The sequence below is a fragment of the Chaetodon trifascialis genome, chromosome 22 (genome assembly GCF_039877785.1).
Source record: "Chaetodon trifascialis isolate fChaTrf1 chromosome 22, fChaTrf1.hap1, whole genome shotgun sequence".
In the NCBI taxonomy this organism is placed as follows: Eukaryota; Metazoa; Chordata; class Actinopteri; order Chaetodontiformes; family Chaetodontidae; genus Chaetodon; species Chaetodon trifascialis.
This window is the reverse complement of record NC_092077.1, coordinates 7687435-7831613: the sequence shown is the minus strand read 5'-3', so window position 1 is coordinate 7831613 and position 144179 is coordinate 7687435. Positions and strand designations below refer to the sequence as shown.

The 144179-nt window shown below is 42.1% G+C and overlaps 4 protein-coding genes and 2 non-coding genes across 6 annotated transcripts in view; 4 read left to right on the top strand and 2 right to left on the bottom strand.

Annotated features, from left to right (window-relative positions):
• Positions 1 to 3894, bottom strand: part of rpap3 (RNA polymerase II associated protein 3) — a 5220-nt gene extending 1326 nt beyond the window's left edge. The window contains exons 1-14 of the mRNA XM_070992495.1: positions 3756 to 3894; positions 3378 to 3538; positions 3119 to 3283; positions 2921 to 3031; positions 2703 to 2830; positions 2466 to 2587; positions 2315 to 2385; positions 2093 to 2227; positions 1805 to 1932; positions 1595 to 1716; positions 1334 to 1404; positions 1089 to 1181; positions 422 to 615; positions 143 to 323 (exon numbers count right to left, since the gene is read on the bottom strand). Coding sequence (XP_070848596.1) covers positions 143 to 323; positions 422 to 615; positions 1089 to 1181; positions 1334 to 1404; positions 1595 to 1716; positions 1805 to 1932; positions 2093 to 2227; positions 2315 to 2385; positions 2466 to 2587; positions 2703 to 2830; positions 2921 to 3031; positions 3119 to 3283; positions 3378 to 3530 — 1674 coding nt within the window. The 5' untranslated portion in view covers positions 3531 to 3538; positions 3756 to 3894. The remainder of the gene's footprint in view (positions 1 to 142; positions 324 to 421; positions 616 to 1088; positions 1182 to 1333; positions 1405 to 1594; positions 1717 to 1804; positions 1933 to 2092; positions 2228 to 2314; positions 2386 to 2465; positions 2588 to 2702; positions 2831 to 2920; positions 3032 to 3118; positions 3284 to 3377; positions 3539 to 3755) is intronic.
• A 663-nt stretch (positions 3895 to 4557) lies between these two features.
• On the top strand, positions 4558 to 7187 carry atp23 (ATP23 metallopeptidase and ATP synthase assembly factor homolog). The gene is made up of 6 exons (XM_070992116.1): positions 4558 to 4791; positions 5035 to 5080; positions 5751 to 5832; positions 5932 to 6069; positions 6352 to 6435; positions 6522 to 7187. The coding sequence occupies exons 1-6, from the start codon at positions 4647 to 4649 to the stop codon at positions 6723 to 6725; spliced, it is 699 nt and encodes a 232-aa protein (XP_070848217.1). The 5' UTR covers positions 4558 to 4646; the 3' UTR covers positions 6726 to 7187.
• Positions 7188 to 30121: 22934 nt separating this feature from the next.
• lrig3 (leucine-rich repeats and immunoglobulin-like domains 3) lies at positions 30122 to 51441 on the bottom strand. Its single transcript, XM_070991974.1, has 19 exons — positions 51003 to 51441; positions 46545 to 46616; positions 46365 to 46439; positions 39370 to 39504; positions 38985 to 39128; positions 38377 to 38520; positions 38128 to 38271; positions 37011 to 37154; positions 34916 to 34996; positions 34758 to 34829; positions 34177 to 34248; positions 33574 to 33737; positions 32841 to 33176; positions 32451 to 32732; positions 31806 to 32282; positions 31511 to 31669; positions 31280 to 31417; positions 30852 to 31106; positions 30122 to 30764 (listed from the first exon to the last, which is right to left on the bottom strand). Exons 1-19 carry the CDS (start codon positions 51191 to 51193, stop codon positions 30520 to 30522), a joined length of 3330 nt encoding a protein of 1109 aa, XP_070848075.1. The 5' UTR covers positions 51194 to 51441; the 3' UTR covers positions 30122 to 30519.
• A 12309-nt stretch (positions 51442 to 63750) lies between these two features.
• Positions 63751 to 63823, top strand: trnak-cuu (transfer RNA lysine (anticodon CUU)). The gene has a single exon. It is a non-coding gene; the product is annotated as a tRNA-Lys (tRNA).
• Positions 63824 to 64208: 385 nt separating this feature from the next.
• On the top strand, positions 64209 to 64280 carry trnak-cuu (transfer RNA lysine (anticodon CUU)). Its single transcript has one exon. It is a non-coding gene; the product is annotated as a tRNA-Lys (tRNA).
• Positions 64281 to 67343: 3063 nt separating this feature from the next.
• Positions 67344 to 91068, top strand: LOC139350358 (monocarboxylate transporter 2-like). Its single transcript, XM_070991658.1, has 5 exons — positions 67344 to 67458; positions 76731 to 76976; positions 83538 to 83681; positions 84454 to 85257; positions 85543 to 91068. The coding sequence occupies exons 2-5, from the start codon at positions 76760 to 76762 to the stop codon at positions 85821 to 85823; spliced, it is 1446 nt and encodes a 481-aa protein (XP_070847759.1). The 5' UTR covers positions 67344 to 67458; positions 76731 to 76759; the 3' UTR covers positions 85824 to 91068.
• The last annotated feature ends 53111 nt before the right edge of the window (positions 91069 to 144179 follow it).

Here is a 144179-nt window from a genome sequence, read left to right as displayed (position 1 = left end):
CAGTGAGAAAACACACTGTGAAAAATCAGAAAAGCATCAACAATAAATGTCCCATGTCAATACCATGGCTGTGCTGACAGCATATAATTACACTGTCTGAACACACAATTACGATCTTGTCACCAGTAATCAGTCAGCTCACCCTCAGATATCTGTAAATGACTTCGGGCTGGTTTCCGATCTTGCGGAGGTCGGCCTCCAGCTGGAAGCTGTTGGTGGGTGGAGGAGGCAGGTCTGTTACGGTCGGTGAGGGGTCAGCTGACGGTTCGGGAGGATGAGTGATTTCCTGCACTGCTTGTTTGCTCTGTCTGCTAGAAGGAACTCTGGGAAACAGGAGCAGAACATGCGTTTAGAATCACAGCACATTCTACACATTAATGCAGCATTTAGTGAATGAAATAGAAGATTTAACAAAACTAACTGGTCAGAGGAGTGTGAAGGGACCTCTGCTATCTCTTCGATCTTGATCATTTTGGCGCTGGGTGATGTGGACAGCGGAGAGGACTCGTTCCCAGCCTCCCTCACCACTTCCCGGACGAAGGACCCACCTGACTCCACCTCAGACACCGACACCTTCCCACTCACCTCTTCTACATCAATCCTCCTCAGCGGTTTCTGAAGAGCGATAGATGTTCAGCATCAGTCAGTGCGACGGCCAAGTTTGTCCATCTTTTTACAAAAAGCATCAGATGGTTGATTGAATTGAATTCTAATAAAGATAAATCATCAGTCATGTCTATCCTGCCACCTGCTGGACAAATGATGTTAACGCATGAAGAAGAAGAAGAAGAAGAAGAAGCAGGATTTGTGTTACTTTAAGTAATTTATCTTATCTATAAAGATAAAGTCACTCTGACATTACTTTTATTGTTACATATGTTTATGTAAATTATTGAATGTTTTAGCCTATAAAACACTAGTGCAAAGTCTTCAAATTGCAGATTACATATTAGCATTATTGCTTATGTTTACTGCAGTTTCACGTCATTAAAACTTCATCAAAAACAATGACTAGACTGTCTTCGGTGTCGCAAAGTTCAGAGACAGTGTTTTCATCAAAAAGGCAAAAACAAACATTAAAAACTTACAGTTGAGCGCAGATGTGCTGGTTTGTCTATTGGCTGAACTGTTCTCCTCTGCGTGCTGTCTGGTGCTTGAAGAAGGCCGCTGGAGCCCACGGCCTAACACAACACATTGACATTAACAAGAGACGAGTGAGGTCTGTGGAAGGTCCAAGCTAATGAAGTCTGATGTGTCCATTAGTCATCTGTACATTAGGATGGATTATACTGGCTCAGTTCACTTGAAGTAACAACTGAATTTTAGAACATACAATCTGGAGCTTCTGGAGCTCATTCAGTGCCTGCTTGTTCCCCGGCTCCAGTTTCAGCACCACCTGGAAATCTGTAACATACACAAACACAATATCAGTACAATTTCATTTTCAGCAATGTCATCACTTAAGACCCACGAGCAGTGTGTGCTGGTGTATTTATCTGCAGAGACCCTGCTCTCCGCCTGTATTTTCTTCTTCTTTTGCAGATTTCAATGATGTCACTGCTGCTGTTTGTTCCAGTGTTGCTCTGTACATCACCTTCTTTGGCCTTCTGCAGTTCCCCTAAAGCCACTCTGGCTGTGGCACGACGGGCGAAAGCCTTGGAGTAAGTATTATCCAGAGAAATGGCTTTGGTGCAGTCCTCCTCTGCCTCCTTATACCTGCAGCACATGTTTTATCTTCTTTTAACAGACGCCTTTTCGCTCTCAAAAAAAGAAGAAGTGCTGGATATATAAATGTTATGATTACCTCTCCAGCTTGAGGAAAGCCATGGCTCTGTTGGCAGGCAGTAGGACATTCATGCTGTCCGCCTCCATGCCTCTGCTGTAGCACTCAACAGCCGCTTCATACTTCCCCTCTTTGAAATAAGCATTCCCCTGAAAGGCACATTCAGAAAATGTCGCCACTTAGGGAAACCGCTTCCAAATAAATACGGCTTGAACTTTTCAAGGAACATCAGGGTCTGAAAATGTCCCTGTGTGCCAAACGGTGCTGCAACTTGTCTTTAGGAGATATATCTGGCTGCTTCTCACTTACTCTGTCTTTCTGTAACGCCGCCTCCTGTCGTCTCTGCTGCTCCTCCATCAGTCTCTGCTGCTCTGGGTCCACTGGGGGAGCCTCCTGTGGCTGTGTGGCTTCAGTCGAGGGGGCCGGGGCCTGATGTTCGAGGCTCTGAAACCAACCAGGAAAAGAGAGTAAATAAAAGGGAAGAAGACTTGAGTAATGAGGCTCACCCCAGAATGATCGTTTCCCTCTTACCTCTTTGATTTTTTTGACTTCGTTCTGTGCTTCCACGTTCCCTGGGTCGAGCTTGAGAACCATCTGATAATCTGTTCAGAAATAGATTAATATTGTCATCTCAGTGCTCTGAAGTTAAACAGATAATCTCATCCTTTTAAGAGTTTATCACCTTCTAATGCAGACTGATATTTCTTCAGTGCAAACCGTGCCGCTCCTCTTCGCGCATACGCTTTGAAGTAGTTGCTGTCCAGAGCAATCGCCAAGTTGCAGTCAGACTCTGCCACAGAATACCTGCAGAGATCAAAGTGGCAGTGATTTACAGGGGAACAAATCCAACACAGTAAGATATCATTCACATCCGCTGAAAAATCCTTTAAACAGCAGTGATATAATACATGCTCTTTACTTTTTGAGTCTGAAGAAGGAGGTGGCTCGGTTTGTGGGGAGCACAGGGTTGTAAGGATCTGCGCCCATCCCTCTTGTGTAACACTCAACGGCCTCGTTGTACTTCCCGTCTTTGAAAAATTCGTTACCCTAAAATCAAAAGTATAATCTGCTTTAGCAAAAGATAAATTCTTCTTCACTTCTGTGCATTTCTTGCATCACTTGCCACACAGTATTTACCTTTTCCTTCTCAGTCAACGCTTTCTCCTTATCGACTGCAGCTTCCTCAGAGTCTGACTCATTTGACTCTGCAAGACTTTCCTCCTTATCCATCTCTAACAGAGCCTTGTCCTGTGAACAAGGAAGATTTTCTCTTCAATCAACTACTCTATGAAGCCACCAATCCTGTTAAGTAGAATTTAAGAAAACAATAGCTACCGCGTCAAATTTGTCCCATGCTCGGTAGTCATATGCTTTGATCCTTGAGGCTTGCGTGGACTCAGCTCTCTTTGCATCTCCATTGCCTGTTGGCTCCTTCTTCTTCTTCTTCTTTTCCCTCATCTTTGTTTTGTAGTCTTTGTTGCGCACAGGTGGGAGTGTCGTCTGCAACACAGAGACAACAAGCTGTTTACGCCCGAAGATCCCACAGTACATTACCTGTTCCTGAGATGGATGCTTGTCTACAGCAGGGACAAACCTGGACCTCCTGAAGTCCTCCCGTCCTCAGCTCCTCGTCCTTCTTCTTTATGTCTCTCTCCCAGTTCTCCAGCTCCTTCATGAAGCCATGCATATCCTCGGCATTTTGCCGCATTTGAAGCTGTAACTCAATGGCTTTGTTTCCCCCGGACATGCTATTCCCTGTGAAACAGACATTTGTTTTGGACAATTTCTTAACAGTTGTTGCGGTAGTTGTTGTCTTGAAGTAGGGGCTGCAGCCAAGAGGAAAGCACGAGAATCACGCTGTCATGCTTTTCCGGCTAGCAGCTAACTAGGTAGTTAGCAGAAATACCAAACATTAAAAGAAAATAAAGTTAGCGTAAGTGACTATTGTAGCTATTTAAGTTTTGTAAAGTACCTGGCACTTCTTTTTCCGACTGATAATTACAGTTAAAGTGTCGCTCTAGTTAATATGGCTAAATACTTCAAATGTTTCGTTATTCATAGCTTTCTGTTTATGTTCGGAGCCATGACAGCCGAGTACCAGCAGCCTTTGCGCTGCTGATTATGCGTTGGGCGTAATCAAAGATCGTCTATGCTGATACAGATATCTTCCTCCAAAAAACCCCTCAAACCTTTACTAACTTGCAATTTTGTGAAAGCCCGCGAATAACGGACCTAAAAACAGAAACTAGACATCCCACAAGGCTTGACAAATTTGTTCATTTACAACCCACAGTGTTCTCTAATGTCATTACCAATTACAGCCTGTGCGTTTGTAAAGAAGTGGGGCGTCTATCTCCCACAAAACAAGCAAGAAAATAGAACAAACTATATGCAAAATATAAACTAAAATGTCATCATAAAAGGTGTCTACTGGGCCCGTTTGCCTTGTTGTATTAAAAAATGCTACGCACACAGCCAGCTGTTAGTGCAATTGCACTGGTAACGGTCTCTCCCGGTTTGGTTTTGCTCCACACATCGCGCCCCGAGTTGACGACTTACCTTTAAGTTATGAATAGACGATCTCTGCAGTACACTGATCTCTTACAAAACGCATTTCATAGATTTTTTAAATATATATATATATGAACGTTATATTAAAGAGAACTGTATTTGTGACTATTTTTTTAGAAGAGCGATGTCAATCCAATTACAAAACAATTGCAAATAAATATCCCCGTTCATTACCTTTGACCTATGGCTACCACGTGATCCACAAAACAGTATGACCTCTCTTGCTAGCTAGCAGTATTTTACCAGGAGAACTTATGCTAACATTTCCAAATTGTAGACAACATTTGTTTCAATGGGCCAGACTAAACAAGAGGAGGAATATGGATACAACTTATTCCCGGAGAGGAAAACGGGAACGCTCAGGAGTTCAATCGAGAAGAGCTTGTTCACTTTCAACCACAAGTGTCAGGTCATGTTGCAGTTTGCAATGGAAACTAGTGAGTATGCTAGCTAGCTAACGTTAGTTGCCTTATTAAAGGGAATGTCATCTCCACAGTGAAGACTGGATACTTTGTTTGATTATGATTTCTCTCAGATGTGTTTGCTCTTTAGCCATCCGTGAAATGTTAACGCTTTAACCTCGCTGTCCCAGTAGCGGCTTGCAGCGTCAGCTAGCAGTGGTTTCTGTCAGTGCTAACGACTGTGTATTCAGCTCCACTTGGTTTCTGTGCTTCTCCCAGGTCCGTACGCCAAACTCCTCCTCAGTGCCATGAAAAGTTCAGGATGGTACGTATCATTTTAAGACAAAACACCGATGTATTTACCATCTTTGACCTGCCACTCTCACATTGCTGCAAACATCCTGGGACTATTTATTTGTTTACATTGAACAGATGACAGTTCTTCAAATGCTACCACTGCTAGTTCTACTTCATAATAAGTATCCATATACCTACATTAACAGCTTTTAAAAGTAACAGAAGTATTGACATGAATTAATCAAAAGAGTTTTTCGAAGCACAGCCTTGATACTGCTTTTTGGATTGTGCAAATGTGCTTCATCTCAAATTTAATGTGCCCTTTTATTGTTTGCTAGCATGCAGTATGTAGTATGCATGCTGCAAAATTCAAATTTCTAGTTAACATTCCAGTTGCTCAAATATTTGTGTGCCATGTCTCTAATGTTGTGACCATTTTAAGCTGTTCCTCCTTCCAACGCTTCATTGGCACTTAGTAATGTTAGTATCTGTGGGTTATGGACAAAACAAGACATTTAAGGATGTCATCTTGGGCTTTGGGAGACACTGATCGACATTTTTCATCACTTTCTGACATTTTTTAGGCCAAACAACTAACTGCTTAACTGAGAAAGTAATGGACAGTTTCATAGACGATGAAAATAATCAGTAGTTGCAGCCCTCCTTTAGCATCACTTTACTTTCTCCTCTCAACCCAGCAAAGTGTTCAAAGACCGACATTTCTCCTGTGAAGACTGTGATGGGACGGTCAGCGGTGGCTTTGACGCGACTTCTTCTCAAGTAAGAAAGCGATCTCGGCAGTAACAAAGACAAAGCAGGTTCGGGTAGCTTAAAAGAATTTGACTGTTCAGCATTAATGAGATTCGCGTGTGTTTGCAGATCGTTTTGTGTCAGAACAACATCCACCAGCAGTCCCACATGAACCGGGTGGTCACACATGAGCTCATTCATGCCTTCGACCACTGTCGGGCCCATGTGGACTGGTTTAATAACTACAGACATCTGGCTTGTTCTGAGGTGAGTCCAAGTGTATTACCGTGTGACTGAGTTAAGTCTTGTCTCTGAAGCTGTTGCGTTGTGACCTCCTGTCGTGAACAATCAATCTGTGAACAAATAGTAGCAGCTGAGTCCCACAATCGGGCAGCGTTGACTTAAAGGATAAGTCTGGTGCTTCCAGCCCCAAGCCCACTGGTTCTTACTTAAACTGTCTTAAACTGCCTTTAATGTTCTTAAAAAATGTTACTTAAATTGAGTTGTTTGCTGAATATTCCACCTTTTTTTTGTCCTTTTTTTTTTAAGATTCGGGCAGCCAACCTCAGTGGAGACTGCTCCTTTACCAATGAAGCCACCAGATTTAACTTCGGCCTGAAGCAGCATCATCAGGTACCTGCGTGGGGATAAGTCTAATTTTCACTGACAGGCTTCAGGTTTGTGTTGCTCACGCTTAGATCCTTTTTTTCCCCGGACAGGAGTGTGTCAGAGGCCGCGCCCTTCGCTCCATCCTGGCTGTGAGAAACATTAGCAGGAAGGAGGCGGAGAAAATAGTGGATGAAGTCTTCGACACGTGTTTCAACGACCACGCACCGTTTGGACGCATTCCGCACAGCAAGAAGGATGCAAAGTTTGCCTACAGAGATTATGAGAGCAGAGATCGATATTATGCAAACCTTTAGTGTCATCGCATTCTCGTTTAACTCATGGGTGCTGGGAGTGGCGCTGACGCTGACGAGAGCTTGGCAGCGTCAGCGCAAACGCCTTGAATGACAGTGTGCCGACGACGATCGGGCCCCTTCATGAGGGATTTTAAGAGAATGATTCATCCTTGGAACAGCAAAGCAAAGGAAGGAGCTGCAGGATGTTTTATTTTCTTCCTTTTGGACAGTGATTCTGTATAAAGGGATTGTCAGGAGTGATTTTGCTGTGGGAGAAAGCATTAGATGAGGCCTCAGTGATTTGTTTGTCATTTGTTTTTAGGTGATCTATGGGTGCTTTTAAGGAAATACAGGATTTCCTTTTGACTTTCTGCTTGTCATCTTGTTGCCACATTGACCTCCACTAATGTCTTGTAAATAGAGCTGATTGTGCTTAAATTAAACAGAATCAACTTGTGTTTGAATTAAAGTTGGATTCCTCGGAAAAAGTAAGAGCTGTTAGTGGTTTGTGAGGACAAGAGCGGGTGACGCGTCCGACCTTGGCGCGAAATGTTTGAATGAGCGGCTTTCCAAAGAAGCACAAATAAGCGCATTGCTGCTTAAAACACGTTCATGATTAAAAATCCCAAGAGCGGATTCTTCAAATTAACATGTGAGACAAGGAATGTGAGTAAAGTGAGAAAAGTTCTCCCACAACAACACAGCAAACTTTGTTCACATCTGTGCCGCCACTGTAAAATGTCACTGCTGACATCTTTATTGGACATTAGCATTTAAAGAATCTCGTATCCCTCCGCAGAGATTAATGAGGAGAAAGTTATAAGGGAATTAGCCTCATAATCCCCCCCCCCTCCCCCTCCTCCTCCACTGCTGCCTATCTCAAAGACAACACCCTCTGCATCATAATCACAAAGTCACTTGTCTGCTGTTTGAGTGTAATATGCCACTTATCTCAACACTCTGCTCCTAGAAAAAAAGACGAGATGAGCGAGTGGGCGTGAACAACAGGGCGAGTGGGTGGGATGGGACGAGCAAAGAAGATTAGGTTAATTTTAGAAGCTTAACAGAGAAAATGATGAAAACCACTTCAAGGCAGTGGGATTAATGTGAGACAAAACACAAGAAACAAAAGAAGGGAATGATATTTGGATTTGTGCAATGTCATACACGCAAGGAGGCTAAATAAAGAAATCATGCGAGACAATAGAATTACTGCTGGAATTGTGCACATATCAAATGGCAGCTAATAAACACATTGGATACAATTAGACATGCAGAACAAGGTTATGAATTTATAAATGGACTTATTCATGCTCTAGTACTGAGTTCAGGACTGTAGCCAGGATTTAAGAAATGCTGAGGTCATGAGTCAAAGTCCTCAAAACCGATGCAGACCCACATGTAAGGCTGATATCCAGCCTGAAAAATAGCTTCGCTTTGGTCTTGAGAAAAGTATTTGGCTGTTGTGTTGCATATTGTTAACCAGCTTTGCTACCTTTATCTTGCCATTTTGTGCTGATCAGGTAGCAGTTTATTTTCACTGAAAACAGCCGCTTGCTGTCTTGAGAAACACATTTAATGAGAGCGTTGAAAATGAACCTAAAGCGTCAACCAACAAGCTGAAAGGTGATAAAGGGCTTCAAAGAGCGGAGGGGAACTGCAGCCGGGTGATAATTTCTGTGGGTTTCGCATTATGTGCAATCAGTTGATTAATTTTTAACACAAATTTATTGATTTGTGCAGATTTAAAGTCAAATAAAAATGCATTTATTCTTTACGCAGGTATTGTTGAAAAAGAAAGAGCATGTGCTTGTAGGAGGAAACACATTAAAAGCTTTTCTGTGTATGTTCAAGCAAAGAAATGTAGTTACAGTGTAGCTGTAGCAATATTTCTCTCCAGCATCCATTTCACAATATGACCAATGCCCAAGGTGCTCCTTTGTGGTCATTTTGTGTTGAGTTGCAGCAATAATCTCAAACCCTCAATCATGCCTGCAGTACTATCTCAGACCTCTAGATGGCAGTTTTGCCCACTAATCCTCATCATCAGAGCAAGTCCAATCCACATTTGATGAGTGCTGCTGTATTGATACACTGAATCTATTTTTCACTGAGCGCTGTTCCAGGTGAATGTTGATCCTTTTCCTGAGCAGAGATACGGCGCGGTAATCAAGTTGCCACTGCGAAGAGTGACGACTTTTATTATTCCATCTGTTTAAGCAGGCAGCACCCACTGTGATCCAATTAGGATGCTCCAGCATCACTGGAGCAATCCCTCCAACTAATCTGCTGTAGGACAACACATTAACCCTGAGAGCACTAATGAACTTGCCTCATTAATTAGAATAATGCCAGATTTGGTTGTACCACGGAGAAGCGATGGAGTGTGAGGACACCCACATGCCTTTGTGAAGTTTTGAGGTGTCTGCTCTTCAGGGGGTGGAGTTGATAATGAGAGACTGCTGAATTATTTAGCTGAGAATTAAAAAAAAAAAAAAAAAAAAGTACTGCGTTATTAGTATTTCTGGCCTTATTTGAGAGACAGCACGGGTTTCTGTGTGATGAGCTTTAGGGAAATAATGTTTGACACGCACACATCTGCATCTCTTGACTTTGAAATGAACCCGACAGGAAATAAGGAAGCAGAGGACAGACCGGGGGAAATGTTGGTCGATGTGGCATCCTTTGGCCGAGATGGTCATATTTCTGTCCCGTCTCCAGCACTCTGGGGAAACACTTGAACAAAGAAAATATATTGAGTCCAGTCACCTGCTCTTTAGCCTGAGGAGAACAATCATATTCAGCTGATTGAGGACAAAAGTGCATATCTAAAGATGGCCGCCATGAACCTGGTATTATGAGCTGACATCATCATATCTTTCCCTGTTTTCAGTCCTAATGCTAAGCTAAGATAACTGGCTGCTGGTGGTAACTTCAAATTTTACTGTGAAGACATGAGAATAGTGTAAAGTTTCTCATGTAACAAGGCCAGAAAGCGAATAAGCATACAGTATATTCCAAAATGTCAAAACAAGGCCACCCTTCATTTATTTATTATCATTACTAATTTACATGGTAGAAGCTGTAGTGTTAGCAGTAATGGCAGAGGTAATATCTGTATTGTTAATTTGTAGTGTTGCTAGCTCTTAGTGTAGAAATATGAAATATGAAACTTTCTCCCCATTTACATGATGAAAGCGTTTTCCTCGTTTTCCTCTTAACAAAGATGACTGTGGCCATCCATTACTGGCAACAGCCTTGATACAGTATATGTGGTACCTTGGGATGTAATATAATTCATTAGGGCAGTTAACAGGCAACACAGACAGTGAAGGAAAAAGAGGAAATCATTATAATTCACAGCACAAATTCTCTGGAGGTGAACCGTCTAACCTGACAATTAACTTCCCCAGCGGGGAAGCACTGTTTGAGCCTGCAGTGGTGGTGGTGGTGGTGGTGGTGGTGGTGGTGGGGGGGGGGGGGGGGGGGGGCAGGCATGTATATCAATTAATTATGTGTGCAAGTTGAGGATTAATTAAGGAGATGTTTAAAGTTGGCAGAGATCATCTTTGTATGACTACAGTTTAATGTAATTGGAACACAACTTTCTGCCACTACTCTCTCAAAGCAAGGCCATCGCCTGAATTAACGGTTGGTTGACCCCATTCTGATTCATCCATAAATCTCAATACTTTTCCCTGGAACTACTTTTTTCCAAAGAAATACTAAAACCTAAAAGGAGAATGTTTTTTTGTACAACATTTTTTTTCAAGTTACAAAATAAGCCTCACCTCTTGAAAATGAAGTCCAGAGTTGTGTCCTGAGTCCCAAGACCTACACTTTGATCAAGTCCCAAAAAAGTGAACGTGCACCCTTCCCCAGTCTGAAATCAGGCAAAGGTTCTCTGAACAGGCAAAAGTTAGTCACAACAATATATTAATAAAATAATTTATATCTGCTCTGACTGGATTCATTGTGTGTATTTCCTTCATTTAATTTATTTAATGGTGTAATAGTGAGGAAATTACCTTGCCTTGCAAAAAAATATAGGTCACATATGTACATACTTATGTTTGATCAGATCAAATTTATGAATGCAAAATAAACAACTCAGAAGTAGAGTTGTTTATTTTTAGTGGAAAAAAAAACATCTTAGCATGAATTGTTTATCAATTATTTACAGTGATAAAAGAAAATGACATAAAATGCTGGACAAACACGTCCTTCCGCGTGGTCCCTTAATGCAACATGCGCGTGACGGATAGGCTAATGTCACATGACATGTATCATGGAGACTGTCAAGAAAAATAAGCGCAGAGTCTCGCACTTTACTGTCGAGAAAACGCTTTTTTTGTTGTTGTTGTTGACGTAAAAGGCAACTAATGTGGCAAACTTTGTGGGGACGCGCTGGCAGTGATGAAAAGGCCAATATGGAGCATTGTTACGACTCTAAACATGCTAAAGTGGATGAGCTACAAGGACGGATGTGCTTGGATAAAGTTAGCACTCTTTGGCGGAGTTGCGGTGCCCAATAAGCAGCTTTCACAACACCATATTCTGACAGAGACCGTTTCATGCAGGCAGGTTTTGTGCGAAGTAAGCTAATAGCCAAGAAGCTGAAACCTCTTTCAGACAAATTTGTGAAGGAGTGCCTTATTGCTGCCGTGGAGCTGCTAGCTACTAGCATCTAGCTACTAGCATCTAGCTACCAGCTGCTACCAGTAAAGTTGCACAAAACTCCTCTAGGCTTTAGCAGGACATGAAAAGTAAACAAATGGAACTGAACATACTTTCTGTGCTGTTTACTGTGGAACCAGCTGATGTGCCTGACAACCAACAACATGAAATCCTTGAACTGCTAAACAAGAGCAAGCTCAAAGCTAAGTACAGCAGCCTCCCTCTGCTCGAGCTTTATAACCTGAATGTACCTCCTGAGTATTCTCCTATTCTCAGGAGACATGCACTGAAGTTGCATCTCAGTTTGGGATAACCACTGACCAATCCAAACCTGGAAAACCAGCTGGGAGAGTATCATCATCATCATCATCATCATCATCATCATCATCATTATCATCATCATCACTACCCTCTGACATCAGACGCCTCGACAAAGAGAAGCAGCTCCAGCCATTGCATTAGAGGTTAGTGTGATATATGTGTTTGGTAATTCAGTGTGGCCCTCAAAGGATATTCTAAAAACTGACATGGCCCTTCAAAAAAGAGAAAGGTCTCTCTGCAATATGACTGCATGCAGTACAGAGTTACTGATAAAACCGGTACATCTGTGATCAGGTAAGTATTTACAAAATCATTGCTCCATAGAAAATATAAAAGTCATGAGATTTCAAGGTTCCTGTTGCCAGCCTGAGAGTCTTGTGTGGCCGTCATATTTTCTGTCTTTTAAAGTCAAACACAAAAGGAAGGAGGTGGTGAGTTAGTTAAGCGGCCTTTTCCCATGTTATCTCAAAAACAACAATAAGTCGAGGGATTTGAGGCACGTTGAATGAGGTTTATTAGGAATGAAAGGACTGGAGATTATATCAGGAAATCCCCCTGAACCACACACACACACACACACACACACACACACACACACACACACACACACACACACACACACACACACACACACAGTAGATCATCTTGACACTCCTAAACATCCTGAATAAGAGCAAAGTACAGGTTTTGGTGGACAGCCAAGCAGCAAAAGCACAGAAATGTACATGAAATCTCTGAAACACATGTACTACAAAGCTGCTCTATTTGTTGTAATATATATCTTTTCTCCTCTCCATTATTTATGATAGCTTATACATCGTGTTATTTTCTTATTTTCTAGCATAGATGAGAGGGGTTCAAATAAATTAGCACTGTCAGGCGGTTAACATTCACTGCAGAAATATAGATGACTTCTACATCGGTAATTAACGCATGCTGGCATTTGGATCTTCATTTTGCTAATGATATGCATGGTATTAATTAGGCCTAAGTGATTAACATAACAACCGCTGGACAATGTCCTGGGGTAAGAGCAAGGCTGTTTTTCCTTTTATTAATTCTCCCCAAAGCCACAGGCTCGTTAATGAATCCTAACAGCCAGCTCTGCTAACCTTGACAAGTATTGAGAGTCATGTTGAAAGTAATTTAGTAAACTCTGTCGACTGAATTGAAAGTTGAGGAATGACCAAGAAAGTGAGGACACAACAGAAGAAAAGAGCATTTTAACAACAAAACTGAAACAAATGATGCTAAAACACTGTCGAGCTGAGGGGAAAACGCAGCGTTTGGGGAGAGTTTTCTGTGGGTTTCATAGATCAGCACAGATCTGCTCTAAAACCGCAACCTTTCTTCTAAGAATCAGCTCGGTCACGCGCTGAGTTTGCCGATGCCGTAGCGCGAGTCCAAGCAACACCAGAAGCTAATTACATTCGAGATGAAAGAGTCTTGAAGTTCAGTGAAGATGTTGTTTTGTCTGCAAGTCATTTCTGTACTAAACCCAGCAACAAACATCAAATTTTGACTGTGATTGTGGTTGGGGAAGAACGAACCACACATCGCATGAATGAACTTGTTCTTGATGGTCCGAGAAGAGTTCTGTAGCCCTGTGAAGTGAGCTAATACTGAAATCTCTTCCGCCCTTGAATTCTTTGTCATTCGAAACACCAAGGACATTGACAGATCACCTCGTTTTCCTATTCGCCCCATTTGTGAGATGTGGACGGCCCTCTCAGAGCCAAGCTGGTGGCCGCAGGGACTTCCAATTCATTGAAGGGAGGAGCAGGAGATTGCCTGAAGGGTCGACTCCCCTCTCTGGTGAGCCAATTTAGTTTGACCTCTCGTATCGTCTCCTGTGTCGCGAGTCCAGATAACTGTCCCCCAATCTGGGGGCTTTGTCATGGTTGAGCTCTGGCAGCGGTGGAGCAGCTGAACCTGAACATCCACAACCTGAGGGATTACCGTGTCTCCAGTGAGGACCTGTGTGAGGATTGACGCCTTTTTTTGTTAACATTCGCCTGTCTCTGAAATAGCAGGGAAGAATTGGAGCAGCGCAGTGTGCTTGAGAGTGGAGATACTCTCAATGGACGCCTGCTTTCCTGTAACTGGGAGGTCGTGGGTTTGATCCCTTGAACTCCCACCTACATTTGATTTTCTTTTTTCAAAACCAATCTGGGAACATTTAATTTGCTGCATTTTTGGTTCTGCCCACTCACAAACAGACCAGGGGTTACATACAAAGGTCACATGACTCAAGGCACTTGATTAATTAGACCGCTTAGAGATTTTGATCAAGCCATACTTGATTCCTAGAACAAGTGTTTGGGTCTTGAGGAAAGTGAGAACATTAACAAACAAGTGCCACAGCGTTTCCATTGATCATCACAGCAACTTAAAATCTAAATGAGAGCACGTCTTGGACTCTTGTAACATTCTGTCTAATTATCATTTGCCTGAGTTAACCTGCGCCGGCTGCACCTCAGCATGGGGTTCATTATTCAGAAGGGTAAAGATGGCTCTGACCCCCGTATCTCCACCGCACATCACTGTCATTAGGCACCATCGGGTGAGGCATGATCAGCCTGCTATCCAGCTTTTAACATTGCTCGGGGACTTTTCACTGCCAGAGCCAGCACGCAATTAAAGAGTAAACACACACAGAATATAACCTGAACACACTTTGGTTATCTCACGTAGTCGAGAAGGAGAAACACATTGATCTATCAATGACTTGACTAAAGGGAAGAATCAAAGACAAGTGAGCTATTTGCAAAGATGACAAAAGCATTCAGCTCAGCCAGACTTCTCTCAAATCATCAGGTTCACCACTACAAATACGCACAAGCATGTATGGTAATCTGTTTGCTGCAGACCAATAAAACACCTCTCTGTTGTGCATTTTTGTCAGTGCAGGTCATTGCAGCTATACCTCAAAGCTTAATATTCTGTGACTAGAATTTTAGTCACTTTTATTAGATATGTTATAGTAGTAATCACTCGTGTCTTTTTATGCTCATACAAAGATTTTTCCCTGTGCAATAACAAAAGAATCTGTAAAATCCTGCAATAAAACTGGATTTTTAGACATACATTTCCTTAATTCCTTTAATAAAGGATTTTATTTGGGAAGTCAACTGAATTATTGCACCCTTGAAAATGGTCAGTAGATATTTGTTACCAGTCTTGTTGTTTAACTATAAACTCAAAATAACCCTCTACATTCTTAAATGCTAGCTGTGATCGTGCCCATGAGAGCGACTTTGGTTGCTCAAGGGCAGCTCAACAACATCTAAAGAGAAAGGTGAAAACATTTTCATTTTCCCTTTGATGACACAATCACACAAAAACTGTCAGGCTTTCATCAGTGACAGTGATGCATCAACATTTTTTCATTAGATCTGTTTAGTTAGTCTGAGTTTAATTAGATTTAATTTGACGAGCTTAGAAATGATATTGCATTTTTTCAGTGAACAACATGCTTCGTGGCATGCCAAGAAAACTGAACTTTGGCATGTTAACGCAGTGTCTGTCACAGCAGATTTTTCATGTGTGGATTGGCTTGCTTTGGTGCTTTACATTGGAAAAACTTCCTGCCTCTAAATCCAAGTTGGATGTGTACATGGAACCACTAGATGTCGCTCTGATGCTGCTTCCTGTTCCACACAAGGAGCCCTCTGGATGAAACTTAAATGTTAACTGGCCTTAATTCAGTTTATTAACCTGCGAATTAACCCCGAGAACAGTATCACAATACAAATACACATTCAGTCCTGTATTTACATACGTGTGCGTACACACACGCAGTATGGTGGAGGTGCGGCGGCACATCAGAATGAATTATATACAATGTTTTTTCTTTTCAAATCCCTGCATTAAGTGAACAAGTTTTAAGCTGAACCTGAAGTCAGAACAAGACACATTTCTCACCAAAAAGTCATTCCTTTAATGCGAATTTAAGTGACTCATCTCACAGTTCATTAGTTAAGAAAACACTCTGATTGGGTTTTGCCTCACAGGCCATGGTGACCTTCTTCAAGCTGTCTCCACCAGCAGTAAATCTTAGTCTACGTGATTCAAGACTTTGTTGCTAATAAACTTGTGCATGCACCGTACCGCCGAGTACGAGGCACATCTCGCTTTTATCTGTTGCCCTGCCCCCTAATCCCCCTGATTCTGACTCTCCCCTCTCCCCCCTCTGGAAGACAGGAAAAAAAAACACATCTCCAGAAACCACTTCTGATGGAAAACGCAGCTGTTTGCAAGTTTGCTCGCTGAGAGAGCATGGAAACGGCTTGTAAGGCACGCTCCGACAGTACTGTAGGCCTCCTGGCAGACTAACACAAGGGGCACAGAGCTGTGGTTTCACATGGTTCAACATGCTGCATGAGTCACTGACCAGAAACATGTCTCTCCCATACAGCATGGTGAGGGTGGGTGACTTACACTATGGTGGGTGAAGGCCAAAGACAATAAGCCAGGGGCTGAACAATAACATATGTGAATTATGCCCAGCAAAAAAATGCATGTCAAATCCATGTGAATACCAGGAAAATCCCTCCACAAACTTTAGAAGGGATGAAACAGTGAATGTTAAAGTGACAGTCTTCTGCTGCAAATATTTGCTGTGTGGTAGCGCTTTCCTGTTGCACAGGAAGTGATTAGTTTCACATTTTCTGTTCTTTTTGCAAAAAACAAAGGAAAAAGCTGATCCGGGTCACCAGCAAATCCAAAAACAGTATTGGATTTTGGTGTTTCTAAGCATGATATTAACTTTAGGTGATATTAATGTTGAAGAAGAGCTCTATCAGCATTTTTTTTTTTTAAATGTTTGCAGGGAACCAGAAGGAGGCCAGTTAGCGAAGCAAGAAAATGACTCTAATGTTTGATTGACAGGAGACATGTCACACAGAAACACCACCAGACTGTTTACAGATTAACAGAGGTTGAAAACCATTTATGTGTGAGAATGCAGAGGGTGTTTTCTCATTTCATAGAACAATAAGAGCTGGCGACTGTCATTTGGGCCTTTTCTTTGAAGAATGTAGTTTTTAATATCCCACTTTTCCTCTTTCAGTCATTTAGCTCTAAGCTGTTTTGTGGGTGTCAAAGCCATCACTGGAGCCATGGCGAGGTGATTAAAATCAGGTGTTACTGTATGATTGATGCAGTATGCGCCACATATGTGCTGCTTACACACTGGTAATTACAACACTTTCAAAAGATGTGGAATTCGCCTTTTGATGTATGTTCGCCTGCAAGGACTTTAAAGAACTCAGTGAAGGACCATCTGGGACTGAGAAGAAGGTCGCTGGTGGGAAAAAAGGAGGAACTAATGTCTGAGAAAGGAATGCAGCATGCAGCAAGGTCCTTGAAGAGGAAGTGTTTCTGAATGAAGATGTTGGATGAGGCTGTGCTGTGTGTCCACTGTATAGTCTTGTGGGCTAACTGCTAGGAAATACTGACACCGAACATTGGCAGCATAACCATTCCACCAGTTAACTTTTTGGTTTCCTGCAAGCAAAAACGTGAACAAAGCTGCCCTAGTCAATGTTCTTTACATTAACAATGGCTCAAATGACTATGTGTTCTCTCCTCTCAAACCGACTCAGCAGTTCTTCACAGCTTTATGGAGCATTTTAGCATCTTTCGACTAATTTTTCTGGATTCTCGCTAATCGCTATCATCTGCTTTGTTTTCGGCCACAGCAGGCAGCTCTCTCCAGAGAATTAAGAGCTCAGAAACCCACTGTACACTTTTAAAGTTAAAAGCGTTTAGTTTAATTTAATATTTTACTTCCCATGAATGCTAATGTTGCTCCGTAGTGGCTGGATGTGTAAATAGGTAACTGTTAGCTAAATCATTTATCATATCAACTTTATTAGACAATAATATGATAGTGTTTACAGCTTGCTCTGCTGCTCCCAAGTGGCAGAATATATCACTTGATTAAACTTTAATATATTTACCCACCCACCAATTTTTTGGTCTGATATGAGTTAAGCATTAAAGTGAGAGTGCATTGCAGTTATTTATTTTTTGTTAAAGGACCAGTGTGTATTTAGTGGCATCTAGCTGGGAGGTTGCACATTGCAAACAACTGAATAACCCTCGACCAATAGACGACAGTGGACAGTCTGTCCTCACTCCCAATGCATCAAATTCATTTGTATAAAGAGAGAAAAGTCCACTTTTTGAGTAAAGTACTTTGCTCAGGACATCAGGGTTTCCCTCCCACGCCCAACCAAAATGAAAGGTTGATTTCTTTTGTAGCTAATTATGTAGCTTAATATATGTAACAAACACTTATTTTAGGTCAAACCATGATCTTAAATCAAACCATGTAGTTTTATTTCCTAAACCCAAACAAGAGGTTTTGTTGCCTAAACCTAACCAAAGTGTGACCATTTCACGACATTGGGCATGCGTTCATTATTGTTCTCAGCAAGCTTTATTTTGAAAGTGTATCTGGCCTTTGCTAACTGGACGTTGTGTATATATTATTGCTGACTTCACTACAGATCCCTACATGTTGATTCCCTGAAAGAGGACCTGACTCCTCTGTAGGTATAAAGAGCTCATTGTGAGGTAACAAAAACACAAAATTCTTAAATTCAGGTAACTCTACATTAATAAGGATATAATTATTAAGAATATATATAATATTATAGTCCATTTCTGCCAATAGATCCCCTTAAATCCAACACACTCGTCCTTTTACACTATATAATATCATACATATCACACAAGTAACAGTAGTCCTTTTTCATGCAGATCAGTGAAAAGTTAGTGTGTTTTTTCAACACTTTTTTTCTTATTAACATAATAACTGGCCAAACAAAGTAATACCCAAATATTTCCAGCAGCCTGAGGTTGATTGTAGAAAAGGATTCTGTAACCCTGAACATTGACATTAATGTCGCTGCCTTGGAATCAAAAACTGAAGGCTTCTCTCTAAGCCCACCAAATTGCAGATTTTATGCGATCATGCAGTGACAAATGTATTGCAGAAGAAGCACAGAGGCCAATTTGTACAACTGCAGACACACAAGGACACACATGGACTAAAACGCAGTGAAAGTGGAATTCTGAGTGAGGAGGCGTGACAGTAAGCATTTTCTTTTTTACTTAAAATCTTCCTCTGCTGATATGTGTAGTGCAGCTGTTATCATTTTCTCCTCCTACTCCTAAAACTGCTGAAAACTTCAAGTCCAGACATGTTCTCTGGGGGGGTAGTTTCAAGGCATTCTGGGAGATGTAGGAACACTTAAACCAAAGTACATTGGCATGTTGAGGACAATAAAGACAGCACTTTATTAGAAAAAGTGGAATCCTTCACTGTTCCCAGCAAGACAATGAACCGTTTTTCCCCATTATTTCATGAATTAGATTAGTTGACTGAGATATAATTTGCTTGTAGCTTAAATAGAGAGATATCATCCTACTTCTTACCTAACAATGAAAACCCTCTCACAGCACCGAACTAAGTTGCGAGTTGTTGTCATGAAGCCGGCGAGGAATCCCAGACTTAAAGCAACATCTGGCCGGTTTTAAGAGTCATGGACAGTTTGCCGCAGGTGGTGGTGGGCGGGGGTTCATATGGGTTATATGGACCGTGGAAGTTTAAAAGGGTCAATACATGTGGATACAACACAACTCTGGCTCATGTGGAGAGCTGGCGGGGAGGGGAAAAGCCAGATTTTCAGGGAAAGCATGCATTCCTTCTATATTCCTTGAAATTAAAGATCTTAAACAATTCTGTTGTAGATTTCGAAAAAATACAGTGCAGGTATATTATCAGACTTTTACTGTAGAAGACAAAGTTGAGGTTTCACAGGACAGCGGCATTTAACAGACCTTTTTTGTGCTTAAAAATGTGGCTTTGTTGATCATAGTTTGGTGAGCACAATGGCCACAAATGCCAACAGTTGGACTGCAAGAGAGAAACATCCTGTTTGAAACCTGGATGGTGGAAATGATTATGTTCCCCTCACTATTGTGGAAAGTAGTGCTCGGCAGCAATTTGTCCACCTGCACCTCTGAACAGCAGGCTTGGTAACAATTACTGGTCCAGGAAAGAAAACATTACAGAGTCATTACAATAATGATAGTAATTCAGGCCAGGAGAGATGTAGCCTCTCCAGGCCTTCTCTCCTCCTTCTCTTTCTGCCCCTCTTTCCTTTTCCCACCTATACTTTCCATCTTTTTACATTAATTTCTCCTTTTGCCCCCCTGTAAGGTTAACATTTAAAATCATTTTTCATTTCCCTTTAAGTGTCTCTTTTTTGCTCTGCAATCATGCATGTATTGGATGACCCTTTTCGTTAATGCATTGCTGTGATTGGAGTTTATAGTTCCCTGGAGACACACTGTCAGTCTGCACAGAAATATCAGAAAAATATTTTCTGCCTATGAGGCTCAGCTTTAAAACTTTAAATGAAGCCACACCTTCGAAATATCTTGTGAGTATGTGAATGCGATCTGACCGAGGGAGGGGGCACCATAGACGACAGAGGAGGAGGCCTGCTGGAGCCCCTGCCTGCAGCCAGAGCTTATAACAACCTTATTTATGTTTCAGACTGAACCGATGGTGCCAAGACGTTATCCAAGACGCTGATGGAGTCGCCACACAGCGGCTGCTGCCATCCAGTCTGGAAAACATTTGAAAATCTTTGTTTTGAATAGAGCGCAAAGATGCCCGTCCTCACGCTGGCGGGGAGATGGCTCCGTTTTCCATCTGGGGCTCGCTGAGTCAGTGTGGGAGGAGGACGTGTGCACGTTTTCAGCACAACCGAGCAGATGATAAAATAGCTCGCGAAAAAAGACAAATGGCTGCAGTCGCCCTTCTGGGTGGGCCCGCGAGCACATGACATATTAGGCCTGTGAGGGATTATTTTTGTATTTCTCAGCAGTTTTTTGTAGTCGAGTTAGACTGATATATAGGGCCATTAAATATCAGCCACGATGTTCTGCTTTGATATGAGGTTTCTCTATGCCTGAAGTCTTTATTAGTTTGTGCATTTATTTTAACTGTTTTCAATCACGTGTGCCTAAGAAATGTAATTCGTCCCAACTGTTCGACAACTGAGCGTATACACACGTTATTTGTGTGTTTCGCTTTTGGAACACAGTAGAATAGTATTCTTCATGCCGTTTTGTTGATATGTAAATGTGATTTAAAATGAGAGGAAACTGAATTGCATTCAAACAGGTGGCGCTTGAAACTTGGTGACTACACACAGGGGTAGCTGGCGAACTGGTTGATGAGCTAACTGCTAACAGCCTAGCCTACTGGGAAGATGCAAGGGCTTGTCAGTCACAGTTGTTCTCTGAGCTAGCTGGCTAAGCTTGCTTGCCAGCAGTAACAATACATGCACACAGTTTATTCAAAAAAGTATCTGTATTATCGACTCCCATCTAATTGTCTGCGAACTGGTGTAACACAGCTGATAACCTACAATAACTCCCTCTGTTGGACTCTCCAGGCTACAAGTTGATCCCATTAATGAGCAAGTATTATTTCATCAGCCTGATCCTTGTTGAGACATTAGTGTCCAGTCATCATCTAAATGGTGTTTCATAGGCTTTACCAGTCTGACAAGAATAAAACTCTGGCAACAAAACTGTTGTAATGCTGAAAATATCAGCTATCAGCAAGTCCAAAATGTCAGGATAGCTTTCAAAAGCCTGTTACAGTCAAACCATTTTCTTTATGGTTGAGTTTCAAAGAGAATAAGCCAAAGACAAAATATCCTTCAACACTCTTTCTGGAGAGATCTGTGCAGTGATCAGACTCAGACGGCGCTGGTCTGAGAAAGTGGGAAATCCCCCTCTCGCTGAGCTGTTACTATACCACCAACTGATGTCGTAATTTCTCAGTGAAACCTTAACCAAACAATAAATATTCAGCAGCTCAGTTGTTCTAAAAAGCAGTGCTGTTGGCACAACACTGCTTGCCGGAACATGCTCGCAGGGCTCACAGTGTGCGATGATGTTGGGTTTTGCTAGTCAGACACCAGGTCAGAAATGCAGAAGCCTATAGACTGCTTTTCACTTCCAGCGATGCAGAACGTGGCGTTGTCATCGCCAATAAACACACAAAATGCCTTTACGTTTACACATGACCATTTTCATGTCTGTCTCAAACTTGGTTGGAGTGGAAATCGCCAGAATCCTGGATCCACATGAGGAAAAAGCACAAGCCATCAAGCCAAGATTGAATTCACTGCATGTGGAAGGGACAGGCCATATTGTCCTCATTAATGACTGGCACACATGAAGAAAGTATGGAAGTATGAGTTAATTGCTCTGACATTCTAGCCAACATATAAACTGCGGCGGTCCAAATGTTCCTTCCCAAAAAAAAAAAAAGTTATTGAAAATCCACTTGGGATGAAACTGTTGCTGGGACGTGTTGGTGTCCTCAGTGAGACTAAATGTAGCGCAGCAGGTTTCACAAACACCATTTGGCGGCTCTGGGTCTCAGTAAACAGTGGAGAGGTTAACTTATGAAAACACTCACACCCTGTTATCAGATTAGGTCTCTACAAAGAGCTCTCAGCATCAACAAAGGGGGAAGATATTTCTTCTTTTTAAAGAAAGAGGCTCGATTAGCGCTGTGTCACGTTAGTCTCCCCCCCCCCACCGCCCTCCTGTTGTCATTCCTTTATTTGCTTTCATTTGTTCGAGCTGTCGACAGCAGGCTTGGCCTGAAATTAAAAACCTTTCGTGTTTGTTTGCTCGTTGTCAGCGCGAGGCTTTTCCCATCATTCTCTGGGACGGCATCACTCAAGCCGTTTTGAAACTGCATTTGGTGGGGTGGGGGGGGGGGGGGGTGGCCGGCTGGCGGGGAGCTCCAGAAATTCAAAAAATGCATCAAAATCCTTTTTAACCCTCGAACAGATGCTACATTTTCACTTTGAGTTGTAAAATAATGCGTCAGGCTTTTTGATAATCTGGTTTCATCTGAGTGTCCTATTGTGTCCTAAAAGCCTTGAAAGGTTATTTTCTGTCTATTTTTGACATGAAAAGGATGAAATTTAAAAGAGAAAACAGTTTTTGGTTGCACCCTGGTGCAAATAAAGACAGCTTTGTGTGTATTTGTGGGTGTGTGTCTTTTGGCCCATAGTCAGGGGTCAAGCACACACTCAAGGCCGCTGTGCTTGACCCAGGAGTGTCTGAAGTGTTGATTCTCCAAGAGGTCAGAGGTCAGATGGAGACTAATGACTGAGTCTAATAGCTTTATTTAGACTGGTTTTTAAAATCTGGCTGCTGTGAAATCTGCATTTTTAAACTTTTTCATACTTTACATGTCGCCTTCTCATCAGTGCTGTTTTGTGCAAACTTCTGAATCCAGCTTTCACCAGCTGCTGCCAGAAATGTTATATTTGTTGATATTGGCTGTGAGTCATTTGGTAAAAGCTACTTCTTTGGATTAAAGGAAGAAAAAACAACATTTAAAGTGACTGTGTAAATTTTGAATGAATAAAGAACACATTTTAGGGAATTTTAGGTGGATATTTCTGTAAAGCTCACTTGAAAATGCCACTTTGGTGACTTTATCAGTCCTTACTTGTACTTTTATTACACACTGTTTACCATTATCGCACAACTGTCAGGTGGTAACACACTATACTCAGCACATCAGTGTCTCTTGTTGATAGCACTAAACTATTGCACACCTTTAACAAATTCATCTGTCCAAAGTTGCTGCTGTATAACACAATAATCCACATTTTTGAAGGTGCATCAGTGATCTGGTCTCAACAACTCAATGGTGAAGCTGCTCTGATATTACACAAGTTTTCAGGGTGAGGAAATCATCAGGGGTTGACCCAGTTTTTTTTTTTTTTTTTTGGCTTTTTAGAGCAGAGAGCAGCTATCAGGTGAACCCACCAATCAAATTCAAGCTTCCTGTAGCCAGTAAGAGAAAAGAGAGACCATGACAGCCAATCAGTCAACAGCACAGGGAGTGCAGAGAGCGCAAGATGTAGATTTGAGTCACAGTGCAGGTTTTGGACATGTTTAGACAGAGCACTTTGCATTAGTGAAAATAAAATGAAGTTCATAGTCATTCACACTTCTGTCTACCTGTCTGTTTGCATGTAATATGTTTTCACTCGTGTTTTCAGAATTCACTGATCTGTGCATGTCTTTATTCATCTCCACTGACAGGGCTTTCCAGACACTGCCAACAGGCTCAAACAAACTGAAAAGATAATTGCAGGCTGCCAGCAGCAACAGCCACCAGCCACCGTGTCACAGCTCCCTTTGGATACAGTGAAGGAATGCAACGAGGCTGCAGCATCAGGTAGTGTTGACAGGATGAGCGGAAACCACCTGGAGTTTAAACCAAACTCGCAAGGTCACCTTTCCTCATTTTTCTCCTCCCGTGGCTCGTAAAAAATCCTCAGGGGTCAACCCTCCACCAGCCTGGACTCATCCAGGCTGAGTGTTTCACTGGTGCTCAACACAGACAACAAGTACCGCCTCATTGGCAATTTGTTTGGGATTATTTTTTAAGTATTTGGTTCTCTAGATTAGCTTTAATGTCACTGCTGTACTCTCAAAAACAGGCATTGGCTACATCAGATTTTTCATTTTCAGCTAGTTCTGGACCACCTTGCCAGTTTGTTCTTTCACTTAGAATATACTCAGATCTGTAATCAAAATACATTCTTTTAGTGAGTTTGCATTCAGGAAAAACACATTAAGAACAATATCCTTGATGGTTTACTATGTAGCATACATTGTGCTGCTCCCAGCTCTCATTAGTATGCATTCCTTAAAAAAAGTATAAGAATAGTAAGTAGAGCTGTAACCATAAAACAAAGAATGGCTAAGTACCCCAGGTGCAGGGAAGCAGCTTAGCCTCTGGCAGTTTGTTGTCTGTGCTCATAAATCTCTACTGTCATCACTACAGGCCCTCACACCTAACATACCCTTCAACACACACACACACACACACACACACACACACACACACACACACACAGAAAATGTGTATGTATCAGTATGAACTCAATATGTATGTACACTCTGCAAACTCCACTTGATTAGACGGCTTTGTTAAAGCTGCGCAGATCATTTTTATGATAACCAATCGGTTCAGATGATAGATGTGAAAATGGGGTTTAGTGGAGACAAATGCGGAGCTGCTGAAAAGGACAGGGATACACTGAACTTACATTTGTCCGCTAGCCAGAAACACGTCTCTATATAAATGCTAATGTTGCTACTGAATTTGTAAATAGGCAGCTATTCATGTTAGCCAAATCAGTTTTAAAGGTGGTATTAGTGTTGATAGATTGTATTAGTGTTGATAGATTGTTGCGGGTCACTCCAGTTTGACACTAGAGGTAGAAAATGATTATCTTATCTTAGCTTAAAGAGTGAACATAGGTAAACCGCTAGCCTGACTTTGTCAGTGCTAATTTTTACACACATCTTGTTTGTTTGATTTGCCCACAAACTGTAAAGTTATACATGTACATTTATATATCTCCTACATATTGAATACAAGGTTTTTGCTGCTCATTAACCCATTCATGCACAGGCTCGCAAACCAATGGCAGCAATCTACCATGCAGGATGCTGGCCTGACCATCGGGAGCATCTTGGGGTTCAGGACATTTTGACATGGCGACAGAAGGAGGAGGTGGGGCTCAAACCACCAACTCTGTGATCATTGGGTGGTCCACTCTACCTCCTCAGCCACAGCCTTTTAAAATGACAACTTGTGTTAATTACTGAGCTTAAGAGGTGCCATTTTCTTTTTAAAGTTTCTTTTTAAACTTTGGATGAGCCAGGCAAGCTACCGTCCAGCTCTAATTGGCTTTACCTCTTCACACTATCAGTGTAAAACCTAAAAATAGCAGGACGGGGTGAATATTCGAGCTCTGAAACCGCCAACAGAAAGCATCTCTCCCCAACGCCTCAGAGACTGTGATTCACAGCTAACTCTCCCTCTCAGTCATTATGGTTGTGTCTTTTACAGGCGAGGGGGTGTCGGTTACTGCCGTCCACAGCCACATAGACAGCCTGACTGATTTAGCTCTTTAGATTTGTGTGGAATTAGTCACAGTGGAGGGCTGGCTGGGACAGCGGGGAGTTTAAGACATTGTTGGGAAAGAGAAAGCCTTGAGTAGGCGGCCTTTTTTTCTTTCTGGTTTTACGACCCCTCAGGTTTCCACCTGTGCTGACATGGCTGAGACTTTACAATAGTCCTGAAAGAGTTACAAGCAGCCGGGTAGAAATTCCAGGCTTTTTTTTTCTTTCTCATTTACCCCTTTTTGTTTTTTTCTCTTTTACTGGAAGGGTGGGGTGGGGGCCGCAGTTATTGTGGAACATTTGTCAAGCAGCCAGTTGCAGAGGCAGGGCCAACCGGTGATTTATGGTAACATCTGCAAGATGCAAAGCCCTTGTATATGCTTTTAATCATACAAAGAGCCCTGGCTGGACTGGAGATTGAAAAGAGACGGTCTGATGGGGTCTGATGGGGTTTTATGGCGTCCGTGCTGGGATTCACACTGATGGCAACTTGTACGAACATATTATATGACCGTGGGATTTCTGCAGCTCAGTGTTTCCAAGCTGAAGTTGGCTTGAGCTGGTGTTTGCACCAAGTGAATGCTGTTTCTGTGATTCGATATGGTCAAAAGATTCTCACCAAGCTTGAAGATAATCTGCGAATGATCGAAATGTTTCGTCACATAAGAGGGAAACCCAAACCATCAGCCAGGGAGAGCGAAAACCATCCGTGAAAGCAACGCAACACAAATCTTGCTGGATTTGTCTGTCAGCACTTGGAAAGTCGGATCCAAAGTGAGTGTGACCTCACATACCAAAAGCTGGGGTCTCCTCATTTTTTAGATCTGTGTTCGTACTGACAAAGCATATCTAATGTTAAAACTAGCTCAGTGGTCGCAAAAGTCAGACAGAAATCCTTCAGCAGATTTCCTGAGCTTCATAACAGAGGAATAATAATTTCTGCAAGCCGCCTATAGCTATTTAATATAATAAACATCTGTCTGCATGTCACCACATCTGGGAATAATGAAAGCAAATTAGCTACAAAATTCTGAGTGTCTGGCAATGAGATAAGGCTGTGGCATGCTAAATTCATTTTCTTGGCTCAGTCTCTGGGGTGTGGAGAGCAGAGATAGCCTGAGGAGCTGACCCTGGATCAGTGTTGTCAGTGTGTAACATGTAACACGGGGTCAGAAAATGGAGATCAGATCAGATCTGAGACCAGGGGGTAGAGGGCTCCATCAGTCGTCTGCCAGTCATTGGTGGTCTGGAGGAATAGTCAACTTCCTGTCTCATTTCTCTGGACGCAGAATCAAAGAGGGGAAATTATTCTGCAATCTGGCCGGTGTTTTCTTTTTCCCCCCGGCTGGAAATGTGAAGGTTGTCGCTGGCTGCAGACTCTGCAGGAGATCCACAGCGCCTTTTAAAAGTGGAAACCTTCAAGGCCTCACTCACTTGTTATGCCGCAAATTGTTTTTTGGTTGCAGCAATTTCAGAGACTTTCCTTTAGGAGTAAATAAACCATTCTGAGGGGAATTACATCCACCCGCTTTAATTGTAACATGCATAGTTTAGTGAAGTGTAAAACCTTGCGTATAAGGAGGGGGTCACGTTTTGTCGAGAAGAGGGTTTGAACCAGACCAGCTGCTAAACTCTGAGAGGAGAGGAAACTCTCTTCCCACAGTTGCTATTATGTGACCTTGAGCAAGGCAGTTCAAGGCAAAATCCGACTTAGATCTTCTTATATGGTTAACAATCACCTATCTGAGTTTTTAAACACAATGTAGGAGGAATTTTGTAATTAAATATAGCACTTTATCTGTTTTCACTGCCTAGCCCTCTTCTTAAGCTAGAGATTTCCTTCATGTCTGTTGACAACTCCTGTAAAATAGCTGTATTCAGCATGTATAAGGCTGTAGAAAGAGTAATACTGTGTAACAATGAATGTTCAGTTGCTAAAGAGCTGCAGCCTACACTCAGAAAGGGCATAATAATCTATGAAAAATAAAAAAGCCTTTGATCTTTGATTCTGCCATACTAATATTCCAACCTAATTTAGTTTTTGAATGCTTAATGCACCAGTGTGTAGGACTTAGGAGGATCTAGTGGCAGAGTATGGCAGAAATCAAATATGATATTCCGAAATTTGTTTTCATTAGTCTAAGTCACCTAAAAATATGAATCATGTTTTCATTTTCTTAGAATGAGCTCTTTATATCTACAGAGGTAGAAGGCCATGCTGCACTGCCATGTTGGCCCAGAAGTGAATATTATGCCTACATGCATCAGATGCCCATCTGTGACTCAAACTGGACTTCCTGAATCCTATTTCATGAATCAGTAATCCCCCACCAAAACAGCCCCTTGCGTTGTATTAATATAATGTCATATTGTCCATGTTTAGCCAGTCATCAGCAGGAACAAGTAATTCCTCAAAACTAAATGCAAAATACATGGCCAAAGACTGTTTCAACCACTGCTCCAGTAGAGGCCAAACGCTGTGACCACAACTACTAAAAGTTGCCCTTTTTGTTCTGATCTGACATCTGTTTATACACGTCTTTAAAACATCACCAGCTCATCATACATCATGCTGCCCACACAAAGGTTTGAAGATTTACTTCCAAACAATACAACGTGTCAGTCCTATAAACATAATCACATTGTGTTCAGCAAGAAGTACAATCGGAGTCCACTGAGTTTATCATTAATCACTCCAAGGCCTCACTTATCCACCCTGATGGATCAGGTTTAGTGTAGACACAGTTTCTGCTCTAGCCTGACACGACTTCGCACTGAGATAAGGTTATTAGCCCGAAGTGGACTGGTCTTTGAATGTTACCTCAGCAGCAGCAGCAGCAGCTGTTTCCCAGGTGTTTGGATGTGTGTGGCTCCACCATCTTGTCTTAATCGCAGCCTCCTCAAAGAACTGGCAAGACTTCCAACAAACCCCCTCATTCCTTTACAGTGGGGTAAAGCATAGAAACCAGCGCAGCATAGCCAACAGCCAGGTGTACTTAAACATTAGTCAGCCAAAAGGATGGGAGCGAAATAACACATCCTATGAAAGCAAATCTCATCATCAGCATTTCCATACACGGACCGAGTGAGAGTGAGAATCCAAACACAGGCGTTTCGGGTGCATTTGGTTTCAACAAAAAGAAGTCCATTTTACTACTTTTCACTCTAGTTCTTTTCACACTGCCAGATGAAACGGAAGATTGAAACAACTGCCCTTGAATAGGGGATCTGACTAAATCCCCCTCCAAACTGCTGGCACCACCATTGTGAATCTGCCATTTCGTAAACACAACTTCACTGTGGCAGGCCGGGAGCCGCAAGACACTTTCCAAGTGCAAGTTTCAACAGCTAGCCTGGTGCACAAGCACACCTTTTTCCCTCATGTTGAAGAGGAGAGGCCTGAAACAACAAACCGCCAAGCGAGAAGGGATGGGGGATGAGGGTGGGAAGGAGGCAGATGGGATGAGTCACCCAGCAAACAGAGTCTAGTTTAGGTTAAGCTATACTGTGCCATACTGTCCTAACAGCGATTTGTAGATTTAACATAAATGACAGATAATTATTTTAAACAGTAATTAATTGTGAGCAGAAATATGAATACAGTCATTATTAATGAAAGTGGTTGCAGCAAAAAATACATTATGAAGTTGCACATCTCTTTCATACATTGTGCTAGGAAGCCATTACTGCGAGTCCAGTGTGAACAGGAGGAATGTGACTAGTAATTCTTTTGATGTTCAAATGGGCATGAGACTTGCTCTAAAACTCTATAAATCGTAGTAATAGTAAAATGAATAGTACCAGTATTAGTAATGGCAGAAGTAGCAATAGTAGCAGTACACTGGATCAGTTAGCTTATATGCTTACAGTTCATTCCTGGGCCTCTAGCTGAGGCTCACCACGACATTCTATCAAAGACCAAAATAGATTGAACTATAGTGGAGCCAGGCCATGTGGTTGATACCATTGTCAGAGTATTATTATTATTGTGTTATTATATATGTATTTATGTTGTTAGACTTTCAGGTACTTATTTAAATCACAAATTGGAGTCTTCCTCTTGCTGAAATCCATCATTTAGACAACAGTAAATTTGTAGAACAATAATCATGTCATTACAGCATTTCCACTGAAAGTCGATAATCTATTATTTGTACTGATTTCCCAGCCTTACGTGGAGCCAGGTTGTGATACCAAATAGTTAAACAACCTCTCTGTCTCTGTCTCTCACTTGGTGGTGGGGCTAACTGATGACAGACCTGAGGCGTCCTTGGCGGTTTGTGGTTCTGCTCTAAAAGGCCAGCCACGTCCTCTAAATCTCTAATACATGTTTGGCACAATAAAGGCAGTAACAACTCTGGAGACTTGTAGCACTTCAGTGAATGTAGCAGCACACATCAAGGTGTTTTTTATTGTATACATATGTGCAAAACACTGCTTCATTCAAAGCTGGAATAACTGAATAGGCAGGGCTGCAAAATTCTCATACACAAAAGGTAAGCAAAAATAATGGAATCTGTTTATATACAATTTACAAAATATAATAAACTTTATATAAAAATGTATATAATCATCTATATTATTTAACTGAAGCTGTGTCCTTAAAGAACAGCTGCTAATATGCTCCTTTTTCTTTTCTCTAGGAACATTAAATTGTCCTTTACATTCACTTGTTGCACATTTGAGGAGTCCTTTATTGCAAAAGTGTCCATTCAGTGAGGTAGAAATGTTCATTTTTGGGTCTTCCTCTTCATGAAAAACAAGAGTCACTCAGCTAAGTGCTCGTTCTGCGCTGTGTGATGGGATCAGTCCTGCTGCTGTCAAATGGCTGTTCATAAACGCTGTTGCTCTGCTCTGACTCAGAGTCCTTGGCGAAACCATTCTCTTCCTGGTCTGACTCGGTGTCAGGAGCGGCGTATGGATTCTCGTGCAGAGTTATTCCATTATGTGTCACTGATGGTAGGCCGAAGTCTGTGTACAGGTCCTTATGTGGCCTCCAGGGAGCTTTCCCAAATGTTCCTGAGTGAGAAAGGTATGAGAAGAAGTCAGACCAATTTACAGACAAAATCTGTAAAAGTTTGGAAAATTGGTTAACTTAAAACCTACCCATGAAGGTGTTGCAGGGGGAAAGACACTCATGAGCTCTCCCATAGTCATTGGCTTCTCCCTCCTCCATGGTTGGTCGGTGGTCACTCTGCTGTTGGGAGGGGCCATGATGGAGACTCGCATTGGGAAGCTGCATCAAGACAGTGGAGGAGCAGAGGTCATAATGCTCTGACAGGAAGTAGTCCCTCCTTTTAGAGTTCGTGAGGCTGCCGCTGTAGGAGTCAATGCATATGGGCCTTTGGTCGATGGAACAACCTGGAGGTGAAAAAATGGAAATTATTGATTCCATGTGAGTCAGAAAGAAAAATTCCAGAGATACTGAATGTACTTCAGGAATACTTGGACATAATGTTCCTGACCAACAACAGTCTTGTTGTAGGATAATGATCTAAAGAACCGTTTCCATTTGACAGACAAGTTGTACGTACCTGTGAAGACTTCGGATGGGTCAGTGGAGTACATATCTCGGCGAAGCAGTGAGCTGATTGGACCTTGATAATGGCAGAGTAGAGGATCGATGGCTGCCTCCATGTCTGCTTCACTTCCTGTATCCAGCTGACAAAGACCTGCGTGGGTGAAGCAACAGTATTGTTTAAGAAAAATGTGATGCTGCAGAAGGATTAAATTTTAGGACAAAGAAGAAAAGGCAGGTGTGCTACCATTCATGTCTTTCGGCTGCAGGTAGAAGCCACTAATTGATGAAGCCATGTACTGATGGCTGCTGCCGCTCTCTGAGGGAATGTAGCCGTCCTGTCGGTCCGCAAGTGTGCCCTGGGAGGACAGGTAGCTGGGAATGTCGGCAGGCAAGTTGGTCTCATCTGAAGCACAAGGACATCATGTACACTTCCAGTTTTATAGCTAACAGACTGCCGTTAAATGTGGAAAGAAGAAGCAATCCAAGTACTGTGGGGATCAAAGTAAAATTCCAACTGCAAAGAGGTGCTGTTAACCAACCTGTGTTGGTGACGCTGCAGTCCTCGTTGCGTCGCCGAGTGTGGTAAATGATGACCACCCAAACCAGCGATGTGCCCACCACGCAGCACACCACAGCTATGATGACAATTCCCACTGTGGTCCACCCATCATCGTCCGATCCTGCCCCGCTCACCATGCCGACTCCCACGCCACCTTGCACTCCAGAGTCACAGTTGGGATTTGGTATGACTGCCAGCCTAACGTTACCCCTTTCGGTGCCTAGGGCGTTTGACATCTCGCAAGTGTACTTCCCAGCGTCAGCCTCTGCAGCATCAACGATGATGAGAAGCTGGTTGGCAGCTGCGAAGAAGTGGCGCTCGGTCACTAGCAGTGGGCTGTCGTCTTTGGTCCAGTTTAGCCTTGGAGGAGGGCTGCCACCAGCTATGCACTGGAGGACAGCGGTTTCACCCTTTGCCACAGTGCGATCCATAAGGGGCCGCAAGAACGAGGGTGTTTCTGTAGAAGGTTTACAGCAGTAGAATGGGTTAGTGTGATGAGGAAGCAACAATGTTGAAATGATTCATCACTGCGAAGTTTGTCTATCCTTCATACAAGCCTCTGAACTGAAAATTTGGGCTCTAAATATGGAGTGTGACTTTCTGCTCCAACAGTGTTGTTTCTCACCTAGAACAGTCAGTGTAGCATTGGCTGAAATGGCTCCAGCTGTGTTCTGAGCAGTGCAGCTATAAACGCCTATGTCCTCAGTCTTGACGTCCACTATGAAAAACACATCATCCTCCGGCATGACGTGCATACGGCGTTCACGGGCAGCAGGGAAGTCAGTGCCTCCATCTTTCTGCCAGGCTATCTGAGGGGAAGGGTGACCAACGGCAGCACATTCCAGCCTGGCTGTTGCTCCAGCACGAATACTCAGGTCCATTGGCATCTTGGTGAAGGAAGGCAGCACTGGAAATGACAAAAAAGACCTCAAATTTGGATCATTTAAGACTTTAACGGGCACCTTGTGGATTGAGACACATCCCAAACAATTGGTTAATCCCATCTCAAACTTACTGTTGACAGTGAGCCTGGCCTTGGTGGAATAGGACGATCCAAAGTGGTTGGAGATGACGCACTGGTACTTTCCCTCACTGGAAAACTCCACATTACGCAGCTGCAGGGTGGTCGTATACTCTGTCACCTCTGTCTCGCCTCCTGCGCCTCCCTGCACACGCAGGTGGGCCTGGTTGTGGATCTCCGCGTCATTGAGGACCTCATTGTCTTTCTTCCAGGCGAAGGTCATAGGCGAGTCACTGGAGCTGGCCGCCGAGCAGACAAACGTCACGTTGGTGCCCTTGAGGGCTGACTGGGTCTCCGGCTGCACTGTGATTTGAGGCTTTGGGAAGTCATCTGGGAAGAAAACAAAAAGGAGAATTTGAAATTGCTGAGATGAGACTCTGACAGGGGAAGAACTGAACTCAAATATCTCCTCAGTCGTTGGTATCTCAGTGCCTGATGGTAACCAGGAAAGCTGACACCTTAGTAAATTTCCATACCAGTCCCTGCATGACACTCATTAGCTTGTCCACGAGTTGAGGAGGAAAATATTGAACAATCTGGGTCAGTTTGTAAATGGAAAACCTGCATGGATAAATGGCTGTTTTTAAGGCATTACAGTGTGTGTGTGTGTGTGTGTGTGTGTGTGTGTGTGTGTGTGTGTGTGTGTGTGTGTGTGTGTGTGTGTGTGTGTGTGTGTGTGTGTGTGTGTGTGTGTAAAGGTGTAACACTGAGTGAATGTATCACTCACCGCATACAAACTCCTCCTGGCTGACAGCGAACACGCTCCTGCCCTTCAGCATTTGTGGGTGGGCGCAGCTGGCGTTGACGCAGGGCAGGAAGGTTTGTTCTGCCACCCAGACGGGAAGCCACTTCAGCTGGCAGTCGCACAGCAGGCTGGAGGTGTTCAGACGTCTGCCAGGAGAGAAGATGCCCAAAAAATTCACATTGCAATAACATTTTAAATCTTTTCTGTGATTTTTCTCTTGCATAGTTTGTGAAAAATGCTTTTAACAATACACAAAGTCTATACAACACACATAACAATGTAATACAACATTTTAATGTTGCTTTGCTTACTGGTGGGAATACTAAATAGACTGCTTTTTAAAACTGTGAGAAATTTGCTCAACATCCATTAAATCACAATAACAAAAATGAAAAAATCCCTTGTACAGCTTTTTACTGGAAGTTATGGGGGAAGGAGACAAAGGAAAATGTGGGCCTGGTATTAACATTGAAGTAAGCACTGTTTGCTGCTGACTTTCCCAGCACACCATAATGAGTTTCACCTGGTGTTCTGTCCCACATCAACACTGAAACACTAACAAAAGCCGTCCGTGATCATACTCACAGCTCCTGCAGGTTCTTCATCTGAGAAAAGGCGTTCGCTTGGACAGACATGATAGCATTATTACTCAAATCTCTGTGGAGAAAAGAGAAAAGAAATTAAGACTGGTGAGATCCTCACAGAAAGATGGCAGCATTTTCGGCCAACATCAGCCGCACAGAGTGAAAGCTACAAAAACTTCAATCGAGGGGAGAAAAAAGTCTGGGCTCCAGAACAATAAAACTCTGGGCAGCAGTTTGCTGTGTTAATCAAGAGAGGCCCAACTCTGGGCTGCTTTGAGCTCTGGCAACGGCTGGGAAAAAACTCTAATTAGAATCAAATGCAGCTGTTATACACTCATACACACACATCCACACACACAGAGAGCTCCCTCCACTTGCCTCAGTGATCGATATAGTCTGGCACACATGTAAGATACTAATGGCAGAGTTTTTTCTCGATTCCACATCAAAGTAGAGGAATGGGAGAAGACAGTATGGGTGTACACCTCTAACAAACAGCCCCTGTGTCTCAGTGTGATTCACCCTGCTTAGTTTACAGCTCGGACTTTTGGAAACAATCAGTGAAACACGAGGCCGACTCACAGGTGCTGCAGCGCGTCCAGGCCCGAGAAAGACTTCTTGGTGACTGAGCGGATCTGGTTCCCCTGCAGAAATCTGGGAAAATGACGAACTGATCAGTTTCACACCTCACTGTTCCTCACTGGCCTTAATGTGTTCCATGATTTCCACCATGAACTCACAGTCTCTTCAGCTTGTCCAACGCAGAAAAGGGACCGTTCATGTCTTCAATGGTCCAGGAGATTTCATTCTTTTGGAGATCCCTTTCCGAGGAAACAAAGACAGACCGCATTGTAAAAAATCCACACCCAGAAAACAACTGCAGTGGCGATGTTAATAAAACTTTATGCGGCTTTACGTTTCGTGTGAGGGGGAAAATGTTTGAGACTTTAAATTATATTCAAAGTGGCTCCATGCCTTACAGGAAGCTCCTTCCCGGCCTTTGCGGCACTTTTAAAAGTCTGAAATGGCTTTTCTGTGTCGTATAGAAAAAGAAGTTTTACAAGGAAACAGTGCTGTTTAAAGTGTGCTACATTTTAAACATTCAAGGGCATAAATATACTCTGCATGCATTGCAAATATCTATGCGACTCAGCCTCAAAGGAAATGTTGCCACATCTCCAGCCACCATTAAATACATTGTGGGTTTATGATATTTAACACATTCTGTGGGTTCATCTGTGACCAAGACTTTTATTTTTGTTTTGTAAAACCCTGTTAGAAGCCGAAGTGCCTGTTAGCTGTGTTGCATTCAAGAGCTGCTGCATCAGCTGGTCATAAGCCCAAACTTAGCCTCGTTATAACTTAACTGTTAATACTGTAACTGTATGTATTTTTCCCACTCCTCCAAATAACTCTGAAACACAATATTTCTCCACACATGCATATTTGATTTTGCGACCCTAACCAACATTAATTCATTTTATCTTTTTTGGGGGAATTTCCATTATTATTTAACTGCATTTCAAGTGTCAAACCAGATGTGTCAGCCAAATGCCATCAACTCTTTTTCTCTTCAATCTATGCCAAACTACTAACAAACTAACGTTTGTTAGTTGGTTCAGTTAGCTACATAATGGTTACATCTGGAAGACAAACTGTGGTGCAAACTGTTTTAATTCAGAGTTGTGTAAATCTCCACTTTGTAAATACTTACATTATAACGAGGCAAAGTTTAAAGTTAAGAATAGCTGCTGTAACCGGCTTCTGGTCTAGTTCCCACTGCTGTGGGTACAGAAATTGGTCTTTTTGCCTTCACTTCAATGGATTTCTCCTTGTATGATCTCTGAACTTCAGGGCAAAATACAAAGCTCAGCAAAAAAAGCCCATGCTCTTTGATTCTGAGGGAATGACACCAAAATCTGACAATTAACGTTAATGTTCCCTGAAACATTTTCTGCTATCAAACTGGAACTGTGACAGCTGAAAAAATATCCGCAGAGAGAAAAATACACCAAACAACTACATACGCAGCATTAGAATACGAATATCACTAAAAGCTAAGATTTTCCCTGAGAAATTGCCTCCTTTGATGCCTCAGCTCCTCTAATGCTTTCAAACAGTTATTTTCCTCCTCAACGTGTCTGGTTATGGCTGATTGAGATTAAGGAAGTCTGTGTGTGTGTGTGTGTGTGTGTGTGTGTGTGTGTGTGTGTGTGTGTGTGTGTGTGTGTGTGTGTGTGAATGGAAGGGGGTGGCAGATTTGAAGCCCTGAAGCAATCCATGTCCACCTAGCTGCACACCTGCCCTACAGTGACCTCAGCAGCACAACTCACATTTGGTTCCAGTTAAAAAAACCCAACCAGGGGAAATGTTACGGAGCCACTCTGTGGGAAAGGGGGGAAGGGTGGATGTTGATGTGGGGAGGGGTCGGGTGGAGGAAGGGAGGAGGTGGGGGGTTGTTGAGGTCGGGTTTAGCCTCTTGGAGGGTTTTATGTGTGTGGAGAGACCTCAACACAGTAATCTATTTCACATCCCCAAAACAGATCAGGCAGGATATTTCCACTCAGGCAGAGAACTGATGGTGGAGGTGGGTTTTAACGAGGGTGGAGGGGCAGCATGTGAAGTGTTTTTAGGGACCTGTGCGTATATTTAATGTTCGTGTTAGCTGAAACACTGACTCACACAATGTACTATCGACTTAAAGGAAAGGTTTGACACTTTGGAAATAGCACTTCTCCCTTTTCGAATCAGTCATATTCTGATCACTTAGCCTGCACGAGATCACATTTTGAGGAAACTTTTGTGTTTTGTTTAAGATTTTTGAGTTTAACTCACAGCATCTGCAGGTTGGAGAGGCCACGAAAAGCTCCGTCTGCTATAAAGCTCACACGGTTGTTTCCGATGTGCAGCTCGTCCAGCAGGCTGAGGCCTACGAAGCTGGACTCCTCCAGTCTGGACAGATGATTGGAGGAGAGGTTGCTGTGGGACAGACAACAAAAACAACATGAGAACAAGAAACCTGGCTTGTAGAACAAAAAACAATAATCATTTGATATAGTATCCCTTTAATTTACGACATTTTGCATATGCATCACTTCGTTTGTCTTGAACCTGTTCCAGAATCATCCTACATGATTTGGCAGGTGTGGCTATAACTAATATATTTGTTATATTTCCTTGAGTTACCTCTAGTCAAAAATATTTTAATTTAATTTCACGATCATTTTCATTTTGTATGAGCAAGAGGAGACCAAATCAGAAAACTTGAAACAAATAATTCTGAGAAGCCAGTTTTTAAGTAAACTCAGATGAGGACAGATCAGATAGCTGGGCACGTTCCCAGCCAGCAGGCGGCTTGTTTACTCCCAGGTTCAAGCGATAAGAGCGAGAGAAGCAGGGGGGTGAAGAACAACAACCTATCTGTGAAAAAGGCTCCAGACATGGCAAACACTGAACTGACCGCTGCTGTAAACAAACAGCCACAAAAAAGGAAATTCAGTCTGCTTCCAGGAATGTGTGTTGATGAGTGGGAAATCACTCAAGGTTGTGGGTAATGTAGTACTTCCCAAGCAAAGAAACTGCAACTAATAATGGATTTCGATAGGAGGAATAAGTGGGACTTCCGGAGGGTGATGTTTTTGGCTGAAGCGACGGCAGAACAGAGAAGAGGCAGAGGGGTGTGTAATATGTTGGCAGTGCTTTAATGTTGGCACTGGCTGGCGGAGCATAAGAGACGCTGCTTTGTCTATGTGTGTGTTGGTGTGTGTGTGTGTGTGTACGTGGGGCTTGGCGACGGGAGGAATTGGAGTGTGAGGAAGGGCAGACAGGAGGGCCAGAGAGGAGGAGAGGGCAACACAGAGAAGTGTTGGGAGTTCAGAGTGTGAGTGGAAAGTGAGGAAGGAATAACGAGGGGGAGGGGGGGAGAAGAGAAAAAATAAAAAGGTGGACTCACAGCTCGCTGAGTTTCTGGCAGAACTCCCAGGCGTCAGGTCGGATCCTGCTGATGGCGTTGTGGCCAAGGTGGAGCTGCTGCAGAGTCAGCAGGCCGTACAGCCAGCCCTTGCTCACCTCCGTCAGGTTGTTGTAGTCCAGCTGCCTGCAGGCCCACACACACACACACACACAATATGAGACTTTATACTGCATTTAACTCATGATGGAGAAGCAGACCTAAATGCAGATCTCTTGGAAATTTGCTTACAGGACTTCCATGTTGCTGAGGCCCCAGAAGGCTCCGTCCATCAGGCGGCTGAGGCCATTTCTCTGCATCTTCAAGGAGCGAAGAGCATGCAGACCGTGGAACGTCAGGCCCTCCACCCTGCGAACCCGGTTCCTGCTCAGCTCCCTGAAACACACCCAGAGGTATTTTGTTGTGTTAAGTGTTACAGTTTCCTAAAGTGGTTCATTTTTTCAGTTATTCAGTGTTTCCCACTGAACTGTGTTGAGTTCAGATTGGAAAGGTCTCAAAATCATCTCAAAATCCCATTGGTCACCACAATGATGGCAGATAACATTAACTGGCCAATAGCCCTTTTTCCAAAAATGCCAATAGCTTGCCAGTATATCAGCAAATTATAAATGATATACTGGCATCCAAATATAGTGGTAAGACATTACAGGTCAGTATAAATGACTTTATGAGCCTTCATTTTTCATGTATCCTGCAGTTTTTCTACCCTGCGTATCTTCAACTTTGCAAGTGACAAGCCTCCAAACTAGTGTATAGTAAGGGAAAAGTCTGGAAAGAGAGTCAGTGAATCCCAGATTGTGATATTTCTGAGATAAAGCAAGAAAAAACAAAAGGCTTACAGGTGCTGGAGGTGGGGCAGCTGGAAGATCTTAGCTGGGATGGTGGAGAGACGGTTGCGGTTCAGCCGCAGAACCTGCAGACTGTTTGACAGGTTGGTGAAGCAGCCCGTCTCCAGCGACGAGATCCGGTTGTTGTTCAGGAACCTGAAAGAGACAGATTTCAAAACAAGGTTTGGTTAAAATGCAAAAATATGGATGAAAAACAGTTTTACAACAGAACCACAGGCTTGGTTTTTCACATACTCTGCAGAAATGATACATTTTGGGCTTTTTCCAGAATTTTGTGACGCATTAGGACCCACTAATATATTCTGATTTAAATGAAACATTTCCCTCAGCGGCATGAAATACACAATCAGGCACTAACAGGACTGGTGACACTCACAGGTTCTTGAGAGGCAGAGCGGGGAAGGAGCTGGCCTTTATATCCACAATGTTGTTGTTGCTGAGATCGAGCGTTTCCAGAGCGAGGAAGGGCCTGAGCTGCTCCATAGAGATCCTGGTGATCCTGTTGTTTGCTCTGAAAATACAGACACCATCGCTCCAATAAATGACAAAAATACTGTGTATTTGACTAGTGGTGCACACCAGTTTCATGTTTCCTGACACACAAACAGTCAAGTCCCTCAATTAGCTTGTGGTATTAAAAAATGACAAACTCTCACGCTTGAAAAGCAAAAACTTACCACCCAACGTGAGACGCTGTCATAGTTTGTTGCATGCCTCCAGTATTTGAAGCATGCCAACAAATTGCTCAGTATGATCAATGGCTGCTGCTCTTCATGCCAGCTCCAAGCAACCTTTGGGTTTATTGATGTGTTATTTTGTTTATAAGGTAATTACCAACAAGGTATTTAAAAAGGTAACCTGCCAATTACTTGGCTGATGAATACCATTCCCTCAGTGAAAGCATGCCTCGGCAGAGGCCAGCAATTTCCTGAGCTGCACGCCTCCTAAATTGCAGTGCAGGGACTGCTTAGTTATAAACAGAGCCTGTACAGTGCCCTCTTTGTGTATGAGACGCGGCACTAGGGAGAGAGTGAGGGGGGGAAGCAGGAATTCCCTCCAATGCACCAGACTACAGGCCTCGTTTTCAGTATTCATTGCGATGGTTACAGTCCCCCCTCCAGCTACACCTTACTGACCAGAGAGCTGTTGGTTTTTCTGCTTTTTTCCAGCAGCCCTCGAAAAAAATAAAATTTATGATGTCGGTTTAATTTGGGATGTTGGGTCATTAATATTTAATTGTTGAATCTGTCATTCAGTTGACCCACAGCACAGACTGCTCGGTGAGAGTGGCTGCTGTAATGACTAGAGCTGAAATCTTGACTGATTAATTGATTAGTTGATTGATTGATTGATTGATTATTTGTGGTCAGCTATTTCATTAATTTGTCATGCCAAAAAGTTCCAACTTCTCAGCTGCGCTCGCCTTACGGCTAGAAGACATGGGGCACAGTCACGACGCGTTAGGTAGGCGAGAGTAGCAGGTTTTTTTACTTGCTACACAGACTCTGTCTTTGTAGCATGTGGTTGCGTGCCAGCTGTGTTTTCCAAGCAGATTTAAAGTGACTCTGCCCTCACCTGATAATCGTGGCCAAGAGGGCTTCACTGTGTGCGCACGGAGCTTTGCAAAGTGATAATGCAGCTGGTTACGCGGGGTTTGGAAGCACAAACTATATTAGGCAATATCAACTGCTGCTGAAGTAATTAACTGTATCATTTCAACTATAGCATCATGGATACGCTTTGATTTGATGGATTTTAATGTGCAATGTAAACACCCACAAGGATGCTCTGCTGCGTCACATTGCCTCTGCTACAATTAGGTATTTCTTTTCAATCATTTTTAAAAGAGAAAAAATAACGTAAGTAGACCGGCTGCGTAAAAATAGAGGTGAGCGGTGCGATGCCTGTGCAGGTGCACACGGCTTCTGTCATCAGTGTAGCAGCTCCAGTCAGGCAAATTGAGAAAATCATGGCCAGATTAATTAAGAAGGAAAAATAATCATCAGATGCAGCTCTGGTCGTGAAAGTGCCTCCAGCGTCACAAGCGCAAGAAAAAAGATGCATGTAAAACTTGGGCTGCAAATCAGGTATTATGGCCTGTCTATTCTCACCCTGCTCGCCCGGACCCTGCTGGTTAGTCTAATCTTGATCTCAGATTTTATTCTCATTTCGTCCACCTCAGGCAGAGAGACAGCGTGGCACCACGCTGCTGTGAAACTGAGATATCGCACTGATTCAAAACACCGTGTGGTAACACTGAGAGAACTCTGGCCCATTTTCCACATGTTGATGTTGATATTTCCGTGGAAACAGGGTTCTCCATCTGGAAAGTGCAGCACCTTTCGGATATCTTACGATTCAAATACACAGAAGGGAAACGGTCAACAAAGATTCAAGATGGATGGCAGCCCGGACTGTGAGACATTGCTGGAATAAAAGCTGCCAGAGCTGACTGCTTGAGTCAACCCTGGTCCTGTGGCAGGGACAGAGTGAAGGGTGGGGGCGGGGGGGGCAGAAACTGCTATAAGCAGCAACACACAAAAACGAGTTTATGATGCTCTGAAACTGCTGAAAGAAGTTAAATCAAATCATTGCTGGATTTAAATTGTTATAGTTTGGTGCATGAATGCGTGCCAGCAAGCATGCCTGTGCACAATGGAAAGTGGAAGGCCAACGTAAAACTTTCTTCACATCATTCTGAAAATAAATCACTGGCCTTCACTTGGAGGTTCTTTTGGTTTCACTCAGGTTTGTTCGCGAACGGCTGCAGGCCCCCTCCCTATGGAATAACCTCCCCGCTGACATCATCGGATTTTAAAACCCCTTTCAGACAAACTTGTGATATAAAATTGACCTGACTTGTTTGTAACAGCCTAAACGGTCACAAACACTTGCAGCAACTACACGGCTGTAGTGAAATACAGATCACTGTCTGCCATAAAAACGGCACAGGCAGCTCTTTTGTTTGGAGATTTGCAGTGGGCTTTCCACGCACCACGGCCCCCCGGTCCCAAACAAAAGTGCCGCACACCACCTGTGTCTCAGTTTTCATGTTCCCCTGACTGGTCGCTGAGAGAAGGAGGGCCGCCTAGTGAGAAAGAACCAGTCTTTCCAGTTTCTCTCAGGGGGGAAAGCAGAGCTATGGAGAGGGGCTGGAGCACGCTTCAAGAGGACAAGAAGATGGACCCTCAAGGAGTAGAAATCTGGCTTATTATTCCATATTTATAACCCTATTCAGACTCTGTGATTGCACGGCTGGACGGTCGTGCCTGCACACAGCAAACAATGCTGTTTTCCTTTTCAGTTTCAACATCAGCACTGCCACTCAATGAGCACTCCTCCGTCTTCTCCGCACACAAACAAGCCGAGCATTGTACGCTTTAATTACACAGCCATCAAATTTGTTCATCCACTTTGCTATCAGATAACATGATTATAGAGCCATTACAACTGCGGTTGCAGGGCTTTGCTGCTGTTAGTGGAAGCCGATAGAAGGCCGGCCGCGTGTCAATAAGAGCTCGCGGAATCTTGAGTATTGATCAAATATGCAGCCGTTATTAAACCGAGGCGAGCGCCAGATAAGAGCAGCGCTACATCGACGCTGCAGTGCCGCTGCGATTACAACCGCGCAAAGTGTTTACTATGCATATAAAGTCAGCACAGCACTTTTCTGGATAACTTCAAAAAGTTTGGTCCCAAAATCTTCATCTGCACATGCTTCAAGACTTTCCAAACCGTCTGAGACAGGCGAGGGTTAGAAGTGTGGCTAAAGCCTGTTTTATTACAGGCTTGTCACACCAACACGATGTGGGTTTCACACAAGCATATACCTGCCAGCACGCTTGATGAAAGCCCATAGTATTTTTGGCCTCCGCCACCATCAAACTGACCACATTTACACACTGAAAAGTTCTGTTATGTAAAATTCAAGGGTCCTTGATGAAGGCTTTTGTGTTGTTGTTGTTGATTTGTGCTTCAACAAAGCTTTGTCCACCGAGCAGCATCTAATTCTTTTAATGGGGGAAGGTCTTTGAATGGAAAGTCACTTTTTTCTAAAACCATCTCACTTGTAGTGTGTGTATGTGTGTGCATATGTGTGGGGGTGAATTCGCTCGTGTGTGTGTGTGTGTGTGTGTGTGTGTGTGTGTGTGGTATTTCCTATTGGAAAAAGAACAGAGTTTTGAGAAGCCATCTGATGACTCCCTCTCTCTGCAGTGGCGCCTGTAATGAAAACCAGGGCTGCGTTTGCTGTTGAGACGGCATATTAAACTCCGCACATATCTCACTCAGATGGCTGATCATCTTAACACGTCGGCTCCCAGTCGGAGTGGAGGGAAGCAGGGATCGTATTAACATGTGAACCGAAGGACTTTTACATAAGATGACAGGGGAGCTGTAAAATTCTTGATGTAGGAATGCATTTCTGCATTGCCTGCAGGACTAAGAAACCCCAACTTAAACATGTAACATAGGTTTGTGAATGCATAATTAATTAACTTTTCATTAGTTGCAGACCATGTAGAATCCCTGTTGCTTGTATATATTATGAAAATGCCATGGATTATGACTATAATCGCTACTGTTTTGGTTTGTAACTCTCATCCTCAACAAGGTTCCTCATTTCCATGGACATACCAGGAGGTTCACCTAATCAGACCTGGAATCTCCAGGTCATTTGTTGAAACCCCCCTGAACAGGCTGAGGGATTTAGTGGCAGTGGGGTTTACCCCCTCCATAAATTCCTGGGAAATTGTTCAATTAATTAAGATGATCACGACTCAATTACTACCAGCTGCAGGGTTATTGCCGTTTGTTTTTACTCAGAGCTGCGAGGTCAAAGAAGTCGGCAAGAGCTGCCGCTATGTCTGACTGGCTGTTTGAATAAGTGGTATCCGATACCCCGGGGTCTTTACTACCCTCCCAGCTCAGAGAAACTGAAGGAGGAAGAAAAATTCTGGAAAATCACCTAATCTGACGGAGGAGGGCGACAGCCAACACAGGCAGCGCGAGTGTGAGAGCAAGTATGAATCTCACTTTTTTCTTCTTCTTCTTCTTCTTCTTCTGTGCGTGCTCTCTTTCTCCCTATTGTTTTTGACAAATTTGAAATGACTTATGGTCCTGAAGGCAACAGTTTTATGGATTCACAATGTGGTGTCTTTTTTGGGGATTGACAAATGAGGGAGTTTTTGAGGCAAAACATATTAAAACCAAAGCAGATAATAACCATCGTTCTTTATATTTGCATTTGATCTTTTTAATGCAAAACAGGCCGTGTTGACTATGGCATTAGCGGTTTTGTTGGGTTAGCATGATATACTGTAGCTTAGTAGCTTGTAGCCATTAGCTCAAATTAGCATTAGCTACGAAGCAAACCACTAGGATTCCTACTATATCTACCTCTTGTACTTCCTGTTTTTTTTGTTGTTACCTGCTCAAACCTATGTGTTTTTTTCCCTAAAACTATAAAATGCATCAGAAAAAAGGTAAAATTTTAATTCTTGAGGTATTTTGTTTATTCACACAAGACTGCATCCTTCCTTAGTTCAGTACACTCAGGTTTTGCTGCTACTACTGGACTTTGTCTGGTATGACCAGTGGCTAATGTTAGCTAATTTTAGCAACGTTGAGGTAGATACTTCTGTATAACTTACATTTCTGGGCCACTCTGGTCACATTATCAGTCCTCTCTACTTGTCTGACATATATTATGATTATACTGCTTAGGATTGCGAGCTAATTAAAACTCAGGGTCATCAGGTAGGTAATGCAAATTAGCCTTGGCTATGACCTACTTCCTCTTACAGCCCACTTCAAGTCTTTTCCACTGAGCATTAGTGTCACTTGGTCACATATGTGAATGTAAATGTAGTTCATGAGCTACATAAAGCATCACATTTCTCTGATTAATGCCTGTAAAACTTATACCTCTCAGTTATGTTAAAATAAGTCTTATTTCAAGATAAATCTCTGTGTCTCGTATTATTCTTTAACTCTGTTTTCTATTTAAAAAAAATAGAATATTTAAAAAATGTGAAGCTGTTGAATTTATCTGGAATCAATAAAGGCATGGATGACATGACATTGGGTAAACCAAACTGAACAACATCCTCAAATCAAATAAAGAAATTATGGTTTGGACAAAGTCTGGAATTTTTAAAGTGACTGTGCAGGAACTCTGCACTTTAATCCAGAGTTGCTCAGGGGTACTTGGACAGCACACACAGCAGATGAACCTGCGACCTCTTTCTAACCATTAAGGAAACAATGCAGCCAGTCACACCTGGTGGCGTTTGTACGGGAAACAAATATTCGGGACAGCAAATCCATTTATAATCAAATCCAAATCCGATTTAGGAGGAAATCTCGCAAAAATCCCCCTCAAATAATGCAGTGAAATATGACATCTCAGGTGTAAAGAGCTCGCCTTAAACAAAAAAAGCACCGTTCCTCTTCCTCTGCTGAAACTTATAGCTGGAGTGGACGCTCCTGCGCTAAACGTGCAAACAAATTGTCGATGGCTGACAGCTGAACACCCTGCGGCTGCCGCACAGCATCGTGTTGGGGCTTGATGAGGAATACGCCTCATCAAGCCTGGAGACAGATACATTCTTCCACAATAACTTAACGTCGGTTGGTTTTGGAGAGACATGCCACAGAAAGCAAATAAAATTGTTGAGGTTTCACACACTAATATCTGGTGTTCTTTTGAAAGCACGTATTGCACAACAATATTCCAAAGGATCTTCTGGTTTAAGTCTGAACAGGATTAAATCTGACAAGTCAAATGCATTTCTATTGAATGCATCAGCGGGAGTGCGCTCACTCTCACAGTATCAGTCTCACACTTAAAGGCACTGCTGGTTTGTGCTGCATACACAAAACTGAGATTAATTGACTTATTTTCAGACACTCAGTGAACTGTCTTGTTTCCAAATAAACCACCATTCATTTCCCATAACAGGCCACACAGAAACATGTAATACACCCACTGAAGCTTAAACATAAAAATCCCCAAATTTGTCATTTTCACATGACAGATTTTCTTTCTTTCCAGCGTCACGTCACTGCCTCCAGGTTATAAATACACCAACAGCAGCAACAGCCACCAGACAAAACATTTCCATTTCTGTTGATGGCATTTGTCTTCCACCACGTGACCCGTCTAGGGCTGGGTGCCATGTCTCCGACTGCCCCGTCTGGGAACTGGCTCAGCCAAAAAGGTTGCTCTCTAGAGGGAAGGCAAGGGGGAGGAACCACTTCCCAGCTCAGTCTTTAACCAGAAATGGCAACTCTGGCAGAGAATTACCCTCCAGGCCAGGGTGAAGTAAGAGCACAGAGGTGTTTAATGCTTAAAGAAAAAGTTTTACTTACAGAGTGAGTGTTGTGATGTTCGAAGCATACGGGCCCAGATCAGGTATTGCCGCTAGTTCGTTGTGGTTCAGCTTTCTGTGCAGAAAAAGAATAGTTTTTCACATGCAGGCCAGTGATGGAGGCTGTTTGGAAAATCCTGTGCTTACGCGAGAAAGTGCTGAGAACACAACTCATACTTACATTTCACTTAGATGTTGTAGTTTGGAAAACAAAGTGCTGTCAAGCACCTGCAATTTGTTATGGCTCAGGTCCCTGTGAAGGAAAAAAGGCAAAAAATTAAGGGAAAAGTATACACCATGAGCAGTGTTTCTCAGCTCCTGCAGTCTGCACAGCAAACATAATTACACACAAATTCTCTGCGTTATTGTGCCTAAACACTGTGAACAGAGGAAATGGATCAAAGGAGAGTCACTGTAATTAAACTGTAAGAAGGTGCAAAAGTGACTGACTGAAAAATACGAAAGAACAAGATGTACTGCTTCTCAGACTCTCCAAAAAAAAGGCTTACAAGTCAGAGGCCTCGCATTGGCTATTCATTCCTTCTTTACAACAGAGGAGAACATCCATGCCAAAACAGCTCGCTTCATATCCAGGCCTCTGCTGAGAGGCAGAGCCAAACAGACAAGCTGATAAGTTATTGAGGAAAGGCATTCTGTTTGTGCTGAAAAGGAGGCTGAAACCTAGTGAGAGTCAATAAAATGCTGGAGTTGAGGTTTCAGTGCTGGCTGAGGCTTGGTCCAAACCTCTGTTCTGGTGTCTGGACTTGTGTTAACCGCATTCCTATTTTGACTTTAATGTTTAGAAACCTTCGAACCAAATCTAACACTATTCTCATTGATACTTGGTTTATTTTCTGCCTCGCATGTTTTAGAGCAAGTTCACCTGGAGAAGCCAGGACCCCAAACCTCGAGTGTGTGTGGACTGATTAGTCAGGGTTTATATCAGAACTTATATCAGAACGTTTTTGGAAAGTTCTTTATTGTTGTTTGTACATGAAGAAGGATGTGTACATCGGTTGCTTCTTGCCTTTTGTAGTCTTGGGTTGTGCTTGATTAGCTCTGGTCTATGTCTTGATTTTGTCTGAACCCCCTTTGGATCTGGGCCTGGCACAAACCCGACTGAGCCTGGTCTTGGACTCAGCTGAAGCAGTCTTGGCTGCAGCTCACTGGGGGTGAGACTCTTGTTTTTGCTGCCTGTTTTGAAAAGGAGCTTGAAAACCAGCTCAAGGAGTCTGGCAAGCGGAGCCTCGTGCGCCATAAAGTGGTGGAGTTATTGACGCTGCTGCGCACGATCAACGCCGTGGTGCCAGACACTTTTTTTACACCCCCTCACCCTCCACCCCTCCTTACCTCCCTCATCTGGAATCCATCAAGGAGCTCTGGGAGGAGGGGAAGAACCTATCAACTGGTAATGTATTCACAATGCCGGGAAAAGCGAGAGGGACGCCTTTCAAATGTCTGAAACACCCCTGTTGAATTTTCTGGGGCCTGTTTTTGTTCTTTGGTGGAAAGTTTCATGAACCACTCAACCAGAGTTTTACTTGCCTCGCTTAAGCTAGCCCCCCCAATCCTCCTCCTTTTTCTTTCCTAGCATGCAGTTGTGTGTTGTTGTTGTTGTTGTTGTAGTTGCAGGGCTGGGGGCCATATGGGAAAGGTGTCCTATCATACTCCCTAGATAAACCTTAAGTAGCACTGACACTTCCACTTCCCTCACAAAGCAGGCTTTGAGCGGAGCAAGATAACACTCTGTGCTGCGTACAGGCTTCGGCCTGTATCTGCTGGTCTGCTGAAAATGTACTGCACCACGTTCTTATCAAAGGCTGCGGTGATTAAACGAGCCTCTCTTTAGGTTCCAAGAGCTGTCAGTAATGTTTTAGATTACAAGAATGGGATATGGCGGCAGATTTCTAATTTAGTTCCATAAATGTTTCTAGGAGGCAGAAAAGCTCTCATTGGTTGGGTTACACCTTTGTGGATGGATCCAAAGTCGACTTCTTCCTCTTTCCGTTGCTCCCCATTAGGGGTTGCTGCCGTGGATCGTCTGTTCCCCTCTAGCTGGCCTTGGCCGATCTGGTATGGAAATCTGATTTTTATGATTTGCATGTTTGATTTGGCATTGGCTTTTATGTCAGATGGCTTTCCTGATGCAGCCCTCCCCATTTATCCAGACTTTGGCCTGGCACTTGGGAATGCACTTGCCTGTGCATCCCTGGTGACCGGGGAGCAATTTGGGGTTCAGTGTCTTGCCCGGGGACACTTCAACATGTGGACAGGAGGGGGAGGTGGGGCTCAAACCACCAACTCTGTGATCAGTAGACGATTCCTTTACCTCCTGAGCCACAGGTTAAGATGAAGACATAAGCTTTTAAAGACCACATGTTAGCCAAACAGCAAATCTGAATGCCAGACCGTGGTGAAAATAATTGTAAGTGGTAGTTACTGTTTTTTCATTAATTACCATGGCATTGTTGATTTTTTGGGTCAGTATGGTAGCTTACTAGCTTACAGCTATTAGCTAGGCTAGCTGGTTAAAGTGGTGAAGTAGGTAATTTGGCATTCACTGGTACTGGTGACATTATCCACTGCCTCTTGTGCTTCTTGTATGTCTCCCAGGCCATTAGTGTTACCAGGCCAAATAAATGACTCCAACCCCCCAGGGGTTATGCTTTAATTCTAAAATAGGACATTTTGTGTCATTCTGTAACTTGGGATTCTCTATTTATTAAAAAATTACATGGGGCAGAATTTTGCCCTTAATGCACATATTGTTTAATGACACGGGGCACTGGGATTCCTCATTTCTTGGATCAATAATTAGTTCAAAGTCAGGAATAATAGGTAAGTAGCTAATGTCCTGGTAAGTTAGCATTAGCTACGACACAGACCTCATCTACCTCCTTGTGTGTTTCTTGGCCGTATTGCTATCTGACCAAACAAATGAAGCTCATTTGCTCCAAAAACCGTCAGATTCCTCTGATAAATGTTTGTAAAGCTCTGATGGGAGTCTCCCATCCAGAGAGAAATTAGTGTTTCATGTTATTCTGTGAGTCAAGAGTTCTCCGTATATTCAAACTTAAAATGGCAGTTTGGCCTTAATGCACATGTTGCGTTCAAGTTGATAGAATGTTGTGCCCTTTATGAAAACTAAGGCTTTAAATCTGGAGCCTACCCCCCACCCCCACCCCACCCCCAACCTTGCAGATATTCGTGCCTTAATCCTACTTCTTCATGCTCGTCTCCTCTGCTCCCTCCTACTTTCTCCCTCCCCCCTTTTCTTTCTGCGAGTTTGTTTCAAACTAATCCTACACGCTCCTCCTTAATCAGTACCATCGCTGGCTCTGGAGCTGCTAATTCAGCAGAAATAATGGGGTGCTGGAAAACAAAGGGTCGGTCGGTTTAAGGGGTTTAAGATGTGCTGGAGAGCCACTCGTAAATTAGCATGCCAGCATTAGCATTCCCATGTGGAACTTTTTTTTTCTCATTTTCTTTGGAAGGCCGGCCTTGGTTATGAGGCTCAGGCTGGGTCTGTTTTCTCTGGCAACGTCAAGTTTCCAGAGCAGCACATTTTAGACAGAGAAAAACTAAATTCAACAGCAGGGCATCAGCCTCGCACAGGACGTTAAAAATCAAGCACTGCAGCTGAACGCAGGGCAGTAAAATCCCAGTAAGAATAATTATCTGTAAAGTGGCATTGAGGTTGTGTTTGGTACTCAGGCTCCAGCAGGCTTCAGGCCGAGCTCAGCCTCGTCTCAACTTCTGGAGCCAGCGGACAAACAGGAGAGTAATGGAGGTATTGCTTTAGGAAACAGTCCAGGGCTGCACACACACACTGCAGCTGATTTATGCTCTTATGGCTTTGAAGGCCCTCGAGGTCTGTGAAGCTGAAACCTGAAGACTGAACCAACACTGAAACACACACCAATCACTGCAAACAAAAAGGTGGATGCTGTCAGACCACGATAAACATTACGGACGGCTTTGAATTGTATGTGCTGGTAGAAGATTGGAGTCTAACAACTACTAATAGTGCAACTGCTTTCACCCTGTAATGATACACCAGAAAGGCTGATTTTAAAACACTACCTGCAGGCATTGAGAGGACTTGTTCTCAGTTATTTACACTTCAATTAAGAGGATTGTAGGACCCGACAATAGCACATTGATGTGTAAAAACACACTAAAGTCTGCATGTGCTTCCCTGCTGGCCTCCAGGAGCCCAATGTGCTGCTGCGAGGGCCAAAACATTAAAGAAAACCCATTAAGACACATAGACCGATGACTAGGCTGGACAACAGGCAAGATTTTCACGTCTGAGGTGAAACTTCTTGTCAGAAAAGTTTGCAGAAAGTTTACTGACTCAACCAGATGTGGACTAAAATAAGAGCCAGCTTCAGTCAAATTAAAGCAAAGTCACCCAAGTGATTTTCCTCTGCAACACCAGATTCTTTTTGTGGTTTACAACCCATTCTGTTTTCACTCCAGCAGGAATGTGGATCATCCCATCGCTGCTGGAGGAAAAAAAAACCCAAACCTATTTAGAGCGAATGTGTGAAAAGATGTTAAAGTAATTAGTGAGTGGAAATCAAATAAGTATCAGTTTCAGTAATAAGGCACACAAAGGCTCTTTAACTGGACTCACAGTTGAACTGTCCATTCCGGGATCGTGTCTGGAATTTGGCCCCTTTTCAGCCGACTGCAGTCCAAGAGCTCCCCAGAACACGCACAGGGAGGGGGACACGTCCGAGCGTCAGATCCACGCTGCAGCCTCAAAAACACGAGAAAAAACACGGCAAGCCCCGCAAAACTGCGAGGCTGCGAGGACGACCGCATTTTCTCTGGCCACACGAGAGAACAACCCTCTAACTGGAGCTTTCTTCAGAAGAAGCGCAACCAATCCAAAGAGCGACAAATCACCAGCAAGAATAAGAAAATCCCAAATCTGGTGCTGATCCTTAAATCCAATCCCGCGTGGACGTGAAATGTAAAAGAAAAGCGTTCTTCTGAAAGTTGGCCATTCCTGAGGAGAAACTTTTGTGCCGTGCGCCTCTCTGCCGCCGCCGCCGCTGCTGCTGCTGTGTAGAATCCCCACAGCGCCGCGTGAGCGCACACCAGAGGTATGCGGGGGGAGGGACCGCGGGGGCGCCTGGGAGATGTAGTCCGCCCTGCTGCCCCCACGGCGCATGTTTGCATCAGACAGGACAACTTTAATGAAAAAAGGGAGGTTTTTTTTTGTTTGTCTGTTTTCTAAAGTGTGTATCCTCCTCTATTTGGGTCAAATGTGTGTGTTTTGTTTGTTTTGTGTGTGTTGAAATCATAATTTTAATAATCACTTGCAGTAATTTAATGGTGCAATACCATGGTGTAAATGTATATTATTTATACTGCATTAGGGTACTAATGCAGTATAACCACTATAGTTGATTATTAGTATTATTATATAGTTATAAAGTTGTTATCATGATGTACCATTATTACTATGTATATTACAATATATTATATTGTTGTATTGGTGTTAATGGTAAAGTTATATTATTAGTATTAGCAGTAGTATTCTGTCATTCTTGTTACTTGATGTAGGATTTTATATAGCAGATATATTTCTATAGACTGTTATAGTAGTATAATACACATATAATATACATATTTTATGTTGTTTATGGTTGGTTTATATTGTTGTATTGTGTACATATGTTTACATATTTCGTACATGTTTCTACATTCCCTAAGATATTTCTTAGTTCCTTTTTCTGTTTTATCACTGTTGTACAGTGAGAGCAACTGACCCAGTTTCACCTCAGGGATCAGTAAATTATTCTGATTCTGATGCGATTCAGTCATGCGATCCTACAGAGCAGCTCCCAACACCTGCAGACTTCCTCAATATTTCAAAAACCACATGTGGACGTTCAGTTAGTATAACAAGTCTGACTTATTCCTTCAACCTGTGCAATTTTACAAATGTGGGAAGTTCCTTGACTCGAGTATAAAATGTTGTGCTTTTAACTCTGGGATATTTAGATGATGGCTGAAGTTACAGTTTTCTTTCCGGATTCAGATTTGACACTAAACATGACATGAGCGCATCCATATTGCTGCTTGTCAGGAAAAACACAGAGAACTCCAAAATGTGAAATGATTAGAAAGTTTGAAATAAAAAAAAAAAATCAAACTCAATTAAAAAGTCATGTTTTAGTTTGTAACTCTGCAACTGAACTGAATCTTTCAAATTGGAGATTTGGAGAAACAGTGTGACTTATGGCAAATTTCCTAACATCGTGTATTCAGACTCAGCTTTAGCATTACTGCTTACATTTACACCATTATTCTATGTCACGTTCATGCATTTTTTTTTATTTTTTTTTTACAACACCTGAGTTATAAATAATCTGTGAACTCCTTCATCACTGGTCTTGTTCATCTGTTTTGGTTGTTGTTCCAGACTTCTTGGTGCACTGATTAATTAACCCCAGCAGGGACATTTGTATATATGTTTATTGAAAATAGACAAACTTCAGAGGAAGTCCAGAAAGTGGCTGAAACAAAAAGCTTTTGCATTTCATAATAGATTAATAGGATAATAGTTTAAGTGATCTTTCCCTCACACCAGGAATCAGTGTGCACATAATTCATGGAAAGTGCTAATTAGACAGAGGGCCAGTTTTCACCTTGTTGCAGGACACAAAGCAACCTTAAAGGGAAAGTCACTAACAAAGGCTTCATTAACATTTTACACTTGAAAGCCAGCTGATATTTCCTCATTTACAATTTAAAAAGGTGTGTGTTCTTTTTTCATTTCCACATTAAAAGGCCCTTCATGGGATATTCATGCCTGGGCAGATGTGTTAGGTTCCCCTCAGGCAAAGTGTTCAACAGTTTCCTGTTGACCAAGGTCATACTTTCAGTGTCCTCTGACTTCCTCTGCTTAGTGAGGACACGAGCTCATTCATCTGTTGACACGCAGATGAAAATCGGACTGATCTGGATGATAGCTGAATAAAAGATAAACGTCAGTGAGTCACTCTGTGGGCCGTGTTTGAGAGATGCAAAGTGTACTTTAATAGGACAGGGAGCGTGTGCTGAAAACAACAAGGGGCTTAATCTTATGTTTGATATTCACCTTAAAGGATGGGATTCTGCCTCTTTCTCTGCAGCAGTTAAACATCAATCAGTGATTTGGATGCTTTACTAAATTTAGTTATTAAAGACTTTTGGTATCATCATCTATTTCATGCACCATCCATCAGTACCAGGCATCACTTTGAGTAAATAGACTCCAGTGGACTGAACTGTTTTGGCATGAGGTTGTTTTTTGCTCTTACAGCGCAGATGATTGGTGATAAGCAATTCTATTGTTTATGTGAAGGTTGGCTCATGAATGGTTTATTGCATCTGTAACAGCTGCTCAGCGGTGTGAGACTCATCCTTTGGTCAGGTAGCCAACTCCTTTGTATTCAAAAAGGGACAAATGGGGCAGCTGCAAAAGGAGAAACCCCCCACAAAATCATTTGATATAATAATTTCATCAGATGTTTTAATGTTGTTTATGCCCATTCCGTCAGGAATTTTAGCAAAACATTGCATGCAACTATTCCTTCTGCTCCATTTGCTTCTGTCTTTAGTCATTTTTAATTAAAAATTGTCAATAAATTGGATTGTACTAGAAAAAAAAGGCTGTTGGGCAGGGTATTGATTCTATACTTACTGTAATTTAAATGAAAACTTTAAATGCGCTTACTGTTATAGTTTGTTATATCGCCAACATAACTGTATTTGAGCAAAGAGTCAGAGTAAATCTGAACAAATGACTCAGTTTAACACAAAGAGCCACGTGGTGTGATTACAACGGCTTCATTTCATATAAACTGACTGAAGCGTAATGACATCAAACCCTCGTCTGCAGCTGAAGAACTCACCGTAGACAGACATCCCACTAGACTCAGTTGATCAACACTACTGATAATAACTCACTTCTCCTCAAGGAATCTGATGTTTTTTTCCTCGCCTCGGTGTGCTGACTTCTCAGCGGGGAAAAAATCAAACAAAAACACAAACCTTAGCGGGAATCTAGGGCAGGAATGGCATGCTGGAGTATTTTGCCCACTTGAAGTGATTGATTAGATCCCTGCAGACTCCTGCAGGATTTTGGGGAGAGCAGAGGGGGATCGCACTGTCCCAACAGGCCCACTCATCGATGGGCTGATTGCTTCCTCATGGTCTCCTCTTGCTGAGGCCTCACACTGGTAACCAACACCAGATAGCAACAACACCTCCCTCCAGCTTGTCATTGAGTATAGAGCCTGAGGAGAAAATCTTACTTCTTCTTGAAGTTTCTGCCAAAAAAGCAGCAGCAGTTTAAGATTTTTTTTTTTCAGCATCAAATGTGTTCATTATTTCTCTACCTTGAAAGTTGTGAACAACCTGAAATGTCACACCAAAGAGATTTCTGTCCAGACCCCCCCAAGCATGTGCAGGCTTTAGGCCCTGAGAATCGTCCCCTGGCCCGACAGCTCTGATCATACCCTCTTTCTGCACAGCTCACAGCAGCCTTGCAGCCTCGCTTCAGCTCTCACATTCCTCTCCTGGTGAAATCATATTTTCTAGCCGCTGCTGATTTGTTTGGTCGCAGCGGCGCCTGCATGATAGATGTTTTTCTGGCTGTGAAGCACCTCCCGTGCCCCCCCCACCCCACCCTCAGACAGTTTGGAGGTATGTGGAGCTGTGGGTCCGTCCATCAGTGCAGTGACGGTGCCAGAACCTCTGCAGTCTGTGTGAAGCTCGTACAGATGTTGGCAGTGAGCTCGCCGAGCTGCTAATGCTGCGTGTGGCTGGCGGCCAGACATTATACTCAGAATAGTAACGGTGCTGAAAAATGCCTACCCAGCACGCCTAGCTCCAGGTATCAGTCTGTGCCAGCAACAACATACAGTAAAGGAATGGAATGGCAGGGAAGGTATGTCTGTGAGTGCATATGTGTTTGCAATGAACACAGCTTATGTAAAAAGGCAGAATAGAAGACATTTTATGCATCAGATTAGAAATACTGTTACTTTCTAGAGGTGGTGCTCTTAAACTATAACTGTTAAAGCTGTGCTAAGCAGTATTTTATATTAACAATGGATCAAAAAACTATGTATAACATGAGACAGGTCATTTGTAGTAACAATCCCACAAAAATTTCTCACCTGACTCATCTTTATGGAGCATTTCAGTGCCTCTTAGCTTATTGTTTTGGTTTTACAGCCCACAGCTTTACTGTTTCAGTCCAGTCCTACAGCTCGCATCAACTTCATGTTACAGGCGCAGCCGGCAGCTGCTGTCAGCGACAAACCTCTGATAAACCCGCTGTACAGGGCCTGCGTGGCACCACATAACAGACGGACTAAGTTAGCAACTGGAGTGGAACATGGAGCAGCTAAACAGCCAGATATTTAGATTTATTGGCTATTCGCAGCCAGTTCAAAACAGAGAAACACACACAAGGCACACAACACAGTTTGTTCCATGCTGCAGTGGCAGAGGGGACATGGAAGCGAGCTCTCCTCCTGCAAAAATGGAGTCAATATTAGACTTACTTTGGTTGGATGACCAGAAACACTGCTCCAAAACAATGTCAGTGTTTTCTCTGCTGGATGTGTAAATAAACAACTTTTTGCTAGCACACTCAACTTATCAACTTTATAAAATGATAATATGTCAATATTACAGACTGGTCTGCTGCACCCAAGTGGCAAAAAAAAAAATCAGGTAACAGTCGGGTCAATTTGTTCCACTAATCACATGTGTTCTGTCTGCTGCTACATCAGCTTCACAGAGGAGGTCTAGAGAAAATCCTGTCAAGGAATTCGGTCAATGAGACCTCTGGGACTTCTGGGGTGGCCATTTTGTTGTCAGCAAGTATGAGAGCAGCACCACTGGCTGTTTTTTTTTTGGTTGGTTACAAAACTTCTGTTGCGTCATTTCATTATAACAATCTGCTGTCTCTGCTTTTTCCCCAATGACTGACTGTTGAATTTGAATTTCTCCAAACCTCCATGTGTTGGCCGTTAATTCAAAACAAACCAGAAGCATAAAAAGCATCACCTAACATGCAGGAGGTCAGATAAGCTCCCAGGCTTGGACATCAGTGTCACACCGCAGCAGTCATTCATTTATTTGCATGAAAACATTTCAGGTTGTTACTTTAAGTGCCTCTGCATCATGTCTGATGAGGAGAGGGTCTTTGGACCGTGCTGCATTAAGTCTCATTCCAGGTGTGAGCCGTGTTGCCCAACACAGCAGCATTTAAACGTCAGAACAGTGTATGTGTTGTCAAGGCCGAGCCTGCGTGAGGTTGATGTAGACGGGTGGCTGAGAGGCTCCAGAGTGGCCCGTGTTAAGGTCTGCGTTGTGTGGCCACCGCCAATTACAAGTCTCAGAGCCCGAAATAAAATGTCTGCTGTGTGAACTGGTCAGCGGGGACAAATGAGGCAGTGTGTGGCGCTCGCTGAGGATGCCTGCCCCTTCTAATTAATGGGATGACTGACTTTTGCATGGAGTGTGGTGGCCCAGACTGATGGCCATTTGATTTGTCAACATGTGTCCTTTCACCTCATAATCCCCCCCCCACACACACAAAAAAAACAAACAAAAAAAAACACACACACATGCTGCCTAAGAACTAAGCAGAAGACACTGTTTTTCTAAGCAGGTTCACGATCCTAAACTTGACTGTCTTGCTCTTGACAGCAGCATAAAAGGAAATTTCTCTCCTAATATGGAAATCATTACCGATATCAATATCAGTTAACTAAATGTGAAAAACACCAGCAAGCGCAGCACAGATGCTTTCACCTTGAACTCAAGGTTAGAGCATATAGGACTTTTGCCTGAGGTTAGAATTGACTGTAATTATCTTTCACCCTGAGGTGAAATTGCACCTCGTTTGTAACCCAATTTTCATGTATTTGTTCGCGCTTATTAGACTGCCGTGCTCTTCATCCAATAATAACCCAGCCGCACGCAGACACACTGACCGAAATGCAGACGAGTCAGTTCAATATCCAATTTAACTCCCCAATCAACCTTTTGCACTTTCCCTCACTGACATTTACTTCACAACGTACTCTGGTGCTCGACTTAATTAGTGTGCATGCGTGTTTCACATGTTGATACACACGAACAGACGTGCTAAACGGGTCAGGCGCACTGCAGTAGATAACAACAAAACGCTGCAAACTTCATTTTACTATGCATACACGGTGGACTCCTGTTAACCCTGGTTTCTGTGAGGTGGTTTTGTTTTCCCCCTTCCCAAACAAAATCACTTGAGTGATTCTTTGTCTTGCTCAAGGAGACTAAATCAGATCCTCTAGTCGAAGATGGCATGCTTTTGTGTCTCTTGTCACATTTTTCTGTTTCCACCTATTATATCTCAGGCATTTCTGCTGTTGTAGCATCACGATTATCAAGCTCCTGCAGACCTGATCTCTTGAGACTGACACATAACGCTTTTTCAATCTGACTCTTGCAGGACTGGAAGCCTCTCTCTTGACTCCGGCTGCATTCTGCCAAACAAGGCAGTAGTCACACCAGATGCCCTCCCTGCTGAGAGCCGCCAACCCCGGGACCCCCCACCTTCACATGCTCACCTCACTTACCCCTCCCACCAGGAAGAATCAGCGGTGGGTCCACAACAGTGATAAAGAAAGCTCAGCTGTTCAAACAGTTGGAGGGAACACAGTGGGGGCGGTTGGAGGGATACATCAGCATATTTACTTTATAGAAATCAAACTCCATCCACATCAACACAGCAGCAAAGGAGCAAAGCACAAACCAAATGTCAGGGATAAGACAGTCGAAATTAAAAGTGGAAAATTCTGCAGTGAAGCTGGATCGTTAGCTGTGTGTGAGCCTTTATGTATTTTATTCCCCAAAACACTTTTCTATCTACCAAACTCTGATAACATATTTAGACATATTTATTCATTTAGCAAATGTTTTAAAAAGCAATGGAAATATGTTCGACCTCGGTACTGCAAAGATGAGATAAGGCCCTAAAACTTTCATGAAAAGAGGCACATATTAGATTGCATAAATATTGATCAGATCTTTATTTACACAAGTTAATTGAAGCATAGCTGCAGTGAAGAAGGCACTGAAGGGAGCCAGAGTTAAAATGAGATTTTGTTTAATAGATATTGCACAAGAAAGAAGCTAATTCTGCTTTGGGCTAAGACAAACTTCATCTTTGAAAGAAGAAATCCATCATGACCAAACAAAAAGTTGAATAAATCAAACATGAATGCAGGTTTTTAAGCCTGCTGGGTGTAGCTGTGATTGGTAAGGAAACCTCCACCTGACCAATGTCAGCCTGGTGAGTTAAAGTCAACAAAATATCCCAAAAGTCTGATCCTCTTCACCTGCTGGCTGCAGCAGAAAGAGGAACAGACGTACGCTTTGGTATGAATGTGCTGACAGGACTGTGATGTTTGTGCACGTGAGGGGGGCCATTACATTTGCATTTCAAAGAACACTATTAGATTAAAGCGCATAGCTGTCAGGTCAGTGATGGGTTAAAGGGGTCATTGCTCAAAACAATGTACTGTTAATAGGTAACTCATTTTTGAATAGACTAGAGGAAGTGAACATATCTGATAGGAGATAATGCCTGCAGGGAAATGTGTTTTCAGTTAGAGCGTGAACTGAACCCCATCTGAATGTCACCACATGGCCTGTTATTTTAATTCAGGCAAATCATGGTACTATTGCTTTACTTTAAAATGCGACACAAACATCAATTGGTTGAGATTATCAGTTGTGATTGGGTAACGCCCTCCAACTATCAGCCTGACTATTTGTTATGTTTGCTCAGGAGGGGGACAAAGCACCTTCAAGGCACCTCAGGGACTCTGAAGGCTCAACCCAGCCCCCTACCCAACTTTTATCCTCCACTCACCTCCCGCTGCTCATCTACCTGAGTGCATGCTCTCCTCTGTTTCTCCATCCCGACCTATTGTTTGGTGACTGCCAATACATGGCATGCAGGCCTTAAAACATCATAAACCGATGTTTTTCTCTTTCTAGTGCTAAAACATATGGAAGCAGTATGGAGGCAAGATGAAAACAAGGGAAACTTTCCGGGCAACACAACCCATCACATTGTATTTTGGCCTCATCACGCATCTTGTATATTGCTGCATCAAGGCTATAAAACACATCAAGCTGTCCACATTTTTTCCAAAGTACCTGCCAAACTTGTTTCTGCAGCCCCCATATACATAACCACTTTTAACATGACAGAATACACCAAACAAAATGGCATGTTTACTAAATCAAAATAACCAAAATGAAGCATGGCATGTGATTTTGACCTTTAAAGTTTGTGCAGAATTACTCAGCACAACTCATATTTGCATACGGCCTCATTAACCCCCTCTCAGTAGCTGGTTTTAGCTATTTTATATCAATGCAAATGGTTACCAATACCAGTGGTTCCCTGCTACTTAGCCTGCCATACCACAGCCCGATCAAATGTCCTTTCATTGACACCAAACAGTTTGAACAGGCTGCTCTCAGTTGCAACCACTGTGAACACACCACCAAGTCATGTCACATGGTAGCACATGGAGGTTGGATGACATTACAACAAGTAGCAGAAACTCCAAATAGAGTTAGAATAGCAGTAGAAGGGTGCAAACATTTTTGAAATTGCTGCTACAGGGAGAACAGACCAAAAGTGCTGCAGGATCCCCTTTGCTCAAAAGGTAGAAAACCTACAACAACCAGAATGCAATGCACTCGTTGCCCTCCAAGGCCACTCCCAGACTGCTCCTATTGGATCGGCTTAACCTGAGCGTCCGGACCACACCACACCATCACCTGCACCGCCAGTCAACATAATAACACAAAACACAAACATAATAACAATATTATCAGTCGCTCTCTGTCAGAGCAGCTGGATTATCACAGAAAATGTCCTGGAAAAAAATCTGGAAAATGATCCCTAGAAAAGAGTGGGAGCCCTCAGATTAGATGTGTTGTGTCTTGTGCTGAGAATCTTTAGTCAGCTACTGTTTCCAAGGCAAAGAATTCACTTTCTCCTATCTTGTGTGGAGCAATTGACACTTTTATGGAAAGGGGACTCAATAACAGACTGAATGACTCGTTAAAACAGAGATTTGTGGCTGCGATGCAAAAAGCAGCATGAGACAGGTGGAGGGTGTCTGGATACAGCTGTTGTATGTCTCCTAACCCCTTCACTCCCACTGCAGAGGGAGGTGTTGAGGTGAGAATGTAGCCCTTCCCAGCTGTAGTCTCTCTGACCCAAACAGTCAGGGTCCTTGCTGCCTTTGTGGAAACAAGCTGACAGGAAAGGTAAACACCAAGGTGTGGAAAGAGCCTCTTCCTTCGGTGGTCTCGTCAGTCACACAGCCCTGCATGCTTTAAACGCACCTTTAAATCAGGAACACGGGCTGTAAACATCAGCCAGCAGAGCTGAAAAATTACAATGTTAGAGGAGATGTGTTGATCTGAGAGCTGCTTTTCTTGTTGTGAGATTTCTGGTGCACAGTGACCTCTAGAGGCACAGATAATAGAGAGGAATGGGATGGCTCACCTTGAGCTAAATGAGTGTCCCTGAAAAGTAGCACATTCACTGCAGATCTCTGTGAAAATTGAATGTGTCGGTGGTTTTCATTGAGGGTCCATCAACAGAGGAGTGGACCCAAACAAGTTTCCAACATGCAGTGACTTGGGGCTTCTAGATTAGAATTTTTTCAAATAGCGTACTAAAAAATATCCACATTTGTCCAAATTTTCACAGAAAAGAAGGAAAAGAAAAAAAGAAAAGATTTTTGGCATTGTTTTTTTCATTTATTTTCAAGCGCCCTCAAAAATACTTTCTTTGCCATATTAAGACATATTAATAATAATTCTAATAATTTTAATGCACATGATATTAGTAATTTTCATTTCTCCTAGAAATCATTAATATTCAAACAAAAGCAAGGTGAGGTTCAGCTCTGATGGGACAGTCTGCTTGGAAATCCAAGATGAGTGGGTGACTATTTTACTGTCTGACTCCAAAGAAGAGAAAGCAGACAAGTACAGCCATGAGAAAGAGCTGACGCAGAGGAAGGATCTCAGAAAGACCAGAATGATGCTTTGGAAAGCTCAGAGTGACCTTGAGCGGCAGACTTCCAAGAGTCAAACTGGAGGAAGTAAATGGGGACTGCAAAATGAAGTGGATGCAATGGCTGGAGCTGATTCACAGCAAAGACACAGTAAAGCTTGAGCTCTCTCAAAAGCACAACAGTTGGAGGAACATCTTATATTTGAGAGGGCTCAAGCTCAGAAGAAACTGAGCAAGATGGAGGAAAGGCTTCCAGTGAGAGAAAACCTCCCTGCCGAAAGAGATGGAGAAATCCAGAGCTTTCTATGCTCTGCTTGGTGAGCTCAAGCACACACATTTGATTTACTATTTCCATTTTAATCTTTACAGTTGTACTTCATTTGACAGCTATAGCTATAGCCAGTGTTGTGCAAGTTACACAAAATTGACTATTAGTTACTGTAATTAGGAATAAAAATAATTAGCTACAAGGGAAATTAACTCTTACAATGCTTAGTTATCTTATTAATGCAGACGTTGCTGTGGCACAGTGTGGGACAAGTCAACCGTCTTCATCATGTCCCCATTATGACTGCTGTGATAGGAGTTATTAATACTCCCAACCACTAGAGGGCAGCAACTACAAGTGTTCCTACCTGTAAGGTACACTTGCATTGTCATGGTGAGACACGATTTGGGAGAAGAACACTTACACCATGATGGCAAGACAATGCCCCACTGTAAGGATGGCTGATGTTACATCATAAACAATCTGGGGAATATGCTGCGTTTGTCTGCCATCCTCTGTAGTGTTTGTAATTCCATTCTTTATTATTGTTATTCTAGCATGAGACATGTTCATCTGATCTCTGTTTTGTAGTTTTCTGATGATTCTGAAGAAGCTGGGAAGAAGTGTGTGAAGACACAGATGTTCATAAAAAAAAATAGCAACGTTTGGATTCTAATACATTTTTGTTTTATCTCATGGATCATGTTCACTCTACATGCTCCCTCCCTCTCCTCTCAACTACACACCCTTTTTTCTTGGCTTCCCCTGCGAGCCACACCTTTACCTCAACAGCGAAAGCTTGTCTGAAATTTCTGTTTGACTTTTGGGAGCGCCATGCTTCCATAATCTGATCCCTCGTGTTTGTGTTTTTATCCATGACCTTAAAGATTATTATTTATACTTTCAAACAGTGAGGATCGTGTGAATTCTCTCAGACTACAGCACATGGTTTTGTTGAGATGACAGCACCAACTTGAAGGCAGTGCTTTGTAGCCCCAATGGATTCATTTATTACTGGAGAACTTGTACTGTACTTGTACTGTGTATTGAAAGTAGTCATTAGACAGAGGGTTATATCCCCTTTACACCACCTACTTTCAGTACAACAGGGAATTTTACAAAAGCATGGCTGTTTCATGGGCTCACCACTATCTCCCATTGTGGCCAATCGCTACATGCAAGAAGCAAAAGGCAGAGCCATGAACTGCTTCATAGGAACAGCACAGAGACACTGGTTTAAATAATTGTGTGGGATGGTGTAAAAGCTAATTATACTCTACCTATGAAGTCCTTGAAGCCTGACTGTAAACTGCATTTTTGTGGTGGCAATACTTGTTTTACAATTTTATAACGTCAGGGTGCAGTCCTCACCATGTTGAACTCAATGGACTGTTTGCTTTGGTATGAAGTGTTTTACAGGTTACACTATCCTCGAAACAGTTGCTGCCACCTTGGTAATGAAAAATGTTACGTATGGTCCTGTATCGATTAGAAGCACAGTAGATGATGGTTATGTGACAAACAAACTGTGAATAAAAGAGTAGATACCAAAATTCAATTAAGCTCTTTTGTTTAATCTCTTATTTTATTTTGAACCTCATGTTGGGCGATGGTGTTTTGGACTACCCTGTCCACTCATCCAATCACTTTCCCTCAGATGTGTTGGACAAACGATGGAAGCAGTGCCCAAGACGTTTGTGGTTGTTGTAGGGGGCTCTTCTCTTAACTGAACTTTGGCTTTTTGTTGTCAGGATGGAGTTGTCTAAGGCACCAGACTCAAGGATGGACACCCTCCTGAGCACAGGAACTTCCCCAGGTTTCCAGTCAGTTGAGTACGAGACTATTAATCTCATGGTCATGGGATTGAGCCCCACATTGGGTCTGTTGTAGTCTTCTTAATCCATACATATATGGTCTGTGGTGTGAGAGAAAACTGACCCAAATCTCAATTTCTTGGTCCAGCAGAGTTGACGTAGCCGTGAAATCTGACCAACTTTTTTCTCTTGTGCAGCCTGGCTAGCTCAGTCGGTAGAGCATGAGACTCTTAATCTCAGGGTCGTGGGTTCGAGCCCCACGTTGGGCGATGGTGTTTTGGACTACCCTGTCCACTCATCCAATCATTTCAAGTGATGGAACCATGATGGACATTTGTGGTTGTTGTAGGGGGGGTCTTCTCTTAACTGAACTCTGGCTTGTTGTTCTCAGGATGGTTTAGTGGTCTAAAGCACCAGACTCAAGGATGGACACCTTCCTGAGCAAAGGAACTTCCCCAGGTCTCCAGTCAGTTGAGCTCAAGTCTATTAATCTCATGGTCATGGGTTTGAGCACCACATTGGGCCTGCTGTAGTCTTCTTAATCTATATATTTATGTTTTGTGGTATGAGAGAAAGCTGACCCACGTCTCCACTCCTTTGTACAACAGAACTGACGCAGCTGTGAAATCTGACCAACTTTTTTTGTCTCATGTGGCCTGGCTAGCTCAGTCGGTAGAACATGAGACTCTTAATCTCAGGGTCATAGGTTCAAGCCTACGTTGGGCAATGGTGTTTTGGACTTCTTTGTCCACTTTGACTCATGATGGATGGACAGAATGGTTAAAGCACACCATTACTGTGAATGCCACTTAAACCCAAGTGGTTGTTGTCTGTGAATTAGCATCATTAAATACACAGTACAAATGCCATGTGATGGAATTCAACCTTGACCTTCATCATTCAGTTAGTGCAGCCCTGAAATCCAACCTTTTTTTTCCTCACCCGATCTGTCTAGCTGAGCTGATAAGAGCATGAAACACTCAGTCTAAGGGTTGTGGGTTCACACAAGCCACACATTGGTAATGTGGTTTTGGACAGCTCTGTCCACTCATCAGATAACTTTACCATGGATGTCTTGTGATGGATGGACACACTTACAGCTCCTCTCATTTGTCTGTTTGTGCCTCCTCAACTCCTCCCTCCTCCTCCCTAGGACCCAGAAATCAATAATTGGTGTGCCATCTTGAAGAATGCCTCATTTCCTAAAAAGCATCTTGAGGAGAGAGGAGGAATCCTTTGCAGAAGTCTTTTCGACACCCGCGATGTATAAACACACAGCTGGACTACACAAACCATGGCGGGAGCAGGACCCTACAAATGTGAGTGTTTTGCTATTAGAGCCCCCACACTGCGGCGCTGCCTACTGAACTCAGATACACTCAGTCTTTCGCTACTTTAGAATCTCCTCTGAAAACCTTTTTTTTCCTGAAAGCTTTTGGAAATGTTTGATATATGTTTTTATTCATACTGTTCTCGGTAGAATGCATTCTGTAAGTGAACTGAGAAAATGTACAAAGAAAGAGAGCATCACCCCCTGAGTTCTATTCAGAAACTTTGCTACTGAAAATGATATGACTGAACTGAAAATGATGTCATTCACCACAGATGTCTGAAAATGACCCCCAAACACAAGGTATTATGGGTAAAAGAGGCAAACACAAAGAAGCCAGCAGCCTAACGACACAAAAGTGTTCAGACTTAGTTCCTGCCACAGTTACAGGAAGGACAATCACAGTTATTTTGTCAATAAGATCCTGAACCTACACGAGCTTACAGACAAAATAACTGTGACCATCTAGAAAACTGTCAGCCACATAAGAGGCAGCAGCTTATGTGGGCTTTATTCTGCTGGATGTCAGTTTTTGCTCTTGATCCAGGCTTACACAAACAGCAGACTGCTGCATGTGATTGAAAACAGGGAAATGAAGAAATGACTCAGCGACTGTTTGGCTGATTATCTTGCAGAAAAATGAATTATCATTGTTATCAGTGACATGAGTGAGTCACTCCCCAAACCAGACTCAACCTCAGAGCAAAGATGAAGTGCAGTGGTGGAAGAAGATCCAAGATAAAGTAGAAAGATGCTCTAAAAATCCTCCAGCACAAGTAAAAGTCCTGAATTCATCATGTATTATCAGCAAATCAATAAGTATTTTTAGCACTAATGTATACATGCATCCATTATATAAGTATATCAAATAAATATTTCCCTCTGAAATGTAGCGGAGCAGAAGTATAAAGTAGCATAGAATGAAAATACTCTGACTTGTAGGCCTCTTCAATATAGTCGTCCAGTTCATGCACTTCAGTTCTACTCCCAACACATGATGCTGGAAGCAGTGGTGTTCCTCAGAGAAAGAGCTTTGTTCTGGTGACTTCTGCCTGAGGGATTATGAGTCGAATCATCCCGTTAAAGAAATCCTTCATGGATCTTCAGAAATGTATATTCAAGGCTAACGAAGCACAGATTAACAGTAGCCTCATTGGCAACAAATTGTTCACTTTAAATCAAATTATTCAACCCTTAATGATGTTGTTGCTTTAAAATAACAGATAAAGCTTCAACATTGCTACCGAATGTCTGTTTCTTCATCTAAGTGTTTTTGCCGTGGTCAGTTGTTCTTAAATGTCGTCTTCGCATTTGGCAAGTGACTCTCACCATGTGCACAGGCTTCACTGTGACCCATTCGCATTAATCCAGCGGATTGAGCTCAAATGACCCAGATTGAGTTTGCCGCTTGTGATGCCAGCAGCTTTATGCACGCGAACAACATTTAGGAGAAGGACTACATCCAAAATAACGTTGAAGAAAGGTCAGCCTGCAGAAAATCAACATGCAGCTGCTTTCATCTCCTGTTCGGCTCACACTTCGACTGCTTTTACCGCTGCTTTTAGGTGCTAATCTTCAAATGATGCTTCAACTCCTTTCATTGCTTAAATCTCTACCGAAGGAGCTTCTTCTCGGTGCTATTGTTATTATAAGTATGTTTGACGTGTACTTTTAAAAAGTGCACTAAATTACAAATACTTTTAATTGTAGTATTGTGTACTTATGAGGAGTATACTTATTTTCAAGTCCTTTCTCATACGCTTTTTGTACGCTCATTAAAAGTGTACTTCGATTTCACTTCATTGAAAGTATATTTAAGTATATTTCCAACACATTGGTGATAGAACTGCAACTGAACTGAACTGCAAGTGTGTTTTGAATGCTCATGAATCCTGATTTTCACCCGCGTCAGTACACTTTAAGTATAAAAAGTTGTGTCAATTTAGCAACTATTTACACTTCAAGTATACTCACGGATTACTACCAGTACTCCTCTTAAGTATACTTCAAGGTGACAAAAAATAATTCAAATAATAATCATACAAAGCTAAGTAACTATGTCAATGACAAACATATCGTTGTTTAAGCTGCTCATTTGCTGTTTTGTCTCTCTCTCATATACCTGAAGTATCTTTGACTTCTGGGAAATTGAGCCATTTGGCACCAGTTTTGACCTGTCATGAACCAGACTATTAACTGAGAGAGGGAACAAGCACTCAGGTGCAGCCCTTATGAGTTCCCCCTGCTCCATCAGCTCTTCTCAGGTAACTCCCGGCGTTTTCCCCTGCCTGCACGGCCCATCGGAGCGCAGAGACGGACTCCAGCGCCGTGCGGAGGGCTGAGGAGCGGTGGATGTGAAGGCTGATGAATGGCTGAGTCAATCCTCTGCTCCAAATAGAAACGGAGGCAGGCAGCGCCGCCCTCTGCAGGCCGCGGCAGCTCCACGTCAGGCAGCGGCTCACTCAGGAAATTTAAACACGGAGCCGATCACAACACAGACACACGCATCTTTCCGCTCCAAGGTCACCGAGCCGGCAGCCTGCACGGACACACACGCACCTCCATCCCCGAAAGGTAAAGTAACATTTCATGTCTGTTTATCGCAGACGGACGCTGAAAGACGAGCTGCCGGTGATCGGGGGGGGAGGATAAAGCGAGCTCTCGGCGTGATTCGGGACGGTATGCAGAGATGAGCATGTGCCGCGATGAATGAGAAACATGAAGAGCAAAAGGTTTAGGACGCGTGAGTGGATGTTTGAGTGCATTTTGTGATGCGTTCGGGAGCCTTTGGAGAAATGTGGAAAGCGCAGCAACGTGGTCAGTGCATGCAGGGAAATGATGTGGATAAAATCTTTTTTTTTTTTTTTTTTTTCTTTGAGCTACTTTGACTCAGAGCGCCTGCTTTAGTCCATGCAGGCCCTGGGCATTTAGACTGGCTTTATCCGGTCCCTATCCTTACATCAGCAGCATCATACGATTAGGCTGCAGTGCTGAGGAATCGCCCTGCTGTCGCATCACCCTGCGAGCTCCAGTTTTCCAGAGCCAACCTTAACAGGTTTTCTCAGAATGACAGATCACAGAGAGGCTATTCTTATCCAGGGATGTGATGAGTTTTTCCCTCAGTAGGTTTGGCACAAGAAGAGGACATTTTTGTCCTGGTCAGCTGGTGAGCTGTAAAAATAACTTCACTGTCATATTGTGCTGGTTTCCTCTGGGAAGTGCATCACCGGGCTCTTTTTATTTACACCGAACAGTTCAACACCAAGCAGGCCTTTGCTCGTAGTCAGATGCTGGACTTGACAGTGAAATGAACCCTCAGTTTCTGTTTTCCTCAGCAGTTTGTTGTGCAGGAGCGTCACAATCATGCAACATAGAGGCCTGCAGGAGGAGTGTGAGAGGCTACAGCTCAAATAGTGTAGAGAAGAGGCATAACGTCAGAGAGCTGACTCTGTAGTGTCAGTTAAACAGTGCGACCTGCCTAACATCAGCCTCCATGATCTAATGGTCATACCAGACCACAGAGGGCTGTGTCAGCAAAAACCCTCGAGTGGATTGAACGAGTCAGGGTTTGTTTGACTTCTTAGGAATTTAGCTTTTCATTTGAAAGAGGAAGAATGTTTTCTTAAAACTTTCTGTACACAGTCCCACTTTAAAAGAAGTCTGAACACTTATTTTTATTTCATCATTCTAAACATGAGTTCATTTAATCTCAGTTGTAGTAGTTGTAAAGGAACTTCATAAACAATAAAGGTTCGCAAGAAGATTTATTTGAAGATTTATTATTTATTTTAATGTTTTCTACTTTGATCACATTGCAATTGAAGAAATAGTTTGACATTTTTGGAAATACTCTTATTATATATAAGTATGAATATGTATAGCTAGCAACAGGTTAGCTTAGCTTAGCCCAAAGACTGGAAGGGGGGGGGAGGGCTAGCTCAGCTCTGTCCAAAGGTAACAGCTCACAAATGCCACTTTTATGGCAAAATTAGAGCACATATGCAGGTTTTTCAGTTGCGTGCTACCTGCTGGTATGTCATACATGTCATTATCAGAAAAGGGGTAAAAGGTGTTTCCATCACTGCTGATCAGAGCTGGAGCTGATAAATACCGCGGACATTTGACCTGGGAATGAATGCCAATTGTAACTTTTCCCACTGAAGATAAAAGCCAGATAGCGGGTGTTAGTGGGGTTTTTTGTCCAGCGTGAAAAAGGCATAATGAACACATTATATCTCATTTGTTTAATTTGGACACATACTGCACTATATAAACATCACTTTGTGGCTTTGTGAATGGGGGGTGTGCCGGACTACAGTATTTCTTATTCAGGTGCAATCACTTCCTGGAGCTAAGCCTACCTGCTGCTGGTGGAGGCTTATATTTACCGTACACACATGGGAAGTATATCAGTCCTTTCATCTGACTCTCAGCAAAAAAGAGAATAAGCATAGTTTCCATAAGCTTCAACTATTCCTTTAAAATATAATAGTTTGTAGGATCAACACAGAGTTTGTATGAGCCTTCTATTAAAGTGAACATCTGCTCTTAAGAGGTCCAAAAGCGCAAGTTACCCCATTATCTAACTTCCTTCAGTGATCTGGTGGGAGTCTTCTTGTTAGAATGAGAGAGAGTGTCTCCTAGGACACAGGTTTGTTGTTGCTGAGGACAGTGTGGAGGATATATTCTTTTACATGATTCTGTTGGTATTTGAAGACTTTGCTCTAGAACTACAGACAAAGCAGCGTTTGGTACCCTGATTTTTGGTTTTGTGTTGCTTTCTAGCAAAGGTATTGACCTACAGTTTTTCTGGTTCCTGCCCTTTGGCTGAAAGGTGAGACGCTTTGCCTTTTTCCCTGTTTCGTTTCAGTCTCTATGTTTTTTCACATGAAGCTTCAGTCTGTAGGTAACCTAAACATTCTTTAGTTGTCATTGTCCACACTGTTTGTTTCCCTCAAAAGCAGTGGCATCTCAGCTGCGGGCAGGGACATTGCTGTCGACCTTTTCTGGACTGTCATTGTTTCATTATGGCTAATGGTTGACATCATAATTAACTGAGGTTGTGCCCAGACGTGTTTGTATGACCCTCACAACTGAGGACATGAACACATTTCTGTGGGTGTTTTGTAGGTTTAGATCAGGAGCTCTTTCCATGTTCTCCGGGGACGTTTATTGTGGACACAAACCTGCTGTGTGCAAACAATACTGTCTGATACAGACCAAGGCATTGTACTCCGTTGTCCAGGGTTGAGATGATTCGCAACCTTTAGTACTCCCACACAGGTTTTACTACAAACTGTGTAATTTGTTTGTTCTGGAAGAACACCGTCTTCCTGTGTAAAGGTGTATTCAACAGATTTCCCTCCAGGTCTTACCTCAATTTGAGCAAGGATAATAAATCAAATAAAATAAGTAAACACAGAAACTGATAGAAGCTGCTCAACGGATTAAGTTTATTTTTTTTATCATTATATTAATGTCTTAAAATAGAGATGTTTGAACAGGATAATTATTATTATGAGGGTGCCGTAAATCTGTCAACATATCAGAGATTTCCAAGGATGAGTAGTTAAAGCTGAAATTTCTCCTGTATCTCCTGTTTTAAATTAGGTTTAAGGTCATGTAGAAATAGTGTCATCATTACACTGCACAAGTTGATTTTGATCTATCACCCAAAAGAATCAGATTAAAGAAATGCTATCCTGTCGAGGTGTAATGAGAAATCATGATTATTGTGAAGAATTACAAATCAAACCACTTTAGAAACAGGGGGAAGTTGCTAATTAGTACTTGACAGGGTTTTAATTAAGCACTTTACCATCCAGGGATCACATGTCAATCAAACCCTGTGGGTGAATTTAAGAAGTCGTCTTCCTTGGAATGAACCGCTGTCTATGTTTTCTGGCAGGAGGTAAAATCTATTCCTAACCTAATTCTAAAAATCAAAGCATCGATATCACTCATTTTGGACTGCATACACTGACTTTGTAACCTGGCTGCAGCTGGATGGCTGTTACTTGTTGTGCCATTTAGCACTTCAATATAATCCCCACAGTCTGAAGATGCTCTGACAAATGCTATTTGTATGATATATAATTCCCCAAATAAGCAGTTGTCCGTGCTTTTTGTCTGAACGAAAGCTGAAGGCTCAAACCGTTGAAACAAAGAGGTGACAGACATTAATGTCTCTGACCTCCATGGCATGTTAAAGGTGTGGAGCGGAGCGGCAGCGTTGGATTGGATGCTGAATGTGGGTGTTGGCAGCCCACATGGAAAGGTGAAATGGAAGGATTTCCCAGGATGATGTTGTGTCCACAGAAGTGTGTGCAGGTGATGACTGACTGATCCTGTCATGCTGCAATGGTCCTTTTTACAAATGGCATGTCTTGTTGTCAGACTGCCAACAGTACTTCACACATGTGCTTTTCCTTTGACAGTTTTTAATCAAGGTTCATCCTCCTGAATTTGCTTTAGGGCTTCAAAGTGCAGAGGCTGACAGTTGGGTTCTAGTTTAAGTACTGTATATTTTATGGGAAGACCCCCTGGCCTGTTGGCCTTTTTGGTGAGAAAGCCCCTTTCAGAGGACGCCATTGCTTCTGTGGTATTTCTCCCATTTGTAGGCGCACAAGACCAAGGGCAAGTGCATTTACTGGAATCATGTTTTGAGATTAGATGTCAAGGTGATAGGAGGAATGAAATGTGTGGTTCAGTCAACATTTAGAGAGTTGCTGACTGGGTTAATGATGAACTATTTCTAAAACAGAGTAGTCTTACTCGAAGGTTACCTTTGAGCTAATCTTGCGTTGACACAACTGTAAGTCCCATGATACTTTGGTGGGGGCAGGTGTGGTGAGGATCACGCTGGCAACCACTGACTGTGGAGGTGAAGTTTCCTTGAGTTTGACAGGAGTGACAGCACCTAATTATCTGAATGACATTTAACAGGAACTACTGAATAGTATGCTTTAGAAACAGATCCTGTATTTTCAAAGATATCCGTTGTTTACCTTTTAAAGGGCATGTAGGAATGTCTTCTTGCCCCCTAACTCTGATGTAGTCTTGTTACCACCGGCACCTCAATCAGCTAACCTTATGATGTCCTTCACTGTAGTTCAAGTCCGACAGGGCTTCAGAAAAGCCCACATTCAGAAACCATTATTGAGTGATCACTGCCTGACCTTTGACTATCAGTGAAAGCAGAATGAAGTAATTATTCTTCCTTTAAATGGTACCTTTGCAGTTCTTTTCTCCCTGTTTTAATGACCACTTAAGGCTGGTTTCCAAAAAGTTTTAACTTTATTGAATTCCGTCTAAAATTCCCAGTTTCTCTCAAAGTTATCTTCCCACCCCTGGAATTTATAATTAACCATCATATAAAAATAATAATTAATTTTTACAAATCTATGTGTTTGAGAACGATTGCTTCAGTGAAAGAAATATTAAGGCTAGTTAAAGTGTAATTTTACTGTATTTAAACCTGGACCCTAACTTTATACATTTTGTGGATTAAATGACGAAAGAGATACAAAAAGTTTTGGAACTGGTCCAGTAGATCGTGCCAGCTGGCAGCCGTGAAAATGGCTGCAACAAATGTATGACAATAGTGTGAGCAGGTTTGCTTGTAGTGGTGAATCCACAGTTCCTCTCAGCTCTATGGAGCATTTTAGCATCTTTCAGCTTGATGATTTTGCATCTCACAACTAGCATTATTTTAGTTAAACACACTGTCTAACCAAACGACAGGCAAAATTAGTGACTTGCTGGTGAGCATAGTGTTGCATTTAGCAACTGAATAGGTTTTTTGAGTTGGTGGAAACCAGAAGAGCTGAGAAGAGACTGAATATCGGACAGATACATGACTCCAAATGAATGCCAATGCTGCTCCGTGTCTGCTGGATATGGAAATAGGAAAGCGTTTGCCAACATGTTCACCATGTCAACATAATAAGATGCTAAAATGTCAGAGTTCTGTTTACAGTTTGTTGTTCAGCCCCAAAGTTGCCATAAAAATCAACTAATGTTAGTTTGGAAGGCATCACAGCCTGCCACAGGCAGCCTTAAGTACAACACGCACTGGCCATGTTGCGTAGCGCCATGTGCTTGTAACACACACAGGAAGTGTCGTACAAACAGAAGGAGCCAACTAAAGTACCTGGGATGTACCAAATTCAGGGAGCAGAGAACTAGCATTGAAGCTTATTTAGAGGCAAGTTTCAGAAACCTACCAGTCTCTACACGCAGGAGTTGTGGTTGCCTCGAGCCTCTCACCTTGATAGCCACACCCACCTACGCCTTCTTCCCTGAACCTCACCTGAAATACAACACTGGGGTCTCAGCTTGGCTTTCTGAATTAAACCTGAGACCCTGTGTCTGTCCATGGTACAAAGAAGGCAGTCTTTAAGGCTTTCTGCCAGGGTACAAAGTAAAGTCCTTGAGGACATACAGAAACACACACACACAGAGTTGCGCTCTTGCACTCAGGTGCTATGTAACTCAATCTGCCAGTTGGATGTTTTGATTATAGAAACAGTCTTTTGGTTTCTGGACTCCCAAATTCTCCTTGCTGCTCATTTATTCACCTGTTTTGTTTGAATAGGCTCACCAAGGTGAGGGCAACAACCCATCTCAAGTGCATGCAGGGGACACTGGAGCAAAGCACACTGTGTGCTCCACCCAGGAACACACAAGGACAAGTGTTGGTGTGTGTGTTTCTCCATGGTTCACTTGTTTTGAACTGATTCCCCCCAGCTTCTAAAATGGGATAATTTTCTGCAGTTCTTCGTTCAGTGAATTGTTGTTGGTCAGACCTGACTTTGTATTCTTGTTAAAAGAGACTGTTAGCATTGTCATTGTGAGCATGTTAGCATGCTTATGCTAGCATTTAGCTCAAAGCACAGTCAAGCTGAAGTACAGTCTCTCAGATCTGATTGCACAGCTGCAGACTTTTAGGATTGTTCAGTATATATTTGAACTAATGGACTCCCTGTGTGAGAAATTTCAGCCATCCATCTCAGACGCCTTCCGACAAAACAGATACACATCTGTTTTAATCAATAGTGCTGCATACACAGGTCATGCACTGGCTCCTGTTTCATGAAGTGTTGTTTCATGCTTCAACTCTATTTTCTCCCACATATAGCTACAGTGATTGTGTATTGGACTCTGCTAAAACACAGGTGACCTACAGTCAGCGCTGCGCCTGAAGGCATCCTGTGTAGACACAGATGGAGCGTTGAAGCTGTGGCTGCTGCTCTGCTAATGCTGTGTAGACACTGTGTAAGATGGAAAAATAGAATCAAGGCTTAATATCCTTAATTACATTTTCTGATGAAAATGGAAAGCTGGCCCCTTTTAATTATTGTAGGAAGTGACACACCAGCTACCTGCTGGTCAATGAGGGATGGAAATAAAGGTATGCTGGCATGTAGCTGCTGACCTTTAACCATCATGTGGAGACAAAGAAGACAAACCAACAAACCAAAACACAGATGGACCTTCAAGGTCAATTGACTTGGTCCTCACCTGTGCTTTAATAGCTGTTGAGAACATGTCAGCTGTCGACGCAGCCTGTCAGTCACTCCTCTGTCAGCTGCTCTTTAGTCAGTGGAGTCAAGTGAAGGACACAGCAGAGATGGCACATAATGAGGATCTGGGCTTCTAAAGCAAAGAGGAAGTGTTGACATTGTAGTGACTCAGCAGTGACTTTGCGTTGTTTGACTTCTTATGTACTAAAATGGCTGATTGTAAACCAAATTCATCAAGTTTGTTTGAAACTTTGCTTTTTTTCCCTCTCATTAGCTGCTCCTTTATGGTCAGTCAGTTTGGAGCTTCGTATTCGAACCCATCAACTTAAGCTGCTTATGGATTCTGAGGCTCGTTCGTGCATTGTCATCACGTTCAATCAATCAAAACCAGTATCTGCACTGAGTGCTGCTGCGCACAGCCTGTAATCTGATTAGTGTGGATTAGATCCACTGTATGGAACTCTGGAAAAAAAGGCAGAATCTCTAACTTTGATTAATGGGGACAATACAAGGGATATACACAGAGGATTACTGTATATTTCCATTCAGCAGGCCGGTTTTAGCAGTCAAGTTAGAGATGTTTTGTTAGTATTCAGTCATCCACTGCTTGAAACTACGTATAACTGCCAATACTAACACTCCAATGCTCCACCTATAATCTACAGGCAACTACTATTAAAATGAAAGACCCAAATAATCAGTCAGAATCATCATCATTGTCTTTATTGATTTAACTCAGCCAATCTGGTATGATATTTCAGAATTTGCATTTTTTAGATTGTTTCTAGCCCAGAGGTTGCTACCATAAGTATAATAGAATTAGCACTTAGCACTTAGCACAAACTCTCCAGTGACAAAGTAATTTATGTTTTGAAAAACTTGGCAAGTATTCTTAGCAGCAAAACAGTGAGTCATCTCACTAATGGATTGCTGTTGACACCTAGCGTACAACTCAGCATGCGTGAGCGTCTACAGCACCGCAACCTGATCTGGCGAGAGCGGCAACCGGGGAAGAGCGTGACATCATTTATTGATGTTGGTAGCTGATGTTCGTGTGTCATCCACAGGCACTCTGAAAACTGACGTGTCTATTTCCCTGTAAGGGTGTGGCCTAGAAAAGGAGCTGAGTTATGGCTGGCACAGAGATGCTAGTGAATGCAGTTGCAGTGGGAGAGGTCGTTTTTTTTTAATTCGTTTTATTGGTGAGACAGTGTTGTAAACGAGGTTGTAAGAGCTGTCCAGAGCATTATTGGAGCACATGAATGGCAGGTATACTATATACTATACTGTATTTACTGTTTTTACAGCCTGGGTAGTAAACCACATGGCGTTTCCCTTTAACTTGTCTCAACTAGCTGTTGCAATCACTGGTGGGAATTATTTCACAGCCACTGGGTGAACCACGTCTCGCCTGGTTAATCAGAAATAATAGCTGCAATGCAAACACGAGGAAAGGAGTTGATCCTTCCTGATTTCTGTGAAACCAATGTGGCTGCTGTCATCTTTTTATGCCCCGCAGTAGATTATTCCTGGCTGATTAGAAAGGTGAAGCTAATGAGGTCAGACAGAGTTACCACATGCAGTGCGCGTTATGATGCGTCTGTGAACATTTGCGTGTTTCTCCGTGTCAGTCGGCTTGTAAAACATCAACAGAGTGAAGTGTGGCTGCGGACAATTGCCGCTCTTGTGTTGTGTGGTATGAGGGCGTGTTTGCTTCGCACACCAGCAGCACCTGGTTTTACTACTATGCTTTTCTCAGTTGACAGCCTTCGCTCTGTTTCTTTAATGCCTGAGGGCTGGGCTCAAGGTCAGTACTGGGTGGGACAGATCTGGTAACTCAGGTAGAGTGAGTGCGTGCCCTCTGAATGTTTGATTGATACTGTGTGTGTTTGCACACGTCTCCTCCAGGATATAAACCTGTGGTATGTCCACCATCGCGTGTCACATTATTGCTTGCAATTGTTCGTGCAGATGACAGAGAGGACAAAACTTTTGACCTCCTTTCTAATCCCACAGCCGTCTGTATACTGTCAATAAGAGCCAGAGCTTCTGGTCTGATTTATGTATATATTGTCAGTAATGATCTGTGACATTTTCCGATAAACAACTGCTCAGGTTCAGGTTAATTTATTTCTCACTTTAAAGTCCTCAAGGACTTCAGAGGGAAGAGGAACGAGCCTGTGGAGATCTGACTAATCAATAATCAATCAGAGGACAAAATGAAGCAGAAAAACAGGGAGGAAAAATAGCCACAGAACGCTCGTGGTAAGTTTTCTCTACTGAATTTTAATTCCCTCTCTCCCCTCTTTCCTGTCTTTGCAGTGAATAGCCAGCGTTGAGGTGGGCCAGCGATGCCACCCCCAGCCACAAGTCCCCCCGCCGTGCCCCCACCGGACGGCGGTTGGGGGTGGGCTGTGGTGTTAGGATCTTTCATCTCCATCGGCTTCTCGTACGCTTTCCCCAAGGCCATCACAGTCTACTTCAAAGACATCCAGGTCATCTTCGGCGCCTCCTACAGTCAGATTGCATGGATCTCCTCCATCATGCTTGCGGTCATGTATGCTGCAGGTGAGCCACTGGTGGATTTGACCTCTATCTGAGTTTAAGGTCAATCTCAAGTTTGAGTTCTCCGTACCTCTCGTGGAAGGAAATCCATGTATAATGCAATAGTGATAGTAAGTTTGTATCGCATGAGTGGAAAACAATCCTACGCAGCCACCAATGGAATCTAATTCTACAAATAGTGTAATACTAGCAATATACAGCCTAATCTCTATCTGCTGTACAGTAAGAGGGAAAAAAGCTGCACAGAATTGCAATGTTAATGTTATGAATGAAGCTTCGATGTGCTCTCCGCAGCTCTATAGAGTGTGAGAGAAAATATGGAGCCACATTGCGTTCATCTTAGTGATTTATTGAATTGTTTGTTCCTGTGGAGCTCTCACTGGATACACTCTGTGGTTTGATTTTTTTTCCTGCCTCAAGATGCAGAAAGAAATAATAGGATAGAGAGTGAAGTCGGTTGTGTCAACAGATCATGACCTGGATTTGAAACCACAGCATCACAGGATGCAGGCTCAGCGTCACATGCTGAGCCTCAGGACAACCAGAAGACTAGCGTGTTCTGCCAAGCCGAAGCGACAAATGAGAATTCATTAGAGTACCAGTCACAGGTTTATAATCTACATGTTGATTTTAGGAAATAATTAACCAGGAGCCTGTGGAAACATTTATTTTAACGGCATGTGTAAATTCAAAAGGCATTTTAAATGATTTGGTCTTGCTGCACAGCTACATAAATCACATCGAGCAGCTCAAATCACTAATATTTTATCATATGAAATAGGCTACCTACACAATGCTACAGCTGGTCTTGCGCTGCTCCTTGAAAAAAGAACCTTTGAAGGGTCGGAATGTGTTTTCAGCAGGTCATTTTCTGCACCGTATTGCTCTGATCACCTGCTGTATTTCCCACTTTGGCTTCAGCCTTGCAGCCTTCTGCTTGGCAGTGCCACGGCTGCCATCTGTCCTCGCTGTAATCCTCCTGTCACTCGAGCCACTGCTGTTGTCACCATCTGTACTGGTCAACAGCAGGCCTGGAAAGCTCATTTCCTGTGTTGTATGATGCTGCTTCCACCAAGAGAATTTAGTGAATGCTTCATCTTCGTATAACTTACTACAAAGATGTTGCACAAAGGCAAAGTAAAATATTATAGTCGTGGCTTAAAGAACTTTAATTTGGTTTTGGGGTGTGGGCGCAGTGTCTGTCAAAAATAAGATTACAGCTGCAAGCGCCAATGAACAAACACGTTCCTACATTTACACTCTGTACAAAGGAGCTCATTATCAAACCCACAAATCTCTCCAGCTAATATTGGCTTGTTGAAGATATTTGGATATCAGCATATGCGTCAACTGATATATCAGCAAATAAAAGGCAGAGATACAGCATGCTTTAGGTCATTTACAGACATCTGGCCTCATGAAAGCCGCACCTCTATGAACAGATACGTTCATACGCTCTCGCATTCATCGGTTTTCTTGTCTTTGTCCAAACCTGGTGTATATGCACCTCACACTGACTCTCATCCTCTCTGTTTGAGTTCACACTACTTCAGCAAGACGTTTGTTGATGTGTTTGTGTCTAAAAAGGCACATTGACAGGATTCCTATACCAGCATCAGACAGGCTTTAGCTCTGAGGAGCAATAAAATTCTCACTAAATGAAGCTGTTGATGTCTCATTAGGATTTATTTTTCAAAATGCTTTGTTATAAACATAATGACATACAGCGCTTGTAATGAAGCAATTAAGTCAAAGCGTTTGTTATTGTAATATTTAATTTGATTTTGTATTGTCTGTTTATTTTACGGTGCCGCTGTGCAAAAAAACAGGAAACAGTTGCCTGAATATTATTTAGATTTTTTTTCAATTGGAACAAAATATTCTGTTTTTGGAGAAGAGCATTTTGTCTAACGCCTGACCTCACTGAGTGAGCAACACCTACCATGAAGTGTGTGTGTCGGCGGCCGTCACAGTTCTTACAATTTGCTGCATTAGCTTAACAGTGACATGTGTGTGTCATCATCATGCGGTGATGTCGTCAATATGTGCAGTTACTAAGCGATCGGCTCTTGTTACTCATTCATTCATATTGATTACCCTCATCAGCTATTCATTAAACATCTGCTCTCTTGTTCTGTCTCTCACGCTGAAGAAGCAATCATTGTTTGAATGTTTAACACCTTTATAAATTCCCCACCCCTGTGTGTGAACGTGTACACGCATGTATGTGTGTGTGTCGCTGTTCACACAGCTCGGTCATTACTGAGAGGCTGCCTGATAATGAGCAACAGACACCCAGAAATATTAATCCAATCACTCCAAATTGAGCATGAGAAATTGAGAAATTAGCTTTTATTTATCAGTTCTGTCCAGTGCCAACGGCCAACCTTTAACAAACTAAAAATAACAAACAGGCTTGTTTTTAGCTTGATGGAGTTTCATAAGCCGAAGAGCTTGGATCAGTGAAGGACTATTTAATCCTTCAATTTTAATAATATCATGAGAATCATCCAAAACAGAGATGCAAGGTTGTCACACAACAAACACGAAGTTTAATATGAAATTAAAGTCACCCAAGGGACCTAAACATTTCCATGTGGAGAAACATGCTGCTGCTTCACAAACGATACCAATTCGAAAACACAGAAAAATCCAAAATGAGTACAACGAAAATGTGCTGCGAATGACAGAACAGATACATTAGCAGCAAACATGCTGCAAATACTGTGCCTAAGAACGACCTCACAGTTGTTTGTCTTGGTATTTTATAAATTAAATGATGAAATTATGAAAAAATGTGGGTCCATTAATCAATAATGAATATAATCATGACACTCCTGTAGAGACGGTTCAGTTTCTGGATAAGAGACATCCCGGCTGCTCAGTGATGATGCAGTGTTAGCATTTGTGTTTCACAGCAGTGTAGAAAGCCATGCAGAAAGCTGCATCCCTGCAAGTCAGTGCGAACTGGGAACGTGGGAATTAGCTTTGTACTGTAATAACCTTATAATGTGTTGCTGCAAAGACATCACTCAACTAGTTTTCTGGCTTCAGTCTGCAGTACAGTGTTACCTGCAAGCGTGAGCATGTTCCCACAAACAAGAAACGTTGGCAGGATAACAATCTTCCCCTCTCTGAAGATTTGCATTGTCAGTTGCTAATCATGTTTAAAATTGAAAATCCATAATAAGTATATTGCTTTATTATAATTATAATTCACTGTTATTATTGTGAAAGAGGGGAAAGCAAGTGCCCTATTTTCTGAGTGAGGTATAAGCTTATAAGTGGAAGCAGGTGTGGTTGAAAGGTTTAAAGTCTACATGGGAAATTTCTGACAAGTTTATAGAGAAATTACATCACTAACTTAGTTTCACTGTTGTGTGAGAAAATAAAAAACAGGCTTGGCCACTTTCCGGCTCTATGGTGTGATCCTAGGCAGCATTGCTTGAGATAGCTGTGAAGCAACACGTCTCTCGTTCCCTCCACACAGCGAGCGTCGCTCCGTGATGATGTGTTTAAGCTGTAGGCTGTGTGTCCATGTTGGATCAGTGTCACTAATCCAGAGACTTGACCTTGGGGGAGGCAGCATGGAGGCAGTGCACACCCGTGTTACGTTCACTGTCAGTCATAAAAGCATGTAGATGGGAGGATGCCAAATAAACAGGAGAGCAAACGTGCTTTTTCAGGTTGTTCCAGGTGTCATTAGTTTTTATTTCCACCCTGATGAAAAACCAGTCTGTGCTTTGAGCTGCAATTCTCCACTAAATAAAGGCCCCTAACTGAATTTTTCTCTTTAATCTGCCTAAAAACCCTCATCATTTTTTCTTTGAGAACTTTTCTCACTTCAAGAGCACCTTGAGGTTTCTCCATGAAACCCATGGAGCGCTCAGGCCCTGCAGTCTTTTGGCGTGCGTGTTACAGTAGATCGGATAATCTACAGAGCATACTATGAACCGTTTGCACAGGGACTATTTCTTAAGTAGAAAGTCACTCAAATGAAAAATGTTGTCAGTGAGTTCTGTGAATTGTCCAGAGTAATGGAGTTATTACTCTCGGAAAAACATTTAAAGTTGTATTTATGTAGGCTCTTCCAGCTTAGTATCAAAATAGTGATGTTTTGATTCACTCTCATCGTTCTCATTAGTGTCGTTTTGGGCTGCAGGATGTGGCAGCATTCAGTGAAACAGCTCTGAAAGCTCTACCTGCCCACCACCAAAACTAACAAAGGTATCAACTAGCTTGTGAACATTTAGCAGCTAGACAGACTTTTTCCCTCAGGAGAGCATAAATTTAACTAAAAGGAGAGTGACTATTGGACTTAGATTCCAACATGACTCTGAATGAAGGCTAATGTTGCTCTGTGGATGTGTAAATAAGCTGCTGTTGGCCAACAAGTCCGTCGTATCAGCTGTGTCAGGTGTTGTTTGCAGCTTGTTTTTCATTGCCTCCAAGCAGCCAGAAAGTCTATTAATGCGAGTTTGAATAGAATTTTTCCAAAAACAAAAAATATGTATTGAGATATGACTGACTGACTATGTAACAGAGATATGAAACATTATTCCTTTGTTTTTTGTTTGGGACACAGGGAAATTTTGATGTGCTTGTGTGCAGTTTCCTCTTGTTAATAGCATTGGAACATTGCCATCCTGAGACATAATGAATACTTACAACTCATAACCACTGGGAATCCTTTAATGCAGCATTAGCAAGACAGAGAGTGTTTACCACTTTATTTATTCTCAGAAGTTTTGCTGAGAGCTGTTTTAGGAACGCCCTATCTGCATTCATTTAGTTGCACACATTCACACTTGGAAACTGCCCAGTACAGCCACAGTCTAATCTGCTGGCCACTCATCAGCTCCACTGGAAAGGACCCTGCCCAAGCAGCCCTCAGTGGTGGCAACATTTCCAACCCATAGTCATCTCACCAGTCTGCGATGGGAACCTTCCTCTCACTCGCCCTCTTCTCTAACCTTCAGGCCACCATGTGGCCACCACCCTTGTGCCAACCCACATAGATAAACTGGGTTTCCGCAGGTTTACCCTGCATTGTCTCCCTGTAAATATCTATGTAATCGGGCAGCAACCAGACACACAGTCACTTCCAGAAACCATATGTTTGCCCTCTTACAGCAGAACAGCTTTTAAAAGTTGTTTGTTTCCATTTCTGTCAGCTTTATCCTATTTGAAGTGTGATGGATAGCTGGCACCCTCATCTCATGAGCTGTACCAACCTCTTCGCCGCAGCTCACACTAAAGGGCCATGGAAAAAACTGTTAGACACATTTCTATATGTGTCATTCCCTTTTGGGATCTAGGTGGTTATATTTAGTTTGGGGTTTTGTCCACTGTGTAATGAAGTCCATGCTGCGTCTGGCCAGGAGATGATAAGCCTTTTTCAAGGGAGGTAATGTGCAGGCTCAGGGGCTTCCTCATCTCGGCCGATTCGGGTCCCGCCGAGCCCCTGAGAATACTGATCACTGCTGTGGATGCAAATGAGGGGAACTTTCCTCAAGGTCGAAAAAAGATTCATGCGGAGCAAATTAAGTCAGATGACTCTGTGCCCGTTGTGGCTTTTTAAAATTACACTGGACATGGCAGAAATATTTTACATCTTCTGGCTGGTAATGAGAGCATTATTTCAAAAAAATACATCTTTCATTACTTTTCTCTGTCCCTATTCAATCCACACATCCTGTAGTTAAAATTCAGCGAAGCGATCGGGGAAGGTGTCAATTATAAGATGCACAGATTCCTAAAAAGTGCTTTGAGCAGCCACAGTATGTACCAAGACATATTGAAATTTGCACACAACTATTGTCCTGTAAAAATAGTCTCAAAGTTGAACCAAGAAAATGCTGTGTAGGACCTAATGGACATTTACTATGGACAGTTTGGGTAATAATATAATGGTCGACCTTTGTTGTAATGTGGAATTAAGTAATTTAGATCAAATGGTTACACTGGGGATTTGTTTTCAACCTAATTAACCTCATTTTGGACTTTTCCTAACAGCTCTTAGTGACAAAGAGATTGACCGAAACATCTCTGGCACATGTAACATGTAGGCTATGTTAACCTAGATTACACAGAGCTTTGCAACTGTTTAAATACCTAAATATAAACACTCCATGCTCAGGAAATTAGAAAAATAAGAAAGTGCTTTGTCATTTGGTTTTTCTGGCTTGTGAATAAAATGTCTTTTGATTCTGCTTTGCACATTGTGCAGCTGAAAACACAGGCTGGAGAATAACATATTACTAGATGCACCTGAACTTTAACATTGTATGTTAAAAAGCACTATATAGAATAGAAAATGTCTCTTAAATGCAAGGCTTTTCTAATTCTACACAGTTACTTCTCTGGAACTGACTTGACAAGAAGTGATGGGAGTGCCGTGTTTAAAAATTGAAACAGCCCAGTTGCTGCTATTAATAGAAGATGGGCTCCCGCTGGCGTGCAGCACTAACCAGATTAAATCATTATGCATTCACTTGCAGTGATCCTGACAACTGTAAACATCCGACATGTGTGGGCTGATTTAATGTTTTATCTTTGTTCCAGGTCCCATCAGCAGTATATTGGTCAACACATATGGCTGCAGGCCCATCGTCATGATGGGGGGCTGCCTCTGTGCCACTGGCATGATCTTGGCTTCCTTTTGCAACAGCGTAGTGCAGCTTTACCTCTGCATAGGAGTTATCGGTGGTAAGTCCATCTAAATCCACTCAAGTCCATTTTGAGTTAATTTGATAAGCCTCTACGTGTAAGTAGCAGGTTAAAAATAAAACTGTTGTTGTTGTTGTTTGCAGGAAGAACATTTGTTTTATTTATTCATCCTATTGTGGTTCTTGCTTTAATTTTATTATGCTGTGTTTTAAGATAATTTTATATGCTGGCCTGCAGTTTACTTATAGTAGGGGTTGACAAATGGCAGACTACCTAAACCCAATTAATTTTGATTCCTCATGAAAGCTGACATTTTCCCTCATTGGGCTTCAACAAATCTTTTCGGCATATTTCACATATTTCTACCGTAAATGTAATATAACTATCAATCCATCATCCATCTGATCACATTCAAATGACATGGATCTGCCAACTGATAATCTATATTCATATGGACAGAACAAACCAATCTGTGATTTCACACTACAGGAACTCAGTTAATTTTTATAGTGTTTAATTTCAAATGAGGAATGAGGAATACTCTTTTACTCAGATTTATTGATGTAACAACTCATAACATTACAAGTTCCAATTCTTATCCAGCCAGTTTTGTAAAAATCATGTTGGTAGTTTGTTCTTAGAGTAGCTCATAGGTACGCAATTTCTCTAAGAAAATGTAATTTTTTTAAATGGTTTCTTGGTTAGTTAAGTAAGAAGTAAAGTAGATTTTTTTTCTTTACCGCTATTCCTTTGCACTAGCAGTTGTAGCATGATTGTTACAAGTCTAATGTATCTCTGTCTTTCCTCATAGGACTTGGCCTAGCCTTCAACCTGCAGCCAGCGCTGACTATGATTGGCAAATACTTCTATAAGAAGCGTCCCATTGCTAATGGGCTGGCAATGGCAGGCAGTCCGGTGTTCCTCAGCACCCTGGCTCCTCTCAATCAATACCTCTTCAATAAGTACGGCTGGAGAGGCAGCTTCCTCATCCTGGGTGGCCTGCTGCTGAACTGCTGTGTTGCTGGCTCCCTCATGAGGCCTCTGGGACCGCCACCTGGCAAGATCAAGAAGGACGAAGAAATAGCCGCCATTGCCACCACAACAAAAGAAAAGCGCACTGCCTGGCAGACGATCAATAAGTACCTGGACCTGACACTTTTCAACCATCGTGGCTTCCTCATTTACCTGTCAGGAAATGTCATCATGTTCTTGGGCTTCTTTGCACCCATTGTCTTCCTTGCGGCCTACGCAAAAGACATGGGGGTGGACGAGTACTCGGCTGCCTTCCTGCTCTCAATTCTTGCTTTTGTCGACATGTTTGCCAGGCCATCAATGGGGCTATTGGCCAACTCGCGCTGGGTACGGCCCAAGATCCAGTACTTCTTCAGCTTTGCTGTGCTATACAATGGGGTGTGCCACATCCTCTGTCCACTGGCAGACAGCTACACAGGTCTGGTGTTGTATGCAGTATTCTTTGGCTTTGCCTTTGGCATGGTCAGCTCAGTGCTCTTTGAAACACTGATGGACCTGGTTGGGGCTCAGAGGTTCTCCAGTGCTGTGGGACTCACCACCATTGTGGAGTGTTGCCCAGTCCTCATTGGTCCACCTCTAGCAGGTAAGATTTGTCTGTCTGACATCACATTTCATTCACTTACAAACTGCCTGACTTACAGGTAGCTGTAAAAGATTTGCATGGATTTTCTTCAGTCCCTGTGAGAGATTCAGTTGATTGCGGTGATTCTATTGAAATGTATTGATTTTGCAACAAAATTTATGACCAGGCCTTTACTGAAATGGGTAGAGTTCATATTAGTTGACATTTTTCAACTTACCAAGTTCTACTTGGTAATTTTGTGACCATGCACATACTTAGATATTTAAATCTTTTGCTGTCTTGCAGGAAAACTTGTTGACATCACAAAAAACTACAAGTACATGTATTTTTGCTGTGGAGCTGTCGTGATTTTGGCAAGTATTTGGCTCTTCATTGGAAACTTCATTAACTACAGACTTTTGGAGCGTGAGCGCAAGTGTTCAGAGATGTACAAAAGGACTGAGACAGAAGATCCAGACCAAGTTCAGGAACAGAAGGAAGCTGATGGGGAAGCACAGGCATCAGAGGAGCTGGTTGACAAATGCAAAAAAGATGAGGAACCTATGCAGCGGGAAACCAACATCTAGATCCTTCTTCTCTGCCAACAGCTTACCCTCATCTCATTGGCATCCTCACAACACCCTCCACTACGATCAAACTGAGCTCCAAGCCAAGAGGTGCCTCTCGGTGTTCCACCAGGCTCTATTATGGGTCCTCTGCATTTCTCTAAAACTGACTGCCAAAGCAACAGCTATGTTGTAGGAAGTTGTGAGGAGTTATGTCTGCTATGTCTACAACAGAAATACTAACCAGAGAGAAAAATATGAGATACTGTATGCATGTGAACAGGCTAAAAGTCAGAAAATGGGATGGGAAATGGAAAACAGTGTACTTCTAACATTTTCTTTTTCTTTTCTTTTTTTTTGCCACATTCACCTCCGTATCACCTAACATAGGATTCACTGTAAATACAAGACTGCAACTGGGGGAAAAGTTATTTACGACACCTAGAGGCAGTTCCAATCAAAATGTGGAATTATTATGGTTACCTAATATGTATCCAAAATTGCGGCAACTGAGAGCAAACATAGCCGCAAATCCACTGCTGTTTGCAGATAATTAGAAAATTAGTTAGATTCACACTCAGACAATCAGCTTCTCTTAAAAACATCTTTAAATCTGTTGCAGTTTGTTTGTGGTTGGTGTTAGTTATCTTTGTTTCAGCAAGTTAAAGTATTTCAAGCTGTAGCAACAAGTGTCATTCCATTCTTCCTACTGTGTCTTCCGATGTGACGCAAATGCAGCGGCAGCGTGTTTTCACTGTTGCAACAGCACCAGCAAACTGCATTTGAACTGAAAAAAAATCTTGATAAATGAGGGAAAACTCAATTCACAAGTGAGGGCTGTGAAAGGATCTAGATGAGATGTGTTAGCATAGAAAAGTAACCAGTAAGTTACCATTGGCCATAAGGATGAATACATTAATTCTCCAGGTATCGACTGATTGAAATGCCTCCTCAAGTTGTCTTTGACATCAAAGTTGGGGAGAACTGAGTACATTTGAAAGGCTGGAATCAACTGCTCCTATTTCATGCAAATTTTCATGAAATTATGTCAGAAGGGAAAAAAGAGAAGCTGAAATGTGGCAGCTGTTAAGCCTAAAAGCCAAAAGTTTGGCTGATTTTTCCTCAGTTGGTCAGCTCTATGGGACACAAAAACTTGTTGATTATGTTGCTTGTGGTGTGAAGGCAACATTGGTAATCCCAGTGCACTGGAAATAGCTGTTCCATCTGGTGATATGTGTCAAGAAAGAACGCAAAAACCTAATTGCACTGTGTTTAATATGGCAATTGAGTGCCCTAAAATTCCTACTTCCATAAATACAGAGCAGATGTGTTCACAGCTGGTGACACTGGTGTATTATGCTGTAGCACTTAAATGTTGTGTAATAAAAGTTGCACAAATCTCCCCCTTTAATACTTTTGATCAAGTCATAAAATGCTTCCCGTAAGTCATATATTGTTCCATATTGCACTCATATACAGTATGCTGCACTAACAACAGAAATGATCAACATCTGTATAAATCTGCTGCAAATCAATGAATTTCATTATGGTGGAATGTAATGTTCTCTGTGGGCCTTAATACGATATTAATGACCAAAAACCATCTGCATAATAGTGGTTTTTCTACACATAGAGCCCATGAGCAATATAATCTCTCATATTTTAATGGAGGCATACAAAGAAATCTATGTTTTGTTGACAGTGTGTGACAGTCCATTCTATGATACATTGCCTTAAATGTGATGTAATGAAAGCAGGGGAGTACAGTGAATACTTGATAGTATTATATGAAGCTGATAAACCTTTGTGTTAAATGTGACACACTGTTTTGCTGTAATTTACTGTAAAATTACAAGAAATCACTTTAATCTGCTCGATTCATCTCCTAACATATCTGTATTGACGTGTAAAAGATTAAGTCATGTTGTTCTGTCCCGTCTCTTGAACTAACTCACTAACAGCATCAATGCCAGTATGTACATCTCAAGGAACACTGCTGATACTATTTATTGAATGCTAACCAAGTCGACCGTGCGTATCACAAACAAATTTACTGGCCGAACATATCACTTAACAGTCTTAATGTTGCTGTACTTGTCAGTGTTGTTCAATATTCTATTCATTCCACGTGTTAGTTTTTAGAAATGTCTTCCTGCTGTGCTGTTGATCAGTTTTCACCTCAAGCTTCGGTCTCAAACGCAGACCAAATGGTGTCCTGTCTTGGATGTCCTTGCAAAGCCAAACACATTTTCATAACAAGTGTCATTTTTCAAAGCAGTCACGAACAAAGAACGATGTCATTGTCCCTTTTGTTTTCCTGCGCTTTGAATAGTTGAATGTGTATTCAGAATCATGAAAATGGATGTCCAGCTGTGCAGCGGCGGCTCTCAACCGTGTACCGTCTTCACCTCAGACTCATTGCAGGCAAACACTGCGTTACTGTGAACTGAGGAATCAGCCGTTGTTGTGTTTGCTTGGATAAATTCTGAGGGTGTCAGCGGAGCATTGTTGAGAGTGTCTGCTATGCCATTTACTGCAGATGAGATTGTTTTGACAGATTTGCACACTTGTGTTCACTTGACTGCTTTGAGCTTGCTTTTGGACCATTTTGAGATGAGCTAGTCTAGCGTTGGGGTTAACTCTAAGAGTTTGTCTGTTTCAGATTCAGTCTCCCATAATGCTCCTAGTTCACCAGCATTTCATCCCGATATTAGACAGTATTTTTATATTGCTATATCAGTACCTTCTTTATAGCTTTGATTGAGGAAAAATATCAACACCTTGTGAATGTTAACTCATCCTGCTTGCACCTAATTAATGGAAAGAGGGACTACTTTCACTCACTAAAATCAGATGTCTCTATGCTCACTGTACATGATGACTCTCAATGAGAGAATTTGACTGCTGTACAATCACTTTCTACCAAATAACACTGCCCCCTACTGGTGTCAAACCACCTAGACCAGAAGGTGGAGAAAGCCAAGCTTCTCTTCACACTCACTGTCATGAATTACTTTTTGAAATGGCCAAGCAGGGTGTCCATTTCATGGTAATGTCGATACTTGTTCTTATTTTTTGGTGGAGGTTTTGTCTATACTTTCGTTGTATTTGTATGTTAAAGTATCCAAAATAGAACAAAACACAACCTTGTAATAGTTTGATGCCACTGAATTTCCTTTTTCCCCCCCTTCCATGTGGAGTTTCAGAATTATGCTGCATGTTCTGTATAAACAGTAAAAACAGTAAATAGAAATAGAAATAACAGCAGTAGTGCAGGAAAGCATGCCATGAGATGAGAAAATGATGAGAAAGAATCAAAAATCTGATGTATCTATTTTTTGAAATTTATATAATTGTTTTGTGAAATCCTGCATAGTTGTTTCCATTGAGGCCCCCCAAAATATTCAAATTTAAAAATATGAGACAGAAATGGCTAGCTTTAGCCCACACGTCGATATTGTTTCATTTGAAGGGAGCTGCTGGTTTAGAGGTTCCTCTCATAGGGATGCTTGTCACAACATAAAGCGAACAACACAGGCTTGAAATGTTATGGTGTTCTCCTTACTGTACTGTACAACCATGACATTAGCTATTCAAATTTAAGCAATACTTTTCTATGTATTTTGGTTAATAATGTTTATTCTAAGGAAATAAGTTATAATTATTTAACCCTAATAGAGATAATTGATTGAACTGCACCGATAGCCTTATCAATTATAATGGTTAGCATCTCATGTATTTTGTGTTACTTTCTTTTTATGTGTACGTTATCCATAGAGACAGATTCATTTTGATGTTTGCTTAAGACCAAATTTAGCAGAGAGGTTCAATGAATATTAAATCCTTTCACCTGACTTGTATTATTTCTGTAAGCGCACATAGCTATTGTTCACTTTAGTAAATGAGCTGGCTGAAAAGTGTTTTATTAACTACTGTATAGCTTTTTTTCTAACTTGTGGAATCAACATGCAGAATATGAAGGCTTTTAAGTGTGTAGGAGACTGAAAGCACTTAGTTTGGCACTTAGTTTCCTTTCAAATAACATGCAGTTGTCAATAAGTCGCATATAGCAGCTCAGTGTTCAGCTGATTGACATGATGGCAGATTGGAGTTTCAAACATGCATACAGTTTCAGCCATGAAGCAGAACTTGGGTGAAGGAATCGTTCCAGGACAGTCAAGAAAATGTAGTTTTTGTCACTGCGGAGTGAAACTTGGTTGAAGTCTGGTACCTAGCCACGAGCCAAATTAATCTTTACTACGTGCTCTGAATTTCAGTTTTGTTTTGACGCTCAGGACCTGAATGTACTTTCTTTAAGCCAAATGTCCTTATTTGTAACAATTTTTTTTTTTTTTTTTTTTTTCCAATTCAATTTTCACATTCAAAACTCCATTTAGAAAACTCTGATTTTGAAAGAAGTACATCTCTGCCCACTGAGCCAATGGGCTTCTGCCTCCATTAAGTGTTTTATAACTTAACAAAATTCCAGTCATCAGAACCAAATCTTGCAACTTCTTGACCAAACTTCAATTTATTTTATTTTATGTTTTATTTGAAATTGATGCGGTAGGAAGATCAGCATGAGTTGCTGTTGACTACACACAAGGTGGTTTGCTACTGGAAGGCTGAAGTGCTCTGGCTGTTATGCTAAATGTGCCTTATTGTGCTATACTGATGGTTATTAATGGCTTTTGTGAACACAGTGAAAATGATATTGTGTTGCTCAAACCTTTTTGGTTCAATTTCTGTCCTTGCTCCTACTTTTTTTTATGTTTACAAATCATTGCAGTCTTTTCTCATCCAAAATGCACTCCTTTCTGCATTTTACACCATATCAACATATGAACAAGTAAGCTGTAACACTAGAAACATCTAAATGCTTCGACATGATTTGTCTTTTTCAGTCTTTGCTGCATATTGTGTTTTAGGGCTTTGTTGTGAAGGAAGCAAATATTTCTGTGTCTGAACACATTTGGGGACAGTTGTGTTCACGTGTTTGGACCTCAGCTCTGTAGTTTGTCTCAGCAGTGAACTCAGTCCTTCATGTCCTTCCAGTAGCAGACACACTGTGCGCTTTCTCATCAGGACAACTCGACTGTATGGCATTGAACCACTTTTCAGATTTTGTCTTTTCACTACCTCTGCAGCCGGGGAGTCAGAGTGAGGAAAAGTATCACACGGGTATAGAAAACTGATTTATGTTTTGTAATTCTAATAGAATGTTATCACCTCTCACAGTCACAAAATAAAGCATCTATCCGAATAAGCCACGTGACTCCGTGTATAATTTTATGCTTTGACTGAAGCCGATGTGACTTTACTGTGTGTTTCACCAAAGCTGCTGCTATTATTATTAGTAGTAGTAGTAAAATTCAGTGGAAAATTAAATGAGCAAAATGCCCAGAGAGAAACAAATGAGCTGTTCCCACTTTTTTCCCCAGTCAAGGAGAAGCAATTACAATATTGATCACATGTTTGATCAATAAATGATTTTTAATTAAAGAAGAACATGGGCAGATCAATAGTTCCCATTCACTTAAACTCAGTTACCTTTAAGACATGCCAGGCTTCCTTATCTTCTTCAGCTACACTGTATAATCACTTACGTAAAGTGTCTTTGAGTACCCTTAAAAGCACTTGATAAATAACTTAAATTATTTTATTATCATAAGGTACATCTGATATGCTTACCGAGGCTTATTATAGATAGTCATGCGACGTGGGGGCTGGAAATAATGCCGATGAGAAGACTGAATCAAAACAGTGAATCTGAAAGAAGCTCCACAGCGCTGAGGAGAGCTGCAGAGCAGAGTTACGGTTACGTGGTGATGATCATTTGTGAGTTTGTCACAGCGAGCTAACCCTTTAACATGACTCATAGCCATTAGAGCTGCCATTTGTAGAAAAATATTGATTCATGCACCTTTAATTTTAGGTTAATTGGTTCCAATTATTTTAAAGCCACAATAAGTAGAATTGACTTTTTTTTTCTTTTTTTTTTTTTGACTATTATTTTTCTGTTTTATATTCTGGCTGTCTTGTCTTTATGGAGCCACAAGGTGGCACTAAAGTTAGACATTTTCAAATCCTACACTTAGTTGCTTTAATGGAGATTGAGTTTAAAGTTAAAGGTTTTAATGTCACAGCGGGACTTCACAACCACACAGAAAACACAGCTTAGATCAAAACATATACAGCTCTATTCAAGCAAATAATTATTCTGGTTAATACAGAGTACACATCACTACACTGTGGGTGAATGTGGGTACAGTGTGTGCCCAGGTTAATTTCATCACCACAAAGACTGGGACTGTAGAGGCGGACCTACCCACCGAATTTCAAGTCTGACAGATTTTTCAGATATCCTGCTGCCAGAGAGACAAACAAACAAACTGCCAGGTGAAAACAGAACTTCCACGGTGCAGGTAATAATCCTTTAGAAAGTCAGTAATGAATAATATCTGTATGTGCTTGCATGTGTGTGTGTGTGTTTCCATTAACAGTCAGCACACGAGATCACCTGGATGGGACCGGCAGCTCGCATTCCACTCTCAGTGCAACCCCTGCTGCTCTCCTCCTGCATCAAACCCACTAATAATCATGCACAAGCCTGTCATTAATTCTGCCCGGTAACCAATCCCAACCCACATTTTAAAGATGCAAAACCCACCACTCCCAACCCCCTCCCCTCTGTGTCATTAGTATGCAACGCTTTGGCAGGGCTGCGCGTGCCGATGATGGCTGGAGACCCTCAGGCAGAGTTTCAGGCTACATTTTAATGGGGCGGTAAGGGTCAACAGAAGAGGAGAGAACAATAAGCCTCTCCAGTTTCCTGTGATAGGCATTTCAGCAGGACCGGGCACCCCAGGGGGGGACCTGTTGGGGTTTGAATGAAGAAGAAGTTGACCTTCAAAACAGAGTCAAACTCTGTTCCCTGTAAAGCTGCAGAGTTTCAGGTCGGCTGCCTTTGATTCCTGGCGGTTGGCAATTAGCTGTCAAACCGGCGTACAGGCCAGCCACACTTCACTGACAATGTTGTGATAATAGGCTAAATACTGAAGGGATGTAAGCGTCCCAGTGGAGATGTTACTGTTCTTTTTATGTGGCTTTGAGCTGGTAATGGCATTACATCTACCTGCTTCCCAATCGCTCTTCTCCTCTGATTTCCTTCCCTTTTGCTTTTACACACGCTCCGTAAACATGAGAACAGAAATATTCCACTTGTTTTTCTATTTATATTCTATTTCTATTTAGCAGCTTAAGATATTTCCCTGCTGCACTTAACTGTAACAGAGTAGGTGGGAGCAGCAGCAGCCAAATATGAAAAGATGGGAGAATAAAATCGCTAGTTTCTGACCTTTAAAGTCTTGTGCAAACACTTTTAGGTTCTGTCACATTTGACATGTTTTCCAAGCTATGTGTATTTCTTGCTAATACTGGAGAAGCTTTGCCTGATAAATGCAGTGAATGTAGCATAGTTGTTTTTTTCATCTTTCATTAGTTGGTTGGAATCAGCTGTTTCATTCACGCCTCACAATCACTGGCTCATTCACAGCTGCATGGGGATCAGCCGCAGGTATAGAGAGCACCACCTCGACCTCAACTGCGTGCTATATTTTCTGGTATGGTTGATTTAAGTAGGATCTAATGTCCGGGTATTTGTTGGGCTTAATTCATCAGTTCACTTCAAGAGAAGTTCATGGCAGATTGTCTCACAGCATCTTTCAAACTTTGGATTCAGGTGAGAAGCATCTGGCAGTTTTTGTAACCTGTCAAAATCCACTGTTTGTCGAGGCTCACCTCTCTCTATGAGACTTTTCACCCGACCTCAGAGTGGAGTGGACAATTTTACCTTTAGACGTTGTCGCACAACACTTCACATGAGGGACGAGCACGTTTCAAACATTCTCTACCCTTTAATTTGGCTGGAAAATGAATATTTATGATGCTTTTTTGACCTGCTACACACTGAAATATATTCAAATTATTTGTGTGTGTTTGTGTGTGTGTCAACTTCTCAACTTGCTTTCTTGCTGAGAGTTGGAAAAGAAGATTGGTCCTCCTCACATAAAGCCACAGCCAGCAGCGGCCGGAAACTGCTAGCTTCTCTTCACTTTGTCCGCAGGGTGCAATGAATTACCCTTGACAAGAAAAGCAAATAAATTTCTCCAAAAATGTTGAGCTACTAGGTTAAGCTGCAAATCAATCCTTACATTTCCTCAAAGGCAAAACACTTGCATTGTGTAACAAACTGGAACCGATGAAAGATTTAAGAAATGAAGCTTTTCTGCAGCATTTTCTTTTTATCAGCAACCCATCATCATTTCAGAGGTAGATGATCCGACTGCCTGCTTTCCAACATGTACAAAGCCAATATTATCTGCCTGTAGTATTACATGCACTGAAGCTATAACAGAGGAAACTTGCAAGAAAAATGCTCTGCAAGCATCAGTGGAAAACCCCGTTGTTGCACTGCACACAGAGACTGTGTGAATGAAACCAATAAACGGCGGCCCCAAGGCGTTCTGACCCAAAGTGGACCTCAAACCTTCATGCCCAAAAGCTACAAGCTGCTCTGGTGTCTCAACAAGACACACATTAACCTTTCCTGCGTTATTTTTTTTGTGGAGATCTCCCACTTTGAAGTGCTTCCATTTAACCTTCATTTAACTTTTGTGTCATGCACTCCCAGGCGCCCCACTTTGACAGCAGAAGCCTTTAGAAGTCAGAAAAGGCCTGCGGCTATAGATGGCATATCAGCACATCTGTCTGCTCCAGCACCAGGTTGTGCAGTGAAGAACTGGCTGTTCATTCTCCTGCGAGTGTCCTGCCTCTCACTGACTGGATCTCACTGTAGCTCAGCCTCAGGAAGATATTATCCTGATCTTAAAGGCACAATAAGTCTGATTATGTCCAACATTTTCACACAAATGTATTTAAACCTGCAGTGACTGACTTTTTTGACCACTTGGGGAGCAGCGCAACAAGCTGTAAACAAATTAGCAATACGTGTTAGCCAGCAACTGCCTGTTTGCACATCATGCAGACACAGAGCAACATTAGCATTCATTTGACAAACGTCCACTATGTTCACTACTAGCTGCTAACTATATCTGTCTGCTGTTTGGTGCTGGGCTGGGAGCTTACAGTGGGTTTATCAGCGCTTTTTTGATGAAACAGCTGAACTTATGCAGGGAAACTAAAGCAGGAAAGACATTAAAACCAAAAATAAAGAGCTGAAAGATGCTAAAATGTTCTCTGGAGGCAAGCTGCAGGGTTAAGAGACCCTCCTCACAGTGAAGGTAGTCATTTCACCCACTGATGATATTGTTAGGATCCTGCTTACCTGTCTCTCCGAGTGTGTCTCCTTGCCCTTTTTTCCTAGTGTTTGTTGTCTGTCTGTCCTCCCCTGTCTGTGTAGCTGGGCGTTTCCTTACTCCCAGTCAGCTCCGCCCTTTCAGGGGCTCACCTGAGAGGCATTGTTCCTGATTGGCACAGTATTTAAGGAGTGAGCCCACTCCTACCTGTGCCAGATTATTCCTCATTCTCCCATGACAGTGTCTGGTCACCTTGTTGTGAGTACTATGTCTCTTTTTCCTCCTCTCCTCCTGAGACACAGTTAATGTTCCACTGTTTTGTATCGCCACTTATAGTGTGCCATTTCTTTGTTCCAGCGCCTGCCTGCCGCTTTCACGCGTGCCTTGACTTCATACCACCTTGTCGGAGCTCCTTTTGTTATTTTCCACTCCTTTTGAGTGCGCCTTTAGTTTACTTGTTTTCTACTCATTCGAGTGCGCTTTTTGTTATTCCTCATTGTTAATAAATCATCATTTTGTTTTCATAAGTCCTGTGTCCGGGTCTGCATCCTTGGGTCCAAAATATTCAGTGGTGAAAGCCTAACAGATATATGCATGTTGATCGGTGTGGCTTTAAAAAATGTAAAGGTTTGCACAGCTGCACATTCTCAACCTCAAGCCAAAAGCACGTGACTGTGACTTCTACACTTACATCAGCTACGGGCCACCGACTGATGTGTCCATTCACAATTTTAAAATTGCTCTTACAATTTCCATTCACACTGGCTCTCCGATGTTAACAAGAAAATTCCTCCTTGGTGGCTTTGAAAGCATTTGGCCTTCTTTTGCTTCATTAGTCATTACAAATTTCCTTTGGTGTGTTTTTTGTCCACACTCAGGATGCCGCATTCCTTTTTTTATATTTCCTTCTACAAATGAATAAAAATATTATACATAAATGTGAGCTGAAACATGCAGCAGTTTGACTGCATAGATCCTGAACTATCCAATGTACTATGTCACACATGCTGTGTTTGCATGTCAATGTAGCACTTTTCCCATGATGATATTTAGAATTTCATATGCTGTGACTGTCAAATCATTCAGCTTATCAGGTGACAAACTCTGTCTTTGCCTAATCTGATTGGAGGAATTCAGCTGGGATTTTGACACTGACTCCAGATTTTCCATCTAATTGCAGTTTTTATAGCTCTGTAATAGACTTATTACCCAAACAAGTCTTCAAACGGAGCGCTTTGATTTGGGTTACACAAGCGTGACTGCTGTGTGTAGCATCATCCGGCGCTGGAGGGAATAATGAGTCCAGAAGGAAAATCGTTTTTGAGCATCTGAGGTTGTGACAGGGTTTCTCGGGCTTTGGGAGAGATGAAGTCAGACAGTGAAGATCTGCTTTGCTGCTTTGATCTGGCCTGTCTACCCACTTAACTTCTGATGACACTGCACTTAGAGAGGGCACCAGAAACGTGAAGCTTTCCCTCTGACTTTCACCGAAGATACTCTTAATATTGAGCCCATATGGAAAAAATGTAGCTGCTTGAGAAACTTTGAGCCAACTCTGCCTGCACAAAAGCAGCTGCAGCTCAGCATCTGTGAGACATGCTCTATTCTGTATGTTCAGTGTATATCTTGAGCTTTTTTGCATGACTGTATGGCACATTTGCAGGCACAAAGCTTCAGCCTGCACATAGAGGGCACTCTTAGCTCGGTTTTCTCTGCAGTCCCGCCATGTAATACCACTGGGAAGTTATTTATAGAGGCTGGCTTCAAAGGAGGAGAGAGAGCAAGTTTTATTGAGGTGATTTTGCTTTTGTATGAGGCAGAAAGGACAGCTTGGTGTCTTTTGTACGCAACTTGACAGACTGCCTTCACATTTCCTAATCTCTATCATTTAGGAAAAGAATATTATAGCAAATTAAGGTCTGAAATGTCTCTGTTGCAGCGACAGCAGTGGCTTTTCAAAGCGAAAGTCCACCCTGAAGGAGGATTCTCATTTGATTTTGGACAGTTCAGTTCAGATGAAGAGACTCTAAAATGTGCTGTCATCACACACAGACTTTCTCTGGCTTTATTGACAGTGAGTGGGAGGCCAAATTTGTGGACTCCTGTCAGTGCTGAGGGTGAATTTTCTGGTTTATGGGCAGGTTTTGTGCTGCACAACTGTCAGCTTGACTATGAAATAAGCCTTGGGTGTAAAAGCTCAAAAACAAGCAAACTCTTCTGAAAAATAATCGTCAGCCTCAGTGTCGCTGTTTGGAGCAGATTTTCCAATTATTTATCAAGCTGTTCAGCTTTATCAATTTCGGAAAGAGTCAGCTGCCCATAGTTCCTGATGAAATTCTGCATCTATAAATAGTCACTACATTCAGTTTTAGACACCAGCAGATGCCACAAACAAACAAGGCCATCGGCAAGAAGACTGACAGCTTCTACCAGTGTAACACAAAAATCTATGTCTCCCAAAAATCCTTGGCAGGGTGTCCTTATTTTGTCCTCAGCATGTGCTGTTTTTGTGCCTATTTCACAAGGAAATTATGGAATTTAATAACTAACATGAGAAATGAAAGTTACAAATGAGTTTGATCTCTCCAAATGAGTTTGGTGCCTGTGCAGAAACAAGCAAAGGAAAAAAAAAAGCAACTTGTGTTCAGTTGTCCAAAAAAGACAATGATGGCAGAATAACATTAAAGCTGCATGCTGGAAAACCAAAACAATGAGCTGAAAGACCCTAAAATGCTTTACAAACCTGAGGGCATCTGGAAAGTCTTGATAATTCTCTGACCCCATGTACATTACACATTATAATTTGATTTATTGTTTATTAAAAAGATTGATTGTAGCAGCTTTAAGTAAATGATCTGGATCCTTCTTACCACTGATTTTAGCTTATTATCTTGTATCTTAATAAAAGAGAAAGCAAACACCATCTTCCTTTTGACAACCGAAAGAAAAAAACAATTGATTGCATCTAATTTTCCTGATTTTAATTAACTGTTGTTTGCAATAATAGCATGAGGGAACAGGGAAAATGTAAACAGGAAAAAAAGGGGGGGGGGGGGCAGGGAGACAAGACAACTTTCTGACAATATAATAAAACGATCACAATATTGAAGGAGACAGGAAAGTAGGACAGGCAGAAGCTGGTGGGACACACACCAAGAACTGTAGAGAGCAAACAGCATAACAAATAAGACCAGAGACAACAAGGACTCCACAAACACACCATTAAGCATAAAGCTACAGTGCTCACTGGCATCAGAACATCAGAAAACAGAGGAGTTTCTGTAGATTTGGCAGTGCAAATTCATTCATCACTGCATCACACAGGTATTGTTCACTTTATTTAGCCTGGTAAGAAGATCTCAATGAAATGACAGCCAGATTGGAGGCAAAGGCTAATTGTATTGGAAAGCAAGTAAAGTAAAGAAAAAAAAAAAAAAGTAAAGCAGTAACAAGCACTCTCAGGATCCCTGTGGTCTAGTTTGTGTTATTCCAGTACTTCCAGCTCTTCTTTAAAAGAAAAATCCCATCTCTGATATTAATTTTAGACCATCGTGTGAAACACACACAAACAGCTGGGAGATAAATCACAGCTGAGATGAGTGTTAAAAAAAAAACTCCCCCTCGTCTCACACACGGCAGGGATGGGGGGTCAACAAACAAACAAAAACAATAGATGAGACAGACTTTTGCCTTGCTTGCTCACATGCCCGTGTCATTAATCATGTCCTTCAACTCTGCGGTGCGGAGATTATATGCTCGGCTGCCAAAGTTGGCAAAAAGTAGGGCAGCAGTTTGGTGTTTAATTACAATCAAACTGCTGACATCCAAACTAATATGCTGCAAGTCACAGCAGTTTCTCTGACGCTTCTCACACTCGTCTCTATCTGTGTCTCACCAGCAAAAAGCAAAAGCACCTTGCACTGTCTGTTTCGGCTATAATGTATTAACTCAACTGTTTAATGTAACAACAAACACTCAACATCCAGCAGACACTCGACTTTGTGCTATGCATGTGAATTCATGTAATTATTCTATGTATTAGTTGGGACTAGATGTACAAATCCTGAAGACAGAAGCATGCACAGGTCTTAGCTGAATTCTGATCTGTCCATCATATAATTACACCCGTCTGCCCTGCAGGAGTGTCGCTACAGGAAGGTTGAACACGCAGGGAGAGTTCACTTAAGGCTGAGGTGCCAGCACGTCTCCAGCCTTTTCCATATCGCTCCTTTCCACCTCTCAGCTTGCTAAAAACCCATCCAGCTTCACTTAACGTCAGATCACATCATCATATAGTGATTCCTGACCTCACGCTCTTTCCACGGATCTGGGATGGATTTTACCGCCGGTCCCCACGTGTCTTCTTGAAATGCAAACGCAGGTTTGAGCAGGACACGATGCAGGATGCTTTAATCGCAGAGTTTCTCTGACGAGCACGCCGCCTCCTGACCTATCACACTGCGAGCAGCTATACTTAGGCATGTCCTGCCTACGGGGCAAGGTTACCCAGAATTCATACAGCAGCAGGTTGCATCTTTCATGCCATGACGTGAGGTAAAAAGGTCACCCGTCTGGGCTCGATGTCGGACTGTGGATGAACAAACAACCTCACTTTCGCTCTGTGATGTGAAACTGCATCAGATACAAGCAGACCTTTGAGGTTGTGATTCATCGCACGCCTGATATCCTTTTTTTAGGATATCCGCACACGTTAGCAATGTTTTGGCCACAGTCAAAAGCAGGGAGTACTGCATGTCTTAAAGCTCCAGAAAACTCACTTTCTCTCATGTCCATTAGGTATTATATATTGAGTCTGCAGATTTATGACAAGACTTGAGTTCTGGTCATCTGCACGAACCTCCTCATGGGTACTTCCTGCCCCTTTACATAAAGGGCACATTACTTCCTGCAATGCTGGCAATGGACATAAATCACAAGGTGTGGAATTGTCCAATATGGGCACAATTTGTAAGGATCCTGGGCTGCGCGAGGTATCTGGCTAGGAGTTCAGAGAAAGCTCGAGCTCAGATAAAGCTCTAGGGAAAGTGGTTTAGCTTAGCCGCTGGGAAAAAAATGACATCAAGGACAAATGTTGGCACTCATGTAGTGAGGAGGGCAGTACTATCAATCCTCACTCAAAGAGAATTGGATTTGAAATTTCAGCATATCTCTTTGCTCATCATCTACCCCTAATTGGCAGAAGTAGAAGCCATTTCCCTGTAATGAGCACCTCTCTGCTCATTATATAAAGAACAATAGGGCATAAAAATTAATCACTTTCAATGTGTTCCCCGAAATTACCTCACAGATAGAGCACTGCTGCTGCGCCGAACCTTCCAGCGTCTGCAGCAACGCAGAGCGAGTGCAGCGCTGCTTCACGAGGTCAGAGAGCCTCAGTGACTTCCCCTCCTTGAGTTCATTCCCTGGGAAGAGGAGCAAGTCTTTCCTTGAACCTCTTTGCTTCGAATGGATCCAATGTTCCTCATCCATTAGCTTGCCCGATGGTAACGTGGCCTCCTTGCAGACTGGCTCACCCTCTGCTCAGCTCTGCGGAGTTTAGTGCAAGTGGGAATACTTTGATTGCAAGTTACGGTGCAAAGACTCACACAATATCTAAATGTAGTTTGCAGATAAGGCTTATCCCTTTCGGGGTCGCGGGGGGGGGGCCGGAGCCTATCTTGGCTGTCAACAGGCGGGGTACACCCTGGACCGATCGCCAGCCAATCGCAGGGCGCATGCACACAACCATTCACACTCACACTCACACTCACACCTAGGGGCAATTTAGAGTCACCAATCAACCTAATGAGCATGTTTTTGGTCTGTGGGAGGAAGCCGGAGTACCCGGAGAGAACCCACCCATGCACGGGAAGAACATGCAAACTTCACACAGAAAGGCCCAACCCAGGAATCGAATCGACCTTCTTGCTGTGAGGCACGTGCACTACCTGCTGCGCCACCGTGCAGCCCGTTACTTGAATCATATACGATATAATGAAGGTGCAGCTTATTAAATCTTAATGTGATAGCACGTGAGCAGTGTTGTGAGGAACGGTAATTTCACCACTTTGTCAGTAATTAGAAACAAGTAATTAATTTTCAAATTAATTAAAGCCATGTACTGAAACTTAAATGGACTTGTTACTTGTTACCTTCATCATGAGAGCAGACGAAAGTCTCTTAGAGTATAATGACATTCAGCAGAGGGGAGATGTAACGCAGTAGTGAAATCCAGCTCACAAACAGTACAAAAAAAATATAAAACAAACATCTGCATTTTGAAACATGACGCAGCAGAGTTAACAAACTATTCAACGCAGCACTCGGCATGCATGATGGGAAATGTTTCATCATTTCGTCGACGCTTTACATTCTTCCACACAGCGCGGATGCAAGCAGGAAGAACTGCAAACGCGTCGGAGAGAGAATATTTCTTCATTAACGTGCACTAAGAGAGGATGTCACTGGTTCCTCAGAGGACGTTCAAGACCGCTTATTGGTCCAAAAGACTATGGTATGGCCACAAGCACACAACTGGTCATAAGGCAAAACCTGAAATCGGAGGCACCAAAGTAACACCTCAAAGCAGCTGCAATATTTTTGGTCATGATGAGGGAGACAGGAACATGTTGATTGTTAAATTCTTTGGCACAATCAGCTCCTGAGTTTCAGTGAATTGCTTTATGTCACTGTGATATTTGATCCAGTTTTCTCTGGATCAAACCGCCTTGTTTGAGGCTGCAGTTCTTTAGTGTTCCAAACTATCTGCAATACATCTCTGCAAAGATGAGACTCAACAGATTAAAGTCCACACAGGAAGTTACAATGTGCTGCTATTGTGACTGGTGTATTTACACTCCACCGCTGACCGCTGCAGTGACAGTGTGGTAAATACAGCGTGACCAAAGACCATAGCAGGGAGCCTTGTTAGCGCCGTAGCCTGTGGACACGAGACAAACTCAAAGGATGGGCAACACAGAAGGTGAAAGCGGCAAAAGAAGACGTTTAATATATGCTGTTTGAAAGTCGTCTCTCTCCTCTCGTTGAATGAGTCTCCTTTTGTTGTGGCAGAACTCGATGTGTCCACGGGCCAGAATAACATTGCACTACAAACAGGTTCCCTGAAGCAAGCCAAAGCTGAGGTCTCACTGTTTCTGAGAAAATCCTTCTCTGTTCTGAAAGCCTTTCGCTCTGTGTGCAGCATGGAAACGTACTTTCCTGACTCTGAACGGCCAATTTCCATCTCACTGAAAAATGTTCACTTTGCACAACACAGTTCCTTCTTCTCAGCTCTATCTTTCCAGAGTCCTGTCCTCGTCGACAAACAGCAACTATCCTCTTATTATATCTCATGAATAATTTAAGAGCGAGTGCTTTGTTTCCGACACACAACTATTGTTGTGCAGATGTGCAATAAATCATCTTTCAGAGTTGATTCATGCTAATGTTATGCTGGCGTTGTTCAGGCACGATTTGTGTCTGGACAAACTTAAGAGCCGTCCACACTTGTGTAAGTCTGATCTGATGGATTACTTTATCCCACAAACAGCTTAGATTTAATACATTCTTCTCATGTTTTTTCATGTGATTGAAAGCTATACTGCAGGATTACTTTAAAGGAACAGACATGTAATTGTATGCTACCTCAATTACATGCTCTAACAATTCTTGGTGCTTTTTGACTTTCAGTTCAAGGAAAAATGTACAACAAGCCTGAGACAGCCATGCATACAACTAGGCTATACTTTGTTAGCGCCACCCTGCACTGATGCTAACATCAGCATGCTCCCGTGTTCACAATGAAGCAGGTAACATGTTGATGTTTAACAGGTAAAGTTTACCTTTATTCAACATCTTAGCTTGGTTGCATTTTCCTCATTAGCACTAAACACAAAGTGCAACTGAGGCTGATGGGAATTACTTTAATTTTGCAAGTAGCAAGTGGACAAATTTAAAGTTTGACCCAGGGATGATGCTACATGAGAACCTGTCAACTTCAACAGAGTGAAGCATCCCATCTCTGCGAAAGGAGATCCTGTAGTTTCAGGAATTTAAATATCTAATCTTACTAGATTCAGATACAGGCTTGTGCCTTTAGTCTGGCACCTGACAGGATGCAACTAGGATGACTTTAGAGTTTCACAGTTAATTGAGATGAGGCTGCACCTCTTTGTATTTTACAGTAACATTCAAACAATGCTGTTGCAGCTTTAAGTTGTTGCAGGGCTTCTACTGTTCATGAAATAATACTGTACAGTAAATGTACCAGATGTCACGCCAAGACCGTTATAACTGAACACGTCAAATATTGTGGATTTACTGAAACATAATCACACACAGGTGCAGCCAACACACACACATCATTTAACAACATAACCCCTGGCAGAACTTCATTTCATATTTTGCTTTGTCTGCTCAAGTTGACATTTTTCGTGCAGGATTATCTGCCTTGCCGCCGTTTCCATCTGCTGATCGCCAAATCAGACATCAGTCAATGCATTTCAATGGCTGCTGACACACAGACAACCTCTCTTAATTAAGGCATTCAATTTAAACCATGAAAATTGATTTTACTCAAGGGCCTGTAAAGCAATCAGATAAACAAGGTGACATATTCATGTAATCATTGTAATTAGTTTTGTTCCAAGCGTTTGTAATAAAATTTGACCTCATCACGGAAAATATTTCAACTCTGCACTCTGAGTTGTTCTGGAGGTATTCCCGGGCTGAGTCTCTTGCAAAGTGGCAGCTCTGCTTCTTCTTCTTTATTTATAAAGCGAAGCTGCATTTATGTTGCTTGCAAAGCTCGTGCTCGTGACAAGTGTGAAATAAGTGAGGTATAAAGAGGAATGTGGAGCGGTGCTGCAGGCAGCAGTGATGCCCTTGACGGGCTTCAGGCAACAGATTTCCTCACAACTGGAACAGGGCACTGAGGCCAGCACTGTGACAAGGCGGCTGAATGCCTGATGTAAGGGACAGCTGGCAATAACACACTAAATGCATACGTATATCAGCCTGGTGGGTACTGTCAACCTGATCGGTAGTTAGGAATAGAAGGGAAAAAACTTCTCAGATTGAACTTCTTATTCTGTCTATATTTATGAATATGAGGAAGTTAGACACTTTGCCCTTAATGTGAGTCAGTTCATTTGAACCATAATTGACAAAAAAGAGTTTTTTGTCTCCCAAAACAGCAATTATTCTGAAAAATGCTATTGAAATCAATGTAATCATGTCAAGTTTACTTGAATTTTGTCCATTTGTTTTTAAATAGTTAATATAGAAATCACCCTAATGGATGTTTGTACCAAAAATCGACATACCTTCATTTAAAGTCCAAAATTCACACTGCAAAAAATGTATTAGTAAGGGAATTGTAGTTTGATTTGGATTGGATTATCTTGTGCTGACATGAATATCATCTGCCTTGTCTTAATTAACAAGTTTATCTTGTTTGGGATTTACAATTAAGATTACAAGATCTGACCAATCAGCGTCTTTACAAGGATCTACCATCAACTACAGGACAACAGTATGACAGTTTGAAAACAGCAACGGCGGCTCCTAAAGAGATTAGTGTAGATGCTGAGAATATTTTCTCCTTGAAAGAAGAACAAAGACTGACACTGAAGGCTTTTCTCAATGGAAAAGATGTTTTTGCTCTTGTCCCGGCTGTCCGTCTGCGAAATCAACAGCGCCTGCCTTTTCCAAACAGTTTCCGTGGACGACTTCCCAGATGGTTCTGTGCAACAAACCATCTGGTGTGTCAGGTTAATTTGGGATTTTGTTTAGCGAGATACGTCATGCTTTGACACTGTGACGTGTTTCAAGGCAAAAACATCTTGCATGAGGGTGTGTTCTCAATGGGTTCTTAGGACAAAAATCTAATTTCAAGCTATTTTATTTTGTGTTTCAGATGTTTGCATGTCATTCAGTTGTGCAGTTAACAAGACTACAGTCTCAAGATAGTCATTAAAACTTCAGTGATGGTGAAAATGCTATCAGCATTGCACATCCACAGCATTGATTAGTCCATCATGACTGGTGAAATGGGGGCTGCACGGTGGCGCAGCAGGTAGTGCGGGTGCCTCACAGCAAGAAGGTTGCCGGTTCGATCCCCGGGTCAGGCGGGGCCCCTCTGTGTGAAGTTTGCATGTTCTTCCCGTGCATGCGTGGGTTCTCTCCAGGTACTCCGGCTTCCTCCCACAGACCAAAAACATGCTTGTAGGTTAACTGATGACTCTAAAATTGTCCGTAGGTGTGAGTGTGAATGTTTGTCTGTCTTTGCATGTGGCCCTGCAACCGGCTCAGGGTGTACCCCGCCTCTCGCCCATCGTAGCTGGGATAGGCTCCAGCCCCCCGCAACCCCGAAAGGGATAGGCGGTATAGATAATGGATGGATGAATGGACTGGTGAAATGTGTCTTCAGGGGTTATATTTTCATCTCTGAACGGGTAAATTTTAAACTTGACCTTCATTTTTGCAGTAAAGGACATTTCCAACTGTTTAGTTTAAGACTTGTGACTGAAGACAAAAAAAAATCCTCAAGTGATGTTTGATTGAAATCTGGCAATGATCTTGTCAATAGTCACTGCATGATGGACGCTGGCAAGGTCACAGGCTTTCTGCTGGTAACTAAATCTGGTACGGCCTTCAGTGAGGAAAGAGAAACGCTCAGCTCGTCCATTAACGGTGCTGCGCTTTGTAATCTGACCGAGTCACAACTTAACATGTCAAGACAAATCGGCATCTCACTCATTCTCGGCCTGCTGAGATCTCCGTGATGTGCAGGTAGCTCTGACGCAGGAACCCGAGAAGCTAATGAAAAGAAATTGGGGCCCGTATGTGTTTGTGTTCGTATGTTTTTTTTTTCATCCTGAATTCACTTTGGTTTGTGTGGCTGGTTTGTTTCTGTCTTTTCAAGTCAGACGTTTGAGTCGGCCTCTTAGAATTTCCCTCACACAATCTGATGGGTGTCGTTTCGTAGGACTTTGTAGTTGGGTCTCAGAAAATGTTTTTTGAAGAAAAGGGTGCGGCTTTGATGGAGTGAGTGGTTCATTTTGCTCTGATGATTAAGTCAACAAAACAACACTGAGACACTGGCAATGGGTTGATAAAAGGCCACATTCAGCTTCAAGGGTTCTTTGAGAAAACAGTGTGAAGCAGGGTTGGAGGACACTGTCTCAGGCTTCAAGTCAAAATCTTTACTTACTGTGTGGTTTATACAGGATTGAACTGATCGACGCCACTTTCTGTTCATTATTAATCCTCCACACATCAATTCAAAGCTGATTTGTGAAAAGTGGTTTGTATAAATTCCTCTGAATAAGGCCTGAGTCGCATTTCAATGAAATAGTCCTTCAGATAGGTGGACTTAGAAACGTTGAATGTCTTGGTTACAGGGTTCAGGTTCATTGTTGGTGAATCTATTTAGTGAAGTATATCAATAATCTATATATTGATGTATTCTTGTTTTCCTTGTTCACCTCATTTCAGTTGTATTTATTTGCTTTTTGTCTGTGCTGTTGACTGCTCGGCCCCCGGAGGCTTGTTTGGCTGATTAATAAATGACAATCAGGTGTGCTGGCCTAATTAAGCTTCAGATTAACAGCTTGTATGTTCTCCATGTTACTGTGATGGTGAAACTGTTTTTGCACCGGGACCTGAATCATTTTATGGCAGGCGTCTCAAACTCATTCCACAAAGGGCCGTGTGGCTGCATGTTTTTCCTCCAGCCAATCAAGAGCATGCAGTCTGACCAATCAGCTGTCTGAAGACTGAGATCAGCTGATGAAATGAGTCAAGTCTGGTGTGCTGCTGCTTGGTTGGAAAGAAAACCTTCAGCCACTCGGCCCTTCGTGGAATGAGTTTGAGACCTGCGTTTCGTGGGCTACCCGGGTTGTGCGGTGCACTTCTTGTGACTGGTGACGTCAGCCTTCTCCAAAATTACATGTGCGTGGCAGCACCAGCATGACTCTGGTTCTGTAGTCTCTGGCTGCTATCCTTTGCTTTCATCCTATATACCAATGCCAAGTTTTGTCCAATCACTTCATGGACTGACAGCTGATCACAGGTAAGACATGTACTTTACACATATCTGTCCTCCTCTGAAACAACCTGGTGGATGACCTGAGGTTGTCAGAGGCTGTTTAGTTGTGGTGCAGAGCACACTACAGAGTGGATGATCCACTTCTCGCAGGACTGGTGGTTCAGTGAAGGAGCTAGTTAGCCCAGTCCTTGTTGCTCTGATAGCATCTGGTTACCTGGTGGTGATTTTGACAGGTATGGTGTGTGAGGTGGTAGGTCAGCACCCTGCATGGTACTAAACTGCCACTGATGTGTTTGAGTTTGATATTACTGTCTACTTTTCTTCTTTTTAAAATAACACTAAACAGCCAACTAAAGCTTTGAACGGTGACATTATGTTGGCTCATAGTTTGGAGCCGGTTGCTGCAAGCTGCAGCTCTTCAAATCACCTCACTTAAACGATACTGAAGGGATATACGTACTGAGAAGAGCACAGCGGAGCATTTTCTTGTAACTGATTTTCTGAGCAAGGTGGTTTAAGACATGTTTCTGGGAAATTCAGTTTTTTTTCCCCAAAAGCTCCAGGCCACATCCTTCACTCACTGTTGGCCTTGGAGGAAGCTCTCCAGTGTGACCATTCCAACTGCATCAAACACGGTGGACAGTTTGCGTCTGACTTGTGTCCTTGGCAGGAGCTGGCAGCTCGCCTGACAAACGAATCCCTTGATACCATGTCTGTAAGAAGAAAAGATGTGATGTATTTACCATTTTAAGTTTGTAAATTTGCAGTGGGCATGCAGTCGTGTGTTAGCCTCCCAACAGCATCACTTAGAACTGTGCTGCATCCAGTGGTTGTTTGACAGCTCTAGCTGTTTGTTACTTTACTATATTAAGATTTTTTCATCCTTTTTGCTTTTCATGCAAAGATGTCAACACTTCATGGCTACAGCTTCACAAATGTGAGGATTTGCCGCTTTTCCTTTTAATTATGCTAATATTTCATATTTATTGATTTAAAAAAAATTGAATTGAGAGCATTGGTTGTGCAAAACAAGCATTTGGAAGCTGTCACCTTGGGCTCTGGGTGTTTGTGATGGCATTTCTCACTATTCTCAAAATTTTTACAATCAATTGAACATCAGTTAGTTAAGAAAATGATCTGTAGATGAACGCATAGTGAAAATAAACATTAGCTGCCGTTCCATACAAAGCAGTTTAGAATAAGCTCCACCTCCACCAACTACAACATCAGAGCGCTGCTTTTACATCAATACATGATATGATAATCTAATGAGATATAATAGAAAAACAGCACATTTTCCTGATTTGATTTTCATACTTTTTCAATGCAGAACTTTATATTGTAATGCAATATTTTTACAGTTGCCAGTGCGAGGGAGGGAAGAAAAGAAAAAAATGGTGATTCTCATCTTGCAAACAGTCAGCTTCTTTGGCTTCTTCTATGATTTATTTCCCGATCGCAACCAGAAAAGCTGTCGTCATCACACAGAGCAGTTAAACAAATATATTGAAATAAAAATGCCAGTGATTATTACTTTCAGATAAAAGCAGCACACACCCTCACTGTGATATTATTTGTAATATTAGAGAGGAAGAAGTTGTCCCCTGCAGTGTGGCTGAAGAATGAGGACGGCGTTGCCAAGTAATCTGCCATCCTCCTGCAGTATCTGCTGTCCACTTCACAAGATAACCTTTCTCCCGGGTGTGCGGGGGGTTAGAGCTTCATTATCTCTGTGTCACATTAAAGATCATACACCAGAGCCTTTGCGCAGCCCCCAGGGTGACCCGGGCAGTGTGGCTGCACCTGCCACAGATATAAGAAACCACAGGCACAGGTGCACAGCAACACACACCTATAAACATCCTCACATATGCAAGTTCACACCCACCTACATGTAAATATACAGCATGACTCGCTGACTGTGAATGCACACATTTACATAAAGATGCACACACTCACACACGTGCACACACGCTGAAGTTGTTACCTGTCCTGTTTGTCCTCTGTCATTTTTCCTTTTCACATACTGTACTATCGCTCTTTCTCACACACACACACACACACACACACACACACACACGCACACAAAAGCAGTGCGCCACTCTCCCCGGCACTGACAAGATACATGATGAACGCATCCACAGTGATTTATAATAACTCACTTCAGAGCGATGCCATTGCAGAGGAGGAAATTGAACAAACAGGCCATGTTATCTGTCACCAGATGACCCAGTTCAAGTTCAAGAAGCTGCTTGTCAAGTACAATTGACTGCACAACTGATATATTAGACCTTAATGGCAGCAGAAAAAAGAAGCTCTTAACGATTGCCTTTGCTGGGCATGTGAAGGTCCTGCGAAGGGGTGGATTGCAAAAAGGAAACAAATCATTTCCTGAAGCTGCATCTTCCTTCCAAAAAAATCCATCTGATACAGACGCTCGTGTGGCACTTAGAAGGGAACGGTTTGATAGGGAGTTAGCTTTTAGCGGATTAAGGGAGGTCTCTTGATGAGAGGTGGGAAATGGCTTGTCACATAGCTATTCAAACATCCTGCAGACACAGAGCAACATTAACATTCATTTGGAGTCATGTTTCTTGTCACCTGACCAAGATACCACCATACAAAGTCCAATACTGACTCTCCTTTTAGCTCTGTTTTGGTCTCCACCAACTCCTCTTCTTCATCCGCCTCTTAAAAATACACAAAACAGACATTATTTGGACTGTCTGAGATGAGCTTATTGTATTCAGGTAAATTCACAATGACTCATCCAACCTTGACTTTGGCAGATGCATATGTAGTCTATTATGCAAAACAGCTGCCATCAATTCTATTTCTTGTAATACAACAATAAATAACTTGAATGAAGTTGTCAAACCTGATCACACTAATGATGCATTGTGCTCTAATTTAATTCAGTCACACAATAACATTCAGGAGTGCACCTCTAATTGGATCTGTGCTGGTTCCTTCTCCCTCATCACAGCTGCACCTGTAGAGTAAATATCAAATCATTTTTATTGCTTATAGGCTTTAATGTGAACAAGATGACTGAGTCTAGCAGACAACAATGAAATGCACATCTTTGTTTTGCTCATTTACAGTGAATGTTCGTGGATGGATGAGTCAAACAATCACAGGACGAAATGCCTAACCTAACCAAGGTCAACATTCGCAAAGGTCTGCCTTCATTGTCCCAGCTTGTTGCTGGTCATAAGTGTCCATATGTGGAAGTCATTGGCAGGCTTTGTATTGGCCCTAGCAATTTAACACCCAGCCATCCTGCTGAAACATACCTCTTGGTGTATTTTAGCAACTTGTGTGCCATTATGTTGAGTTGAATTTCTTACAATTGGCTACAGGATGTTTGAGATAAGATCCCACCACTCCTCACAAAGTGTTTGAATGACCAAACTAGAGCTTGACAACTCAAATACATGCCGTGTTTTCTGAGAAGAAAAAAATCCTCATTGTGTCTTAATATATTCAATCCAGTAACAGGAATGATTTTGCTCCAAGTTATGCAACACACTCGTCACCCACAATTTCTCATGTACTTAGAATAAAGGGCCAGCTGATAAGATGACAGAAACAAAGCAAAACACAAAGTATTGGCGTTAACAAGAAGCCAGTGAAACATATGTTGCAGCATATGGTCCAGAGAGGGGATCAGGATCTGATTTGCAGCGAGACAGTTTAACTCAGCGTAAAAAGTTTGAAAAGCATCCCAGCGCACGGCTGCTTTTGGGAAAACACATTAACCTTTTTGCCGTGAAAAGGAACTGAAAGCACAGCTGTGAGGGCGAGGTGGAAGCAGTGGAGGTGCATTCAGATTGGCAGCGTTGCACCGCTGACGTGACTCCAGCAGGCCTTGCACTCCTCCCCGCACTTTCTTTTTGTCACAGTGAACCTAATCATAGACAAGCATATCCACACTGGGGCAATCTACTGTAGCCTACAACTGCACAGAAGGTAAAATTGCAATCAATCAGCGTGGCAGGCCTTCCCCAAGGGTCAGTTTACAGTTTTATTAGAGCAGCAGCAGAAAAGCTTCACCGTGACTTGGTGGCCTGTGAATCTCACACCACTAAATTATCTCCTGTTTAGCTGACAAAACATACTTTTCGCTCTCACTTACAGGGCCGAGCTTCAAACACTGTCGGTGCAGTCAAACGCTGCTCTGTAGTGTCAAGCTGTTCATGTGCACACCACTGGAGACTCAGATACCCGGCCACAAAACTCAAGTTTAACCGCCATATTTGCAACAAACAGTGAAAACCTTTATGAGCGTGACACACAATCTGAGCAAGTTCATTCCAGATCTTGGCAGCAGCTGACAAAATAATGTTAACTCAAGACCCACTTACTAGCTTTTTGATCCTGGTCTTCATCAGTAAATTGAAGATGGCTTACTTGTTACCATTTGATCTTAATAATTAGCTCTGCTGTAACAACTGCATGACACTAAACCAACTTCAGTTTCTCACCATGATGAGGACAGCAGAATGTGGTCCAAAGCTCCTGAAGAAGCTAGTTCATGGATCCTGAGTTAAACCATTTTGTCAAGTTTATTTATATATATTGCATTTTTAAAAAGTGTTTTTTAAAGTTAAAGCAATTACACCGCTTTGTGAAGACGTGGTTGTATAAAGGATATTATTACTCACTTTGTTAAAATAGAGTTGATAAAAGTAAAGTTTCAGATTTCAGTTCCAAACTACAAGTAATCCTTAATGAAAGCTTCAGCGATGTCATTTGAAAACAAATTAGAGTTTTGCAGAACCAATGTTGGCAGCTTGCTCCGGTAAAAGCAGACATGATATGATAAAGCAGACATGATAAGAGCAGACAATCATTCTCTACTAGGCATCAGTATTTTAAGGTCCATCATGGCATCAGCATTTTTGAACGCTGGATTTCACATTGGAGAAATCTTAATTAAGAGATTTCAGCTTGTTAACACCTCACTTGTCATATTTAAACATGGAAATGTGCTGCAGGAAGATTTAGAAATGTCAAGTTATTAAGATAAAACCTGATAATCAACAATAACTCCACTAACATCAGCCAACAACGCTCTAAAAGCTGTGACTTAATTGAGCCTTTTGGGATGTGTGTCGCAACAAAAATAAAGACAAAACATTAAGCGTTTTTTTCATATTTCAAACTTTACAAAGCGGGATCAATAATACGTTTAAAATGAGAAGAGCTCTCTGCAGTCCGCTCTCATCGTGTCTATTGCAGATTATTCTGTAAGCTGTTGGGAAAATAAATGTGCAAGACTGATGTTGTGTCTGTCAGGATGCTGTAAACACATGCTATGGGCAAATGATGTCCCACTTATATTGTTTTACAGTAACGCTGATATTATTGCAGTCATTAGTCTAAATTATTGACTCATAATGCAGCATTTCTGTGCAGCCATCACTGGGTTTAGAGTTTAATTTATATGTAAATGCATTTGTACCCTGTGTATTATTTTGTCAGCACATCATTTGTTGAAATGAGATGTGGGAGGTTTGGTTTGGAGGGATGTTGATTACAACTCAGATGGTTGAACTCCAGAGAATAAATCCAATTTCTTTAAGTTTGAACAAGATTTTCCATGGTATAAACGGGAGATTTCTTTGTTGATTCCCAGCCTTGACTCAACGCAGAATGGGTTTTTATTTATTCTCACAGCGTTAACCTGTGTGGAGACGGTCCGAAAATGTGAAAACATCTTGAATTTCTATGCAGCCGAAGAAAGGAGGAACAGAATGACAGATGTGAAAGCATTCCTAAACGTGGCGTGTTACAATCACTGTGTAGAAAAGTCAGCAGGTAGATGAATTTATTTACACAAAATGGTAATAAATCATCACATTAAGGCCTTGAAAGAGATATTTATTTACAGTTTGAGTGCTCAATCATAGACCTAATTAAGCAATTTTGTATAGCATTACTCCTGATTTGCAACATAAAGAGTCCCAAGAGACTGTGATTACACTGAGCGAATCATTAGCAGTCTGAAATGTAACTTGTGACAGCCCTGTTGCTGTAAGCAATTAAGGATTTTTGAGAGAAAGGGACTTCTTCAGAAGTCAGTGTGGAAATGGATTGAATTTCAAAACAAAGAAAAACAAAGCTGGTAAAGCTGCAGTGGCTTCATATACGATAAAAACAACTGAAGGTCGTGAGCAGCCGTGTCTTCGCCGGTTATTGAATTCACAAAAACCACCCACAATGAAGCCGAAATTAGCTTTCACTTCATCTGAAAGCATCATTTTTAATTGAGTACATAGACGAGGTTATAATGTTCCGCGTGACCTTTAATCAAACCTGAGTTATCATATTGAGAATATTACAATGTTTTTCTTTCTTTTTGTTGTTAAATTGAAAGACTGCAGAGACTACTTTCAATCTACATGAGAAATCAGTGAAATGTTACACCTATGAATTGTTCTCTGAAAAGCCTGTATGTGTAAATTGTTCTTGTCAGCCCTCACTCATGGCCAAACAGTGAAAAACTGGGTGATTTGGTGCGATCTTGTGCTTAAATTCAGACTTTTCTCTACTGCAAAGACACTTGAATGCAATTGCAGAGCGCTTTCCATAATGTGACAGAGCACAGGAAGGAAATTCTATAGATCTGTTCACAGGAGAAACTGAAATACAACATGCAGGATTGGAAAAAAAAACAGATTTGCACAGTCCAAGGGCGTGAATAATTCAATTATTTAGTAGTGGCAGTTGTGGTCTCTGCTCTTGTGTGAACAGGCAGCGCCAAGTGTTTGTCCAGAGTCTGGTACGAATAGTCAAAAGCGGCCACAGAACGTGCTCATTATTCAGGTTGTGTGTGAAAGGGGTGCGACTGAAATAAAACGAGAATATTCAGGTGGAAGGAAGCTTGGTTAACAAAAAGGCTCATTTAATAGCTTTCCCAGTGAACCCCTACACGGCAATGACATCTAAGCCAAACATAACCTAAACATGTTTTACATATCGCTCTCGCGTCTGCATAAACACTTTAACACTGAACTCTCAATGGAAATCTTACTGAGTTTGGCCTTTGTAGCATTTCTGTGAGCAGTTTTGGCCAGCCACAGTTATGTGATTACTCTTTCAAGTAACTAGTAGAATAAGACTTTACAATACATTACAGTTAATAATCTCAGTAAGGCTCCTTTATGTCAACAATTTGGGGGTTTGCCTGCTTGATTGAGGGTTGATTTCAGCTTTCAGTAACTTCAGTAACTCAACACATTAGTGCAGGTTTAGTCTTTTTTTTTTTTCTTTTCAGGTCACAAGGTCACAGGCACAGATAAACAGCACATAGGCACAGGTCAAAAATCAGCTATGAGGGCTCAAATGTTAGTGAATGAAACTACGTTTAGATCCTTGACATCCAGGAGCCTCAAATCAGCTGACATGAGGGACCAGGAAGTAGAATAAGGGGTTAAGAGGTGTGTGATGTGAGAGACCTATGTGAGGATGGGATTTCTCAAGTGTGGACACTAAAGATTAGTGCCACCAATTCAGTATCTGACCAAATGTGAAATACGGTCACAATCTCCCCTTCTGTTCCTGAGGTACGGTGTTGAATAATGGACAGAAAAGTGTTTTTCTAGAACCTTTCTGGATCTAAAATGACATCAATTCATCATTTCATCCCATGAGACATTAATAAAATGATATTAAAGGGTGTCTACACAGAATAACTGAAGGGCTACACAGAAGTTTTATTTTTTTTTTTCCCAGAAAACCTGGTGGGTGTGATTATTGATGTGGACTGTCAGTGATTTACCATAAAGAAAAGCCCTCTAACAGCAAACTGCCACTACTAGGCTGTTCCAAAGTAGCCCGCTGGCAGCGAACCAGCCCTGGCAGTCCACTGTAATCTGCACTGACTCTGCGGCTGCACCTCCACTCCGCTTTGATCTCAGGCACAGCAAACACTCATGAGAGCACCTAATGCAAAAGTTGTGGATCTTGTTTGTGCATTAGAGTTCAGCTAATGTGTTCTTAAAGACAAGTAAAGACATTTTTCAGACAAACTGTGTACAATAGCTCGTCAATACAACGTGAGCAGACGGAGACTTAAAAGAACTTCAATTGTGGGAGATAAAAGACGGAAATCAAATCAAGTAGACTATGAACGAATTGATGTGATAAATACAAAGCAATAAAAGTTACTCCATTAAATGAAATAAGAGACAATGAAAGACAAAAAAGCTAAAGAGCAGAATCCAATATCTTTAAATTGGGCTCTAAAACGACAGTAATCATCATGGGACACTGAAATGTTCCATAAAGAGCCAATTAAATAATTCTTTTATAGCATCATAATGAGGGGCCCACCAATCATATTCAATTCCTGCCTATTAAATCAACCATTAGTTTATCAGAGAAAAAAATAATTGTTCAACAATAAAACACACAACTGCTGGTTTTAGCCTGCTCCATTTAAGCTATAATCACGTAGGAATCTCTTGAACCAGCAGAGACTGGTGCACAATATTATTCACACATGAATTTGCTGTGATTTCGAGTGATAAGAAGCCGTGACATTCTCATCCAGGCATGTAAACACCAAGGGAAGTCTTTTGTGCCAGCAGGCTTCTTTCCCTTCTTCCAACCTTGTTGCCCTGCTTTTTCTTCAAGGCTCAATATGCAGAGTTCAAATGTAACCTTTCAGATGTCGATAAATGTTGAGGGCGTAATGTGGCCAGCTCAGGACAGAGCATGCAGAGGGATGGAGGAGTTGCCCTGCACCTGCCCTGAAAGCTGTGAGGCACCTTCTATTCTGTCAGCTGCTGCACCTTTAACCCCCACCAAACTTAACGCACCTTTCGCTTCACACGCTACGGCCAACCGGCCGCTATGCACTAGCCTGCAACAACAGATAGAAACGTATACAATTAGCTGAACTTAAAAAGGTCTAAGGGGCTTCCATAATCAATTCCTTATTGTTTCCTCCCTGACATAAAATCGATGGATGGCTCATCATGAAAGCTGCACTACTGTAACGTCGGGGCATGACATCGAGAACGTTCGATTATTGGCCACCAGGTGAAGGACCTTCAGAAGGCTTCCTGAAGGATGGAGGTGTTTTTAAAGCATCCCATTGTCTGAAAGGATGAGAGAGCAGCTAAGAGTATGAAGCATGCACTAAGGCTGCATTCACGGTCAGCACGAGCTCTATCAACTTAACATGTTCTTTTAGCTTCAGTGTGCCCCCTTCACATGTTTAAAGATATGTACTCAAATTCAGAGCAACTGGTGTCGGGCAGTGAGGAAGAGTGAAATGGAAGTCTCTACACCACAGAGAGCTGGTGGACACTTTAAAGCATAATGGCTGGATAAAGGGGTCAGATCTCAAAATCTCAGCAGATAAACCGTTAACTACAGTATCTGCATCTGCAGGGTCAGTGCAGAGGCCCAGGAAAAAAAAAAAAAAGAGATGCATCAAAAGCTATGCATGCTCAAAATAAAAACTGAAAAATCAACCTGGCAAAACACTAATTATAAGTGAAGATTTTGACTTAGAAGCCAAAAAAAATTGAGCTAATGAGATCATTTTTATTAAGTAAGTCCAAATATTGACTTGGCAAAAGCATTTGTAATTTCATCACGTTAACCCTTTCTTGAATTTCCGTCGTGATGGAAATGGGCTAAATGAGCCACATCCAGCTGCAAGCAACACAACTCGAAGCTGCTTAGCTTCATAAGGCAAAGCTGCACGCTAACAACTATTGTTTTGGATTCATTTGAAATAGTGTTTGAGTCCCACTTTGACTTGTGGTTTGCATGTTTCATTCATACCTGCACACAAAGTATTCCCAACCAACCACTGGATGCAATGCTATAAAACAGTAGCAGAGACATGCAGCTGCTCCCATAAGAATCAGGCTGAATAACATTTTTGTTTGAATCTTTAACCAGCAGGATGACGGCTTACCACATGCTGCTTGTGATCAATGTCCCCAGGGTGGACTCAACAGCCAGAGCAGATTTACAGGACTTTCCAGCGATGTGCATGACATTTGCAAGCCGACAAAGAATGCAACAAAACCAACTTTCCCCCGACTGAAGTTACCCAACTGTGCTGGAAGTGTGACTGTGCCCTAAATTGCTCCTTCCACACATGTTCTTGGGCCTGTTCCTGAAAACCACTGGCCCAGTTTACTCTTCTCCTCAACAATCAAACAGTAATGACTGATGGAGTTTGATTCTGAAAGGTGCAGCTGCGCTCTGTTCAGGCTGGTTTGGGTTTACTCAGAATCAAACACAAAAAACAAAACCCCCCTAAAAGCCTTTTATCATCGTCTGCGGCCGCTTGCTGCCAGGCAGTGGTTGACTGTCCCTGACCTGCACAAGGCTCTTGTCACATCTCTCTTTCAGCCCAGAGAAATGGAGTTTGACTCGGGCTGTTCTTGCCCTGAATCCTCTGGGGGCTGTATTAAAAAGGCATCGCAGCAATGTTGACAGGAATACATTTATCGGGATTGTGTCTCCTTTCAAGAGGCGACTGGGGGTGGCGCTGGCCACAGGTCGCCTTGGCTGGCTGGCAGGCCATTTGATCTCCGTATCACCTGCACTGGATAGCCCCGCACCAGGCTGGCGCTTCAGACGGAGCCTACCGTCAGGGAGATGGAGATCAGATGGGTGCAGCTTTTTTATTATTTCAAATGATTGAGCACAAAGCTGTTTTTGTTTTTTGTTTTTTTTGCAAAGGAATCCGTGAGCAGCAGTTAGTGTTTCTCCTCTTGCTTTTAGTCAAACTTGACAGTAATTTCCCAGCTGTGAGGCATTTGAAATATGAAAGTAGAAGCTAATGACATCAGTAGCTTCATACCTCCCACACTCCAATGCTGCGCTGTGTTTTAAAGCGTTGAAAAAAGCTATGCAGGTTTTCATTTTAGCTTTCTGCATCAATTCAAATCAGTCAGCAGAGGGACTTTTCACTCTTCTGTGTATCTGCACCACCAAACTTTGTCATGCTTTACAGCACCTGCTATACCTCATAAAATTTGAGCGCCGTTATTGCGGCAGTACAGCTATCAATCTGTATTTTCACTGCATTTGAACACCTCTACAATCCCCATCTAGAAAATGGAGATTGTATGGTTTGTAGGAGTACATAACATGCATAATTTAGGAGTTTCCAGTCCAAAAATCTACCTGCTCCCAAATCCTCCTCTCCCTTTCATTTGATCTTTCAATGCAGAAAAAGAGTCTTTAACCCTAATTGTACTCTCCCCAGTATCGATCTGACAACATCATATCCTGTGTATCTAGCTAACATCGCTGTCTTCTGTCCCACCAGTTACATACATTAGAAGTTGTAAGGCCCGTGTGAAGCATCCATCCAAAAAATCCCTCCATCAGCAAAAACTCACACCTGGCAAACTCAAACATCCAGCAGCACTTTGAGGTGTGATGATGGGAAAACTTCTGCAGCCTTAACGGTAGTTGCATGAAGAGTCTCTGACCTGCTGTGAACAATGAAGTGTTTGAGTGACTATAAGCACAGGAAGTGTAGGTTTGGCACTGTGTGTTTATGTGTCTGGTCACATGTGTAACCACACACATCTCTATGTGTAGCATTCCATTTTTTACTTACAGTTGATGGCTTCACAGCGACTCTCCAGAAACTTATGGGTGATTTCACAGACATCATGCTTTTATTACACTTTTATTATGGAGGATATTTTGGATAATTAATCAGCTAATCGCTGTGTGAAGCCTGTCAAAGGCTAAATGCTTGCTGGGAGAACAAGACTGAAGTAACGGAGAGGTCACCTGTCTGCACTACAGGCAGTAATACCTGCTTTTACAGAGATCCGCGTTGCTGCCACTGGAGTTTGAATGTCATCTACACAAACACAACTAAACGAGGAACCGCAGCAGGATTCAAGTAAACAGCTTAGAACCTGCTGGTTGCGAAGCGGCAGAAGTCAATCCGTAAATGATGTGATTTTTTTGCCATTAGAAGCATAATGACTCTTTATGTTTTTCTTGTCATTGCGTCTCACCTTAAAGGCCCCCGCAGCATTATGCAAACAAGGTTAGGATGAAATCTGACGCTGACACCTCTTCTGACAGCAAAGTCATTACTAGGAGATTATGAATCAAACATTTAGTCCACAGTCAGGTTTATGAGATGGATTGGTAAGGGCTCCTGGGCTCTTTTGCATTTAAATAACCTCTCTTGGCCCACTCAAACACTCCGCTTTATTAACGCTCACCCAGACTAATGATGTAGAACGCACTATTAATTGGTGAACATGCCAGCTTCTGAGCCCTGTGTCGCTCTTCCTTCCTACCTTTGCCTTTTGCCAGCGAGAAATATATCTGTTGACATCGTGATCAAAGCCGAGCACTGATACCACGACTTCAGTGTGAGTCAATGCGGAAGGTTCAGCTCAGAGGGATCAAGGGTCTTTATCGCAGAGGAAGCAGCTGAATCCAAAGCGATGAATGTGCCGCAACCTGAGTTTCTTCTCTCTGGTCCTGCTCAGTGTTTGGTTTTGAATCAAATACCCAAACACACCATGAGATCCTATGAAAATATATTGATCCTGTGGGGGAATTGGGCTGCAGCTGTGGCAAGAGTGATTGTATTCAGTGCAAAGAAAAGGCCGAACAGAACATGAAAATAACACTTACTGGTGCAGCAAATGCAAGTAATAAGCAATGAAACGAAACACAAGCTGCTGTATGCCTATAAATGTAACAATATTATATTTCCAACAGTCAGTTTTCTATCTAAGAACAACTCACAATATATTGCGATATTTGGAGCCTGAAAGAGTTCAATATTAAGATATCATCTGGTACACATAAATTGTGTACAGTTTTCTATTTCATTACATACAATTTCATTAATTTTTAGTCCATATTATTTTCCTCCAATGGCGCTTTTATTTCTCAATGTTCAGTCACCACCCTCTCACCTTTCAGCCAGTCACTGCCTCTCATAGACAAGCAGCTACTACCAAATTTAGTCAGCAGCAATGCTCAGGTAATTCAGAAACAACCAACCAGAGGCTGCTGTTGTAAATTAAACAAAACACACAATTGTTGGCAAATGGCAGTGAGCATGTGATTGGCTGAAAGGTGAAAGGGCTGCTGACGACTCATGAATGCAGCGATATGAATTAAAAGTGATATAAAATAAAAGTCTTTTGGGAAAATGTAACTATAAGATAAAAACAGAATATCTGAGTGAAACATTTATGGTGAAATAAAATCTGTTTGGATGTTTTCTTCTACCTACTCATTTCATACAATCTCATTTATCAATCTGATGTTGACCACTTTGGGACGAAAGTTAAAACTGTCCTAAACCAAATCAGATAGTCTTTGAAGCTGTGACCTGGTGGGATATTTGAAATCAATATGAAGGAGAAAATGCTACCGAGGTGCTGTATGATCTCAGCCTGCATCCTGATCAATATTACATCCTCGTTAGCGAGACAAATTATCCGCGGTCTCAGTGTACAGCTCACTCTGCGTCCCGCTGCTGGAATGCTCTGCCTCGTTTCTAATCACACCTAAAGGGGGAATTTTGATCGCTATTAATTGCATCCCTTGAAACCCTGGCCCCCACCTGCCAGCTTGGGCCCCAGCCACCCAGCTGGCCCTTGAGAGTATCAGTTTAACCCGGGTAAAACACCGAGATGGCTGCCAACGAGGAAGGCAGCCCTGGAATCAAGCACAGAGTGGTGTGACAGTAATGCAACATGGGGAGTAGGACTGATGGATTTTGGGAATTTGAGTGATGACGTGTGTGTCTGCGCCTGTGTGTGTGTGTGTGTGTGTGTGTGTGTGTGTGTGTGTGTGTGTGTGTGTGTGTGTGTGTGTGTGTGTGTGTGTGTGTGTGTGTGTGTGTGTGTGTGTGTGTGTGTTGCTCTTTTCCCCTGCTTCTTCATACACTACGCCTGAGTGCCTGTCGGATCTGACAGGCCAGCTTCCCAGGATTCCCGTGTGGCAGACCTCTTGAGGTTGGAGGGTCTTGTTGCCATGTGAACCGCACAGAGAAAGATGCACCACACCAGGAGCCATTTCCCATCTGAGCAGGGAGGGTGCAATCGCACCTGCTACTTCTTTCCTTTAGTCCAAATCGGAAAAGTTCAGTGGTGGCGAGCTTTCGCTCTTTCTGTTTCATTTCGTTTGACACTGGTCAATTAGGAGCCAAGGGGAGCTCGTGAACAGCTCGAGTCCGGCTCATTTACTGGACAGTTTGAGTCACAGATGGGCTGCATTTTAATTTAATAAACTTGAAATTCATTCTCAGATTTGCATATTGTGCCGTTTTAGTATGAAGACATTGAAATGCGGAGGAGTCGGACTTCTTACGTCTGATCAGATTTCTGATTCTGATACTGTATTGTCGCTTTCTTCTGGCCACTGCAGAGTGATAACATGCTGCCAAGACGCAGATCCTGACAGAGGAAGAGCTAATTAACTCCTGAAGAGGAACAAGACTGACAAAACAAGGTTTGCTGGGCTTTTATGAAGCCTTATTTGGGCTGGTTGTTTTCTTGCCATGTCGCTGTGGTCGGCATGTTTTTGGATATTTCTCTTTGGTTGCGTTTATTTATTTATTTTATTGTTGGTGTTTTTATTTGGACGTAATTTTTCTGTTTTTCTTGTTTAACCCACTCACTTTTGTGCTGCGGGATCTCTTGCGAATTGAATTGCAGGCCTCAAGGCTTCCACGTTACTCCGGAGTGAAGACCACAGTCGTGTCTCTGGGCACAACGGATTGATGAATCTGTACCAAATGAAAAATGCAAATGCTGTGTTCTGTGCCAAACACTAATTTACTCAGCAGCATATCATCACAGCAATGCATACCTCTGCTAGGTTCCATGTGTCCAATTACACTTTACTGGATCCATTCCATTTACTTTGTAGTATTTGTAGCTGTGTTTGTTGTCCCTTGTTTAGTCATTATGCTTCCCTGTTGTAAGCACTTTGCCTGTAGCTCAGTCAGCTTCTGACGCAGTTTTACCTGCTTGCAACTGCTGACCTGTGTTGCTGCTCTCTGCTTCCTGTCCACATCTATTGAGAAAAAGCACAACAGTCACAAATTTATTATAGGCACAGAGATCCCACATGATTATCTGTCCTAATTTGGATGGATAGACATTGTACTAATCTAGTTCAGGTGATTGTTGCATTAAAATGAGAGGCAGCAACACTCATATTCAGTGTCTGATATTATATTTGTAGTCAAATCAAAGCTTTAATAATCAGCTTTTTTGTCCACTAAGTTGAAAACACAGTAGTGACATAGAAAGTTGTTCATTTCAGTCTGGACCCTGTATACAACAGCTGTTATGTTTTCTCAATCTTGCATGTACCTACCTGCACCTGCACAGTGTCCCTGTGCCTCTGTAGAAAAATCCTTTATCCAATCATGTGTTCACAAAGTGGTGAACCTCCCTCCATCCTCGCTTTGAATGACTGAGCCTTTCCAGGATGCCCCTTTCTTACCTAATCATACCTATTACCAATCAACCTGTTTACCTGTGGAATGTTCCAAACAGGTGTTTCTGGAGCATTCCACATCTTTCCACATCTTTAGTCACGTCCCATCTGCATCAGTTGCTGCATCAGATTCAGATTAAGCATAGATTTACAAAAATCAATGAAGCTGATGAGGTAAATCATCAAATATATTGTCTGTACTGTTTTACACAACATCCCAACTTTTGAATTCCTTCCAAATTGAGGCCATTTGATTGCGTTGGTTGGGAGTCCAGTCTCACTCTGACCGCTTGTCTTCTTAAAGAACTCAAACCCGTATTTTCAGGGCTCTTTGTGTCGTCATTTTCAGGAAATTGAGGCATTCTCAGCTGGACAAATGAAAGCACAAAACACTGCAGAGTTCAGACATCCTGGCTGTGAAGTGAGGCACCAAACACATATCAACCAAAGGAGACATGGTGAACCCTGACTGACGATCGCTAACGTGTTCTCCCACAGGAATGAGATAAAGGGACGCGACGGGAAACTAATATGAGATATATCCCCGCTCAGATTGTTGTTTGTGTCTCACTTACTTGTCACAGTCTTTGTAACCTCTGACCGGCATAATCTTTTAATATCTGACGATGCGTCTGCTGCGGTGAAGCTGGGGGTCAGCCCCACTGCGATGGGAAAAATGTGAGACAGTGGAGGCACCATTTCTTCTCGCAGTCTTATCATCGGCCTCATTTCACCCGCGGAAAAATGAAAGCGAAGCATGAGCAAGAAAGACAGCACACAGCTGTGCATTTAATGGTGTTCAAAATCATCCAGCAGTCCAGCTAAAAAATAGATGTCTTAATTCTGCTATTTTCTTTCATTACACTACAAAGTGCTCCTGAAAGTGTGAAGTAATTTGCATGTAAAGTGTCTTGACTTCCAAACCCCCACTGGGTTTTTATTTTGGCTGCAGGGCAGGTAGACAATATCTCTCCCTCTCACACAGAGATGAATGAAGTTGCCCATCCAGAAATCCAGACTGCTTCTTAAAATTTGCACATGTTTCTGTCAAACCTCTGGTGTGGGACGGTGAGGAGATAGCCAGGCGTCTCTTAGCAGGAGGGTTTTAGGGGCTGATGCTGCGCTCTCTAAGCCCCCCTTCACACACTTCATATCTACTCTGGGAGGAAATCAGTATGCCAGTATGTCCTGAGCAATCTGTGAAAGATTCACAGGAGAAATCACAGCAAAATGCGTCGCATCCATTTTCAGCGACGCTATAGCTGCATATACATCAAGTACCTGCCTTATTAACTGTTTTCCCATTTTCCCAAGGATACTTCCTGTATACTACAACTTGGATTTAAGTTAGACTTAAGGCTTTAATTGGGGAATGCTCTTACATTGATGAAATCCGAAGCTCAAACAGGCTATAAATAAGTGAACAGTTTATCCAGATGTGTTTAATTTCATTTGACGTTACGAACCAAAGGTGATTGTAGCTGCAGTGATGGTAATAATTCTTAATTATGCAGGAATATTACCTGTGTACTCTCAGGGCAGAAGTTTAACAAGGAAGTTGTTGAGACAGACATTTCCAAAGGACAGTTGTGACATTTCACTAACCTGGGGTTCTGTTTGAAACTGCAATTACAAATCTAAGTTCCAAGTTGTAATAAATCGCTGTGCAATAATTGATTTTTTTCTTCATCTATTCTGGCGCAATGGAACAAGCTGTAAGCACAACATTCACATATTACAAACAGCTGCCTATGTACACATGTAGGAGACAGAGCAACATTAGAATTCATATGGATTTATTTTTCCATGGCGATTTTATTCCAATATGCGCTCACCTTTTAGCACCATTTTGGTCTCCACCTGAAGGAAAAATCGAGCTCTTTAGACTTTTATTGCTCCAGTTTTCACTCACTAACTAAGTCACTAACTTTGCCTGTCTGCGAAACAGTTTTTAGTTTTAGCTGAAGGAAGCTAAAATGTTCTACAGAGCTGAGGGAAAGTGCACAGACTCTGTAATTCTAAGTGGGTTTATCACTACAAGCAATACCTTTCATATTGCACAGGGTCATTTGATGAGTTGTTATCATAAGAATATTGATTAGCGCAGCTTTAAGTTTGTCGCCTACTATTCCAAGTTATTATTGCTTTGGCACCAGAATTATGAAAACTATCTCAATCCACCTGAGATGGAGGTGGCAGCCAGCAGAGCAGATAAGGTGAGAGCTATCGTCTTCGCCATTTTTCTGTCTCTCTTGCGGTATCATCTGCTGATGCAGTCATTACAGACTTGCAAAAAAAAAACTATTCAAGGAGCATAGTCCCACAGCAGGGCAGTGTTAGCTTTTCAGCCGAGCCACAGTGGGAGAGGGGAACATTTTTCAATCTTCAGCACCACAATGCATAAGTCTGGTGCTGTCTTACATGAACGAGGGCCTCTGAACAATATTTGCGATGCACTGTTGACTGCTGTTTGTCACCAGATCTTACGCAATTTATAGCACAAAGATTGAAAGGACCGAATAAGTATGCTCTCATCACTCCCTACCCGTCTCTTTAATGAAGGCAGATCAAAATCCAAATCCAGGCCCGTGCCACTGACAGTAGTCGCAGCATGAACTTGAGCCACAACAGATTTATTTTTACATTCCCAATAGATAGAAAGCCCAAGGCCCGAGGTCACGTTGACTGAGATGGAAATTTGTTTACGACAAGCGGAACGCTGTCCCGTTGAACTGGCCGAGATTTGCTATTAAGACGATATTCACACTTCTGGGATGGAAAGCCCCCCCCATCTGATTATTTAGATTCAGGCCTCCCTTGTGTTTTCTCAGCATCTCGCATGGCTTACCCAGGCATCAGCAAAAAAGCACATTTTGTCAGTCGCCAGGAAATCATTCACCTATATAATTACGAATCGACAAAAGGCAATTTGTACAGTATCTGATTGCAGGTGAAAGATGCATAGTAATCAATATCCCCTCTCCATCTTTTCCTGTGGAATTAAGGTCTTCGGGGTGTTCCTTGTCTCACTCTCATGTCCCTTTTTTTTTTCCTCATCACACATTTTTTCACTCTATATTTGGTTAGACTTTGTCCTGTTTTCAATTTATTTCACCTGTTCATCTGATTCTAACTCTATATTACATTCCTGCTACCCAACCAATCGAATTTCTCAGCCACAGATTTTTATTTGGCAAGTTCGCTAGCTGAAGGAAATCTTGCCAGTTATGATTAAAAAATATATGACTGGCATTCACTTCTTCTTCCTCTTTTTTTTTTGTTGCTTTCTATACATGACCGCGATGCTGGAAGTGCAGCAGACTTCTTTTTTTTCCCCCATCTTAGCCATCTGTGTTTGTAAAAACAATCCCAACTCATGGCATGAATCTGTTGATATGGATGCTCAGCGCCGGTTATCATTTCATCCATATCATGTCAAATCTCTTGTCGAGGTGATGGTCATGTGACTGACAAAGGCAGCAGAGGGCACAGGCTACTCTCCGTTAGCTTTCTTGCCAGCTGGGCTACATGTATTGTAAACCTTGTACTGTGTCAGAACCAGTTATTCTGTTCTACTATCACAGAAATTCCCCTGAAATTCTTTAATATGTGGGTAAAGACGAGCTCCAACACAATGTTATTTTAGCAAAAAGACAGCTTACATCATTTCCAATAATCCTTTCACAGTTAACTCTAAGAGTGTTAACAGTGTGCATATAGGCATGGCATGACATCATCAAATACACAGCCACCGATCATTAATTATACATGATTAAACCAAGTAGATATATTGTTATTTACTACAATAACAGTTCCCAGAGCCGCCAGTGGTCAGCTTGTTGTAAACATGGTAGCTTATTAGCTGCCTCCTGTAGCACCAGTGCCAGCTCGGCTGTGCGGTCTCTTCGTCTGTGTCGGCTTACAAGGTCAAATGCAGTTTGACAAAACTCAAGGTTACTAGCTTTTTGGAGGGTGTTTAAGTGCAGGAGAAATCTAGTTCAAAGCTCCTGGAGAAAGCTATAGTGGACCTTGAGATGGGATTGTAATTACTTTCAAGGCCAAGAATGATTTTTATGGTGAATAAAAAGTTGTTTCTTGAGTCCACCCACTGAGATTTAACTCATTTCTGCCTCTGCCTCCAAAAATATTTTCAAGACTTTAGCACCCTGCCAGTAATGAAATCTAATTAGCAAGAATCATTAGCTGGCATGTATTACAGCAAAGCTGATATTGATAAGAGGATTTTGATGTTGAGGTGAAAAGCCCACGCTTCTTTAAAATGACTTTACCTCATATTTACTTCATGAGAATGAAACAGAAGAGAAAAAAATCTGGCTTATTCACTAGTTTACTTTTTGATCATAGAAATTGTTGACAGTTGGTGACTTTCAGGAGTGAATTTGATGAATTTCAGACATCTTTTCGATGTGAACCGAACACAAAGTGGGGTAACACTGCTGCCGCTTGCTGACTCCCATTGCGAAGAATAGATGGGGCATTTTGATGAAGAGCATGTCTGATATTGTTTGTACACTGTGTCATGTGGCAGTACTAGGTGTGTGTTCAGTTCCCCAGGGCAGAGCAGAATATTGCTGTGACTGAACTTGGCAACCTTGTATACAGTATGTGTGATTGTGTGGTTGTATCACATTTGGTGCAGAGCTGTTTTTGTGAACTGTGAGACTATAATAGCTCTTTAAGACAATGGGCCGAGAGTCATTTCTGTATAAATCGACAAAAATTGCGCTTTGATATTTCATTAAAGGGGAAAATTGTGTCTTCTGGGCCTGGAGTGACACCCCATTTATAACAATAACTTCTCATTTATGGAAGACTTTTCAAAACACTACTTACAGAGCGCTTCAGAGAAAGAGAAGCAGGATACTTTAAATAAACAGATTATATGAAATAAACTACCCCTGTCTATGTATAATTTACATTCCCCCGAGCTGTTTGCAGTATATGCAATTAGATTTCAAAGCTTGCTCAAAGTCACCTGCTTCTTTATGTGGGCGTCAGGTGATTGATACCAGGCGCTGTGTAACATTACGCCGCACAGATATGAAAAGACTGAAGTGAAATAAGGAAACACAAAATTTTGCCTTGTTTTCCATGATGGATTATTTCATTCAGCTGAAGCTGTTTTTCATGGGGAATGAGTGTGAACAACAGCAAATAAGCGCTCAAACAGAAGTGGACAGTAACCATGAGACACTGGCGCCAACTGTGTTCTCTTCAAATCTCCTCGTGGGTTATTAGATTTGTTTTGTCTATCTGATCTGATCCCACAGTCCAAAGATTGTACTAAAATATTGCATAGCGATATCATCCTGAACACAAAAGCATGCAAACTCTCTGGATAATTCACTTGTTCCTCATGTTTTTGCTTGTTTGTCTCACTTTTGCAAGTTTAATAAAGTCCAATGTCTTTTAGCTTATTTGCTGACAGAAAATGGGGCTGCAGCTGCTGCTAATCACTCAGTCGCTGAGAAGCAGAGCAACAGAGCAACTAGACTGAACAGCGGCGGCGTTTTGTCTGTTGCTGATTTGTTTGAAAAACCCAACTCGGAAATATAATGCTAAACACAGCCTGCCAGTTACAGGGCTTTTAACACAATGGAGGGCTGAGCATAAAGCTGACACCAGCTTGAATTACGTGGGCACACAAACACCAAGGTTATTCAGCAGCTCCAGTGGAATTTGACCTGGAACTCAGCAGAGAACTGAATTTCACCTCATGACATTTTTTCTTCCTCATCTTTAGTTAAAATCACCTTGAAAAAATAACATAGCCTAACCTTTAACGCAGTCATGGCAGCATATTTATACATTTTCTCAGTAGACAATACATATGTAGAACACATTAGTTTCAGAAACAGTCATCCATGTGTGCTTTATTTAATCGTTTGATTTGTGAGTGTCAAGTTTTTTGGGTTTTTTTGTCCATAAAAGTTTGAAGCATTTTGGGAATGACTTTCTTGCCAAGAGCTGAGATAGGACAACTGATCGCTGTCATGTGCGTGTTGCAGAGCACGTTAGCTTTGCTGAATGTAAAGACTGGAAGCAGGGGTCAATGGCCTGGTTATATCCACAGCAGAGTGTCCACTGGTTGTCTGGCAACCGCACAAAATGACAAAACTCACTCCCCCGGCTGCTGTTAGTTACAGCACTTATCTCCCTGTAAAACTATAAAATCAGATTTTTTGGTTTCGTTTTGTGTTTGGATTGAACAAACAAAGCACCTTGTGTTAATCAGTGGTAATGCTAAGCTAAAATAATAGCCTCCTGGCTCTTGCTCCATCCTTCAGGCACATATATGAGACTGATATCCATCCTGTCCTTCAACTCTCTGCAAGAAATTCCCATAGAAATTTATCAGCATATTTTATAGTCTGATTTAATTGTTGGATATGCTGCATGTTTGTATTTGTTGTTGCTATTGTCCTGGCGTCTCTGCCTAAAATGCAAATCCACTATTGATTCTTAAACTACATCGATTTTTATTTGCAATATCGTGCTTCCTTTGTGAGCTGTGAGCAGAGGCAGAAAATAGAAAAGCAGTGGAATGTGTTGTTAGAATTTTTTAACATGAGTTAGAGGGAAAGTTCATGTTAACTGCAGAGGTGAACAGACTTTGTTGCTCACAGCACTGAAAACATACATTTTAAAATTCCACAGTGGCTTTTCAGGAACAGTGATAATCAGAAGACCTCAGTGTGAATAGGCTGCTTTGCAGGAACATACTGATTCCTTTGAAAACTGTTAATATTTCTGTGCGTTTGGGCAAGAATTTGAAGTGCATATCTCAAAACTTGAGCAAGTCAAACCAATATCTCCATGAATACCACTGACAGAAAATGAGAAAATGTGTTTTTTTGTTTTTTTTTGTAAACTGGGTGACCCAAGCCTTTAAATATGAAATGTGTGTCACCTCTACTCTAGGAAATAGAAATTGCACATGATATATTAGCTTTACATTCCAGTTTCATTGCCAAGATATCATTTACGCTGTGTGTGCGTGTGTGCAATGTCACTCAGTTAAGCTTCTCCACGATATAAATAAGAATTTGTGATTTTTATTCGAGGTGGGCTGTGTCTCCGGCTGATGATAAGCGCTGCAGCTCTACCTGTGCCCTCCTGTCATGGCTCTGCGCTGATACAGGCCTGGGATGAAGGTGACTGAGGATGACAGGCAGCCAAATGCCTTCTCACCTGCAGCTGATTTCTGGACGCAAACGACCCGGTTTAGACAAATGGGAACGGGACGCAGCAATTACGCCGTGGCTGACCTTCAGCTTGCGCTCTGTGATGGAGCTGTCACACGCTTCACGCTTGGCCCCCTTTGCCTTATCACGGTCTCACCGTTTCCACGTTCATAACCGAAGAGTCCAAAGACAAAATGTTTGGTTTGAGTCTTAGTTTAGTGGTCAGATTCAAAGGCATCCTCATTTGGTGGGTCAATTTTCTTCTCCTCACTCAGATAATGGGTACTTCATGACACTCTTTGCCTGATGATTTTTCAATTGTGTTCATCTATTATGAAGAGACAGGCTCTTCATCACTCTGCACTTTCTGGGAAAATTACTGAGAAAATTTCCTAGACAGACAAGGGAAAATGCAGCTAATAAATTCTGCATGTAATGATTAAATTTAAATACAGAGGTCAAGAGCTCTCATTATTTGCACTAAAATATTAAAATACTGTTAATATTTTATGCTGCCACATATGCGGCGCTGAATTAATTTCAAAAGAAAAATGTTTGCATAGAATGAAGTGCTTTTGGGGCCAGACATGTAAGAGAGAAACTTTTATCCGGCAGCTGAATTTTTAATTTGTCCGTGCGGAGCCTTGTTGCTCCCACGTGCCTCGATGTTGGTGTGATTCATTGAATCACAGGGAAAAGAAACGAGTGGCTGTATTCTCTGCACTGGGTTCAGATCAGGTCTTATGGTGTTAATGTGTATAGAAAGCCCTTTTAGAAATCAATGTTTTCATAGAAATGTGTGTTCCTTTCATCTCTCTATCAGATGCATAGAACAGTGAACCAATTTGGTTTAGGGGGTGATACATTTCCTGTTCTTCTGTGGCCATTGGAATTGAGGTAACTCAGTATATATACTGATTTCTGGGCAAGAATTCAGCCCAGCCTGTTTTTCCCCATCACATCAGACAACATGACTGAGTGACAGTCTGCAATCTAACACACTAATATGTCAGCGTAAACCTGTTAATCTCTATATAATTACCTCTTGATACACTCAATCACCCTTGCTGATCAATTACACAGAAGACAGATGAACTCCACGTGTCTCTGAAGGCGCAACAGATCGGCTTCCCATCAGCACAGCGGCGAGGTTCTGGAAATAAAATCCAATTCTGCTGTGCTTCTGTTCGCCTCTTGCATACATTGGTAAGACAAGTCACGCATGGATAGCAGTGGGACAAGTCTCTTCTTCAGCCTGATTAGTTCTGCTCCAGAAATGTGGAGAGTGACAAGCTAATCGCAGCCATGGCAGCGGTGAATGGAGGCCTCTGAAGGACTGGAAGGACAGATCGATGATCCATGGGCTCGGCAACAGCAGGAGATGCACCACTTCATCCAGTGCGACGCCAACATGAAGCATGCCACACGTGCTGCATGGAGGAGGGTTTGGAAGTTTTTGCCGGCTTCTATTTCCAATAACATGACTTTTATAAACATAGACAGCTTCGTTGTTATGGATCTGTGATGCTTTGTGCATCATAGCCCCATATACTGGGAACATCTTCCAAATGTACCAGTGTCCAAAAAATAAAAACATTTGTGTAAAATCGATCATTCTTCTTTGGGTATTCTGGAGGGAACCTCTTTTCACACCTATAGACTGAAACTCCATCTTTGCCCGAGCTGTGAAGCTACTTTTTTGTTAGGTAAAACCTGTTCAGTTGTTTTGTAAAATCATATTTTAGCTCATTGATAAACTACAGTATTTAGACATTAAAATGGATAAACAAATAGATGAAGGCTGAGATGTAAAAAGATCAGTCAGTTTTGTTACTATTACACATCAAATGATTCATATCAAGGTGGAATTAAAGACAAAAGATAGAGCAAAATATATTTGGGTCTTATTTTTTTATTCATCTCTGTCATTATTATTAGTTTTCTTAAACAGCTTCACTGCTGAGATTAGAAATAGTAGGAAATATTTTAATTTGTCAATTGCAGCTTCAAAAGGCTGATGGTTTTTTTATTTTCTGGTGTGCTTCATGCTCATACAAGTAACCGCTGCATTGCAGAGTGTGCATGAAGGCACCTGTGTGCAAAACCGTCAGATAAGAATAGATGTCTCTAAAATCAAGGCACAATCTGCAGCTATAATGTTATCAACCTATATATCATCATTAGGTGATTGTCAGCAAGCTAAATATTAAGACATATGAAGATGCACTTTGTGTTTTCATTTTATGTCAACCTCAAGTGAGTGAAACAGCGCCCCTCTGAGATTAAATGGCTTTGTGGTCAGATATGGTATTGCAGCCGGAATCATGCAATCATGAAAGCAGGCGCAGCTGATTAAGATTAAGTTAATCGGAAGTGGCGACTGTCATACCTGTGCGACACTGAACGGACTGGACTCCGCACAGAAACTCTGGTGAATTTTCAAGCAAGTGAGCTGTACTGTGGTGTCCCAGCAAAAACAGTAGAAAGTTAATAACAAAGTTTAAATGAAATAACCAGTAGAGCTAGCTAGTCGGCCGCTGTATGGCTGGAGTGATGGAGGTTTGTCAACAAACAAACAAACAAACAAACAAACACAGCAAGAACAGTGGGACATCGCATGACAGGGATATTCACCTCTGTGAAAGACAGGAAAAGGAGTTTAAACATCAAAGTAAGGTGAGTGAGATACACCATCTGTCTTTGTTTCTGTCTCTTTGCTACCTTGTTTCTGTCCTCATGGTTGAATGTCTCATTGTGGCTGTCTGGGATCATCACTTAGACCTCCTCGCTAGTGCAGGTACAGGTGGTGTCTGTATCTGCAGAGACCCTGCCTTCTGCCTGTGTTTTCTTTTTGTTGTGTTATTTTGCTGTGTTCGGGATGTGTATGGGCCTCAGCCTGTGAGCAGTGGATGTGTAGCCCCCAGTCAGTCACAGGTGTGAGGGCTGCAGGTACAACACTGGGCTGTGTTATGGCTTCTGGTGCAGTATGACTGAGTTGTGAATGAGCTTGTGCAGAAGATCTGATAGATTGAGGTACTTGGGCTGTTTAATGACTCATCAGCCTTGATAAAACCATGCAAGTCATTTATTTTGTACATGCATTTATCATGGGAACATAACTTCTACATCTGTGAATGCTTGACTCCTAAAAAGATAGAAAAGAAGGTTTTCAGATATTAGGCATAGTGCATATTTTATGTCTCAAGAGGGCAGGAATTGTTTTTTTGTTTTGTGTGTAGCATGAATGGGCAACAGCTTGCCTTTGGTTGTAGAACCCTGTGTTTCTGAATGATAAATAAACGGCTCTTGAAGCTTGAGAAGGTGGGAGCCTTTTGTGCTTGATGCAAGGCAGTGTCTATATCCTTGAAGCAACACAAACCAGAGCAGACTCGGTACACTCTGTGAAAACATCGGTTGGAAAAAATGTTGTTGCTTGTTGCCAGCGTTGTCTTGTGTCATCCTGCTTTAAAGTCTGCGCAGGCTACCTCCCAAACATGAAAATTTCAGTGGAAAATAAATGTGACGTACATTGGTTTTCCCAGTATTACATGTCAGCACACGCCTTGGCTGTGACTGACAGCGTATGAGGAAAGACTAATGAGATGCAGAAAGTGCTGCAGGAGTCTCTGTTTGTGGATGTGCGCTGTAACGACTGTTTACTCCAATCCAAGACATAATTCCTGATATAATGCGGGGCCACAGTTTATGTAAGGTCCTACTTTGTCCTTCCCTGCCCGTCCTGCTTCAGATGAATTTACACGCTCAGAGTGATTTCCACACTAAACACTCACTCGTCTCTTGCCAGGACGGATTTAGACAATGTTCTTCTACTATATTCATTCCTTTCTAATCGTCTTTCCTCACCTGTCCTTGTATTACCTGTCCCTCCGTCCCTCCCTCTCTCCCTCTCTCTGTCTCTCTTGCTCTCGCTCTCTCGGCTGAGTGACTCGTTGAGATGGACGTAATGAGACAGGTCCATGCAGGGAGGGAGATGGAGGCAGTGGCATGAAGGAGTGCAGCCGTAAACAAGGTGAAAAATAATCAGGTGAGGCTGGACTGCGGCTCTCCAAGGGCCCGGTGCAGCCACGGGCGCAGCAGCCAGCACAGCCACGCAATAATACATCACTTTCTCCTTTTAGAAATGACTTTTTTACCTTCAGTCAACTCTCATTAGCTCCCTCACAGTTCAGCTTTTTGTTTATTTGTTCTTATGCCGGTCTTGATTCAGCAGTGACTGGCCTTATTTCTTAGTTGCTCTTGGCCGATTTGATTATTCGTATAAATCATTTCTCGCTTCTCCGTCTGTGACCTTTGCAAGTGCAAGTGTACATTTCAAGTTCACTGTTTGAGATGGCAAAGAATTGTTTTTCAACCCTTGCGTAAAACCGATGTTATCAAATTATTTTCAGGACCGAAATTGCTCAAAAGTGTTACATCTAAAACTTGAGAGAAAATGTCTTTGTTACGGTAAATTTAGGAACTCGTTGCTCATTTACACATCCAGCAGACAACAGCAACATTACCATTTGTTTGAAGCTGTATATCTGGACACCAGATGTCTTAAATATAAATATATAAATATATAAATATATAAATATATAAATATATATATATATATATATATATATATATATATATATATATATATATATATATATATATATATATATATATATATATATATATATATATATATACGGACTATATTCAATCTTCTTAATAACAACAACGACAATAATGATCGTGGCAATATTAATAATGTAAACCTTATTTCTATAGCAGCACACAGTCATTCACATAAGAGCAAAGAATAATGAAGAATGAAAAAGACAAGACATGATGAGGTTAAATAGTTGTTGGGTAAAACCAGGCTCTCTTTCAGGTCTCAGTATCTGGCTCTAAAGCTGCCGGTTGCCTGCTTTTCGTTGCTGAGCAGGTCGTGCTCAGTGCATTTATCTGAGCTTTTTTGCTCAAACAGCTGGCTGTTGCAAATGGAAACACCCTGATGAGAGCAATGAGACTGAACCAAAGCAGCACAGAGTCTGAGAAAAACAACAGCAATGAGCTGAAACACGCTAAAATGCTCGGTAGAGCTCTGTAAACACCTTTTATGTTACTCATAGTCATTTGACCCATTGCTAGAACAAAAATACGGATTACAGCAGCTTTAATAATCTGCTCTGCTTGCTGCCGTGTTTTACTGAAAATCATAATGTACCTGTGTGAATCTCAAGGGTACCAGTGTGAAAAGCAATCACGTTTCCAGAGTTAAGTCTAAAATATGAGATATTAAGCCGAAATTAATCATAATGCCATGTGGGCAAAAACATGACAGCAGTGAAATGCTGAAAATCTGCTGAGAACATAACCCCAGCATAGTTTAAGAAGCACTCCAGATCACAAGGGATTATGGGTGGAAAGAGACAGGTGCTGGTCCTCATGATTGGAAAGCTGAACAGAACAAAATGAAGCCTGGGCTGATCATCTTTTGAAGCTATTTTGTCCTGTGTTGTTAAAAGTATCTACTTGTATGAACTCCAGAGGGTAAACTCATGTTACATGAAGGTACCTGAACTGGAATCAGATTTACAGGATTACATGTAGTGGTACAGACCAGAGAAACCCAAAACAAGGAGTCCCGGCTCTGTCAGTTCCTTGTATTTGCTGTGTTGGAGGGCAGTGGTGGTCTGACCAGGCTGTTCACATCAGATAGTCTGTTCCCTCAGGGAGGCGTGCAGAGGCAGCCCTGAACCGCAGTGGCGGCTGACCTGCCCTGATGGCCCTCAAAGGCAATTAAAACTGGCTGGTGGACGGCCTGTCAACTAGTAAACCCACGGAAATGTTAAACTTCAGATATGTCTCCCAGAGGCGCCATTCCCTCCACACTGTGGCAGACTGTGAAGGTGGGGAGCTGTGGACAAAGAGGCTGGAGGACCCTCTGACGAGCCGCGAAGGTGTGAAGTTTAACTTTAGAGTATTTGTCCTCTTTTAAGTTTTTATTCAGTTTATCTGAAAAAAAAAAAAAAAAAAAAAAAGATCCAACAGGGCTTTCATGTCCAGCTAATAGGATCAAAGTTTCATTGCAAACTTAATGGGAACAAACGATCTTGTTAGACTTTCCCCTCAGACTGTGTTAAATGAGACCCACAGTATGAAGCCGACTCCAGAGTACAAGCATCAGTCACTCGGAGTCCGTCTGTCCAGGTTAAGGTTAAAGCAAGTTGTTTTAAGGTCCAGGTGAGGTTTTGTTTTACTGTGAGGTGATTAAAGCTGAACAGTGCTAATGCTGCGTGTGTGTGTGTTAGACTAGAGCCAACTCCCTCTGTGCTACCTTCTTGATAAGTTATAGTTGCATTTTTTCAGTATCATTACACTGATAAAACATTATTTGCTAATTAAAGCTGCGGCTTGTTTGGCATCAGCTACAGTTTAGATGCTAACCCTAACTAACCCCGGCACATTCAGGTTGTTTTTTGAAAATGTCAGTTTTGATTGATGTTCCCTGGATAAACAAATAGACAACAAAATATCACCCTCGCATTTAATTTGACAAGCAAGTCCTTTGTATTATTATTTTCTGCTTTGATCACAATCTAATATGTGTTTAAGAGACTGTAACCCATGTGAGGAGTTCTGCAGAAGTATCCTGGGGGAAAGCAAAATGGAATGGATTAAAGCGCTGAAATCTCTTTAGAAACTCTTTCTCATCAAATGTTTATTTCACAAAGAGCAGTCAGGTCAACACTCTTTTGAAATATTGCGTAAATTGTCAACGCAGAAATAGAGTAAATTCAAAGGAAGCATCTGCCTTCATCTGATTTTCCCACTGAAGTCTAATGCCTGATGCTGAGATCAGACTACACAATATATGTTATTATATTAAGATGATCGCTGTGTCTGAGTAGGCTGTGATAGTCAGAAATTCTTGCTGTGACTTGGCTGGGAGACATGGAGACTGCACATGAAACATTAACCCATCGTAGCTTGTTACTCCTCTTGATAGCACCAACAACAAATGTTTGCTGATGTAAATACAGTTCTAAGATTCAAAGTGAACCTGGAACCAAGCTGTGTAATTGTATAGCAAGCAACACAGGATAACGGCATGGCACGCTATAGACTTGTACAACTTTTTAAAGTAACTTTGTGCTATCCGATCCAACGCTGAATGCCAGTGCGATCGCTGGAGCCACAGGAGAGATGCTCCTCAGTGCACCTGGATTTTATTGCTGCATCAAGACCAGAATGCACATTTCTTTATGTGACTATGTAGAAATGTGATGTTTTCATGTAATGGATGAAGATCAGAGGCACTGAAAGGTGAATCTTGTAGGTAAAACCCGAGACATGACAGTTAGGCGTTAAGCGTGTGGTGGCTGCACTGCAGGTGTGGCTGGATTGTGCAGCAGCGGCCTTGAAAAATAAAAATGAAAAATACAAGAAAAAACAGGAACCACCAGTATTTGACCAAGCGAAACATAGTTGCTAGTTGGACATCCAAAAAGTGTTAATATTCAACCCAATGAAGAAATGTGTGTGCATCTCTACTGCAGCTTTACAAACTGTTATGAATGCTCCTAAAAGGCACTATCAGTATCATCAATTTCAGTTGCATTTGAGAACTTTGTCAAAACGTCTTGCGTGTCCGTCAATTGTAAGTGATTCTTAAAAGGCTGTTTCGGATTCATCTTTATTTTTACATTTCACTGCATTTTCTGCAGTGTTCCAAGATCTACAGTAACCATCTGGTCTCAGTTTCCTTCCAGTAAGAGGAAATTGAGTCACGTGGTCAGCTTTGATCTTGACCACGCTGCTGTGCAACCATCCTGTGTAAACAATAAAGGTAAGCCCAACCAATCACATCGTTTGGCTCATCCCGCTGCCACACTGCTGTTTTTCTCCCAACTCGTGCTATAATCAAGGTTGCAGAGGCTGAATCGATCCAGTCATCCAGTTCTGCTGTAAAACCATTTATTAAAACATCAAATACTTCGCCCTGGTGGATGTGTGCCCAGTGATTACCTTTGCAAATCAATTAAGCCACCGAGTAATTGATTGGATTCGAGTCCGCGGTTCCAGGATCTTGTGTTTTTCGGAGCCAGTGAAGGTCAGCGCGTTTGTACCAGCTTTCCTTTAGATTCCTCTTCTTCTGCTGAAGGAAGTACTGTTAACATGAAGGCTTGAATCAATACAGAAGGGATTGGATGCATGTTTTGGGGTCTCTCTGTGGGTAAAGCCATAGATTGTGAGGTTGTAGTCATTAATCGCACTTCTTTCACTTTAACAGAACGTAGCTGCACAGTAAGATTAAGATCTGAATTAAAGAAACACGTTTTTGTGCAGCTCTTCAAGGTTCCAGTGCAATATGTGACAGACATTTGATTTCTCTGGTTGTAGAAATGAGTTTGACTCATGCACAGAACAGTATTCAGCCTTTGCGAGCTGTAGTAATTCACGTGTTCTGCTTTGATTTGGTCAGTGGCCTCTCTCAAGCTGGGAACAAATTAATGCAGATGGTCAATGAGCCTCCTTCATCCTCTATGGCCTGAATCAGAAAATAAAAACCCCAGCGATCTCAGACGACCTTCTTTACAATAACTGAATCCCTGCCGCATGAAGATGTGGATGTCAGTGCAATTAAAGCAAGTTCATCCCCACAACACCGTCACGAGTTTCATTAAAAACAGGTAGCAGCCAGAGCTCTGGTTGAATGCGTGAACTCGGCTCTGCATTAGTGGCTGTATCCTCCGAGGCCCTTGCCATTATACTTGAAGAGGCAGGTTTTCCAACAAGGCAATTATTCATTAAATTAGTGTGGAAATGAGGTTCTGGTGGTTGTGTACTGATGAATTACAGTGGCCAGTAATTTGCACGGTAATTAAAGATTTGAGCTCCTCGCTGCGCCGTAAGCATAAATCACATTTGCAAAGATGTCGGTGAAAATCTGTGAAGCACTCCAAGTTCTTACAGCCAAACTCTCTGATTTCTAACACAGTTTGAACTCCAACCTTATCGCAAAGACTTTTCTACAGCCAGTAAGATTTACAATGGCAGTACAATTAATAGGAAAGTTCATATCAAAGGAAACATAATCTAATCTCACTAAATATGTTTCCACACGCTCATACTTGACTGAATTCAAATAAGAGTCATAACTGAAATTGTCATGTCAGTAAGGATGGGCAATGAGTCTCTTTCTCTTCTAATCACAAGTCTTGTTTTTGCATTATTTTGCACTGGCCCTAAAAAAAAGCCAGGGTTTGATGAATTTAACTGAACATAAAGAATGGAAGAAGGGGGAAACAGCCTTAAGTTAACAAACACAGCGCCTGTAAAATTCACTAATTAACATGATGCATCTCATTTCTTTAACTCACAAACAGCAGTGTAAAAAGTGCTAATTGTGCTCTCATAGGTTATGAGGTCTGTCTCTTTGTGGCTCGGTGCAACGACTTTCTGGAGTTACCTCCACAAGGTTGCCAAGCAACCAACAGACTCCAACCTAGCAGCTCTGTGCGCTCAGATATGTGCCTTGCAGTTTCACGTTTCCCTAAATCTGATGTGTTGCCATTTGAATAACTAATTACCTGTGCACTCTACCGGGTGCCTGCTCTCGACACACGAGCCTCCATCTGGAGGGGAAGGCTCGTTGTTTTTCCTGTATGCAGCCAGTCACCTGTGTAGATCTCACACAGTAATTCACACCACCCCTCACTGAACAATATTTAAAGAGCATGCATCGGCTTGTAAAGAAATGGGCCTCGTTACACATTATGGTCCCTCTTAAATAAAGTGTAATAATGAAAATAGCATGGATAAGTATCAATAACGGTATTGATACCCATGTTGCTTGTACAGAGGATGCTTTGGCTGGTATTGGCAAACTCTGTGTGTCATCACAAGACAAAGGAATCTGTTTAATTTACAACACTAACCACACTGCACTGTGCTGAGAAGCAGCGAGTGCTGGACTGACGGCTACATCACGTCAATAATAAGTGGCTCATTAGAAAAGTTGCATTACTTTGAAATGTGCAGTGTTCAGACACTGTAAACAAATCATTACCTTAAGCAGATTCTTGCTACACATACTGCATATACAGTATGTGTGCATGTAAATGTACACAGTGTGGCACCAAAGAAATATGCAGCTAAATCTGAGTTTTTTTTCCAAGCTGATTATTTTTCTGTTGTAAACAGAATTCTGACTGGCAGTGGCTCGGATGGTCGCTGCCTCCGGAGGACTTTGCGTCCTGTGTGTTGGAGTAATGATGTATTTGTGACTCGATATAAACTGGGCAATTTGTAGACAAAAGGATCCTGGGATACACAGAAGGGAAAGCAAAGGCACCATGTTGAACTTGTGTCCGTTAATAATGTCCAATTCTCACTTGAATTATAGTCAGTCCTTGAGCCGAGAGGTGACGTGTAAAGCACAATGAGCTCCATCCGACTTCCCCTGCTTAATGAACTTACATCCTGTGAGATTAGCGTTGACTTTTTTTATTGTCCTATTCGTACATTTCATTTCCATAGCTTCTGTCAAACAACGTTTCCAGCGCTTGTCATTGTTTAATTAAGAAGAGGTGTGCGCACACTCGGGCTGGATGAAGGGACTCCTCCACTGGGACTTCATTCGGTTTGAGAGACTCGCGTGGGTGGAAGAGATACGCTTGCCAGAGAAACGTACAGTACTCCACCAACACACTGAACGCCCCGCGGGAGTTAAGGCAAAGAATTCCTCCTGGATTTTGTCTTTCAGTCTCTTGCTCTCTCGCTTTCTTGGCTTTCTTGCCCCCCCCCCCCCCCCCCCCCCCCATCTCTCTCCCTCTCATTTGGTTGTGGTAATTCATCATGGAATATCAAAACCATTCAAATCTCCGGCACAGAAATGAAGGCTTCACAGCCCGTGTATAATTGGTTTCCGTGACGTGCCACCATCCCTATTGAACCTTCTTGACTCCCTGTCCCTAGCAGTGGCAGTGTGTATGATAAAGAGACAAGAAAAACCCCCGGAGACATTGAGATCATGACGACAGCGAGAGGACGGAGAAGCCGTAGCGCCTCCAGAACATTCATGAAATTACAAGCTTTTGATTTGCTTTCTCCCTTTTCATCTGTTTTAGGAACATGCATTCACATGGCATCCTTTTGAACACACACCAGAGCAGAATGTAGAGTCAGAAGGAGCCCTGAAGGCAGATAATCCAATGGGGTCCCTCTGACTGACTTTCATTATATTTTCCAGACCTGTAAATAAAATAAGTCATTATACCTAATTATTCTAATAATAGAGGCACAAGAGAAATTATTTTCCTGCATAGACATCTGAATCAAAGAGACTGTCCTCCCAAAGAAGTGACAGAGCCCTCTGGCAGTCTCAGGAAATAAGTCTTTCGTCTTTCGGGAGCAAAAGAGGAAATAGATGGTATGATGTTGTTGCAAACTCTGGTGAGGTCGAGTTAACGCATCAGGCTGCGTTCCTTATGTCGAAGTTGGTGTCTTTTAACAACGACAATGGTTGTTCCAGGTGATTATTCTTGCGACCATGACATGGAGTTAGAATCAGCCTTGCTTTTTCTTTAGGATAAGCATTAGATTGTCTGCTGCTCATAATAAGCCAGAGTGAAATAACTGAAAGCTCCACTATTATTATTATTTTCACTTTTAAAGATGATATGACAAATGTGTTTGCAGACAGTTGCCTGTTTACACATCCAGGAGACACATAGCAACATTAGCATTCATTAGGATTTGTGTTTTTTTGTCTTGAGGAATGCTAAATGCCCCACTCCCACTACTGTTAAGCCACTTGTCGCTAACTTTGTCTGCCATTTGGTGCTAGGCAGTTAACACATGATTAGTTTTCAGAGGTTCTTCATGTTAAAAACAGCACAAAAACAAAGGAAATCTGTCATTTAATTTAATTGAACCTTTATCTAATCAGGTTAGTCCCATTGAGGTTGGAAACATCTTTGGCAAGGAAGACCTAGGCAAGGTGGCAGCAGATGAAGTTGAGGAGAAAACAATTAAACTTTAAAGGCTGCTTTGAAGTACCTGACTCGTGTGGGACTGCTGCTGTTTGCTTCCACATTTAACCACAATAAAGACAGCGCTGGAGCTGAGAGCTTCGTGAGCCTCTGCGACTGCAAAGCGCCAATGGCTCTGAACGCCATCTGTGACTTCGGCCAGACAGTTCCTGTTGTCTGGCGCAATCACACAAATCACACACTCAGCACCACTGCATCGACACTTCCAGTCGAGATCCGACAGTCATCTCCAGCCAACAGCGGGCTCTGTTCCTTTCTCCCTCCAAAGTGCTGAGGAGGGGAAGACCGAACATGCCCTCTGGTTTTAACGGAGAGCGCTGCTGAGATGAGAGAGGCTCTCAATTTACTGTGGCATCTGCTCCCTCGGACAGCATCATCCAGCTTCGGCCTGCAAGCCAGTAAAGAAATGCTTTCTTTTCCCTTCTTGTGGAAAGGTGCAGGAAGTTTGGATTCCCCAGCTCTAACTGGATAAAGTCAGTCACTGGGAACAAAACAGACACTGAGGTCACCAACGACCAAATCAGGAAGAAACTGGGGACTAACTGCAAATTGATGAATAAATAGTTCCTGAATATCTCACAATCGGTAGGTAATGATGGACAATGAGCCCATGATTAATGATTACTTTCTAAAGATATTGATATTGCTGAAATACAGTATGTCATTAAAGAAACAGCCAGCTTGGTTAACAACTGTGCAATCAAGGCTAGTGCTGCTTGTAGCTAACTTTAGAACTTAAGGTGCACAGAGATGTCATTATCTGTAACTGCTCCACCAACAGACAGATCTGTCTCTGTCTCTGTTTTCAGACAGAAGACTGAATGTGGGTTACACATTAAATTGGACAAATGTATTTTGATTTAATATTGACATATGATTAATTATGAAATATATTTCCACATCCTCATACTGCGCTTTTCATCTCTCTCACACTATTTCTTTATTTTTGCCTAAACAAACTAAAAGTTTAGTGTGAACCTCACCACCGCCACCCCTCCAACTGGGGGACATTGAACAATAAGAAACAAAGAAAAGATTTTGTTTTGCTTTGGAAAAAGAAACTGTTTATATTACAGACAAAATATCCTTCAGTTGAAGGGAATAATCATAAATTCCAGTGATGCTGCATTTCTTGATGTTACTGCAGTTCACTTGGGAAATGTGCAGAGATGGAAAGAGTACTAGAATATTATACTCAAGTAATATGGGGGGCTGAAATTGCATTGAATTTAAATCTGACAACACTGTGGAACGACATCACACCTCCGAACTTTCATTTAGAGATTTTGCAGCCTGTGCATATCACTGATTATCATTGAGAATTATACAATGGCCGTGCTCTGTATAGCCTCACTGCAATTAACCAGAAAAGAGGACAAAACTCAGACAGTTAAGCACTAATGACCAACAATAAGAAATAACAATAACAAAAACAGCTCTGGACTCTGCAGTGCAACAACCAATATCAGGCAGCAGAAATGAAATACCTTCCACCTCAACAGCAGAATAAAACATTACCAAAGCAGAAGACACAGAGATGTATATACAATATAAACTCCACCGCAGTTATAGCCACCAACACATTATTTTTTAGTATTATGGTGTGTTCAGACCAAGCGAATTTTTTGCATGGTGCGATTACATAACAACATCATTGCAAAATAGATGCAAATTTGTCGGGTCTATTGAAAACTTGAGCTTAAATTTTTCACCTTCACCAATTTTTTTGCACGTAATGTCGCTAAAGCCTGTCAGTGTTGATATTCTAAAGACATTAGTGATGACCCGACGTTGAATCAGACATGGTGGACGGACTGATTGCAATGTAGCAAACGTAGAGGTCACGGCTGGATGATCCACCGTGAGCATGTTAGCATTTAGCCAGATACAGGCTGCACCTGTCGGTCAACAGGTTCACCGACAAATAAGCACCGATGGATTGTGCTTCAGAAATATATGAATATGAAGAACAGTCACTGGAGAATTCCTACATTTTTCATGGGTTCAGAAACTTCAGTCATTAGTGTGATAGGTAGGACATACTCTAGCTGGTGAGCCTGGCTCTGGTGATATGAAGAGTAAACCATGAGGGGCAGTTTCAGAGGCTGAATTTGGTTTTCTGCCTTCAGCTGAGCTGTGTGTGTGTTGGTATTTGTGAGGATGGGGGGGACATCCTGTCATTTGGCTGATGCTTACAGGTGTTTACCATGCAGTGCTCTCAATGAGACAGCTGACACGCCACGGAGATGAGCGGTCATTAATGTATCACAGTCGCA

Excerpts from the sequence above, each read along its gene's own strand:
- atp23 (XM_070992116.1), top strand. The coding sequence starts at position 4,647 with ATGGGCCAGACTAAACAAGAGGAGGAATATGGATACAACTTATTCCCG. Across the intron at positions 4,792-5,034 it reads GCAGTTTGCAATGGAAACTA|GTCCGTACGCCAAACTCCTC; the intron begins GTGAGTATGCTA and ends TGCTTCTCCCAG. Across the intron at positions 5,081-5,750 it reads GCCATGAAAAGTTCAGGATG|CAAAGTGTTCAAAGACCGAC; the intron begins GTACGTATCATT and ends CTCTCAACCCAG.
- lrig3 (XM_070991974.1), bottom strand. The coding sequence starts at position 51,193 with ATGCGGTCGTCCTCGCAGCCTCGCAGTTTTGCGGGGCTTGCCGTGTTT. Across the intron at positions 33,738-34,176 it reads ATGAAGAACCTGCAGGAGCT|ACGTCTGAACACCTCCAGCC; the intron begins GTGAGTATGATC and ends CTCTCCTGGCAG. Across the intron at positions 31,418-31,510 it reads GCAGCCGAAAGACATGAATG|GTCTTTGTCAGCTGGATACA; the intron begins GTAGCACACCTG and ends TCACCCACGCAG.
- LOC139350358 (XM_070991658.1), top strand. The coding sequence starts at position 76,760 with ATGCCACCCCCAGCCACAAGTCCCCCCGCCGTGCCCCCACCGGACGGC. Across the intron at positions 83,682-84,453 it reads CTGCATAGGAGTTATCGGTG|GACTTGGCCTAGCCTTCAAC; the intron begins GTAAGTCCATCT and ends CTTTCCTCATAG. Across the intron at positions 85,258-85,542 it reads CATTGGTCCACCTCTAGCAG|GAAAACTTGTTGACATCACA; the intron begins GTAAGATTTGTC and ends GCTGTCTTGCAG.